This window comes from Leopardus geoffroyi, chromosome E3 (genome assembly GCF_018350155.1).
Source record: "Leopardus geoffroyi isolate Oge1 chromosome E3, O.geoffroyi_Oge1_pat1.0, whole genome shotgun sequence".
In the NCBI taxonomy this organism is placed as follows: Eukaryota; Metazoa; Chordata; class Mammalia; order Carnivora; family Felidae; genus Leopardus; species Leopardus geoffroyi.
This window is the reverse complement of record NC_059340.1, coordinates 18,159,284-18,281,179: the sequence shown is the minus strand read 5'-3', so window position 1 is coordinate 18,281,179 and position 121,896 is coordinate 18,159,284. Positions and strand designations below refer to the sequence as shown.

At 49.0% G+C, this 121,896-nt stretch overlaps 6 protein-coding genes, 1 long non-coding RNA gene, 1 other non-coding gene and 1 pseudogene across 22 annotated transcripts; 5 read left to right on the top strand and 4 right to left on the bottom strand.

Moving 5' to 3' along the window:
• Positions 1-322: 322 nt before the first annotated feature.
• LOC123589681 lies at positions 323-13,947 on the bottom strand (annotated as a pseudogene).
• Positions 13,619-49,478, top strand: LOC123588897 (Snf2 related CREBBP activator protein). 4 transcript variants are annotated; one of them, XM_045460272.1, is made up of 34 exons: positions 13,619-13,725; positions 15,216-15,289; positions 16,324-16,586; positions 17,945-18,196; positions 19,723-19,908; positions 20,151-20,291; positions 21,043-21,265; positions 21,381-21,661; positions 22,285-22,375; positions 22,516-22,605; positions 23,099-23,287; positions 23,373-23,701; positions 23,804-23,981; positions 24,775-24,911; positions 25,139-25,308; positions 25,424-25,616; positions 27,282-27,418; positions 27,510-27,696; positions 29,181-29,350; positions 29,752-30,017; positions 30,226-30,510; positions 30,994-31,158; positions 31,431-31,616; positions 31,835-32,101; positions 32,441-33,939; positions 38,335-38,600; positions 38,737-38,939; positions 41,290-41,459; positions 41,587-41,783; positions 41,878-41,992; positions 42,178-42,297; positions 45,839-46,033; positions 46,190-46,273; positions 46,385-49,478. In XM_045460272.1, exons 3-34 carry the CDS (start codon positions 16,533-16,535, stop codon positions 49,073-49,075), a joined length of 9,717 nt encoding a protein of 3,238 aa, XP_045316228.1. In that variant the 5' UTR covers positions 13,619-13,725; positions 15,216-15,289; positions 16,324-16,532; the 3' UTR covers positions 49,076-49,478. The 4 variants fall into 4 exon arrangements, with proteins under 4 accessions (XP_045316228.1, XP_045316230.1, XP_045316229.1 ...); XM_045460273.1 differs by lacking the exon at positions 13,619-13,725 and adding an exon at positions 13,846-14,019 and having other exon boundaries at positions 30,997-31,158; XM_045460270.1 differs by lacking the exon at positions 13,619-13,725 and adding an exon at positions 13,846-14,019.
• Positions 22,066-22,194, top strand: LOC123589856. The gene has a single exon (XR_006708500.1). It is a non-coding gene; the product is annotated as a small nucleolar RNA SNORA30/SNORA37 family (small nucleolar RNA).
• Positions 49,479-49,518: 40 nt separating the features above from the next.
• On the top strand, positions 49,519-57,642 carry TMEM265 (transmembrane protein 265). 2 transcript variants are annotated; one of them, XM_045460293.1, is made up of 3 exons: positions 49,519-50,061; positions 51,089-51,259; positions 57,502-57,642. In XM_045460293.1, the coding sequence occupies exons 2-3, from the start codon at positions 51,092-51,094 to the stop codon at positions 57,640-57,642; spliced, it is 309 nt and encodes a 102-aa protein (XP_045316249.1). In that variant the 5' UTR covers positions 49,519-50,061; positions 51,089-51,091. The 2 variants fall into 2 exon arrangements, with proteins under 2 accessions (XP_045316249.1, XP_045316247.1); XM_045460291.1 differs by lacking the exon at positions 57,502-57,642 and adding an exon at positions 52,747-53,240 and having other exon boundaries at positions 49,830-50,061.
• PHKG2 (phosphorylase kinase catalytic subunit gamma 2) lies at positions 57,617-66,664 on the top strand. 3 transcript variants are annotated; one of them, XM_045460280.1, is made up of 10 exons: positions 57,617-57,728; positions 58,130-58,242; positions 62,670-62,845; positions 63,121-63,175; positions 64,230-64,295; positions 64,387-64,550; positions 65,461-65,551; positions 65,644-65,797; positions 65,870-65,995; positions 66,097-66,664. In XM_045460280.1, the coding sequence occupies exons 2-10, from the start codon at positions 58,148-58,150 to the stop codon at positions 66,388-66,390; spliced, it is 1,221 nt and encodes a 406-aa protein (XP_045316236.1). In that variant the 5' UTR covers positions 57,617-57,728; positions 58,130-58,147; the 3' UTR covers positions 66,391-66,664. The 3 variants fall into 3 exon arrangements, with proteins under 3 accessions (XP_045316236.1, XP_045316235.1, XP_045316234.1); XM_045460279.1 differs by having other exon boundaries at positions 57,670-57,800; XM_045460278.1 differs by lacking the exons at positions 57,617-57,728; positions 58,130-58,242 and having other exon boundaries at positions 62,552-62,845.
• Positions 66,665-66,707: 43 nt separating this feature from the next.
• CFAP119 (cilia and flagella associated protein 119) lies at positions 66,708-70,436 on the bottom strand. Of its 8 annotated transcripts, XM_045460286.1 has the most exons (9): positions 70,113-70,436; positions 69,763-69,794; positions 69,187-69,252; positions 68,872-69,041; positions 68,226-68,296; positions 67,908-68,024; positions 67,756-67,825; positions 67,578-67,664; positions 66,708-66,966 (listed from the first exon to the last, which is right to left on the bottom strand). In XM_045460286.1, exons 1-9 carry the CDS (start codon positions 70,314-70,316, stop codon positions 66,788-66,790), a joined length of 996 nt encoding a protein of 331 aa, XP_045316242.1. In that variant the 5' UTR covers positions 70,317-70,436; the 3' UTR covers positions 66,708-66,787. The 8 variants fall into 8 exon arrangements, with proteins under 8 accessions (XP_045316242.1, XP_045316239.1, XP_045316241.1 ...); XM_045460283.1 differs by having other exon boundaries at positions 67,908-68,296; XM_045460285.1 differs by having other exon boundaries at positions 67,756-68,024; positions 68,876-69,041.
• Positions 70,437-70,607: 171 nt separating this feature from the next.
• Positions 70,608-82,665, top strand: RNF40 (ring finger protein 40). The gene is made up of 20 exons (XM_045460275.1): positions 70,608-70,893; positions 71,002-71,205; positions 71,618-71,785; positions 71,921-72,062; positions 72,710-72,916; positions 73,458-73,579; positions 73,678-73,824; positions 73,917-73,991; positions 74,695-74,814; positions 74,911-75,090; positions 75,265-75,400; positions 76,234-76,355; positions 76,440-76,867; positions 76,954-77,071; positions 77,196-77,345; positions 77,523-77,735; positions 77,814-77,939; positions 79,166-79,306; positions 79,417-79,518; positions 81,410-82,665. The coding sequence occupies exons 1-20, from the start codon at positions 70,786-70,788 to the stop codon at positions 81,584-81,586; spliced, it is 3,186 nt and encodes a 1,061-aa protein (XP_045316231.1). The 5' UTR covers positions 70,608-70,785; the 3' UTR covers positions 81,587-82,665.
• Positions 82,666-85,968: 3,303 nt separating this feature from the next.
• Positions 85,969-94,911, bottom strand: ZNF629 (zinc finger protein 629). 2 transcript variants are annotated; one of them, XM_045460276.1, is made up of 3 exons: positions 94,717-94,911; positions 91,986-92,093; positions 85,969-91,830 (listed from the first exon to the last, which is right to left on the bottom strand). In XM_045460276.1, exons 2-3 carry the CDS (start codon positions 92,056-92,058, stop codon positions 89,297-89,299), a joined length of 2,607 nt encoding a protein of 868 aa, XP_045316232.1. In that variant the 5' UTR covers positions 92,059-92,093; positions 94,717-94,911; the 3' UTR covers positions 85,969-89,296. The 2 variants fall into 2 exon arrangements, with proteins under 2 accessions (XP_045316232.1, XP_045316233.1); XM_045460277.1 differs by lacking the exon at positions 94,717-94,911 and adding an exon at positions 94,006-94,488.
• Positions 94,912-97,200: 2,289 nt separating this feature from the next.
• Positions 97,201-112,775, bottom strand: LOC123588903. Its single transcript, XR_006708063.1, has 2 exons — positions 112,678-112,775; positions 97,201-97,549 (listed from the first exon to the last, which is right to left on the bottom strand). It is a non-coding gene; the product is annotated as an uncharacterized LOC123588903 (long non-coding RNA).
• Between the last annotated feature and the right edge of the window lie 9,121 nt (positions 112,776-121,896).

Sequence of the window (121,896 nt, the reverse complement as noted above, 5' to 3'; positions counted from 1 at the left end):
ACTGTGCCACCCAGGTGCCTCTAGAAACATTTTAAAATTGTTTTGGGGGCGCCTGGGTGGCTTGGTCTGTTGAGTGGTTGACTCTTGATTTCCACTCAGGTCATGATCTCACAGTTCATGGGATAGAGCCCTGTGTGGAGCTCTGTGCTGACAGCAGGAAACCTGCTTGGGATTCTCTCCACCGCCCCCGCTCCTTCCCTGCTTGCGCGTGCTTTCTCTCTCTCTCTCAAAATAAATAAATAAACATTTAAAATGTTTTTTAACTTAGAATGCAAAGTATTTTATTTTTAAACTTCTAAATTTGAAAACAAAACAGCCTCGGTTAAATAATAGTTTTTCCAAAGCTCAATGTGCTCATTTGGAGTTCCATTTTTCTGCTTGCCGCACAAAACAACTTCCTACAACTCCTAGGCAGGAACACTACTGTTTTTGATGATCTGTGATTGGATGAAGGGATCAATCTCAGTTGGTAATATACTTTTTCCCCCCTTGGTAAGGGCTTAAAAAATTTCCAGAACAGATGCATTTTTCTAGTCTTGCACACAGACACTTTGATTCCAAATGTCTCCTGAGAGGCATATACCATATACAGAAACCCATGTTCGTTTCTCACGTTCACATACTTCAGAAATCGGCGTGGACACACTCACCGTGCTGTGTCCATTCACTAACAGGAAGAACGCCTGATGAGCGTTGAGCTGTAAAAGCCTCCTAACGATCTTGAGGAGCTCACGCAGGTTGACATGATCAGGTACAAGGAACTTGGTTCTGTCCAGTACAGGAAGTTGCCTCTCACCCTTGAAGGGGGTCTATTATCACCGGATGTTCGTAAGATGCGGCTCTCGGATAAGTCGGACATGTACTCTTTGTTGGAAGGTGCTGCGCTGCTTGAAGGTCTTCTCCGACGGCACTGCGCGGGAGATGAGGTGGAGGGTCCCGGCTCTTCCACGCGGCGGCGGTGGCGCAGACTCGAACTGTTAGAAATTGTTTTTAAGTTTAGGGGCGCCTGGGTGGTGCACTGCCCAGGGTGGAGGGATCGAGCCCTGCAACAGGTTCCGTGCTGAGTGTGGAGCCTGCTTAGGATTCTGTCTCTTCCTTTCTCTCTCTCTGCCTACCCCCACTGCTCATGAGCTCTCTCTCTCTCTCAAAACAAACAAAAAAAAAACTACAATATTTTTAAAGTTTATTTACTTTGAGAGAGAGAGAGTGCGAGAGAGTGCAATGGGGGGGGGGCAGGAAGAGAGAGAGAGAGAATCCCAAGCAGGCTCTGCACAGCCACCACAGTGCCCAATGCAGGGCTGGAGCCTACAGACCACAAGATCATGACCTGAGCTAAGATGGACTCTCAACTGACTGAGCCACCCAGCACCCCCCCCCCCATTGTCTTTTTAAAACATTTTTAATGTTTTTTTTAAATTTTTTTTAACGTTTATTTATTTTTGAGACAGAGAGAGACAGAGCATGAACGGGGGAGGGTCAGAGAGAGGGAGACACAGAATCTGAAACAGGCTCCAGGCTCTGAGCTGTCAGCACAGGGCCCGTCGCGGGGCTGGAACTCATGGACCGCGAGATCATGACCTGAGCCGAAGTCGGCCGCTTAACTGACTGAGCCACCCAGGCGCCCCCCAAAATTTTTAATGTTTTTAATGTTTATTTTTGAGAGAAAGACAGACAGACAGACAGTGAGTGGGGGAGGGTCAGAGAGAGAGAGGGAGACACAGAATCTGAAGCAGGCTTTAGGCTCCAGAGCTGTCAGCACAGGGCCGGCGGTGGGCTCCAACTCAGGAGTGTGAGATCATGACCTGAGCTGTAATTGGATGCTTAACCAACTGAGCCACCTAGGTGCTCAAAAATTGTTAAGTTTAAAAAAAATAAGAAAAGCACAATGAACACCTGTGTACTTTTCTCCTAGAATTAACAAACATGAATTCTGTTATTTTTTACTTCCTTTTTTTAAATTAACAAGACAACAAAATATAATGTATTTTATTCTTTTAAAAATTAAACAATTTGTTTTTATTTTTATAAGTAATCTCTACACCGTATGTGGGACTTGAACTCACAACCAAGAGATCAAGAGCCACATGCTCCACAGACTTAGCCAGCCAGGCACCACAGAATTTATTTTATTCTAACACCTTTAAAATTTATTTTTATTTTTTATTTTAGAGAGAGGGGAGGGGCAGAAGGAGAGAGAGAGAGAGACAGAGAGAGAGAATCCTAGGGAGGCTCCACAGTCAGCTGTGTGTTGGGCTCGATCCCTTGACCCAGTATCACGACGAACAGAAATCAAGAGTGGGATGCTCAACCGACAGAGCCACCCAGGTGCCCCATTCTAACACCTTTTTTTAGAATAAAGTACTTGATGTTCACTCTTTTGTGAATACTTCAATGGACCAAGCCCAGTATTGACCTCCGCTCAATAGTCTCCTTTTGAGGTTTCAATAGCATTAGAGTTGGTCCTTTTAGTGAAGGTTCTTGTGTCTTTCCAACAAGACTTCATTAATCTTGAAAAATTCTTGCCTCCAGAAGATATTATAGACTCACCTTGTACCTTTCAGTGTTAGTCACAGACTCGGCCTTTTCTGCAACTAGCCCGTATTCCTTTTAGAGACTATAATCTGGATGCTAAGATGCATTGTTGAAGTGCAGAATTGTCAGAATAAATGCAACTTGACAAATACAGGCAAAGTTCTCTTTGCTCTGAGAAATTATTGTGATCACTTTTACATTTCCCTGTTTATCATGAGGGTAACCGTCTTTTCGACATATTTACTGGCCGCCTGAGTTTCCTTGCCTCCCAACTGCTGCTTCTTTGATCGTTTTTTCTGTTGTTAAACTTTTATGTCATGCCCAGGGGCGCCAGGCTGGGTTAGTAAACACAGCATACGACTCTTAATCTCAGGGTCGTGAGGTGAGTTCAAGCCCCTTGTTGGGCGTGGAGCCTAGTTAAAATAAAATTTGAAAAGTCTCATGTCCTATCCATTTTTTTCCGTTTCTAAATAATGCTGTGATGAACATCTTTGTACATGCATATTTGCTCATCTTACTGACTCATTCCCTAGAGTGAGTTTCTAACATGGAATTTCTGGGGCAAAAGATATATATTAAATTTACAATTTTTTTCTTTTTAAGAAACAATCTTTTAAAACTCAAAAAAAAAAAAAAAAAAAAAGATGCGTACATGTACACGCCCCCTGCAGCAGCATGTGATCGCCTGTCTTCCCACACCCTTTCTAGAACTGAGTGCCACAATTTTAGTTTCCTTCTTTGAGGGTTGGGGATGTTTTCAGTTGGGGTGTTTGCTTAAGATTCAACATGTAAAGTCCCTGCACAGCGTTGGCTGTGTTCTCAAGAGGTCCCAGTCCTCTCAGAGAGAAGACACGTGTTCTAGCAGCTCCCCACCCTCTCCTAGCCTCCTGGGACCTCAGCCACTTTACAGCTGCCTTCCGGAAGCTCCTCTCAGAGGTCCCCCCGGAAGAGCTGTTTGCTAAATCTGGCAACCCTACCCCCAGGTTCCCGTTCTACTCCCACCTAAACTGCAGCAGTCGCCTCCAGATCTCACCCCTACAGTCCATTCTCGACATGGCCTCTGCTCAAAGCGGTCCTGCTACACTCAGAATTCCATGAGAACTCCTTAGCTTGGCCTTCAAAGCCCCCGCCAAATCCAGGGCTGACCCTTCACTCAGACCTCACTGCCAACTGTTCCCCCGTCCCCTGCAGCCCCCTGGGCCTCCTGGTTGTTTCCTGTTAGGATAAGCTGGGCTGGCCTCAGAGTCTTTGTATTTATTTACCTCTGCTTAGAATGCTTTTTCCCCAAAGCATTGTCTGTTCAGATGTCACCACACCAGAGAGGCCCTTGCCAGACCACCTTGTCTAAAACAGCACCTCCCATGCCCCAAACCTGCTTTATTTTTTTTTTTTTTCATAACACACAGTACCGCTCATTATTTTATACTTTGGCTTGCCTGATGTATTTGTTCTTTGCTTTCCCTCACCAGGAATGTAAGATTGATAAAAGCTGGAACTGAGAGCATTTTCCTGGTGTGTTTTTCCAGTATTATCTCCCTGGTGCCTAGGATGATGCCTGGCACTTCTCAGACCTGGATCTGACAGGCTGTCCTGCACGGCAGTTAAGGGGATACCCGTGAGTCACTCTCTCTGGGTTCAAGCCCCTGCTCTGTTTGCTGCTTCCCAGCTGTGTCACTTGGAACAAATGACTTAACCATCCTTTGTACCATCTGTAAAACAGGGATGATAATCTACTTTAATTGGGTTATTGTGAGGGTGAGGGCAGGCCAAGCTCTGCCTTCTTTTTTTCTTTTCTTTTCTTTTTTTAAAAGTAGCCTCCACATTCAATGAATGTGGGGCTTTCACTCACGTCCCGGAGATCAGGAGTCACATGCTGTACCGACTGAGCCAACCAGGGGCCCCAATTGGATCATTGTGAGAATTAAACTAGTTAAATCATGTAAGAACATAGGCTGGTGTTCAGTGTTTGTCACTATTATAGTTTTTGAGTGGATTTAACACATGGGTTATTGCTATCATACACACATACAAATATCAACCAGTCTCTATCTATTGATATTTAGTATGTACCTGTCACTCCCCCAGACAATGGGTATAGGCTCATACACAGAAGTTAACAAGACAAATGTGACCTCTCTCTTACCATGAGTCTCCGGAAACTCAAGTAATTATTCCTAGTGTTAAAGTGTTGAGAGGCAACAAAGCACAGAATTTTTCAGGAGATATAACTTAGTCTGAGGGCCAGGAAGAGATTCTGGAGGCAGTGATGTTACTCTGTAAGTTCTGACTGGGCGGAGAGGAAAGAGAGAACCATGTGTGAGGAAGCCCAGAGTGGAGAAGAGCCTATATAGCAGGATGGCCAGTGTGGCTGGAGTGCAGGGGCTGGAAGAGAGGACGCTGGAGGATCTGGCAGGGACTACCATGCGGGGTTTTGGTGGCCTCAGAAAGGGGTTTCATGGGAGCCATGAAAGGACTCAAAGTTGGAGAGTGACTGTCAGCTAAGCAGTTAGCACAGTTTCCCTGGCTGGTGCTGTTCAATGACCTCCAGAGATCACCTTGTCTAAAATGGCACATCTCCTACTGCTCCCCCCCCCCCGCCCATCTCTGTCTCTCTGCACCTGATTTATTACGTCATAAGCCCTGACATTCTCTCATACTGTCTTATGCTGGTTCTGGATTCACCCATACTGGAATGGAAACCCCCACAAAAGCTGGGACTTTGGGGAGGGGGAGAAACTGGCTGCAGGGAGACTGATAAGGAAGTTGGTGTAGATGGCCCCAGCTCTAGAACTTGTACTTGCTAGGAGGGTTAGGATCAGCCAGCCGTCTGGCTGGTAGAGAGCAGGAGACTAGAGGACTTGACAGCTTGAAGCCTCATTTGCATAGCACTTTACAGAAGACTGAGAAAAAGCCAATTGTCCCTATCAAAGAATGGAGTGTGGAGGCAGTGGAGATAAGGGTAGTGAGGAAGGGGGACTAAAGTCCAGCAGTCTCAAGGTGCCTGACTGGCTCAGTTGGTGGAGCATGTAATTCCAGTCCTCAGGGTCATGAGTTCAAGCCCCACATTAGCTGCAGAGCTTACTTCAAAGAAAGTCCCAGCAGTCCCAAAAAGCCAGTTCTTGGTACTGTCCTTGCTTGTAAGTCATCAAGGGCTAAGGATCAGGTGTGGGGCTGGGGAGAACTAGAATAGAGAAATATTAAGATGTAACTGACACATCTGGTGGCTGGATGTGGGACATGAGGGAAAGGGAAGGTGATGGCTACGTTTCTAGTTTAAGTAACCGGGTGGATACTGGTGCCATCGCCTCAGAGCAGATTTTGTGGTTCAACTCATGAGTTCAGTTATGGATGTATGAGTCTGAGGTGCCTGGGAGACCAGGAGGAATCCAGGAGTTAGATGGGAATGCAAGTTCTGAGCTAGGGAGAGTGCTTGGCTTAAGAGATGATAATTGGAATGCACAGTGAAATCATGACAAGATGCCTTTTTCTTATGAGATCTCTTTAGGCAAATTACCAGAAATGCTTACATGCAAATGCTTTCTGGTTGCAAGCTGGCTTCTCCACTTTACCTACACTGCTCTATAACCCCCAGATACTTCTAGCAATGGAGGGTACCTGTAAAGAAGGGGTCCAGAAGCTAAGCTTCCTTAGCTTCAGGGTATCTGTCTCTGCCCTTGTGGATGTGTTGGATGAGAGAAGGCAATTGAGGGGACAATCTTGAGGAATGCCTACAATTGATGGAGGGGTCCAGGAGAAGTGGCCTGTGAGGGAGACTGAGAGGGAGCATTCAGGGAGGTAGGAGGTAGAGGAAACTGGGGAAAACTTCACAGAAGGCAAGAAGAATGGCTGTTTAAAGGATCGTTATCATCAGCAATCAACTGTCTGCCAAGTTCTGCTAATTCTTCCTCTGCAGAGTCTCTCCCTCTATCTCCACTGCCACCTCCTGGCCAATAGTCCCCATTACAACTGGGTAATTCTTTTGGCTTCTCTATTTCCAGCCTCTAGTGGAGCCTGGATCATGCCAATCCCTCCTCAACAACTTTCAGTAGCTCCCTGTCACCTCCGAACCAATCCCCCGCTACCTAGCCTGGCATGCTGGGCTTTTGGCCACCTAGTTCCAGGTGACTTATCTGTCTCAGTCTTCTCCCTCATAAAAAAGAATAAGCTCACATATTCACTATCCCCCCAACCCTCAACCTTGTTGCGTCTATGTCATCTTCCTGAAGTGCCCACCCTGTATGCCTAAATTTTTCAAGGCTAGGCTCAAATGACATCTCATGTACCCACTGGATTGGACCTTACCTTTGACCACCTCCTTTTGTGGCATCAGAAACACTGCCCTGATTTTTACCAAGCTCACAGATCATCCCCCGATGAGACTAAATTCTTGAGAGCAGAGACTATCATCTTCCCTCCTGTCTCTCCCATTTAACCTGGCACAGGGCCTGACACTCAGTGGGCAGAGAAAATGCTGGTCAGGAGAGCATACCCACTACCACTCGTGTGTAGAACAAGAAGTCTCAGATTCAACTGCCTCCGGGAACCAGACAGATAGGACAAATGCATGAAGTTGCTCAGTGCAAGACAATTGGGAATGGTGGGGCCTATGGCAAATAGGAGTCTTCATTTTTCTGCCTAACGTATTACTAACATTCAGAACATTATATAAATCTGAAAACTGAACTTGACCTGAAGATCATGAGTTTCAGACTCTGAAATATGGGTCCAAAATACACCCCTGCATTAGGGTGGTTCTTTAGAGCTTTCAAAGCAATTTTATATCAACAACTCCATCTCCACCTTATATGTGAGAAAAATGTGGCTCAGAGAAATGAGGTGCTTAAGGAGATATAGCAAGGAATTAGTAGCACAAGGCGAGGTCCAACCCATTCAGACTCTGGCCTGGCCTACTGTCTTCTGAAGGTGTTGGGAAGAGGGTCTAAAAAGATGGGCTTCATTCACTTTTTAAAAATTAAGACTAATTTTTTAGGACAATATTACGTTCACAGCATTGAGGGGAAGGTACAGAGGTTTCCTATATACTCCCCACCCCAACACACACACTTTTTCTCCATTGTCAACATCCTCCATGATGGTGGGACATTTGTTATAATTGATGAACCTACATTGACACACCATAATCACCCAAAGTCCGTGACTTACATTATAGTTCACTCTTGGTGTGGTACAGTTTATGGGTTTAGACAAATGGGCAATGACTTGTATCCACCATTATGGTATCATAGAGAGTATTTTCTGCCCTAAAACCCCTCTGTCCTCCTATTCATCCCTCCCTCACTGACCCCTGACAACCACCGATCTTGTTAGTCTCCGTAGTTTTGCCTTTTCCATAACGTCATACAGTTGGAATGATACAGTTGGTAGCCTTTTCATATTGGCTTCTTTCACTTAATAATATGCATTTAAGTTTCTTTCATGTTTCTTGATGGCTGAATAGCTCACTTCTTTTTAGTGCTGAATAATATTCCACTGTCTGCATGTATCACAGTTTGTTTATCTATTCACCTACCGAAGGCCACCTTGGTTGCTTCCAAGTTCTGGTATTTGGAATAAAACTGTATAAACATTTGTGTGCAGGTTTTTCTGTGGACAGAAGTGTTGTTGTTGTTTTTTTTTTCAACTTCCTTGGGAATAAAAAAAGGACCATGACTGCTGGTTTGTATGGGAAGACTATGTTTACTTTTGAACAGTTAAAAAATTTTTTTCTAATGTGTTTTTATTTTTGAGAGAGAGAGAGAGAGGGGGGGGGAGGGGCAGAGACAGAGACAGAATCAGAAGTAGGCTCCAGGCTCTTGAGCTGTCAGCACAGGACTCGAACCCACAAGCCCTGAGATCATGACCTGAGCCAAAGTCGGACACTTAACCGACTGAGCCACCCAGGCACCTGAGTATGTTTACTTTTGTAAGAAACCAGCAAACCATCTTCCAAAGTGGCTGCACTGTTCCCACCAGCAATGAATGAGAGTTTCCACTGCTCCACATCCTCCTCAGCATTTGCTGTTGTCAGCGTCCTGAATCTTGGTCATTCTAATAGACATGTAGTAATATCTCATGTGGAGCATCTTTTCATATGTTTTTTTTTTTTCCGTTTATTATTTATTTTTGGGACAGAGAGAGACAGAGCATAAACGGGGGAGGGGCAGAGAGAGAGGGAGACACAGAATCGGAAACAGGCTCCAGGCTCTGAGCCATCAGCCCAGAGCCCGACGCGGGGCTCGAACTCCCGGACCGCGAGATTGTGACCTGGCTGAAGTCGGACGCTTAACCGACTGCGCCACCCAGGCGCCCCTCTTTTCATATGTTTATTTGCCATCTGTGTGTCTTCTTTGGTGAGGTGTTTGCTATCTTTGGCCCATTTTTTAATCAGGGTGTTTTCTTATTACTGTGTTTTAAGAATTCTTGGAATATTTTTTGAATATTCCTTTACCAGATGTTTTTTATAAATATTCTCTCCCAGTCTGTGGCTTGTCTTCTTATTCTTTTGTCTTCTTGTCTTTCACAGATACGCTTTTAATTTTAATGAAATCCATATGATCAATTATTTCTTATATGGATCATGCTTTTGGTGTTGTATCTAAAAAGGCGTCAATACCGTAGCCAAGGTCATCTAGGTTTTCTCCTATGTTATCTTCTAAATTTTTTTAATGTTTATTTATTTTTGAGAGAGAGAGAGAGAAAGAGAGAGAGACAGAACATGAGTAGGGGAGGGACAGAGAGAGAGAGGGAGACACAGAATTCGAAGCAGGCTCCAGGCTCTGAGCTGTCAGCACAGAGCCTGATGCGGGGCTTGAACTCACGGACTGCAAGATCACGACCTGAGCTGATGTCGGACGCTCAACCAACTAAGCCACCCAGGCCCCCCCACTCCTATGTTATCTTCTAAGAGTTTCACAGTTTTGCTCTTTACATTTAGGTCTGTGATTCATTTTGAGTTAATTTTTGTGAAGGGATGTAAAGTCTGTGTCCAGACTAACATTTTTGCTTGTGCATGTCCAGTTGTTCTAGCTCCATTTGTTGAAAAGAGTATTTAATTTTTTTTTAATTTGAGAGAGAGAGAGAGTGAAAGCAGGAGACAGGGGCAGAGGGAGAGAGAGAATCCCAAGAAGGCTCCATGTTCAGCATGGAGCCTGATGTGGGACTTGATCCCAGGAGCCCGGGATCGTGACCTGAGCTGAAATCAAGAGTTGGATGTTCAACCAACTGAGCCACCCAGGCACCCTGGACAGAGTATTTTTGCTCCATTGTATTCTTTGCTCCTTTGTCCAGATCAGTTGACCCCAGATCAATATGGGTCTATAACTGGGCTCTCTATTCTGTTCTAGTGATCTATTTGTCTATTCTTTTGCTAATATCACTCTATCTTGATTACTGCAGCTTTATAGTAAGTCTTGAAGTCAGGTAGTATCAGTCTTCCAACTTTGTTCTCCTTCAATAATATCTTGGCTATTCTGGGTCTTTTGCCTTCTGATATAAACTTTAGAATCAGTTTGTTGATATTCACAAAATAACTTGCTGGGATTTAAAAAAAAAAATTTTTTTTTCAACGTTTATTTATTTTTGGGACAGAGAGAGACAGAGCATGAACGGGGGAGGGGCAGAGAGAGAGGGAGACACAGAATCTGAAACAGGCTCCAGGCTCTGAGCCATCAGCCCAGAGCCAGACGCGGGGCTCGAACTCACGGACCGCGAGATCGTGACCTGGCTGAAGTCGGACGCTTAACCGACTGCGCCACCCAGGCGCCCCAACTTGCTGGGATTTTGATTGGGATTGCATCAAATCTATAAATCAAGTTGGGAAGAACTGACATCTTGACAATATTGAGTCTTCATCGTTCACTTTTCATTCAACCAAGATTTCATTTGGCAAATGGAACAATCTCCTTTTCATAGGATTGTCTGAAATATTTTTCATCATTCAGTAATTATCTAGAGTACTATAAACCTGTGACAATGCCCCTGCTCTCAGGGAGCTTACCTTTTGGGGGGAGGGGAAGACATTAAACAAGGATACAAATAAATCAGTAATTGCAAGTAAGTGTTGTAAAGAAAGCGTGTAATACAGAGTGACTGGCAGTCAAAGGGCTATTTAATGTCAGGAACTTCTCTGAGGAGGCAACATTTGAACTAAGACCGTCATGAAAAGGGAGAGCTAGCCATGAGAAAAAATGTCAGAGGGAACAATAAAGATGAAGACTCTGGAAGCAGAAATTGATGGATGTTTTGGAGCAGGGCATGATGGCTACAGTATAGCAAACAAGGGGTAAATGAGGTTTTTTTAAAAAAAGTAGGCAGGGGTCCTATCTTGTAGGGTTATTTATTTTTAAAATTTAAGTATAAAATACATGCTTTGAGCTATATAAAGTATACAAACTTTAAGCGCACAGCTCAGTGAATGTTTACACCTGTATATATATACCCATGGAAATGACCTCATCCACATTAAGATGTGGAATAACGGTCAGCAGACTTTTTTTGTAAAGTACCAGATAGAAAATTGTTGACTTTGTGGGCCTGTGGCCTCTGTTGCAACTACTCAGCTCTGGTACTGTAGCAGGAAAGCAGCTATAGATGCCATGTAAATGAATGGGTATGGTGGGGTTCTGATAAACCCTTAGTTATGGACACTGAAATTTGAATTATGTATATTTTCATGTGTCACAAAAGGAGTTTTCTTTTGGTTTTTCCTCAACCATTTTCAAATGTAAAAACCATTCTTATACTTGTGATTTAGGCTTGTTAGCATTCTTAGTTTGTGGGCTGTACAAAAACAAGTGCTAGACAGGACTTGCTCTTTGGACCATAGTTTACCAACTCAGGACACACATTCCTAGTATCCCCCTAGGGAGCTGTGGCTCTTCCCAATTAAAATCCCTCTCTCTCTCAATGGTTATATTTTATTTTTAGCAACATCAATTACTTTTGCCTGCTTGAACTTCATATAAATGGAATCGCATGAGTATACTCTTGTGCCTAGATTCTTCGTAATGTCAGCCCTATGGAGATTTTGTCACGACACATAATTTGGGCTTTCATTTAAGTGAGCTAAGATGCCATTTGGGGATCTTAAGTGTGACAGCAATATGATCTGATTTATACATTACGGTCACTCTGGTTGCCATGCAGAGAATGAAGTAAAGGGAGACAGGAGTGGATGTGGGAAGCTCATGGGTAATCCAAGCAAGAGATGATGATGGCTGGCCCAGGACGATAGTCATGGAAATAGAAGAGATTTGAGGTTTATTTTCAGTTTGTGCTCATGAATCCAATACCAGTTATTTTGTTTTTAATCAAGTATTATAATACAAGTAATTCACACTAATAAATTTCCTGAATAATCTTTCTGAGAGTGGCATAGTGAATTTACATGTATAAACCATGTTCCTATCCTCAAGGGGTTACTAATACTTTTTGGGGTGGCGTGGACAGACCATGAATCCAGATACAATGCAATCAATTAGTACTCTATGAAACCCAGGAAGCTATGGGAGGAGTATTAAACCAGCCTAGGGGTGGTCAGAGCAGATCACCTGGGGCTTGTGGCCCTTGAGCCGAATTTTGGAGGAAGGATAGCTGGAAAAGGATGAGAACATTTATGGGAAGGCTCTTCCCATAAATCTCTTATGGGAAGAGATGTGAGAGCTCTTGGTAGCTCAGTGTGGTTGTATGACAGGATTTCAGAAATTTGTAAACTTGGTGTGAAAAAAAAAAGACTTTGAACTGGACCTAAGTGGATGGACATTCATCCACTTTTTCAATCAAATTATCTGTCCTGGATGCTTCCATATGTCTTGAGGCTTCAGCGTAGGCCAGAGGTAGTAAACTGGCAGCCTGTGGCTGAATTTGACTCTTAGATGTATTTTGGCCCCCATTTCTGCAGGGTGACTGGAACAGTCGTTTGAACAGCGGCTGTTCTCTCTGGACAGAGCATGTGGTCTCCAGTTCCTCATATTCCTCACCTGACCCTCTTCACTTTATATGACGTGCCCGGCTCTTTAAGGTTTTTGAACTTTCTTAAAAAAAATTTTTTTTTTATTTAAGTACAATTAACATAGAATGTTTTGTTTGTTTCAGGTGTACAGGTTTTTGAGTTTTCAACCCCTGATCATTGCTGTAAGAAAAATATGGCTCCAAATCAGTGACACAGATTCGATCAACTCTTTGAGTAAAATGGGTTAAGAGCTAAACCGGGTGGACGAAGAGGAGCTGAAGAACTTTTTCAGGGCTTCCTAACCTGACTCTTAGGGTGGGCTTTAGGTGGCAAATTGTGTGTGTGTGTCCTTGTGATTTAGGCTGTGTGGCTGTGAACCCTGGCTTTGGGCTCTGTCACTGGTTAATCTAGGAGCCTCAATTCATTTGTAAAATGGAGCATTGTTGGGATTAAAAGAGAATTAGTGCACAAAGTGGTCTCAACAGAAGGTAGCTGTTATTATTCTTTCCTGGGGTGAGGGTATCTCAAAGGAGTTCTTAACCTAGAAAGTTGGCCAACAAATGGCATATAGTTGCTTGGGAGCTATTGGGGATACCACCCTTGCGCAAAACGAAGCAGCTCTCTATAAAGTGGACTGCCTTGGGAATCCAGAGGCCCAAGCTCTACTGCTAATTTGCTGAGAACACCTGACATATTGCTTCAGCTCTCTGGGTGATCTATTAAAAAACGGGGGACTGGTCCGAATTGGCAGCCGCAATGCAGCTCCACAGGGACCTTCTCCGGTGGAGGATAAAGACGCTATGCCGCGGGGCAAGCTCGGAGCCTCCAAGCGGACTACAACTCCCAGTATGCTTTGCGCCTCGGGCAGCGCCCTACGCTAGCACGCGAGCCTTCCCGTTCCCCAACGTCCAGTTACTGCCTCTCGCGAGAGGACGGGCCGCGCCGGCGGTAGCGATAGAGAGCTGTGGTGGTGGTGGTGGTGTTGGTGGTGGCGGCCGAGACGGCGGCGGCCATTTTGGTGGGGCCTCGGAAGCGGCGGCGGCGGTTCGCCGAGAGTAGCGTCTTCCATTTTTCCCACCCACCGTCCGCATCTCTGGGCCGTGAGAGGAGGCAGTGGAAGCAAGGCGGCGGCAGTAGCCGCGAGCCCCAGGGGAATTTAAAGGCCGCGAAGGCGGCGGCCAAGAGGGGGCCCTCCCCCCTCCTCGGCGGGAGGGGGGGTGGTGCGCACGCCCCCGAGGACGCAGGTAAGGAGAGGGAGACAAGATGGCGGACGCCCCACAGTTCCCCCTCCCCTGACGGGTGACTGCGCGCGCATCTTTCCGCCACCGCCTCTCCTCCCACCTTCCCGGGGTGCTGCGCGCGCACCTTCGGCCGGGGCCCCGGGGCCGGTGCGCGAGGCTGTCGGCGCGCGCCCATAGAGACAGGCTGAGGGGGGCCAGGCCGGCCAGCACTGGGCCCGGGCGCATCTCCTCTCCCCTCACGCCCGTCTGCGCACGCGTGCCTGAGCGAGCGAGCGAGCCCTGAGAGGACGGACCCAGGTGCGCTCCTGCCCGCCCACCAACCCCAGGCACCCCCCCCCCCCCAGGGGCGCGCGGGAAGAGGAAGGGGGGCGTGGGATGAGGAGTCGGGGCGCGCGCCCACCATATCCAGTCAGTAACCAGGACCTGGCGGCACGAACCCTCCCTTATGTCAGCCTTTCGCGATCTGGTGTTGGGGGGCTCCCTGACGGGTAGGGATGAGAGACTTCCAGCCTGCGACCCTTGCGTGCGTGGGTTTGGGCTCTGGCGGGAGCCCCCGGGCGGTGCGCGCAGCCGGCTCTCTCCACTTCCAGTCGCGCACGCGCGGGCCCCTCCCCCAGTCTGTCGCGCACGTTGGGTGGGGTGGGAGTCCGGGAGGGGGCGGGGCTATCTTAGGGTTAGTGGCGACTTGGGGCAGAGGTCAGGGGTCACGTCGGGTCAGTCTGTTGGAAGGAGTTGGGAGACAGCAGTGAAGCTGGGGGTCAAGAGTTCAAGCTTCTTGGATTCTGGTTAGTTCGGGTCCTGTGAATCTGTTGTGGAGGAAGGAGTGAATCGAAGGCTGCTCCGTGGTTAAGGAATTTCCTTAAACACTGGGGAAACACTTCCGGGCCTTTGGTGGGTTTACCCTGCCTGTTTCCGGGGCATGGTTCTTTGCTGAGCGGTCTTTCTCTCTTCTGATTTCTCCTCTAATGTCTCCTGCTGCAGTTCTTGTGTTTGGGGAAGTGTCTCATGGCGCAGGTATAGGAGTTACCGGGTTCTGCCCTGAGGAAGGGTGGATTCTGTGATTCTGTTCAACCCTCACTGGAAAGGAGAGCAGGCTGTCAGGCAGCCAGTGTCTTTTTGAGCTTCTGGATGTGACAGGTTTTTTGTTTGTTTTGCTTTGTTATTTACTCTTTTATTCAGTGGTTGTAGCCTTTTACACTTAAGCTTTTTAAACTTTTTTTTTTTTTTTTTTTTTTTTTTTTTGCTTCACTACAGTGCTCTTCCTCTAGTCAGAATCTTATGTCTCTAGGGAGTTCTGTTTTCGCAAACCGTGATTTTGCTTTTATTTTTCTGAAACATGAGGCTTTCTTAGTACTGTTTAATTCTCTTGTTTTCAGCCTTCGATTCGGGTATGTTTAAAAGCTTCAAAAGTTACTGTAAAGAAGGTTTTGATGGATGTTGTTGGTAAATGTGGATTCGTTTCTCACTCTGTTTTCCTTCCCTGTTTGTTTCAGGCGTGATTTCCCTCAGTACGGCGGCACCGTGGAAGTACAGACTTTCACAGGGGGTGTGGTCTCAGCTCACACAGGTGAGGGTTCATACACCATTTTTTGTGTTGATGCTAATAGGAGAGATACTTGAGATGAGAGAAATTATAAGTCAGTATTTTTGGTTTGATGATATTTGTGCAGCAACAAAAGTGGGAGTGTGGATAGAGAAAGGCCTGATCACCCTAGCCCTACCAAGGAGAGTAGCACATTTTCCTTGGTCTTGGCATCAGGCTACCTCAGCTTAAGTTTTTCTGTTAGCTTATTACTGTGTGACCTTATGCAAGTTACTTGGGTCTCTTTGTGTGCTGACTTCCTAAATTATAAAAGAGGGAAAATGTTAGAATGCCTCAATTAGGTTAGGGATCTTTTCTGTATGCTTCTATTCTCAGTATATGGAAGGAACTAAATAAAGATTTATTAAGGTGTGAGAAGTGTTTAGGTCGCAAGATAGTTGTGAGGATTATGGAACGTATCAAGTCAGTGCTTAGGAAAGTATGACACATAGTGGATGCTCAAGAAATGTAGACCATAATCATTGTTCGTTTATAGATTCTTCAATGTGATTGTGGGTTTTTTTGGGTTTTTTTGTGGGTTTTTTTTGGAGAATCGCTTGCATGTGCGTGTGAGTTGGGGGGAGAGCAGAGGGAGAGGGAGAAAGAGAATCTCAAGCAGTCTCCGTGCTCAGTGTGGAGCTTGATGTGGGGATTGATCCCACAACCCTGGGATCATGACCTGAGCTGTAATCAAGAGTTGGACACTCAGGGCACGTGGGTGGCTCAGTTGGTTAAGCATCGGACTCTTGATTTCAGCTCAGGTCATGATCTCATGGTTGGTGAGGTTGAGCCCCATCTTGGGCTCTGTGCCGATAGAACAGAGCCTGCTTGGGATTCTCTCTTTCTGTCTCTGCTTCTCTTCTTCTTGCTCTCTCTCTCTCTGTCTCTACAAATAAGTAAACTTAAAAAAAAAAAAAAATTTGGATACTCAAAGAACTGAACCACCCCGGCATCCTTTTTTTCCCAAGGATTTATTCATCTTTTTAAAACCCATTTCTACTCTTTTAACCCTACCTAAGGTGCTCCAGAGGCCGGTGGACCTGAGCGGAGGCTGGGACGCCCTAGTGGGCCCCGGGCCCTGGAAGGCGGGTCCCGGTGGCCGGTGGCCCAGAATGAGGCCAGCTCCCAGCATGCCCTGCAGCCGGACGCCAGCCCCTCGGCCAGCAGCAGTGGTGATAACGACCCAGTCATTCTTCAGGCATCCAAAGAGGAGCCTGGGAGTGGGACCATGCAGAGCAGCCCCTCCCCTGCTCACCCTCAGCTCCCAGTCCTGCAGACACAGGTTTGAAAGTGGGGAGGGTTCCTTCTCTGCTTCTGCTTTTGTAAACTATTAGCTCGGATGCAGAAGAAATATGGCAAGTTGTAGCCACATTTCCATGATCCTAACTGTCTGTGTTTGGAAAATTTTTGGTGGTCAGCTTGACCATCAAGCCTGTTAGATATGTTCTATTTGACATTTAGTGTAATGTTGATTTCTGAGTTTGGAAACCCTTTGTTACCTGAAAAGGGTTGAATTAGGCCAGGTTGGATATGGAGGTTGAAACCACATGCTCCTAAGACTGTGAGCTTTGAGAATAGATAATTTTTTAGAAGTTGGAGCAACGTAAGCATTATGGATGGTGTGTGGTATTTGTTCTTTTCTCATACCAAGGAAGTGCAGGAGTAGAAGAAACATGGATTTTGAGAGCAGACATACCTAGATTTGCATAGAGTGGCTTTTGTTGGGTATGGATTTAATACTTACAATTTTTCTGTGTACCTGGGAAATTTTGTGACGTACAGTTGTTTGTCATTTAACTGAGGTAGGAATTTTAGTGGCACCCTGTGAGGCTAATATGCTGGAGTGATTTTTATGAGTGTCCTCGGTATCAGCGTTTAAGTGAGACCGTGTTCTCTACTTATTATTGTTTGTGCAGTACCTTGCAAAGTAATAGGTGGGTGTTTGAGAACAGTTACCAGCTCCTCTCTCCTTCTCTTTCCACCTTCCTGGTAAAGGAAACTCCCAAGATTGATGAGGAACCTAAAGAGGTTTAGGTGATATTCGTTTTTGTTTTCTAAATGTTTATTCATTTTTGAGAGAGCGTGAGCAGAAGAGGGGCAGAGAGAGAGACAGAGAGACAGGATCCAGAGTGGGCTCTGTGCGGACAGCAGCAAGCCTGATGTGGGGCTTGAACTCATACGAGATCATGACCTGAGCTGAAGTTGGACGCTCAACCAACTGAGCCACCCAGGAGCCCCTGTTGTTGCTTTTTGAACATAGTGATAACTTAAATTTATTTTAATAGGTGAATCTGCCATACTTGCTGTGTAAATGAGGGAAGAATAGAGAGTTGTTTATGTGAGTGAAATCATTGAGGCTCTGAAAGGATCATTAGCGTTTGAAGTTATATGCTGTAATATTATTCTTGAATTTGGGAACTGTGTAAATGTCAGGCTCTAACTCCTCTCGCATGCCAAGTATCTGTGAACTTGGCTCTGTTATCTTTAACATTTTATGAAAAGATCGTCCCAAATACTTGTGTTTATAAAAATGAGGTTGATAATTTACTCCGTAGTTTTTTCTTGTGAAGATAGAATGAAATAATATGCTTAGAACTTCTGGCACAGTGCTAAGCATTCATTTTATTTATGTTTTTCTAGATGGTGTTGGACGGCATGACAGGCAGCAATCCTGTGTCCCCTGCCTCATCCAGTTCCCCAGCCTCTAGTGGGGCAGGTGGCATCTCTCCCCAGCATATAGCTCAAGATTCCTCTCTGGATGGACCTCCAGGACCCCCAGATGGTGCCACAGTGCCCTTGGAGGGACTCAGCTTACCCCAGGCTGCTGACCTTGCTAACAAAGGCCCAAAGTGGGAGAAGAGCCATGCTGAGATTGCAGAGCAGGCCAAGCATGTATGTATTGGAAATGCCTATGAGAGTGTTTGGGGTCTTCCTTCTTTAACTCCTCTGTCCCATGGGCCCTTTACATTTCTTTCCTTGTGGATTTAGAGTATAGGCTTTGCCTTAACTTACATGATCTTGAGCAAGTTGTTTGATCTGAACCTAATTTCCTTTTCTATAAAGTAAACATCATGTAATAGTTCATGGACTTACGAGGTCTGTGTTAAAGGAGAAAATACACGTACAAGTGCTATGTCAAATACAAAGCTCTGAACATTTGCTGGTTTCTGCTTCTCATTTCTGTCCTCTAGCCCCTATTATTTACCCAGCAATAAGTGTAGTCTCTGAACCAGCAGCATCAGCATCACTTGGGAAATTAGAGATGCAAGTTTCTTGGTACCTCTCTTCTACCTATCCATTTAAAGCTTGAGGGGTAGGCTCCAGCAATCTGACTTAAAAAGCACTCCAGCTGATTTTGATGCATGCTTAAATTTGAGAGCCGTTGGTCTAATACCCAGGTCTTTCTTAATGTTTCCTTCACTGTCAGGCCATTTAGTTCCCTGTCTCGTTTCTGGCTGTAATTTCCTCTGATTTAGTTTTTGTCAGGAGAGGCCAAGCATAATAAAGGCAATTGTCTTGAGTTTTTTAAGTCACTTCTGTTAAATAAAAAAAGTTTCAAGTGCTTTCATCGTTTTGCTTATGAAATTTAACCATTCTAGAAAGTTAATTTTTTTTTATCACAAAAACTGTTGTTAGTCTTTTAGTATTTTCACAAAAAAAGTGTACATTGTTATAGAAGTATTTTTCAAAAACAAACAGGATTGTGTATGTGGGGCTTTGTAACCTATTTCTAAGCATGAACATACTCTTGGGCAAGCAGATTTCTACAGTGATGAAGGTCCTTTCTATCTAGTCTGTAAGGAAGCATACACTCCTTGCTTCTCTGGAGGCTCCCCATGGATTTAATTTTTCTAAGTCTTTCCAATACTCAATTTTTTTTTTTTTTTTAACATTCAGTTTTATTTTTGAGAGTGAGCGGGGCCGGGGCAGAGAGAGAGGGAGACAGAATCAGAAGCAGGCTTCAGATTCCCAGCTGTCAGCACAGAGCCTGATGGGGGGCTCGAATTCACAAACCACGAGATCATGACCTGGGCTGAAGTTGGACGCTTAACCGACGGAGTCACCCAGGTGCCCCATGTCTTTCCTATATTCATGGGGTGTGGAGATTGAGTGAAATAATGGAAAGAATATGAATTCTGGTGTCTAGAGTCATTAGATGTATTTTGAATTCCCAGCTCTTACCACTTTCTGGTTGTGTGATCTCAAATAAATTGCTTAATCTCTTTGATTTTTTTTTTTTTAATTCACCTGTGAAGATTGTAATACCTACCTTGTAGTATTGGTATGTGGACTTAAGACAGACATAAAACACTCAGTTCAGACAGTGCCTGTACGTAATCAGTGCCCAGGAATTCACCTATGTTCTTGAGGTGGACTTTATGTCCAGTAACTTGATTGACCTAGCTCTTCCTCATTAGGAGGCTGAGATTGAGACTCGGATTGCTGAGCTGCGGAAGGAGGGTTTCTGGTCACTGAAGAGGCTGCCTAAAGTGCCCGAGCCTCCCCGCCCCAAAGGCCACTGGGACTATCTATGTGAGGAGATGCAATGGCTCTCTGCTGACTTTGCTCAGGAGCGTCGTTGGAAACGGGGTGTGGCCCGTAAGGTATGTCCTCAACTGAGCCTACCTTCCATATTTTTTTTCTAGGTTTCCTTTTCCTTTATACGTGGGTTTGTTGGAAGGCAACCAAACAGAACAGTGTAGGGTGCATATTAATGTCCATAGTCTCAAGAGGCAAGCTCTGACTTCCCAAATGTCTTGGACTTGATTTTTGTTTTTGTTCTTGACGTGAGGAGGGGATAGGAGACTGGCCTTGGAGTTTTCACTCTGGTTCCTCATTCCCACAGGTTGTGCGCATGGTCATCCGGCACCACGAGGAGCAGCGGCAGAAAGAAGAGCGGGCTCGGAGGGAAGAGCAGGCCAAGCTACGCCGAATCGCCTCCACCATGGCCAAGGACGTCAGGCAGTTCTGGAGCAATGTGGAGAAGGTCGGCAGCAGGGATTGGGAAAGGGAAATGCCTTAGGTGTCCTAGGTGGGTAGCATGGTAGCAGGAATGGTCGAAACTTCTCCTTGAGAGTGAATATTCTAATTTCAAGCAACTCTAATGACATTTCTGGTTTGTATTGGATGTCTCTAGTGTTGAGTGCCAAGAAGAAAGACGGAAAAATATGGCCCTGCCTTTGGGGAATATTAATAGGACTTTTTGATCCCTCTAGGTCATCTGTCCTTTGCAGGGCATTCAGCATGCTTTTTCTAAACCTCTGCTGTTTACCTGCTTAAATATTTACATCAAAGTTCTCAAATTGTTCTTATGTATTGTTTGTTGTTTCTCAAGTACTACCAGGTTTCTTTCTGTATTTTAGTTTTGTCTCCTGCCAGCTCCTTAAGTTCTCTTTTCCACTTCAATTGTTCTTTTGTTTTGTACATTTCTGGTAATTTACCTATGGTCTTTTTGCTGCCAAGCAATGCCTTTCTTTTCATTTCCACTTAGGGAACACGTACTTAGTCTTTAAGATTCAGCTCCAGATACACTTGTAAATCTTCCCTGCTGCCTGAAGTTAAACTGGTTCTTCTCTTTCTTGTGCTCCCTTTGTGATTTCGTCAAAAGCACCTTTAGGGTCATTTAGCTCTTCTTCTTGGAAAGCCAGCTCAGGGCCTAGCATAGAGGAGGCTTCCCTAAATATTGGATAAAAGAATACATGAATATTTTAGTGACCGTCCATTTCATGCTGTGGCAGGTGGTGCAATTCAAGCAACAGTCCCGGTTGGAGGAAAAGCGTAAAAAAGCTCTGGACCTGCACCTGGACTTCATTGTGGGGCAAACTGAAAAGTACTCAGACCTTTTGTCTCAGAGCCTCAACCAGCCACTAGCATCCAGCAAAGCTGGCTCTTCCCCTTGCCTTGGCTCTTCCTCAGCTGCCTCTAGTCCTCCACCCCCGGTTTCCAGGCTGGATGATGAAGGTGTGTGTCCTCTTTGGCTCTGTTACTCTTCCTCATGTACCCTTTCCAGAGCTGAAAACCCACCCTGTGGCTTGCAGGGCCCCGTGGACTTTGTGACCTTGTTCTCCTGCTATAGATGGGGACTTCCAACCCCAAGAGGAGGAGGAAGAGGATGATGAGGAGACGATTGAGGTTGAAGAACAACAGGAAGGCAATGATGCAGAGACCCAGAGGCGTGAGATTGAGCTGCTTCGACGTGAGGGAGAATTGCCATTGGAAGAGCTGCTCCGTTCCCTTCCCCCTCAGCTGCTAGGAGGGCCTTCCAGCCCCTCGAGAACCCCCTCATCTCGTGACAGTGACACTCGAGATGGGCCTGAAGAAGGTGGTGAAGAAGAAGAGCCCTCTCAAGTGTTAAAGGTATAGGGAGAATGGGTAGAGGAAGGGCTCAGAGTGGGAGCAGAGGTAGAGGTTCAAGGACTGAGTTCTGGTCTGTAAGATCATTTGTTTTCAGGAGTCCTCCCTGGTTAAGGGCGATTGGCTCTCATTTGGGGATAGATATGGAAGAGCCTGGGTTTGGGGCAAGTTGTATTTTGAGATGGGCATTTCCTAATGCTGTAATGGAAGAGTATACTGTACTCTTTAATTGCCTCACGGTCTTGAAAAGATAACTCTGGTTCTTGCCACTTCTGTGAAATGGTCCTAATACTCCCTATTGGTTTGTAGGTTTGGACCTGGGATGATAATCTTGAAGTCTTTTCTGGACCTAAGCTCTCTCTTTCTCCATATGTGTGAGCGCATGGGGATGGTGTTGGGGGCCTTATCTAGCACTTTCACAGGTCCTCCCCCAGGCAGTGGGGCCAGGATTTGGTAGCTGGTGCTGAAAGAAAACCCTTGATTGCATCTTTGCCCTGGGACTGTGCCAGTGGCAGCTGTCACTCAGTGGGACAGAGAGACTGTTCTGTGATATCATGTTCAACATTGTACCTTTCTCCTGCTGCTCTAACCTTAGGTCTTCTTCCTTTTTATCTTTTGCCATACAGGTGAAGCCCTCACCCTCTGTCACACAGCGCAACAAACAGCCCTGGCATCCAGATGAGGATGACGAAGAGTTTACTGCCAATGAGGATGAAGGTCAGGCTTGTTCTCTTTGTCCTGTTGCCCTTTACTCTTTGAATCGTCTGGACCTACCATTTCATGTTTTCTCTTGTCTTCCACTGGGATTGTGTTCTATGATTCTGTTGCCATTGATTTTGCTTTATTCTCTTTCCTAGCGGAGGATGAAGAGGATACTATAGCAGCTGAGGAGCAGTTGGAAGGGGAGGTGGATCATGCCATGGAACTGAGCGAGTTGGCTCGAGAAGGTGACATTCAGCAGACGTTTACTGAACATCCATTTGGTGTCTCCTCTGTGCAGAGTGCCAGGGATAAAGAGATGAATAAGACACTTTTTATCCCCCTTGGAGGAACTCCAGGTCTAATGACAGAGACAGATGTCAACAAATAATTATAAATAGAATTTGAGGACTGGTTGTGATGTAAGTTTGAACAAAGTGATGGGACAGCTTAGTGGAATTAATGTAAGAAGCTTATTTGACTTGAACCTCAAAGAGAGATTTAGTTTGATATTATCTTTCACAGTGGGAGGCAGCAGCATCCATGGTTCCAGCCCAGGCTGTGGGGCTTGGCTTTAGTAGCTGGTGCTGAAAGTAAACTCTTTCACCTCCCTTCAGACCTGGGCCTAGTAGTGTCTCTAGAAACTTAGGTAAAATGATCTGGCACCACTCAGACCTCCCTTTCTCCTTTGCCCCCTTTCCCTTGAAGTTCCCAAAAGCTTATCCTTCGTTTCTTCTCCAGGTGAGCTGTCTATGGAGGAGCTGCTGCAGCAGTATGCAGGAGCCTATGCTTCTGATGCCTCTGCCCCAGGCTCTGGGAGTAGTGAAGAGGAAGATGAAGATGAGGTTGAGGCTAACAGCTCTGACTGTGAACCAGAGGGGGCTACAGAAGCTGAAGAGGTTCCTCAAGAGGATAGTAGCAGTCAATCAGGTGGATGTGTGGTCATGGGCACATCGGAGGGGAGACACTGGAGGAGTAGGTATGGTGAGCACTTAGCCTTCGTTTTGTGTTTTAGAATCTGCTGAGGAGCAGAGCGAGGAAGAGGAAGATGAGCATTCAGAAGAGGAAGAAACAAGCGGGAGTTCAGAATCAGAGGAATCTGAGTCTGAGGAATCTGAGGAGTCTCGATCACAGAGCCAAGCAGATGAGGAAGAGGAAGAAGATGATGACTTCGGGGTGGAGTACTTGCTTGCCCGGGATGAAGAGCAGAGCGAGGCAGATGGGGGCAGTGGGCCTCCCACCCCAGGGCCTGCCACTACTCTAGGCCCTAAGAAGGAAATTACTGACATCGCTGCAGCAGCTGAAAGTCTTCAGCCCAAGGGTTATACCTTGGCCACTACGCAGGTATTCCCAGGCCCCAGCTTCTGTTTTCTCTTATCTTGACTTTGCTGTTTCTCAGCGACTGATACCTCATTTCTACCCTGATGCCTCTCTCCCTCCTACCAGGTGAAGACCCCCATTCCCTTGCTCCTGCGGGGCCAGCTCCGAGAGTACCAACACATTGGGCTGGACTGGCTGGTTACTATGTATGAGAAGAAGCTTAATGGTATTCTTGCTGATGAGATGGGGCTAGGCAAGACAATCCAGACTATCTCCCTACTTGCCCACTTGGCCTGTGAAAAAGGTAACAAGGCAGGGCCTTTCGTCTTGGGCTGCTTGGCCAGCTCCCTGCAAAGCTTGTTTAATGGTGACCCTAGCTGCAGGATGGTAAAACACTCACTGTTTTGCTGCTGTCCTAGTAGCTTCATTGACTCTGGTTTGTAACTATAAAGATGTTAGCTTAAGTGCTAGGATTCTTAGGAAGGACCATCAGGACAGAGTGGTCAGGGTTATACCTCAGGAACCAGAACAGAACCCCAAAGTTTGGGGCACCTGGGTGGCTTAGTTGGTTGAGCGTCTGACTTCGACTCAGGTTATGGTCTCATGGCTTGTGAGCTTGAGCACCATGTCAGGCTGACAGCTCAGAGCCTGGAGCCTGCTTCGGATTCTGTGTCTCCCTCTCTCTCTCTGCTCCTCCCCGCTCATGCTCTGTCTCTGTTTGTAAAGTAAACATTAAAAAAAAAAACCAAAAACTCCCAAAGTTATGTTTCCTTACCATTTCTCTCTCTTTTTTTTTTTTTTTTTGTTTTCCTGCTTAAAATCTTTCTAAGTTTATTTTGTTTTTTTAACTGGAGGTGTAATTGACATACAACATTATGTTTTGGGTATACAACATGATTTTTTGATACTAGTGTGCAGTGTGAGGTGATTAGTACAGTAAGTCTCGTTAACATCCACCACCACACGTAGTTAACAAAAATTTTTTTGTGTGTGATGAGAACTTTAAGATTTACCCTCTTAGCAACTTTGAAATATGCGATCCAGTATTATTAACTATAGTCACCGTGCTGTACATCTCTTATTCTTTTGCTAAACAGGTAACTGGGGTCCCCATTTGATCATTGTCCCCACCAGTGTGATGCTGAACTGGGAGATGGAGCTGAAACGGTGGTGCCCCAGCTTTAAAATCCTCACTTATTATGGAGCCCAGAAGGAGAGGAAGCTCAAGCGGCAGGTTTGCCCCTCCATGTGATCACTTCCCCCTGAATGATTGCTCTTTTACTCTTAGGCCCTTTCCTCAGAGGAGCTTTTCCCCCCACCCTTTCTGTTGCTCCCTTCTGCTTCTGGGACTTTGTCTTTCTCTCAGTCTGATTTATGTTCCTTGAGGACCTTAGCATATCTTCCCTTTCTCCTTTCTTTTCTTTTCACCCCACTATCTGGTGCTTTCTCCTAATATCTTAGGGCTGGACCAAGCCCAATGCCTTCCATGTGTGTATCACGTCTTACAAGCTGGTGCTGCAGGACCACCAGGCCTTCCGCCGCAAGAACTGGCGCTATCTCATTCTGGATGAGGCTCAGAACATCAAGAACTTCAAGTCGCAGCGTTGGCAGTCATTGCTCAACTTCAACAGGTAGAGATGGAAATGGGGGTTTGTGGGAGGGTTGACTTGACCTGAAGGGTGGGATGCATGGAAGGTTGGGACCTTGCTGACCATTTTCCCTCTAATTTCCTCTGTTTCTTTGCAGCCAGAGACGCCTACTCCTCACAGGAACTCCTTTGCAGAACAGCCTCATGGAGCTGTGGTCTTTGATGCACTTTTTGATGCCCCATGTCTTCCAGTCTCATCGCGAGTTTAAAGAATGGTTCTCTAACCCCCTAACTGGCATGATTGAGGGCAGCCAAGAGTACAATGAAGGTCTAGTCAAACGTCTCCACAAGGTAGGGCCTATAACAGTTTGTCAGGGGTATTGGGAATAATGAACGAAGGGCAATACGTAGAAAACCTTTATGGAGAGAAAGTCAGTGCTGGGCTAAATTCACTGTTGTCAAGTGACTAACCCAATGCCAAATTGAGTGGCCTCATTTTAGTCATCATTTTACCTGTTTTTTCCTAATGGTGACGTTTCTGTCTTTATTCTCTGAGTATAATGACACTGCTGATCAGTCATTGCTTAGATTTTTTCCTTGCTGGGCTTTCTTCAGCTTTCATCGGGATCTCTTTTTTCTTTGTTTTTGTTTGTTTTCTTTTTTTCTTTTGTTTTCTCTGGCTCCTCTTCCTTTGTCCAGCTTTTAATATTCTCAATATTGTCTCAATAACATCTCAATATTCTTATTTTTATTTTTTTCCCAATTGACATATCTTAAGGCCTAAAGATCCTCCGTGTATTCTTATTCTCGTGACTCTCTATACCAGTCAACTTGTATTTATTTATTTATTTTATTATTTTTAAAAAAAAAATTTTTTTTTTTTAACGTTTATTTATTTTTGGGACAGAGAGAGACAGAGCATGAACGGGGGAGGGGCAGAGAGAGAGGGAGACACAGAATCGGAAACAGGCTCCAGGCTCTGAGCCATCAGCCCAGAGCCCGACACGGGGCTCGAACTCACGGACCGCGAGATCGTGACCTGGCTGAAGTCGGACGCTTAACCGACTGCGCCACCCAGGCGCCCCTCAACTTGTATTTAAATTTGATTTGATTTCTTTAATTGAAAGTTTCTCTTGAACTCATTCTGTTCTAAGTCAAACAACTCAAGTCTTATAACCTACTATATCTACTCCATGTTGTTCAATCATACCATCATTTTCGTAAATTAAACTAGAAACCAAAAGGTTGTTTTTAGTTATATCTCTTTCCTTCATTTTATTCCTGTTTTTCATTTCTTCCATGGCAATTTAAAGACTATGTCCTGGGGCTCCTGGTGGCTCAGTTGGTTGGGTGTCCGACTTTGGCTCAGGTCATGGTCTTGTGGTTCATGGGTTTGAGCCCCACATCGGGCTTCATGCTGGTGATGCAGAGCCTGCTTGGGATTCTCTCTCTCTCTCTCTCTCTCTCTCCCTCTCTCTGTACCTTCTCCACACTCCCTTTTTTGAAAATAAATAAATGAACATTAAAAAAATTTTTTAAAAAAAGAATAAATACACATAAAGACAATGTCCTCTCCGGTTTTACCTCTTGGGATTTTCAGATTTGCCTTTTGTTTTCTATGGTGTAGTCACTGCCACAATTTTTGTTTTCAGCTTCTCTCCTGGATATACTTTCATAATACTGCAGATTTATAGTTACTCCTTGAAGTGTAATTTGAGCCATCCTTCTTGCAGAGTTAGTTGCTCTGCCCTCATTGTTTTTGTAATAATTTTTTTAAGGTTAGTGTCGTCATCATCATCTTTATGCATATCTCCTTCAACAGGTAGTAAAGTCCTGGGAAGAGGGCTTACTTTTGACTCATCTTTGTGTGATTGGTTCCTGGCATGCTTCATGAGTGTTTACTGAAGGGTTAAGCCAGTGCTCTGCTGGTCATCAGGCCAAGACCCAGCTAGAGGGGCTAGGTTGGGGCTCCGTGTCCATTTTTCTCCTGTCAGCCACCTGCTTATTTGCTTTTAGGTTTTGCGGCCTTTTTTGCTGCGCCGAGTTAAGGTGGATGTTGAGAAGCAGATGCCTAAAAAATATGAGCATGTTATCCGCTGCCGGCTCTCCAAGCGCCAACGATGTCTCTATGATGACTTCATGGCACAGACCACGTAAGGGAGGACAGAGGGTGGGCCCTGTGATGCTGTGTTAGAACAGATGTGACTGTCAGGGTGCTCCATGTATTTTTTTCCTCTCTCCCAGAACTAAGGAGACACTAGCCACAGGCCATTTCATGAGTGTCATCAACATTTTGATGCAGCTGCGAAAAGTCTGCAATCATCCAAACCTGTTTGACCCTCGACCTGTTACCTCCCCCTTCATCACCCCAGGAATCTGCTTCAGCACCGCCTCTCTGGTGCTAAGGGCCACTGATGTCCATCCTCTCCAGGTAAGTAGTTGCTCCCAAGATAATTGGCCCTATTCCAGTCCTGCATCTTTTTCTTTAGGCTGCCGTCCGATCTTTTGCATCCTTACCTCCCTGTAATCTCAGCACTATTCCCTCAGTTTCATTGTTTTCTAGCTGTGTGATTTTTGGGCAAGCTAATTATTAATCTCTAACCCTAAGTTTGCTTGCCCTTGAAAGTACTGATTATAAGGTCTATTATCTGTGGTATGTTTGTGAAAATTGTGTTAATGTTTTTGGAAGTGCCTAGCATATTAGTAATACTTACAATGTTTTGTTTTCCTGTTTCTTTCCCTCTTTTTGGTTGCTTTTCCCCCCCAAACATTTGGTTTTGTTACGGTAAAATACACAACAGGTTTTACCATTTTACTCATTTTTAAGCATATGATTAGTGGCATGAGTACATTCACATTATTATGCAACTGCTGCCACCATCCAACTTCAACACTTTTCTGATCTTTCCAGATTGAAACACCATACACACTAATAGTAACTCTGTATTCTCCCCTTTCCTCCAGCCCTTGGCAGCCACCATTGTACTTTGTAGAAGTTTGACTATTAAATAGAATCATATAGTATTTGTTCTTTTGTGACTGGCTTATTTCTCTTAGCAAAATGTCTTTCAGGTCCATCCACGTTGTAGTATGTGTCAGAATTTGCTTCTTTGTTTAAGTTGGATAATTCTGTTCTGTATCTTTGTATATCTATGTGTAGTCACACATATGTGTGTGTATATATATTGCATTTTGTTTATTTGTTTATTTATCAAGGGACAGCTGGGTTATTTTCATCTTCTCATTATTACAAATAATGTTACTGTGAACGTGGGTATACAAATATCAGTGTGAGTCCCTACTTTCAATTCTTTTGGGTACATACCCAGACACTGAATTGCTGGATCATATGGTAGTTTTATTTTTAATGTTTTGAGGAATTTCCATAGTGTTTTCCATAGCGCTTTCTCCATTTCACATTCCCACCAGAAGTACACAAAGGTTCTAGTTTATCAATATCATTGCCAGCACCTTTTATTTTCTGTTTTATTATAATAGCTATCTTTTTAATGGGTGTGAGGTGAGGGTACCCCCTTGTGGTGGTTTTGATTTGCATTTCCCAATGATTAGTGATGTTGAGCATCTTTTCATGTACTTACTGTATATTTCCTTTGGAGAAAGGTCTACTCAAGATATTTGTCAATTTTTTAATTGGACAATTTTTAAATTACACTTAGTTGAGTTGTAGGAGTTCTTTATATGTTCTGGATATTAACCCCTTATGAGGTACATGATTTGCAAATATTTTGTCCCATGCTATGGCTCGTCTTTTCACTCTGTCAATAGGATCCTTTGACGCAGTGCAGTTTATCAGTTTTTTTTCTTTTGTTGCCTGTGCTATTGGTGTCATATCCAAGAAATCATTGCCATATTGGTCCCTTTGACACCATGCTTTTGTGTTCCTTCTTGTACCAGCGGATAGACATGGGTCGGTTTGATCTTATTGGCCTGGAGGGTCGTGTCTCTAGATATGAGGCTGACACATTTCTACCCCGGCACCGCCTCTCCCGCCGGGTACTGCTAGAGGTGGCTACTGCTCCTGACCCCCCACCCCGGCCCAAACCAGTCAAGATGAAGGTCAACAGGTACCAGGGCTGAGGGATAAAGGGATGGGTTCCTAGAAAAAGTGGCTAAAGCTGGCTGGGGGCAGAAATTGGGGTGGAAAGGAGAGAGTTGGAGGCTAGGCTGGAATGTTTATGTGGGATTGATGCAAAATACTGTGAAGGATTTGGGGGAGAGAATAACTAGAAGAGGGAACTGGGAGGGGCCCTCATGTTTGTCACTGATCTTTCTCCATTTCTTTGCTTGGTGCTTTTCAGTCATCTCAAGTTTCTTTCCCTTTTTCTCCTTTGTGTCCTTTCCCTTTACCCCCTTTGCTTTTGTTACCTTGTCATATATTTCTGCCTCATTTTCCTTGTTCCTTTTTTTTCCCCTATACCTTATTCTCCTTCTCTCCCTACCAACCTTCTTCTTTTTGTCCTCATAGGATGCTGCAGCCAGTGCCCAAGCAAGAAGGCCGGACAGTGGTGGTGGTCAATAGCCCACGGACCCCCTTGGGCCCTGTCCCGGTCCGACCCCCTCCAGGCCCTGAGCTCTCCACCCAGCCCCCACCTGGCCCAACCCCCCCAGTGCTGCCAGCACCACTGATGGTGTCAGCCTCGCCTGTTGGGCCCCCACTTATTCCGACATCGCGGCCTCCTGGCCCCGTTGTGTTGCCTCCACTGCAGCCAAACAGTGCGCCTCTGCCCCAGGGTGAGTTACCAGGGAGCTAAGATGCTGGGGAGTACCTCATGTATATTATTCAGATTGGGGAAGAAATAATGAAATTGGGAGTGATGAGGAAGCTGGATTGGAGATAGGTGTGCTGTTTGATGGGTTGGCAGCGTGCATGGAGGCTTTTGGGAGCAGGCTAAGGCTCTAGTTAGGGTATATCTGACAGGTGTTTGCTTTGTGTCTACAGTGTTGCCATCCCCCCTGGGGGTCCTGAGTGGGACCTCAAGGCCTCCTACACCAACCCTGTCCCTAAAGCCAGCCCCACCTGCTCCTGTTCGCCTAAGCCCTGCCCCACCTCCAGGCTCATCCAGCCTGTTGAAGCCTCTGACAGTGCCACCGGGCTACACTTTCCCTTCTGCCGCCACCACCACCTCTACCGCCGCAGCCGCTGCTCCCACCACGGCAGTGCCGACTACTACTCCTGCGCCACAGCGCCTCATCCTGTCTCCTGATATGCAAGCTCGCCTGCCCTGTAAGTTCTTAGGAGTCTGTGAATGAAAGACTTGAGATGGCAGGAAGGTTTATGTGCCACAGGGTTGCAGAAAAGCCAGGAAATGTGAAAGAAAATTTTAGGTAGCTAATGTACATAAAGCATTTTGCCATATGCTGGAAATTCATAATCAAGTAAGAGCTGTCGAGTCCTGAGGCTGATAAGGGAGATGACACAGAGATGTGTAAATTGTGATAAACCTAGCAGCAGAAAGTTATCTGAGGTAAAAGAGCAGCACAGAGTTGGGAGTGGTGATAAACTCAGCATGGTGGCAGACCATTAGAGGACGTAAAGGAGATTCTAGGCAAACAAGTGGGATTGGAAGGAGTAGCACATCAAAGGCTGAGTTTGTTGGAACCTGATAAATTAAGGGGGAGGATTGGAGGAATTGGAGGCTTGTGCCTCATCAGGTGAAGGGGCATTAGGATGACCCTTGTTTACATTAGACTCTTTCTTTGTTCCTAGCAGGCGAAGTGGTCAGCATCGGGCAGTTGGCCTCACTGGCACAGCGTCCAGTGGCTAGTGCAGGGGGAAGCAAACCTCTCACCTTCCAGATCCAGGGCAACAAGCTGACTTTGACTGGTGCGCAGGTGCGCCAGCTTGCTGTGGGGCAGCCCCGCCCGCTGCAAAGTAGGTAAAACCCACCCCCTGTCCTGCCTTTTTTCTCCACTTCCTTGTCTCTGTTTTTGTTGCTCTTTTCAAACGTCAGCCTTTATGTTTCTTTCCCGAGCTTTTGGTGGGTGGGGCCCAGGGGAATGTTTGGAAGGGGTCTTTTGAAAAAGGGATGAGGTCATTCTAGAGAAGTTATCCCCTCTCTGTTTTTTCCTTTTCCTCTTGCCCTTGCCTCTACCCTCCTCAGGCTGATAGCTGCTTCTCTTTCTTTCTCTCTTCCCTTAACCCAGGGAATGTGGTGCACCTGGTGTCAGCAGGGGGGCAGCACCACCTCATCAGCCAGCCTGCCCATGTGGCTCTCATCCAGGCCGTGGCCCCGACCCCTGGCCCCACCCCTGTCTCTGTGCTGCCTTCTTCGACCCCCAGCACCACCCTTGCCCCCACTGGCCTCAGCCTTCCGCTTGCTGCTAACCAGGGTGAGGCGCCTGGCCTTCCTATTTACTTAGCCCTTGCTGGCCTTGGTCTTTTCAGGCATGCCCTGGGCTACTGTCTGTCCAGCCTTCCCTCAATGTTGTTTTCCCTTGTTAGTATCTCCAGTATCTGTCTGCTGCCCTCTCCTGCCCCTGGACTTCTTCCATCCTTTGGGTCTCTTGTTTCTTTTCTACCTTCCCCTCAATGTAGCTTCCTCTTGCAGTGCCACCAACCATGGTGAATAATACAGGCGTGGTGAAGATTGTAGTGAGACAGGCCCCTCGGGATGGACTGACTCCTGTTCCTCCGTTGGCCCCAGCACCCCGGCCTCCAAGCTCTGGGCTTCCAGCTGTGTTGACTCCACGCCCCACGTTAACCCCTGGCCGGCTACCCACACCTACTCTGGGTACTGCCCGAGCCCCCATTCCCACGTCCACTCTGGTGAGGCCCCTTCTCAAGCTGGTCCACAGTCCTTCGCCTGAAGTCAGTGGTGAGTCCAGGTGGCTTAAGAGCAGATGTTTTTGCCAGGAATGGAGATAGGGTGGCCCCGAGGGGTTTCTTAGTCACAACAGATTCCTTGTTTAACAGCATACTGACTTGCTTTGTAGTAGGCCCCAGAACTAGGCTGGTGAGCCCTTGCCTCATTTTAGAATTTACTTCTTAGAACATTGGAGGGAAAGGAAATGTTAAATTGTCAGATTCCTTGAATCTTTGACTTCATGGTGTGGGAGTGAATGTTTTCTGGGAAACATGTGAAGTGTGGGGGTAAGGGAAAAGATAATAGGGCAAGAAAAGAATTCTGGGGCTAACTCATGCTCTGTCTCCACAGCTTCAGCACCCGGAGCTGCTCCCTTGACCATCTCTTCTCCTCTCCCCGTGCAGTCCCCACTCCCTGGGCCAGCTTCTCCAATGCCGGTTCCCAATTCCTCTCCCCTTGCTAGTCCTGTGTCCTCTACGGTCTCCATCCCAGTGTCATCTTCACTTCCCATCTCTGTCTCTACCACGCCTCCTGCCCCGGCCTCAGCTCCACTCACCATCCCCATTTCGGCCTCCTTGCCTGTTTCGGCCTCTGGCCCGGCTCTGTTGACCAATGTGACTCCAACACTGGCACCTGTTGTCTCAGCGACTCCTGGACCTCCCTCTTTGGCACCAGCTGGGGCTTCCCCATCAGCGTCAGCTTTGACTCTGGGTTTGGCCACAACTCCATCCCTGTCTTCATCTCAGGCAACTGGTCACCCTCTGTTGTTGGCTCCAGCCTCTTCACATGTTCCAGGGTTGAACTCAGCCATGGCCCCAGCATGTTCACCTGTATTGGTACCAGCTTCTGCTCTGGCCAGCCCTTTTCCGGCAGCACCAAATCCAGCTCCAGCTCAGGCTTCCCTTCTGGCTCCAGCACCTTCTGCATCTCAGGCTCTAGCCACCTCTCTGGCTCCCATGGTGGCTCCACAGACAGCAATCCTGGCTCCTTCTCCAGCTCCTTCGCTGGCTCCTCTTCCAGTCCTGGCCCCATCGCCAGGTCCTGCTCCTGTCCTGGCTCCATCGCAGACTCCGGTTCCAGTTCTAGCTTCTTCATCTACTCCAGGAACTCCTTTAGCTTCGGCTTCTTCACTGGTGCCAGCCCCAGCTCCTGTGTTGGCTCCATCATCAACTCAGACTATGGTACCAGCCCCTGTTCCGTCACCTCTCCCAAGCCCGGCTTCTACACAGACACTGGCCTTAGCCCCAACTTTAGCATCCACCCTTGGGGGCTCATCTCCATCTCAGACCCTCTCTTTGGGAATGGGGAACCCTCAGGGGCCTTTTCCAGCTCAGACATTGTCATTGACTCCAGCGTCATCCCTAGTACCAACTCCAGCCCAGACACTGTCTTTGGCACCAGGACCACCACTGGGTCCATCTCAGACGCTGTCTCTGGCTCCCCCTTTGACGCCAGTTTCTCCAGTGGGCCCAGCCCCAGCTCACACGCTGACTTTGGCTCCGGTATCGTCATCTGCTTCACTCCTAACCCCAGCTTCAGTGCAAACATTGACCTTGAGCCCTGCCCCAGTTCCAGTGCCCACCTTGGGTCCAGCTGCAGCCCAGACTCTGGCGCTGGCCCCAGTCTCAACACAGGCCCCAGCTTCCCAGGCATCTTCCCTTGTGGTTTCGGCATCTGGCGCTGCTCCCTTGCCTGTCACCATGGTATCCCGGCTGCCTGTTCCCAAGGATGAGCCTGAGACACTGACGTTGCGCCCTGGTCCCCCCAGCCCTCCTTCCACTGCTACCTCGTTCAGTGGTCCCCGGCCTCGACGCCAACCCCCGCCACCACCTCGTTCCCCTTTCTATCTGGTAAGTGTTATTGCCTCAAAGGAGAGGGAAGGCAGTTCGGTTTCTTTGGAGTGTTGGTAGAGTGGATGGAATAGAATAATGTCATTTTTATCTTGGTAAATTACAAAGCCTAGTTTTGTAAACCTGATGCTTGAGTGTGTGGTTGGACAAGTCCCTGGGCTTGTACTCTTATCTGTATAATGGGAATAATAATCCATATTCTGGCATGGTGGCTCAGTTGGTTAAGCGTCTGACTTTGGTTCAGGTCATGATCTCACCATTTGTGGAGTCAGGCCCCACATCGGGCTCTGTGCTGACAGCTCAGAGCCTGGAGCCTGCTTCGGATTCTGTGTCTCCCTCTGCCCCTCCCCTGTTTGCACTCTTGTCTCTCTCTCAAAAATAAACATTTAAAAAATAATAATCCATATTCTGCCTTTCTCAGAGGGGTACCTGAGGACCTAATGTGCCTTTATTTATTTATTTTAAATACTTTTAAAATTTGTATTTATTTTGAGAGAGAGATAGCATGTGCACAAGGGAGGCAGAGAGAGAGAATCCCAAGCAGGCTCCATGCTGTCAGTACAAAGCCTGATGTGGGGCCTGAACTCAAAAACCATGAGATCATGACCTGAGCCAAAATCAAGAGTCAGATCCCCAACCAATTGAGCCACCCAGGTGCCTCCCTAATGTGCTTTTACAACTATGAATTACTGATACGTTCAAGGCTGTCTCGTTATTATTGGTCTTTTTGGTACTTGCTCACTGTCGAGTTAGTGTTGGCATCTAATTGCCCCATCTTATAGATGAAGAAACTAGACCACTATATGATGTTATAAATTATAAAGGTTACATGAGTTGTGAAAACTCAGATGTGCTGACTCTGTTGCTTTCTCCTTTCCACACAGGAGGCATTCCCCAGAGATAGACTTTTTTTGGTTGCTAGAACCATTGCGTTTATGAAGTATTTGAATTTCTGAGGGAAGTCATGGAATACAGTTCCCTAAAGATGATCCTCTGAGTGATGGTCATGTTTTTTGTTTTTTTTTTAAACCTTCAAGGTGATTAAGTGGGCAATAAAAGAACTCTGTTCCCTGTCCTTTCATGAGCTTTGTGATAGCTGTTTTTTTTCCTGTCATATGTATGGTTCCGTATATGTTTGGTTAAGTTCAGCTTACAGTTCAAATGAGAGTAAATAACACAGGAACTAAGAGGAAAAAAGATCTAAAAAATCGTTCCAGGCCTTCTTTGTCTTTTTCTTTTTTTCTTCCCTTTTTTTTTTTTTGTTTTCTTTTTTTAAGTTTATTTATTTTGAGAGAGATGGAGTAGGGAGGGACAGAGGGAGGGGTAGAGAGAGAATCGCAAGCAGGTTCTGCACTGTCAGTGCAGAGCCCGCTGGAGGGCTCGAACTCACAAATTGTGAGATGATGACCTGAGCTGAAATCAAGAGTCAGAGGCTTAACCAACTTAGCCACCCAGGTGCCCCTCCCTTTATTTTCAGAGCTGCTTCTTATTCTTTGCCTTATCCCCAGTCGCCCACTCCATCAGTGCCACTGACTCCACCTTTCATCTTTTTCTAATGCTGTCAGGTTTGTCTGGCTTGTTCAAAGTAGAAGAGAGCTAGATTCTTGCCCAAGGGTGGTAACCCTATGGTGTATGTTAAATTTTGTTTGCTCTGCAAGTAGGTAGAAGCTTCTTAACGCTTTTTTTCTTTAAGCAGCTTGAGATAAAGATTACATACCATACAACTAATCCACGTAAAGTGTACAGTCTAGTGGCTTTTAGTATATTCACATACGTGCAACCATCATTGCAGTCAACTATAAAACATTTGCATGTTCCTAAAAAGAAACCCCACATCCTTAGCCATCATCTTCCAGCCATTCCATCTCTCCTAACCTTTGGCAACCATTACTTTCTGTCTCTTTAGATTTGCTTATGGAGTCGTATGGTGTATGGTCTTTTGTGACTAGCTTTTTTCATTTAGCTTAGGGTTTTTGGGGCTCGTCCACATTGTAACATACGTTGGTACTTCCTTTTTTTGTTGTTGAATAATATTCCATCGTGTGGATATACATTTAATATGCCTATTCATCAATTGATGGGGTCACTTGGATTATTTTTACACTTCGGCTCTTATGAATAATACTGCTATGAACATTCATGTGTAAGATTTTGTGTCTTTCATATGCTTTCAGTTCTATTGGATGTATGCCAGGAACAGAATTGCTGGGTCAGATAGTAACTGTGTTTAACTGAGGACTACCAAACTGTTTTTCAAAGCAGCTGTACCACTTTACATTCCCACTGGCAGGATATAAGTGTTTCAAGTTCCCCACATTTTTGCCAACATAGCTATCCTAGTGGATGTGAAGTGGTATCTTGTGGTTTTGATTTGTGTTTTCTTTCTTTTAAAAAAAAATTTTTTTTTTTTAACATTTATTTATTTTTGAGACACAGAGAGAGACAGCATGAGCAGGAGAGGAGGAGAGAGAGAGAGGGAGACAGAATCTGAAGCAGGCTCCAGGCTCCAAGCTGTCAGCACAGAGCCCGACATGGGGCTCAAACTCACAAATTGCAAGATCGTGGCCTAGGCTGAGGTTGGATGCTTAACCAACTGAGCCATCCAGGCACCCCTTTGATTTGTGTTTTCTTAATCGCTATCGCTAATGATGTTGAGCATCTTTTCAGTGGTTGGCCATTGTGTATCTTCTTTGAAGAAATGTTAGATATTCAGATCCTGTGCATTATTTTTAATTTTTTTTAATGTTTATTTTTGAGGGAGAGAGTGCAAACAAGAAAGAGGCAGAGGGGAAGACACAATTTGAAGCAGTCTCCAGGCTCTGAGCTGTCAGCATAGAGCCTGATGCAGGGCTTGAACTTGTGAACTGCGAGATCATGACTGAGCCAAAGTTAAGCCAAAGAATGCTTAACCAACTGAGCCACCCAGGCACCCTTGATTTTTATTTTTTAAATTTTTATAATTTTTTTGAATTACTTTTCTTTTTTTTTTTTTTTTTTTAAATTTTTTTTTTTTCAACGTTTATTTATTTTTGGGACAGAGAGAGACAGAGCATGAACGGGGGAGGGGCAGAGAGAGAGGGAGACACAGAATCAGAAACAGGCTCCAGGCTCCGAGCCATCAGCCCAGAGCCTGACGCGGGGCTCAAACTCACGGACCGCGAGATCGTGACCTGGCTGAAGTCGGACGCTCAACCGACTGCGCCACCCAGGCGTCCCTCTTTTTTTTTTTTTTTTTTTTTTAAGTAATGTCTATACTCAATGTGGTTTTGAACTCAAGACCCTGAGACCAAGTGTCACATGCCCTAGTGACTGAGCCAGCCAGGCACCCCTGCCCTTTTTAATTGGGTTATTTTATTTTATTTTATTTTATTTGAAAGAATTCTTTATATATTCTGAATACAAATAGCTTCTCAGAAATATGATTTGCAAATGTTTTCTTCTTTGCTACTACTCTTGAGACCCTGGCCTGTTCTGCTAGGATGCTTTCCTTTTTCACTTTGATCACCAGGAGCCAAGAGGTCAAGTTTAAAGGGAATAGTCAAGAAGGGAAATTTGGGACACTACTTTTATTCAGGACTGTCTGCTAGGATCCAGCCTCCTTCATCTGTTCATTCTAATAACAACTATTTATTGACAGCCTACTGGGTGCCAGATAACAGCTAGATAGTGGGTGAGAATAGCAAAATCAAATATGTTTTGTGTTAATATGGGGCTACAGTTTCGTGGATAGAAAACATTAATCAAAGAATCATACAAATGTGGTAAGTGCTGCAGAAAAGAGTTCTGTCACAACCTGTGAAACCGAAAATGCTAGTGATGGGGGAAGAGCTGGATCAAAGTTCTATAGATTTCCTATCTGCCAGGGCACTCCCCTTTTCTCTCTTAGGGTGATGATACCTAGATGTCTGATTAGCTGTTGCCATCCTACCCCATTCCAGTCTGGCCCTTGGCAGAAACCTGCCATGGATTTGATTAGCCCCTCTGTGTCCTGGTCAGGAATTTGAGGAAGGCTTTTAATAATTGTTTTGGATCCACTTCAAGGAAGTAAATTAACTTGAGTGTTGCAGAGTTATTTAAGAAAATTCCCAGAAATCCTCTATTTTATAAGCTTGTTGGATATGCAGGTCTTAATTTTAAATATTCAGGCATTCTGCTTTGGTAGCATACAAGGGAAGATCAGTTTTTTCTTGCAGAGAAGTTACTTCATTTAACCTTATGAGAGGTATAACATTCATTATTGACAACTTGGAAAACCACTAAAAACATAACGTAATTTTGAGTCTTACAGTTTACATGAGTTATGGTTAATTCGGGGAGGAATGGTCAGGTTTTCTGTGAGGATACTGATTACATTTTCTGTGTGTGTGTGTGTGTGTGTATTTTTCCTCATCCCAGGACTCTCTGGAGGAAAAGCGGAAGCGGCAGCGGTCTGAACGCCTGGAACGGATTTTCCAACTTAGTGAGGCTCATGGGGCCCTGGCACCTGTGTATGGGACTGAAGTCCTGGATTTCTGTACCCTGCCCCAACCTGTTGCCAGCCCCATCGGCCCTCGTTCTCCTGGCCCCAGCCACCCCACCTTTTGGACTTATACCGAGGCTGCCCGCCAGGCTGTACTGTTTCCCCAGCAACGACTAGACCAGCTGTCAGAAATCATTGAGAGGTTGGCAGGGCTAAGTGTTAATGGGAAGCGGGTCTTGGGGCCTCTGAGTGGATGTAGTGGTTAGGGCTGGTGAAGGTGCACTTCTGGGGCCTTTCAGAATTCCACCTTTTATACTGCTTGCCTTCTTTCTTCACAGGTTCATCTTTGTCATGCCTCCTGTGGAGGCACCTCCCCCTTCCCTGCATGCCTGCCACCCACCTCCTTGGCTGGCCCCACGTCAGGCAGCCTTCCAGGAGCAGTTGGCCTGTGAGCTCTGGCCCCGGGCTCGCCCCTTGCACCGTATTGTGTGTAACATGCGCACCCAGTTCCCTGACTTGAGGCTCATCCAGTATGATTGTGGTAAGTTCATTGTCCAGTGAGGATCCCTTGACTTCTTCCCTTCTTTTAGTAGCGATACTGCTACTTCAGAGAGCTGCTGTACATGAGGTCTTTGTGAATTTCATTAAACATTAGACAGTTGTTTAGGTTATGCTTATAGGCAAGACAGAAATGTAGGCCTTTATGCTATATTCTTGGCATTTGTGAATTTGATGAAAGTTGAAAATGTGTGCTAACTCATTTATTCATTGATTCAGTGATTATTTTGTGAATATCTGTTGTATTTTGCTAACTATTTGGGATACAGTGACAGATAAGATAGTACAACAGAGTTTTCAGATTCGTGGGGAAAGGTGTGTGGTGGTACAAGACTGCATGGTAACCAGTTTTTCTTTTGGAAAAACACAAGGAACTTTTTTCTTGGTTTTGGTTAGGATGCATTTGACTGCAAGTAAGAGAAAACCGACCAATAGTGGCTTAAACCACAAGAACATTTAGTGTTTACTTAATGAGAAATTCTGAGAATAGTGGTATATGACTGGCTCAGCTTAACTGGTGTTTTCATGGACCCATGAACCTTCTGGTCTTTCTCCATTGCTTATCATCCTTAGCTTTTATCTTTGTACTCTCATGTTTATTTCTTAATGGTCTTACCATGGCTGCCATAACTCCAGGGAGCACAGCAATGCTTTGAGCAAGAAGCAGGGGTTGAGACAAAGACTCTAAGCAAGTTTCTCTTTTTTGCAGGGTGGAGGGCCGAGTTCTCCCCGCTGACTGTGCTTCACAACTCATTGGCTTAAATTGGGCCCTTTGCCCATCCCTAGATTAATCACTAAAAAAAGGGAAATGGCAAAGAGGAACTGTGGCTCATTTAGACCAATCATGATTTATCTTTTAGGATTGGTTGGGGCTCTCTGGGATCAAGGGCTCTCTGCCAGGTGTCCACAGTGTTAAATCAGGTTCTGTTAAGCAAGAATGTCTTTTGGACACAGGAGTGAATTGTTTCTGCCACAACACTGCAGAGATATTTCTTTCTTTTAAAAAAAAATGTTCATTGGGGCGCCTGGGTGGTTTAGTTGGTTAAGCGTCTGACTTCAGCTCAGGTCATGATCTCATGGTTTGTGAGTTGGAGCCCTGCTTTGGGCTCTGTGCTGACACCTTGGATCTTGAAGCCTGCTTCAGATTCTGTGTCTCCCTCTCTGCCCCTCCCCTGCTCATTCTGTCCCTCTCCCTCTCTCTCTCTCTCTCTCTCTCTCTCTCTCTCTCTCTCTATCTCTCTCTCTCCCTATCTCTCTCTCTCCCTCTCCCTCTCTCCCTCTCTCCCTCTCTCCCTCTATCTCTCTCTCTCAAAAATGAATAAAAGTGTTTATTCACTTTTGAGAGCGAGAGCACAAGCAGGGGGAGAGAGAGAGAGGAGAGAAAGAGAATCCCCAGCGGACTCCTCGCTGTCAGTGCAGAGCTCCACAAAATGTGAGATTACAACCTGAGCCAAATCAAGAGTTGGATGCTTAACGGACTTGAGCCACCCAGGCGCCCCTTAATATTTCTGTAGTAACGTTTTTTGGGAATTTCTTAAATGCTTTAGAACATCAGACAACAAAATTTTTATCAATGTGTACTCAAACATTTTATTTTTTTAATATTAAAAAATTATTTTTAATGTGTATTTTTGAGAGCGGGAGAGACAGAGCATGAGTGGGGGAGGGACAGAGAGAGAGAGGGAGACACAGACTTGGAAGCAGGTTCCAGGCTCCGAGCTGTCATCACAGAGCCTGACGTGGGGCTCAAACTCACAGACTATGAGATCATGACCTGAACTTAAGTCGGGTGCTTAACTGACTGAGCCACCCAGGCGCCCTTCGATAAGTATTTTAGTAAAGAAAATAATTTTGTAACGTATGAACCCATTTAGAGTAGATCAATTGAAAGTCTATTAAAAGCATTCAAAATGATTAATCAGAAATGTTATAGAAGTTAACTTTTATGTTTGATGGGAGGTTTAACTAGATAACCTCATAAGATCCTCTCTCCCTGGTTCTGATCTCAGTGCTCTTCAATCCCTGTATGTTAGCCATGACTGCCAGCTGGTGTTGTTGACATTTGTCCTATAAATCTATCTGTTTCAGCTGGCATAATTCATTGTAGTACCACCATTGAGGATTCCTTTTTTTCCCCCATGGGTCCAAGAAAGGAGCAGACTAAAGAGGGGACTCCTTAAGGGAAGAAAATAAAGTTAAATTTTTGATCTCCTAGGCTAATTGAAACCCTGGCCTAAAGCTTTTATTAGCTTTCAACTACAACCTTTCAGTACTAAGTGTTCTCCCTATTCCAGCTTATAGCAAATTCCCTGTACCCGTTCATATTTCTTTAGGGAAGTTGCAAACATTGGCAGTGCTGTTGCGACAGCTCAAGGCAGAGGGCCACCGGGTGCTCATATTCACCCAGATGACTCGAATGCTGGATGTATTGGAACAGTTTCTTACCTACCACGGCCACCTCTACTTGCGTCTGGATGGGTCTACTAGAGTTGAACAGAGACAGGTAACCCAGGCATCTGTAGCCCTCAAAGGCTTACTTCAGCTACTGTCTCCCAGAAGGGGCCCCACTAAGCCTTGGGTCTGTTTTTGGGCCTCTGTCTCCTAATACTACCTTTTTTTTTTTTCTCTAGGCTTTGATGGAACGATTCAACGCAGACAAACGCATATTCTGCTTTATCCTTTCAACTCGGAGTGGGGGCGTGGGTGTAAACCTTACAGGAGCAGACACTGTTGTTTTTTATGACAGCGACTGGAATCCCACCATGGATGCTCAGGCCCAGGATCGCTGTCATCGGATTGGCCAGACCCGAGATGTCCACATCTACAGGTATTGCCTAGTCTTCCCTCATGTTGTATCCTCTTTACTGATAGGGTTTTATTAATGTATTTGGCTATTTACACATGCCTTCATCACTCCCTAGACTCATCAGTGAACGGACAGTGGAGGAGAACATCCTAAAAAAGGCAAATCAAAAGAGAATGTTGGGAGACATGGCCATTGAGGGAGGCAACTTCACCACAGCCTATTTTAAACAGGTACTAAGATCTTCCAGCCTATGGAGGAGAGAATTACTTCTGCTTATTAAAGAGGATGCTTTGGCCTCTACCTGCCTTTTCAACTAGTGGCACTTGTGACTATTTCTAAGAGCTGTCATCTCATAGTTGTAGACCGGGGCCCAGCATTCTATTGGCTGACACTTCTTCCTCTGTTCTCTCCAAAGCAGACCATCCGAGAGCTGTTTGATATGCCCCTGGAAGAGCCACCTGGCTCATCTGTACCCTCTGCCCCTGAAGAGGAGGAAGAGACTGTGGCCAGCAAGCAGACCCATATCCTAGAGCAGGTGAAAAAAGAGTGGGCAATCTATAGAGCAGAGCTAATAGTTATGATGTCTATGGTTTCTCATCCCATTGAGCTTTTGTAGGGGGAAAGGACGTTTTTGCTGCTTCCCAGATTACTGTTGACCTTTTCTTTCTTTTTTTCTTTTTCATGTTTATTCATTTTTATTTTTGAGAAGAGAGAGAACATGGGCAAACAGGAGGGGTAGGTAGAGAGAGGGAGAGAGAGAATCCCAAGCAGGCTCCTTGCTGTCAGCACAGAGCCCGATGCAAGGCTTGATCTCACAAACCATGAGATCATGATCTGAGCTGAAAGCAAGAGTCGTAAGCTTAACCAACTTAGCCACTCAGGCACACCCCTACTGTTGGCCTTTGATGGTTGGGAATAGATTGTTTATTGGTTCACAAGATTTCATAGAAAAAAATGCTTTGGACTCCTCAGTTACAGGTTTGAATTCTAACAGTACTTGTTAATAATTGTGTTTGTTAAGTCAAGTGTGTTTAATCTTATGAGTCTCACTTTCCACTTTTTGAAAGTTAATGAGAAGGAAGTAACTGAGGTTTAAATGGCATAATGGATGTAAGAAGTGCTTTCTATGTGGTGTAACCTCTTATTTTTCAAACACCAGTGCATAGTAGAATCACTTGGAAAGCTTTTTGGTTTTTAATTTTTTTTAAATAGGCTCTACACCCAACATAGGGCTTGAACTCATGACCCTGCGATCAAGAATCACACATTACACCAACTGAACCAGCCAAGTGCCCCGAAAAACTATTTTATTTTATTTACTTTTTTTTTAAATAATTTATTTTTAAGTAGGCTCCATGCCCACTTGAATGTGGGGCTTGAGTTCATGATCTTGACATTAAGAGTCTCATGCTGTACTGACAGAACCAGGCAGGTGGCCCTGAAGAGCTTTTCATTTAAAACTGTTTTTATTATTATTTTTTAAATATTAAAAAAAAATGTTTTTAATGTTCATTTATTTACTTCTGAAAGATAGCGTGCTCCTGTGCAAGCAGGGGAGGGAATCCCAAACAGGTTCTGTGCTGTCCACACAGAGCCTGACATGGGGCACAATCTCACAAACCATGAGAACATGACCTGAGCCAAAGTCAGGAGTCAGACACCTAAGCCACTGCGCCACCCAGGCGCCCCTTAATATGTTATTTTTTTTTATGTTTATTTTTGTGAGAAAGACACAGAGTGTGTGGGGGGGAGGGGCAGAGAGAGTGGGAGACACAGAATCTGAAGCAGGCTCCAGGCTCCAAGCTGTCACACAGAGCCTGATGTGGGGCTCCAACGCATGAACTGTGAGATCATGACTTGCGCCGAAGTCGGACACTTAACTGACTGAGCCACCCAGGTGCCCCAATATGTTCTTTTTTAATGTTTGTTTTTTTTTTAGAGAGTGCATGCATACAAGTAGAGGAGTGGGAGAGGGGCAGAGAGAGAGGAAGACAGAGGATCAGAAGCAGGCTCTGTGCTGACAGCAGAGAGCCCAGTGTTGGGCTTGAACTCACGAATCGTGAGATTATGACCTGAGCCAGAGTCGGACACTCAACTGACTGAGCCACCCAGGCGTTCCCCACCTCGGCTCCCTGAGAGGTTTTTAAAGGATTGATTCCTGGGACCCCATCTCAGAATATACTAAGCTGTGATTTTGGGGGGCAAGGGCTGGGCATTTGTATTTTTTCAGAAGTAGTAGAGACCATGGAGATGATTTTTCCCTACCAAGTGCCTTGCCCTCATTGCTGAGCACACTCTAGGTTGCATCTCTTGGTGACTTTGGTATGAGCTTCCTGGATATTCATTTCAAGGAAAAGACAAGATGTGGTAGTGTGTTGTCAAGATGGATCTTTAGGCGAAGAAGAATTGGGGATTTTTGTGTATTTAGAGCTTTCTGGGGGCACCTGGGTGGCTCAGTGGGTTAAGCATCTAACTTCGGCTCACGTCACGATCTCACAGTTCACAACTTCAAGCCCCGCATCAGGCTCTGTGCTGACAGCTCAGAGCCTGGAACTTGCTTTGGATTCTGTGTCTCCCTCTCTCTGCCCCTCCCCCACTCATGCTCGCTCTCTCACTCCTCTCTCTCTCTCTCTGTCTGAGAAATAAACATTAAAAAAATAAATAAAAACTAAAGCTTTCTGGGACTTTTTTTTCTTTAAGGTTTACTTACTTTGAGAGAGTGAGAGATCACCACTGGGGGAGGGGTAGAGAATTCTAACACATCCTACACAATCAGCACAGAGCCTGATGTGGGGCTCGAACTCACAAACTGTGAGATAATGCATGACCTGAGCCATAATCACTTAACTGACTGAGCCACCCAGGCGCTCCTCTGGGACTGCTCTTTAAAATTATTTTTATTCTGGGGCGCCTGGGTGGCGCAGTCGGTTAAGCGTCCGACTTCAGCCAGGTCACGATCTCACGGTCCGTGAGTTCGAGCCCCACGTCGGGCTCTGGGCTGATGGCTCATAGCCTGGAGCCTGTTTCCGATTCTGTGTCTCCCTCTCTCTCTGCCCCTCCCCCGTTCATGCTCTGTCTCTCTCTGTCCCAAAAATAAATAAACGTTGAAAAAAAAAATTTTTTTTTTAATTATTTTTATTCTTATTATTCACGTATTTATCTTGAGTGAGAGTGCACATGCACAAGCAAGGGAGGGGCAGACTTAAGCAGGCTCCGTGCCCAGCGTGGAGTCCAGCTTGGGGTTCAGTCTCAAAACCATGAGATCACAACCTGAGCCAAAATCAAGTTGGACCCTTAACCACTGAGCTGCCCAGGCCGCCCTGGGACTTTTTTTTTTTTCTCTAGATGTTTATTTTTGAGAGGGAGAGACAGAGGGCAAGTGGGGAAGGGGCAGAGAGGAACACAGAATCCAAAGCAGGCTCCAGTCTCCAAGCTTGTTGGCACAGAGTCTGACGTAGGGCTCGAGCTCATGGACCACGAGATCGTGACCTGAACTGAAGTCGGCCACTTAACTGACTGAGCTGCCCAGGCAGCCTAGGATTGTTTTTTTTTTTTGTTGTTGTTGTTGTTTTTTTTTAATTTTTTAACGTTTATTTTATTTATTTTTGAGACTGAGAGAGACAGAGCATGAACGGGGGACGGGCAGAGAGAGAGGGAGACACAGAATCCGAAGCAGGCTCCAGGCTGTGAGCCATCAGCCCAGAGCCCGACGCGGGGCTTGAACTCACGGACTGTGAGATCGTGACCTGAGCCGAAGTCGGCCGCTTAACCGACTGAGCCACCCAGGCGCCCCTGTTGTTTTTTTTTTTAAAGGAGATCTAAGGCTGACTTGAAAAGGAAGTAGAGCTAGAGGTTTCTAAAAACAGTTCGTCACTGGTGGGCCGCCAAGTCAAATCTGTTTCATCCTATGTGGAAATACTGCATTGCTTTGGTAACTCTGAGGGCCCAGAAGAGAGTTGAGTTCTGTTGTAAACCTGGTTTGGTGTAAACTTGGCTTCAGATTCTTGCCAGAATCGAACTACAGGATATAAAGTTCTTTAATTTTTGTGGTTTTTTGCTTCCCCACATCCTTGCAGGCACTGTGTCGGGCAGAGGATGAAGAGGATATCCGTGCAGCCACCCAGGCCAAAGCTGAACAGGTGGCTGAGCTTGCAGAATTCAATGAGAATGATGGATTTCCTGCTGGTGACGGAGAGGAGGCCGGCCGGCCTGGGGCTGAGGATGAAGAGATGTCCCGGGCTGAGCAGGAAATCGCTGCCCTTGTAGAACAGGTCATTGTCGGACCCACTAGTTCTTAACCTCACCCTTCTCAGCTTCTTCCTCTGGACCTTGTGATCCTCCTCCTATCTTCCCTGGTGAAAATAATCAAGGGTGATGGGCCCTGGTTGCCAAGTCCCTATGTTCATCACTGCTTCTCCTTCCCACAGCTGACCCCCATTGAGCGTTATGCCATGAAATTCCTGGAAGCCTCACTGGAGGAGGTGAGCCGAGAGGAGCTCAAGCAGGCAGAAGTGAGTATTTCTAGGGGGTGAGGATAGAAGTGGGAAGTTGCTTCTTTCTAACCAGTCCCAGTCTGCTTGCCTCCCTCTGACCACCCACTGTTTGGGCTCTGTTGTTGGTAGGAGCAAGTGGAAGCTGCCCGCAAGGACCTGGACCAAGCCAAGGAGGAGGTGTTCCGCCTACCCCAAGAGGAGGAGGAGGGGCCAGGGGCTGGGGATGAGGTTTCCTGTGGGGCTGGTGGAGGCAGTCACCGGCGCAGTAAGAAGGCCAAGGCCCCTGAAAGGCCAGGGACTCGCGTCAGTGAACGTCTTCGTGGAGCCCGGGCTGAGACTCAAGGGGCAAACCACACTCCTGTCACATCCACCCATCATACCCGCAGCACTTCCACACCCCCACGCTGCAGCCCTGCCAGGGAGAGAGTTCCCCGGCCAGCACCTAGGCCTCGACCCACTCCAGCTTCCGCTCCTGCTGTAATTCCTGCCCCAATCCCTGTTCCAATCCCTGCCCCAATCCCCATTTCAGCCCCAAATCCAGTAACCATGCTTCCTGTTCATATCTTGCCTTCTCCTCCACTTCCCTCTTCACAGATTCCTCCCTCTTGTTCTTCTGCCTGTACCCCTCCTCCTGCCTGTACACCTCCGCCAGCTCATACTCCACCTCCAGCCCAAACCTCTCTCTCAACTCCTTCTTCCCCTCTCCTGCTTGGTCTACCTTCTGTGCCTGTCTCCCCCCCAGTCACCAACCTCCCCTTGGGCTTGGGGCCTGAGACAGAACTGTGTGCACAAGCATTGGCATCCACCGAGTCCCCGGAGCTGGCTGATATGGCCAGTTCCGAGACTTCCCCACTTACTCTTGTGCCCCCTAAGGATCTGTTGCCAGTTGCTGTTGAGATCCTGCCTATGTCAGAGAAGAACCTTTCTCTCGCCTCTTCTGCACCTAGCCCAACCCTGGAGGCTGACAGCGTCCCCAACGGTCAAGAGCAGGAAGTGCCAGAGCCTGCTGAGGGGACCATCCTCACAGTGCTGCCTGATGGTGAGGAGGTGCCCTCCTGTCTGAGTGAGAGCAATGGGCTGGAGCTCCCACCTTCAGCAGCATCTGATGAGCTACTTCAGGAGCCATTGGAGGCTGACAAGAGCTCAGAAGAGCTGGTGGAGGCCCAGACCCCAACCTCCAGCCCAGAGAAGCCACAGGAACTTGTTCCAGCAGAGGTCGCAGCCCCATCAACCTCATCTTCGGCCACCTCCTCACCTGAGAGTCCTTCACCTGCCCGGCCCCCTCGGCGTCGCACCAGTGCTGATGTAGAAATTAGGGGTCAGGGGGCTGGTCGGCCAGGGCAGCCTCCAGGCCCCAAAGTGCTTCGCAAGCTGCCGGGACGGCTAGTGACTGTGGTAGAGGAAAAGGAACTGGTGAGGCGACGGCGACAGCAGCGGGGAACTGCCAGCACCCTAGTGCCTGGGGTCTCTGAGACTGGTACCAGCCCGGGAAGCCCATCTGCCCGCAGCATGTCGGGGCCAGAATCCTCACCTCCCACCGGTGGGCCCTGTGAAGCTGCTCCCCCATCCACACTGCCCACCCCAACCCAGCAACCCTTCATAGCTCGCCGTCGCATTGAGCTGGGGGTGACTGGTGGGGGCAGCCCAGAGAACGGAGAAGGGGCACTTCTTGCCATCACCCCTCCTGCTGTGAAACGTCGGAGGGGGAGGCCCCCCAAGAAGAACAGGTCTCCAGCAGATGCTGGGCGAGGGGTGGATGAGGTACCTTCATCCACCTCTAAGGGAAAAACCAATGGGGCTGACCCAGTCCCTGGGGCTGAGACCCTTATTGTTGCGGAGCCTGTCCTGGGACCCCAGCCTAGTCCTGGGTCCCAGCCTCTTGGACCCCAGCCAATTCACAGACCCGAGCCCATCATCCTATCACCTGTGGAGAAAAGAAGGCGTGGGCGCCCCCCTAAGGCACGAGATTTGCCCATTCCTGGGACCATTTCCTCTCCAGGGGATGGCAACTTAGAGAGCCGGACACAGCCACTCCCGCTACCACCTCCCCTGCCACCACTCCCACCACTCCTAGCCTGTCCCACTGCTACTGTCGCCAACACTGTCACCAATCTCACCATTTCAACGTCCCCACCCAAGCGGAAACGGGGTCGACCTCCCAAGAATCCACCATCACCTCGGCCCAGCCAGCTCCCTGTCTTGGACCGTGACAGCTCTTCTGTCCTCGAGAGCTGTGGATTGGGGAGGCGGCGGCAACCCCAGGGCCAGGGGGAGAGTGAGGGTAGTTCCTCTGATGAGGACGGAAGCCGCCCCCTCACCCGCCTGGCCCGCTTGCGGCTTGAAGCAGAGGGAATGCGGGGGCGAAAGAGTGAAGGGTCCATGGTGGTGGCTGTAATTCAGGATGACCTGGATTTAGCAGATAGTGGGCCAGGCGGGTTAGAATTGACACCTCCTGTGGTCTCGTTAGCTCCAAAACTGCGCTCTACCCGGCTGCGTCCAGGGTCTCTAGTTCCCCCACTAGAGACTGAGAAGGTGCCTCGCAAACGGGCAGGGGCCCCAGTTGGCGGGGGCCCTGGGCTGGCAAAGCGGGGCCGCCTACAGCCCCCGAGTCCCTTGGGACCTGAGGGTTCTGTAGAGGAGTCTGAGGCTGAAGCCTCAGGCGAGGAAGAGGAAGGGGACGGGACCCTACGTCGCCGGCCTGGCTCCCGTCGACTTGGTGGGGCCACCAACCAAGGGGACCAGCGTATCCTGCGCAGCAGTGCCCCCTCCCACCTGGCTGGCCCTACCGTTAGTCACAGAGGCCGCAAGGCCAAGACGTGAGTGGGCTGCCCCTCCACCTGGGCTTTCCGCCATGGCCCCTCTCCCTCCACAACCAGGCCTGACTCTGTTAACCACTACTTGAAGTCTTTTGAGGGGGAAAGCCTCCAGGGAGACATAGGGGCCTTCTCCCTTCTTTCCACCAAAGTAGGGGGTAGGCAACTGGTTGTCATGGAAACGGGGCTCTTCATATACCCCCTTCCCTTCCACCCCACAAGGCTGGGCAGTGTTAAGGGTGGCAAGATAGTCTCTGTCCCCACCCCCTTGTACTTGATTCCCCAGCTATCTTTCACAGCCCCCACCTTTAGGGGAAGGGGGAGGGGCTTCTTCTCTACCATGAGTTTTTTTTTTTTTTTTTTTTCTTTTTTTTTAAGAAGAAAAAATAATAAACTTAGTTTCTGTATGAGCATCCGCGTAAGGAGGCTTCTGATTTTCTGGTCTGGTGGAGGGTTGGGTGGGAACTTGGGCATCGTTTTCCTCCTCTCTCTTGTTCTTGCCAAAACCCTAGTACCTGATCTCTAACCCAGAATTATGTGTCTTTGAGGTAGAAATCACCCAAGAGGAGGGAAGATTGGCAAATCTGATCTGGTAGGGTGTCTTTCCCTAAAGTTTCAGTTTTAAGTCACTCCAACTCATACTTTTTCTCTCCTCCTATTCCCTTAGTTCTGGACTTTCCCTCAGAGCTCTCTGATGCCTCAGATTTTCCCCTGCTTTTACTCCTCTTGCTCAGGTGCTTTCACTCCTTTTCCAGAAGGCAGGCATCCTACCTCCAGTTGCTCCATCCCCCTTTTGCTTCCCTCCATCTAGCCAAACTAGTTTGAGTCAGCCACACCCCATTCCGAGCTCCTGGGGCTTTTCAGGAGGTGGCTGGCCACCCAACCCCACCCCTGGGCTTGGCTTGGAGACCTGAGTCAGCTCCTTCTCCACCCAAGCCAAATCAAACCTGAGGCAGGAGCCGAAACTCACAGTCCCTCAAGGCCTATAGCCAGGTAAGAGCCCCTGTTCATTTTTACGTTTCCTTTGATCACTTCTGGACCCTCTCTTTGCATTCCCCCCCAATGACTACATCTGTGTTTACCTCAGCAGTTCTTTTCCCATACCCACTCTTCAGCCTTGTGGTAGAGATTCTTTGCACTCTTCTTATCTTGCCTTTCCTCTTTCCATCTATCCTTTGTTACTTGTGTTGAGAGAACTGCAAATGGTTCTGTTTTGTGTAGGATGTAGGGGGATGGTTGGAGATGAGGGTGGAAAGGTGGTTTGATGCCAGAGCTCAGAGGACTTGAGAAGTTAGGGGAATGAGACATGATTAAGCAAGGCATCGTTATGAAGGTTTCTGTGTGGGTTATGAGGTCAGACTGGTCCTGGGTTAAAATGGAGAGTAGAGGTAGCAGGGAGTCAGCATAGCAAAAGAGGCCCTGATTTACACAGGTAAGGATTTTCTGGTGTTCAATGTCCTCAGCTATAAAGAGAGCTTGAATGGATAATTTTCCCCTTCCTTTCCCCCATTCCTGTGTTGTCATCCACCGTGTTTTCACATGAAATGATTGCTTTGCTTAAAGTGGGGTATAGGGCTTAGGGTGCTATTTTGTGACCCCTCAATATTCAGGGGCAGCCTCTGAGGAACTTCAGGAAATTTTAAGCCCTCTGAAATACAGTTTAAAGTCAGTGACTTATATAGTCTGATTACTAGCAGCTTTTGAGATGGTTTTTCTCCTGCTTGTCAGTGTGCTCCTGTCATTTTCCTTTCCCCTACATGTCAAAACAGCAAAACAGATAATGCGATATTCACACCAGCTTGCCTTTAAAGGCTCCAAATCTCAGGCTGAGAAAAAAGGATTCCGGCCACACATTTCCTCTCTTGGTCTATGAGTCACTGGAGGAATTCCGCATAAGGCAGCTTACCTGACAGTTGGGCTAGGTCACGAGGACAGATCAGAGAGAGGGGTGGAGTCTGAGCACGCCAGGCCAATGGCTCAGTTGTTGGGCTTACAAGTACCTTGACTGTATCGCCCACAGGTGATGGAGGACGAGGAGAAGGCAGTGGACACCTTGGTGAGCAACATGGAAGCTGCTCATTCTCCATCCCCCATCCGCTGCTGCTGGCTCCGCCTCCGCTACCTGGCAGCTACTAGCATTATCTGTGGCTGCTCTTGCCTGGGAGTCGTGGCCCTTGTGTTTGCCATCAAGGTGAGGAATGCAATTCCTATGGGAGCAGGGGGGTGGGTGTAGTTAGGCAATGGTTTGGTGTATCTGATCTGTATCTACAGTGATCACGCAGTTACTAAGTACTTGTCAGAGCTTGGCTCTGGGCCTGCTGTCAAAGGGCTCACCGTCTAATGAAAGAGAGAACTGCGAAAATGGATAATTATGACTGGAATGCAGGTCATCAGTACTGTGACAGAGGAAATACAAGGCATTTGGGGAGCTAGGGAGTGTACGTACGTGTGATTACATACATGTGTATAGTAGAGTAGGTGACAGGAAAATAACCTTAGGGGATGAGTGACTAAAGGTGAAAGGGCGTTCCAGGTAAAGGGAACAGTGTGTACCTGGACTATTAGTTCTGCATGACTGGACCACTGAGGAATAGTGACAGATGAAGCCAGAGGGCCCAGATTCCCAAGGGCTTCCAATGCTGTGCTTGGAGTTTAAACTTTATCTTCAGAGTACTGAGGAGTACTTTTTTTTTTTTTTTTTTTTTTAACGTTTATTTTTGAGACAGAGACAGAGCATGAACGGGGGAGGGTCAGAGAGAGAGGGAGACACAGAATCTGAAACAGGCTCCAGGCTCTGAGCGGTCAGCACAGAGCCCGATGCGGGGCTCGAACTCACGAACCGCGAGATCATGACCTGAGCCGAAGTCGGCCGCTTAACCGACTGAGCCACCCAGGCGCCCCCTGAGGAGTACTTTCAAGAGTTTTTGGAGAGGAGAGTGACATGGTCAGGTTTGTGTTTCAGTGAGATCTGCTCTCAAGGCCTGCATGGAAGATGGATTGGAAGGGGCAGAACTCGAGGCAGTTGAGCAGTGATTAGAGTGATCTGTAGCAGTTGGGAAGAAGCTGTGGAGTTTTGGAGAGGGCTTCACCATTTCCAAACACCTAACCAAAACTGCACATGGACCTTTTGAAAGGTCACACGGGATAACTTAAACATCATGCTGGAATTTTCTCAATCCTAGTTGGATTTTAATTATCAGAAACTGTATTCTTATCATCGTGAGAATTTCTGGGCTTCATTAGGTCAAAACCATAAACAGAATCCTTAATAATGAGAGAGTTGAGACTCATAGGGCTAATACGAATGGAGTGTTGTTTGACTGGACGTGGAGGTGGGGGGGCGGGGCTAAATACTCCAAGATAGCTCGTTGTTTCTTGCCGAGGATTCCAAATTCTGAATGAACCTGGGATGAGTAGAAAAAGATAGGGAATAAAAGGATTGAAAAGTACTTTCCCATATGTGATCTTGTGAGCTAACAATGGCTACTTGGAGAAGTACACAGAGCAGAGTGGGTACTTGCTTTGCAGATGAGGTTTGAGAGATAGACATTGGAAAGGGAGGTTAGGGGTTTGGGTGTCAGGTTTTGAGCCATGACAAGGATGGAGGATTGGTGTGGGACAATGGGTACTTTGGGTCAGAAGCAGGGGGAGAACCTAACCAAAAACCTGCCCCCACAGGCGGAAGAGCGGCATAAGGCAGGCCGGTCCGAGGAGGCAGTGCACTGGGGGGCCCGGGCCCGGAACTTCATCTTGGCCAGCTTTGCCGTCTGGCTTGCTGTCCTCATTCTGGGCCCTCTGCTTCTGTGGCTGCTCTCCTACGCCATCGCCCAGGCTGAGTGACCCTGGGTGGCCTCTGCTGAGAGTCAGCGAGACCTCCTGGATCCTGCAGTGCGGCATTGCTAGGGTCTGGGGCGAGCAGTGGTCCTTCCTGTCTGGAAGGATGGTGCCTCTCTCAAAGGGCTTTGGAAGAGCTCTTCTAGACCTTTCTAAAAGGAGGCAGCAGCTGAGACTGATGAGGGGAGGCCAGCCTGCTCTGTTCTTTCAGTGCCCACCACCCCCTAATTCCCCCAGCCCATCACATCCTAGGGGCCTCAACCCAGAGGTGGGGTTGAAAACCAGGCCTGATTTTATTAGAATTTGTTTTGTAATAAAAAGCTTTTTTAGTGGTGAAATGCTCCTGTCTAATTGTTGTTCCCCTACTTTCCCCGGGTTCTTGGCGAGAGCCAGACTGGACATGTGACCGATGGCAAAATCTGCATTTCCCTTTACCTAGGCACTCCGAGAGAAAGAAAGGATTTTTTTTTTTCTTTCTCTCCACCCCCTCCCTTCTCCTGGTGGTTTCCCTTCTTGGAAACACCCCAGCTTCTCCCGTGCACATCAACAGAGACCCTGTGGCCAGATAGGAAGAGTAGTAGCAGCAACCACTATTTACTGAGTGCTTACTATGTTCCAGGCTGTGTTCTAAGCACTTTATATTTCTTAACTCCTTCAGTCCTCACAGTTAATCGATAGCAGGTACCATTATTTACATTTTATAGCTGAGGAAACAAGCACCCAATGTCACCCAGCTAGTGAGAGGCAGAGCTGGGATTGAACCCAGATAGCTTGCTTCCAGAGTCGAAAGAGGAATGGAAGGGTTGGATAGCAGTCACAGGTAAGTCTCTGCCCTGTGTGTGAGGCTTTGTAGGATTATAATGAATTTTCATATCTTGGGCCTCATGGTAATCTTAAACATATTTTATTTCAAATTTCAAAGTATACATGCAGGAAAATATCCCAAGCAAATACAGAGTTTATAAACTAACGCAAAGCAAACATCTGAAAATGACCATTCAATCAAGAAATTGAACATTGCCTTTACTCCAAAACCTCCTTTATATCCCTCCTAATACCACTCCCTTCCTTTTTTTCCCACAGGTAACTACCATTCTGATAAGTTTTTTTTTTTTTAAGTTTATTATTTTGAGAGAGAGAGGGCATGAATGGGGAGAATGGCAGAGAGAGGGAGAGAGAGGATCCCAAGCAGGCTTTGCACTGTCAGGGCAGAGCCCAATGTGGGGGTCAAACTCATGAAACTGAGATTATGACTTGAGCTGAAATCAAGAGACAGACGCTGAATCGACTGAGCCACCTAGGCACCCTCCATTCTGATTTCTAACAATGGAATTTAGTCTTGCCTGCATTTAAGCATTGTATAAATGGAATCATATGTATTCTTTTCATATCTGGCTTCTTTAACATTGTTGCTGAGATTCATTAATATTTGATTCAGCTATAGTTTTCATTACTGTATGGTATTCCATTATATGAATATATTACATTTTATCCATTTCCTGTTGGTGGACTTTTGGGATGATTACAGTTTCGTGATATTATGAATCATGCTACTGTGGACATCCTTGTACATGTCTCTTGGAGTACATGTGCTCTGGGAATTGAATTTTTGGATTATTTCACCATAATTTAGAGACCAGCAGAGCACGTAAATGAATTAGAGATATTTGTTGCACACCGAAGAGAGAAGATTAAAGAGAAGAAGGGGCACATGATGGTTGTCTTCAGTGTTCTGAAGTGCTCCAGGAAATAAAAGTGAAGAGACTCTATTGTTGGTCCCAGAGGTTAGAGTTACAGCAATGGATAGAAGCCATACCTAGGTCACTGGTGGTCAATCTTGTCTTCACAATAGAACTGCCTGGGGAGCCTTAAAAAGTACTTAATGCCTGGGCTTTTGTCCCTAGGGATTCTGATTTAATTGGTGTAAGCTGCTGCCTGCACATCAGTATAACACATTTTAGATTTCATAAAGAAACTTTTTTAAAGGTAATATTTCATTAATCATTTTCAGTTTCTAGAGGAAACTATCCCATTCCCCCAAACTGATTAAATGAGGTCTTGCTATTTTTTTTTATTTATTTTTTTTTTTTGATGTTTATTTTTGAGAGAGACAGAGACAGAATGCGAGTGGGTTGGGGCAGAGAGAGAGGGAGGCAAAGAATCCGAAGCAGGCTCCAGGCTCCAAGCTGTCAGCACAGAACCCGACATGGGGCTCGAACTCATGAGCTGAGAGGCCCAAACCAAAGTCGGACGCTCAACCGACTGAGCCACCAGGGGCCCCAAGGTCTTGCTACTTTTTAACTCAATTTTGAAAAATTTCAAGCCTACTGAACAAAAGAATAGTACAATGAACTCATGTGCTCTTCACCTAGATTTATACTTTTTTAACATTTCACATTTGTTTTAGATCTTTCTAAATGCACAAACTGTTATTGTGGAACCATTTGAGAGTAAGTTGAAGGCCCTTCTTTCCTAAATACTTACAATTTAAAAAAAAATGCTTATTTATTTTGAAAAAGAGAAAGCAAGAGTGGGGGAGAGGCAGAGAGACAGAGAGAATCCCAGGCAGTTTCCTTGCTGTCAGTTTAGAGCCCAATTTCTTGAACTGTGGGATTATGACCTGAGCTGAAATCAAGAGTTGCTTAACTGGCTGAGCCACTCAGGAGCCAGTGTCAGTTTTAATGTAAGTATGGTCCCAGATTGTTTTTTAGTTCAATTTGTTAGATTCATTACTGTCATCCTTAAAATGTTTGGTTGAGGTATAATTTATATGAAGTAAAGTACACAGATCTTAAGTGTGCAGCTTGGTGAACACCTCATATGAAGACCTCTATATAATCACCACCTAGGTGAGTAGAACATTTCTAGCACATCAGAAGGCTCCCCCGTGTTCCTCTCAGCCTCATTAATCTTTGTGTTCCTGGTTTTGACCAGTGGAAATTCCTTCAACTTGGTTCTTGTGTCCTGCTATGTCTCCACATTTCTTCACTTACTTTCTGGCCCAAGCCTGGGAATTGGCCATTTCTCCCAAGGAGTCCTGGTTCCTTGAACTGAGGACTATTACTTTAAAATGACTAGAGTAGAAGTGCCTGGGTGGCTCAATCGGTTAAGTGTCTGACTTTGGCTCAGGTCGTGATCTCACGGTTTGTGAGTTGGAGCCCTATGTAAGGTTCTGTGCTGACAGCTCAGAGCCTGGAGCGTGCTTCAGGTTCTGCATCTCCCTCTCTCTGTGCCCTTCACCCACTCACGCTCTCTCTCTCTCTCTCTCTCAAAAATAAACATTTAAAAAAATTAAAACGACTTAGAGTAGCTGTACTCATTCTTCTGGGATGTTATTGCTTTTAGGCCCTTTTAGAGATTAGAGCTAGAACACATCTAATTTTATCTGTTTTAAATCTATTTTTTAAGTCATACGATTTTAATCAGTCATAAGGTTCTTTCTCCCCTTTCACCATCCCAAATTCCAAATTCCCACAGGAAGAAACTTGGCTGCCAACTACATCAACATGTTTATTCATTTGCCCAATTTCTGAATAATTATCCCATTATGCTATCAAACAGCCTACTAAAGTTAAGTTCAAGGTTTCTTTGTGATTTTGTTCAGATTGATGGTATAAAGTCAAAGTACTCAGTTAAAAAGTTACTTGGATTCGTTTTTCTCTTCTATGGTTGTGATCCCAAAGTGACATTTCTAAGATAGTTGCTAAAGATTAAATGAATTCATTCTGTGCCTTTTTTTTTGCTGGAACATAACCTCCACAAGGGTGAGGACTCCCCCCCCCCCCCCCCCACTGCTGATAGTCTAGCGTTTAGACGCTCAGCAAATATTTATTGAATGAGTAAGTGAATGCCAGGGTTGAGCTATGCACTGAAAAGGCTTATGAAGTAAGTTGCTCCAGGCAGTATCACACACAATTTGGCAGACTTAGAACAGAGTGTGATAATCCCCCAAGGCTTTTAAGGAGGCGGTGGTGGAAGACTGGGAAATGTATAACCCCAAATGGTGAGCAGGAGGGCTTTGGAGATACTGAAGAGGCGCAGCAACCAGAGGACTAGGAAGCCTCTTCTGGTTGACAGGCTCTGACTCGTCCACGTCCTCACCCAGTGGCACGTGGGGGTCCAAGCTGCATGCTCTGAGCATTTTTTTTTTAAGTGTTTACTTTTGAGAGAGCAAGTGCACAAGCGGAGGAGAGCCAGGAGACAGATGATCCTAAGCAGCCTCTCCACTGACAGCAGAGAGCCCAATGTAGGGCTTGAACTCACAAACCCCTGAGATCATAACCTGAGCCGAAGTCAGATGCTCAACCGAGCCACCCAGGCGCCCACTCCAAGCCTTTTAAAAGCAGGGAAGTGACTTCTCAAAGCAGGCATTCCTGCTGCCAGGATGCCAATATAAAAGTTTAAAAAAGAGCCAAATTCAGATAGTGATGCTAGAAGGAAAGGAAGGGGCCATGACCAAGTCCGGGAACCGGAGACGCAGCTAGTCCCGCGACCCAGATACCCAGAAGCCACGCTTCCGGGTAAACCTAACTTCCGGGTACCGTTGGAAGCCTCCAAGCCCTCTAGACAACGAGCTCCGCCCCCTGCTGTACCCAGCAGATCCTGTGCACTAATTGGCTGCATCTGAAGCCCCGCCCTAGCGTCGCAGCCTCCGGTAACTCCAAGCTCCAACGCCCGCGCCAGCCTGGGGACTCCCCGCTTCCTATTGGACTACGAACTTCCAATCGGAAGGGATTTTGAAGCTCAGTCTTCAGGCGGCGCTGACCACTCGCCGACAGGATGGGGGCGGGGCCTGAGGTCGTTGCCGGCGCCGCCCTGGGAGTAAGGTAAGGAACTGGAGGCGAACCCGGGACAGAGAGGCTTCGCGTTGACCCTGGCTTCTCTCTCATCACCCGCCGGTGAGCCTGCGCGAGACCCCACGCCCCCTCCCAGTGCCCGCCCAAGTGCGCCTGCGCAGCAACAGCCACCTGCCCGTGTGCCCCTTCCTTTCTTCCTTAGCACCTTTTCCTTTCCCCTCCCCCGTCCCCCTCCCTGCCCTGCCACCCTTCCCGCCCCCTAGGCCCTTTCGCAGGGTCTCCCCAGTCCTGATCCTTCCCCCACCCCGTCCCTATCCCCCAGGATCCTGGCGCCCCAGCCGCAAGGGCTGCGCCTCCGCGAGCCGCGATGTGTGTCCTCCCAGAGCCTGTGGGCCTCACTGCCCTCCCTACCCTCCGTTTCCTCCACACAGGCCCCCACCACCTTCAGAATGACGCTGGACGTGGGGCCGGAGGATGAGCTGCCCGACTGGGCAGCGGCCAAGGAGTTTTACCAGAAGTACGACCCTAAGGACGTCATTGGCAGGTGAGGCTTCATTCAGCCAGAGAGACAGAATTCCAGAGAGATGAGGTCCTAGCCAGAATACAGGATTCCATTTGAGGGCTGGATAGTTCTAAATGGGAAGGAACAGTGGTTAGTGGAGCAACATTTGGTGACTAAACTCTTTTTCTGAGCCAACCTCCATTTTTTCCAAATTCACACATTTATGTGTTCAGCAAGCATAGTTGAAGTAACTTACTGTCGGCCAGACATGAAGCTAAGCACAGGGAGGGTAGAAGAGTTGTTTGTCCTCCAAATGAAGTGACTGAAAGAGACACAAAAAACGTTCAAGTAGTATCAGGCTGTGTAAATAGTGTGATGGGGCTGATAAAACCACAGCTTCCCCCTAAAGGGGGATATTTGGGTCTTGAAGGATGAATAGGAGTTCAGCATGCAAAGAATAGAAGGAAGGCCTCACTTGGAAGGCAGCTATGCTCACCACTATACCACCAACGCTGCACGGCCCAAGGAAGGCCTCACTTGTAGAGACAGTGCAGATACACTTACTCATCAAAGATTTCCTAAGCATGTATAGTGTGCTGGGTGCACTGTGTGAGGCACTAGGAATACAAGACCCACAGGTTTTCTGTTTGCCTGGAGTATATGCTAGTGGTAGAGATGGAGGATAAACACAAAAACAAGATAAACGTCATCATATGCTGGGATGATGGAATGAGAGTAATTAATGGGACTGAGACTTGAAGGATGGGAATGAACAGCTTGTGAGCTGAGATAGGATATATTTGGGGCAGAGGGAACAGCACATGCAAAGGCTCAGGCTAGAAAGCGCCTGTTCAAGCAATAGATAGAAGATCATGGTGGCTAGAATGTAGTAAGAGTGGCACAAGGTGGAGGAAATTAAGTTGGAGAGGTAAATAGACATTAGGTTATGTAGGGATTTATGCCATGATAAGACATTTAGATTTTATTCTAGTGAAATTGGTGGTTTCAAACAGGGCAGTAACATGATCTGATTTACATATTTTTGATTTGGGGGTAGGAACTTAAACTTTCCATGCCTCAGTTTCTCCATTTAGATTGGTTTATAAAAATAGACCCTACCTTGTAGGTTGCTGTGGGGATGGAAAGAATATGATGCACTTAAAAAAAAATTTTTTTTTCTTTACATTTATTTTTGAGAGACAGAGTGAGTGGGGGAGGGACAGAGAGAGAGGGAGACACAGAATCCGAAGCAGGTGCCAGGCTCTGAGCAAGCTGTTAGCACAGAGCCCGACGCAGGGCTCAAACCCACTAACCGTGAGATCATGACCTGAGCCATCGTCGGATGCTCAACCGACTGGGCCACCCAGGTGCCCTGATACACTTTTTTTAAATGTTTTATTTATTTTTGAGAGAGAGTGTGCGAACAGGGGAGGGGAAGAAAGAGAGGGGGACAAAGGATCTGTGCTGACAGCAGCAAGCCTGATGCAGGACTCGAACTCACGAACTGTGACCTGAGCCAAAGTCGGACACTCAACTGACTGAGCCACTCACGTGCCCCTTAGTATGATACTCTTAGAACACTTCCTGGCATATGGTAAGTGCTCAACACAAATGTGTTATTACATTTAAAAAAGGTTATTCTGGCTCTTGTGTAGAGAATGGATAGGAAAAGGACAAGAGTAGATGTGTAGAGATCAGTTAGGAAGCTACTGATGGATTCAGGCTAGAGATGGTGATGTTTAGAATAGAGGAGCGGTGGTAGAGATGGGGAGAAGTGGATAGATTTAGGTGATGATTTGAAGAGAGACTTGATAGTTTCCTGAAAGACTGGTTACGGACCATGAGGGAAACGGAAAGAAACAAGAGTAACGTCTCAGGTTTGGATTTGAGCGCCTGAGTACGGTTTACTGAAATGAAGAAGTGTGAGAAAGATCAGATTTCTGGCAGGGGCAAGCAAGTCAGGAGTTCCATTTTGGAAATACTAAGTTTTGAGATATCTACCTGGAGCTGTCAAGTGGGTACATGTGTCTGGAATTGGAGAGAGAGCTGGGCTAGAGCAAAAAATCAGAGGCGTTAGCATATAGATAGTAGTTGGTGAGAAACTAGAAACGAAAGGGGGCCTAGGCTTAGGCCCTGAGGCCTGTCACCATTAAGGGGTTACAGAAGGAGGAGTCAGTAAGGGAGACTAAGATATAAGATAGCACCTGTGAGTTAGAAGTAAAAGCACAAAAAGAATGTGCCTCTGGAAGGTTGGCATAGTCTGCTGTGACCCATGCTGCCCAGGCCAGGAAAGCAGACAGGGGTGTGGCTATTAGATTTGTTCAGACTCTTTTAAAATATATCACATGGAGATGTCACAAAGGCCTTTGGGATCAGGAATTCTGGAGAGGACTCAAGGTTCGAGACAGTGCAGCAGGAGCCAATTGCACAGTTGGTATTTAAGTCCCCTGGGACTGGTTGGAGGTCATCAGGGGGGAGAGAGTGTCTGGAAGAGAAGTGAACTGAAATCCAAGTCCTAAGCTGACATAGGGTTTCAGGACTAGATAAGGGAGGATTCACCGAGGCTGGAAGAACCCTTAGGGAAGGACAGTGTTTCCACTGCCACAGGGTACAGAAAGACCCATTTTGGAGAAAGCAGGTCAGAGGGTAGGGCCCCTGTCATCTCATTCTGGCATTACAGTAGTAGCATCATCCCTGGTCTCCACTGTCTTTTCCCTGCATAGTAAATTACCTGCATACTTTTACTGAATGGCTTTTCCCAGAGTACCAGTCTATTCATGTATAAAGGCATGAAGCTTTAAAAGAGCTTGATGCATTCTAGAAATTGATAAGTTGTAAGTCACTGAAATTAAGATTGAATAGCAGAGTAATAGCCAAAGATGAGGCTGAACAGAAACTGAGACCATTTCTGAGTGATGGGTGAAGGAACTGGGATTTGACTTCTATCTTGTAATAGGGATGCAGTATGGAGAGAAAAAAATTTTAAGTGCACTCCACAGTTAACTATAAGGTTGGAATTCTTAGGTCTCATTTCAAAAGAGCACAGTTGTTCTAGGGGGTCCCACTAAGGAATGAGGGAACTGTTAGGGAATTTAAGCTGGAAAACTTCAGCAATGAATGACAGGATTCTTATGACAGGACTGTCATAAGAAGCTCATTCTGGAAGCAGTGTGGTGGATGGGTTGCAGTGGCTGAGACTGGCAGCAGGGAGATCAGTGGGGAGGCTGTTAACAGCTATGGGGGTGGAGAAGTAGGAAACAGAATTGAAAAAAAACACAGAATGGAGTGGACTGGTTGCATGTGGTGGATTGTGAAGGAGAGGAAGAAGCCAAGAACTGTACCAAGATTTCTAGCTTGGGAGTCTGGTTGAATGGCATTGCCATTTAGTGATCAGGAAAGTGAAACTGTGAAGTGGCCAAGACTAAGGCAGTAGGTGTGGGGAGCACTGCGGCAGCTGGACAGGTCTTGTCCCACTTAAGATGGGAATTCATTTTGAAAAGAACAAGAATACGCTGACCAAACAGCGCACCTGGCCAGAGGGTCAATAGTTTATATCTCTTGATGGAACTAGAGATGTGGTTGACAGGCATTCTAAGCAAAGGGAGTTACATAAGGGCAAGGAAGCCTTGAGAGCACGGCAGTAAAGTTATGTGGAGGGCAGCCAGGGAACCAACATAGGAAATGTGGTGTGAGGGCCGATCTTGGAGAGATTTGCACTTAGCCTGAGGTACTTGTAGGGTCATATGCAATTGGTGACAGATTCCCAGCAATGAAATACCTGTCTAAGACTTTCTCTTCACCATGCCAAATGGGCTTTTCTGCTTCTATCTCCTTAATGTTTTTCAACATCTCTTCAAGATGTTTTTGGCCACGTTTCAGAGCCGGCAAAGTGGAAGCCCAGAGACCTTAGGTCATTAGGTTACATGGAGGTTAATTAGTGGCAAATTTGGGGCCTACACCAAGGTCTCCTAATTCACAACTTTGGTCTTCCAGTCAGTGGTCCAATATTTATTTGGAGCCCCTTGCACTTGACATATTTTAGGAGAACTTTGGGATTTGGGTGGGGTAATCAGCGAAGTGTGAGTAAAAATTGGAGTGAGGTTTAGGTCATTTCTTCCCACTTTCTCCTTGTGGGGTTCCAGGGCAAGCAAGAGGCAGGCTCTGGAGCTCAGTGTGGAAAAGACTTGCCTAGGCTTATCCACGGAGGGAGTGGCAGAAACTGGGTTCAAACCCAGGACCTCCACCTGCCTTCTCTGTGAGATTTGTGTTGCACCTTGCTGGGTATCCAGGTTGCTTGCTGAGGCTACTGTGAAGCTACTGTAGATCAGAGCGAGCTCCTCGGGAGGCAGCCTTGTCGCCCAGATGGATCTTCGGAATCTGGTGCAGTGGGTAAGAGGATGCCGAGGCACCACTCTGCGTGAAAATGACAGAGCAGGAGGCCTGACTCTTGTGCTGTCTTACTCTGGCAGAGGAGTGAGCTCCGTGGTGCGCCGTTGTGTTCATCGAGCTACTGGCCATGAGTTTGCAGTGAAGATCATGGAGGTGACAGCTGAGCGACTGAGCCCCGAACAGCTAGAGGAGGTGCGAGAAGCCACGCGGCGAGAGACGCACATCCTTCGCCAGGTCGCCGGCCACCCCCACATCAGTGAGGCTGCCTTCCCTGCTCCTGTTAGCTGACAGCCACCTCCTGCTGGCCCTGCCCATAGCCCCGTTCCCCCCACACTGCCTCCATGCCTCTGCTCCCTTCATCATGGCTCTGCTCCACCTCAAAGTGTGGCCAGCCTTTGGGTCCCTACTGCCTCCTTTTGGTTCTCCTTCCTTCCCAGTAACAGCCCACTGCCACCTTGGGGTGGAAAGCCCCTATAACATGCATCCGCTCCTTTCCATCTCCGTATTTCTACCTTTCTGCCTCTTTCCCAGTCACTCTCATCGATTCCTACGAGTCTTCTAGCTTCATGTTCCTGGTGTTTGATCTGTGAGTATCTCCCTGCCCTGATCTGAGAAGCCTCCTCCTCCCCTGCACGCGTGGCCCCAGCCTGACAGCGCAGTGGGCTAAGACTACCTTGCTCACACCTTCCTGTGCTCCTGGCTTTGGCCCCTCTCCCTGGGTGCCCTGATTGGGCAGGTTCTTCCAGAATGTTAGTGACCAGCCAGTTAAAAAGGGCCTTCATGACCCAAGGGGCCACTGTCCCAGTCCCCCATGGTCGAAAGGTTAGCAGGGCAGAAAAGGCTGTTTTAAGAGCTGGCCACTTATCAGCAGGTTCTTGCTCATCTGTCTCTCGCCGTTTAACACCCTACCACCTTACATGGTGTTGGACTCTGCCCGTCAATTCGTTTTCTGGGTAGTCTGAATCTGAGTGTGAGATGTTAGAAAATATAATGTAAAGCAGTGCAAAGGTACCTCAAAAGAGAATGGTTTAAATAGCAAATATTTAAGAGAGACCCTTGGAAAAAATTCACAAAGTCTTCATACAGAAATGACCCTCTGCAAAAGTTGGCGGGGGGGGGGAGGTAGGAAGTGTCTGTTACCTCATCACACAATGTTGCAAAACACTGATAATGCCCCCAGTCAACTCCGGATTTCAAGGACTGATGCAGAGTTGCAGTTAATAACCTCAATTTTTAAAGACAATATAAAATAAGCAAAATTCAAAATAAAGTCCTATTCAATTTTTTACTACTGTTAACTGTAGAATTTTGGTCATGGTCTAGATTCACTTTAAAAGGTCTTCTTCAAGTTTACTCTTACATAATAAGGGCCTCCTATAAAATAATTGTTGCAAGAAGGTACTTATTCTTGCTAAAATAACCGTCTCATGGCACAGTGCATATATTTCAACTACCAATCCCCTGGGCCAAGCTGCCCCGGGCATTCAGTTCGCTCTTGGAGCACTCTGTCTCAAGACCCTTTGTTTGTCTAAGAGGAATCTCTTTACTGGCCTCTTCCGTGGTATCTTCTGTGAGCCACTGGCTTATTTTCTCAGCCGCTTGTAAGGTACACCTGCCTCCCAATCCCTCCTATCCCTTAGGATGCGGAAGGGAGAGCTGTTTGACTATCTCACAGAGAAGGTGGCCCTCTCAGAAAAGGAAACCAGGTAATGGCTGAGCCTGCGGCCGGTGGGGTGAGCAGGGGGCGGGGTGGGGCTGGACAGGGAGAAGCAGAGGAGGAGACTGCACCTCCCTCAGGTCCATCATGAGGTCTCTGCTGGAAGCAGTGAGCTTTCTCCATGCCAACAACATTGTGCACCGAGACCTGAAGCCTGAGAATATTCTCCTAGATGACAATATGCAGATCCGACTTTCAGATTTTGGGTTCTCCTGCCACTTGGAACCTGGCGAGAAGCTTCGAGGTGAGGGGTCCTGGTGCCCTAAAAGGCTTGGGAGGGAAGGAGACCCAGACCTGAGGCTGGTTAGCTGGGTCTGATAATTGAGTACCCAGGTAACCAAGCAAAGAGGAGAAGACAGTGAGCATTTGCCAAGTATCCTCTAGGTGCAAAGCGTTGTATGTATCTCACAGTGGGCTTCCTGATCTGGGGTGGGGATGGGTGGAGAGTCATTTTCAAATGAGGTAGGCCTAAGGTTTCCTGGAAGTATGCCATGGAATACAGTTTGGCAGTTGCTGGGATGCAAGAATTGGTACCTGAAGTGATAGAAGCAGCTAAAAATAATAGGATCAATAATAGGATCAAGTCGTGGAGGGCTGTGCTTTTAGGAGTCTAGACTTGAGCCCGAGACCACAACGGGGAGCCAAGGAAGGGTTTTAAACAAGGGACTTACTCAGTATGTGCCTTAAGAAATCCTATATTCCCACTCGTTCTCCTTGGTTTGAGTGGTGATTCTGCCACACAGAATAGAGTTTATAGGAGGAGGAGTCCACTTGGGCAGAACGGAACGTAGAAAAGATTGAAGTTTTGCTTTCCATTTATGTTATACATGTAAAAACGTGGCACAAAGTTGTGTAAGGAGTGGGTAGGTTGGGTTGCAGGTGGCAAATGATATGCTTGGGGAAGACTTTGAAGTCCATCCAAAAATGAGGTTTTCCCCAGGAAGGCCACCAGGAACCTTGGTGGGTATTTGGGTTGTGCAGCAAGGTTAGGGTCTAGTACTGCCCTCAGTGGAAGGCAGGCAGGAGCAGAATGGGAACGCTTACGGTCCTGGCAGCATTGAGGCTCCAGCAAAGGTCTGGAGTTAGGGGCCCTTGAACAGGCCCTTGAGTTAGGGGTCTGGTGGCATCCATCAATCTCAGCTCTCTCTCCCCAGAGTTGTGTGGGACCCCAGGGTACCTAGCACCAGAGATCCTTAAATGCTCCATGGATGAAACCCACCCCGGCTATGGCAAGGAGGTCGACCTGTGAGTTTATGGTCTCCCCGCTTCCTTTCTCCTTTGTGTCTTGTCCTTCAACACATTTGCCTAGCCCTGCCTGACTCTGGTCTCTTTCCCAGCTGGGCCTGTGGGGTGATTTTGTTTACACTCCTGGCTGGCTCGCCACCATTCTGGCACCGACGCCAGATCCTGATGTTACGCATGATCATGGAGGGCCAGTACCAGTTTAGTTCACCTGAGTGGGATGACCGTTCAGACACCGTCAAAGACCTGGTGAGCTGGGGCCATGAGAGGGTGAGGAAGGAGGCCCAAGAGCTGCCTCTCATGCTCTGGGGTTTCCCCTAGATCTCAAAGCTGCTACAGGTAGATCCTGAGGAGCGCCTGACAGCTGAGCAAGCCCTACAGCATCCCTTCTTTGAGCGCTGTGAAGGCAGCCAACCCTGGAACCTCACCCCCCGCCAGCGGTTCCGGGTAAGCCTGAGAGTGTCAGCGTCTGGGCCTGTTCCTCTGTCCCGTGATCATTCTCCTATGGTGGATGCCCCACTGGAGCTCACATTGCCTCTCCTTCCCAGGTGGCAGTGTGGACAGTGCTGGCTGCTGGACGAGTGGCCTTAAGCACCCAGCGTGTCCGGCCGCTGACCAAGAGTGCACTGTTGAGGGACCCTTATGCGCTGCGGCCGGTGCGGCGCCTCATCGACAACTGTGCCTTCCGGCTCTATGGGCACTGGGTGAAGAAGGGTGAGCAACAAAACCGAGCAGCCCTCTTCCAGCACCAGCCCCCTGGGCCTTTTCCCATTATGGGCCCTGAAGAAGAGGGGGACTCCGCTGCTATCACCGAGGATGACACCATGCTGGCACTGGGCTAGCATCTCAGCCCAGGGGAACCCCAGAAAGCAGGACTCTCCCGGAGGAGGATTTTTATCATTCCAGCCCTTACGGGCTCTGGCCTCAGGCCCCCCTGCCTGGCCATGCCGCCACTGATATATGACCATAAAGACCAGCCCTGTACACCTGTCCCCACCAGCCAGGGCTTTGGGATCAGAGCTAAGGTGGAAGGGCACTGCTGCTCGCAACACCATGCCTAGCCTTGTCAATGCTGCCTGTGCTGCACCTGCAATAAAATCTGCTGCACGCCCGAGAGAGCCAGTGCCCTATGTCTGCTGTCTGGCTTCAGCGGGGAAGCCCAGAAGGTGCTCAGGAGGGGTGGGGGGGCGGGGATGAGGCTGCTCTGCCCCAGGCCTTTATTGGGGAAAATGCTGGGGGTCACTTGGTCTTGTTCTTGCCTTTGCCAGGAGGTAGCTGGAAGGGCTGCTCTAGGATGGTCAACTTGCTGTTGAGCCTTTCCTCGCTGGCTTTGAGCCGCTCCTCTATCAGCTGTTGGAGCTGCCCCAGCTCCTTGCTCATCTGGGTCTTGATGTAGGCTCGCAGGATGGAGACCTGGCCTGCAGGGGCAAGGAAGAAGGGGCAGGTCAGCAGAGATGCCATGGGGCTGAGGGATTGCCCCTAGCTGGGCAAACACAACCTCCAAGGTGCCCCTGGGGCTACACAGATAGCAATCAGGAAAGGCTTCAGTTCAGGAAAGGTCAACTAGCCCTTCTGTGGAGAGGGGTGGGTGGACTGGTCATGCTGGACTCTCTGGATTGCTGATGAGCAGATAAGTGGCCTTACACAGGTGATTTAATCTTTGCATATCTCTGTTTCCTCCTGTGTACAATGTAGATAGTGCTAGCACCTAGTGCCTAGGACTGAGGGAGGGTTAAATGTAAGATGCTTAACACAGGGCCTGCCTGGCACCCTGTTACTGCTAAATGTGTGCTGGTTGTTACTGTCATTGGTTTTATAATTATCCTTTTCTGGAGCTCCTCTTCCGCGCCCCCCTGCCCCTGCAGCTGCACTTTTATTACCTGGTTTGTCATCTTGAATTTCTGCGTAAGGAGTCATTTGGAGAAAGGACACTGTGCCTAAAACAGACCTGAAGTCCTGATGTGGTCTAACCCCTCCCTTTTATACTTGCTCCAAGGCACAGGGGAACCTAACCCTTCCAGCTCCTCACTTGGCTCTTGCTCTGGCTGGACCACTGTTTCCAGCTCCTCCTCCTGTGGGGTGACTGCCTGCTCTCCCACCTCCTCGCCTTCTTTCTCTGCAGGCCAGAAGCAGGAAGAGGCTTCAGTTTCAGCTTCAACCCCAGCCCCAGCCCCAGCCCCAGCCCCAGCCCCAGCCCTCTTCCTCACCTGTCTCATCCTCTGGCCAGAGCTCAGGCGGCTGTAGCCCTATGTAAGTCAAAGATAGGTCCAGCTTCACCTGGGAAGAGGGAGGAGGAGGGAGGCTGAGAGGAGGGCATCTGCACTGAGTGAAAGGGGGAGATGAGAGGTGGCCTCTGTACCTGGGGTGTGAAGACATATTTGTAGAGCTTGAAGTGGCGGAAGTAGGTGTTGACCACATAATCTGCCAGGGCAAGCAGCTGTTCCTCCCTAAAGAGGTTGATACTGAAGGGAGGCCGCTGTGGGGATGATTGGGAGTTAGGGGACTGACCACCCCCAGGAACCCTGACCTTTTCTCCAAGTGCCTGGCAGTCCAGGAGCAGGGAGAGCCCCTTGCAGCCTTCAGAGAAAGATGAGGGTGATGAGTGTGAGAGAGGGCAGGAGACTGGGCTAGACTTTATCTGGGGGGAGACTGAAGATTCCATTCCAGAGGAACTGACCCTGACTCCATGGCAAAAAAGAACACTGGTGAAGTAGCGGTAACATTCCTCCACGTTGCCCAAGGGGGTTGCTGAGGGGGGAAAGCAAGATGTGACAGTGAGTCCCCTCCCTGATATTCATTCATTTCACTCACTCACCAGCTACTTATTGCACTTTAGAAGTGAGCAAATCTAGGTTTAAGTCCTGGCTTATTTCAGTAATTCACTCAACAAATACCGAGTACCCCGTGCACTGTTCTAGGGCACTGAACAAAACAAACAAGGTCCTGTCTGTAAGTGACATACAATAAAATGAGAAATATGTAATTTCACCTCTTGTTAAACATTGTGCAGAAAAACACAGTTGTAAGAATAAAGTGGGGGGGGGGGGTGGAGGAGGAGCTGTTTTATTGAGCACTGTGTGTATATTTACATCTATTACAATATTTCTCAGAACAGTCTCATGAAGTTGGTGCTGTATATGAAGAAATGGACGGTTTCAAAGCTGAAACAACTTGTGTGTGGTCATATTGCGTGTAATGACAGAACAAAGATTCCAAGGGAATCCAAAGATTCCAAGGGAACTACTGCTTCCCTTGGTCACTTTTGCCATCCCAGTCTCCTCTGTCCCCTGGGCTCAAACCCTTAGGTAGCCTGACCCTCTCACCCACACAGGCCTTGTGAAGATCTTGGAGCAGAGCACAAGCTGTTGATGTCTGTTCCAGTGAGAAGCCCTGCTGGCGGCAGAAGATGAGTGCATGGGAGAAAAGGTCCAGGATGATGGCATCCCGCAGGTTCTGCTCAGGAGAGCCTAGCCCCAAAAGCTCAGCTAGCACCCTTAGGAGAGAGGAAAGAATGAGCGAGCCTCCCCACACCGATGCACCACATGCTCTGGAGTTGGGCATTCTTCCCGCCCTCCCAGCCCAGCTCTCTCAATCTCCCCAGGAGACAGCTTCTCTGCCCTTCCCTCATCCCCCCATACTCCCTCATCTCCTCAGTGTTGGTGGTCTTCTCCAGCCTGTGCATGGAATGGATGTCCAGGTACTTCCTGTTGTAAGAAAAGAGGTGAAAAGGTGTTGGTGGCCATTGTGCATTAGTCTCCTGGCAGGGCTATGATGGCTAGAGCATTGAACTGGGAATCAGGAGACCTGAGTTTGAGGATTAGCCCTTCCACTACTCTCTCTGGATCCAACTTTCTCCACCTTCAAATAAGGAATATGGCTTAAATGAACTCCTTTGGTCCTCTTCGTTTATAAAGCCAAGGATTAGGAAATTTAAGCTCTTGTCTCTGCCACTCCTCATGTGGCTTCAGTGTCCCCATTTATACAGTGCTCCACAGCAGTTGATATTCCATTTACATCCTTAGTCTTTGGCTCCCTTCTTCCCATCCTCCCTCGTTGGACTGGGGAGGCAGGAAAGCTGGAGATCTAGTCATCTTGGGTAATTGCAGTTTCCTCATCTGTAAAATGGGTAATGCTCTACCTGTTTGACAGAACTTTTGGGGAAGAATAATGCAAATGTAAAGTGTAACTTTTTCCCCAAGGCTCTTCACACTCACCACATGCAGATCCGGGGCCGGGGCAGCGGCAGCTGCGGAGAGAAAGCGGATTGGGCAGGCAGAGCTTGTCCCTGGCCCCAGTCCCTGACCTGTCGCGGATCTCCAGCTGGCCTAAGAACCCGCTAACTTGCCTTCTCAAAGATTATGTACGAGCAACGCCGTCAGGCCAGCCTTTGATAGGCCCTAAGTACCATTCATGAGCATTTAACAGTCGGAGTTACACACCCCCGCCTCTTCACCAAGGCACCCAGGAAACGTCTTGAACTTTAATAAACATAACGGCGGGTGGCGCCCTGCCGGGGAGCCCTTTTACAAACATTCATGAGCGGACCACTCTGTCCCGCCCTCACCGGGAACAAGTTGGCTGCAGGATCTTCAGCCGCTTCTACCGAGGCCGCGGTGCCGGACTCAGGCCGCACACCTGTTGGTATCCTCATGACGGACTCATCCAATGAAGTGAGTTCCCTCTCGGGTTCCCGCTGCAGTTCGGAGGGCTGTTCAAGCTCCGACTGCATCTTCAGTCCTAGGAATTGGCTGGACTTCTGACGGATCATCTCGTCGCTCCTCTTTGCCGTGGGTCACCACTGGCTCTGTCCCGCCCAGGTCCTGGGAACGCCGGTTCTCGGGCAGCGACTGCCAAGGCCTGGCCCTCTAGCGACGCCTCAGCCAATCGGCGCCGTAGAAAGACCGGGTGCAGCCAATCCGCAGGGGGCGTCTCCCTCCGTTTCAACGGCGACCGTTGCTAAGAGAGCTCGTGGAGGGAGGGAGGAAGTGTAGGGCGCTCGCCAATCAGTAAGAAGAGAATGCGCATGCGCAGTAAGTTTCAAGCCCCGCCCCCGCGCCCTCCCTTCAAAGTGGCTGACCTGAGGCAGGCGATGCCCTTAGGACTAGGGAATGTAAGTGCGGTGTCAGTTGCCACGGGAACTGTTTACTGGCCAATCACCGAGAGAAAGAGGAGGTGTTCAGAAAGAAACCAAACGGGACCCTAGAGGTGGGACAAAGCGCGACCAATAGAAACAGGAAATGAAGTTTCGCCACATCCGGCATTGCCTGCGGCGCTTGCGCTCTGGGCTGAAGAGGCCGGTGACGTCCGGTGAAGTCCAAGATGGCGCTAGGCTGATCCTGCTGCAGGTGAGGGGCCCGGGGCTGGCGGGGGCGAGATTCAGCAGGTGTGTGCGGGGGTGCTTGGGGCTGCGGAGCGCTGGCAGCCTCCACATCTATGCTCTCTGTCTTCTGCAGGTGACAGAAGTGCCACCCACGCCTGCCCGACGTCCCTCGGGAGACCCTGCGCCGCTCCTCGTCTCCGCGGCCATGTCTGGACCCGGCAACAAACGCGCCGCCGGCGACGGGGGCTCAGGGCCCCCAGAGAAGAAGCTGAGCCGTGAAGAGAAGACCACAACCACGCTCATAGAGCCCATTCGTCTTGGGGGCATCTCTTCCACGGTTCGTGGCTCCTGCCCCAGTCCTCACAACTTGCCAGACCCCCATCTCTGTTCTCCGTCCAAATCGTCCAGAATTTTACTCCCAGTTGCCCAGGCTTGGCACGGTTCACTTTACAGAACACACTGTTGAAGGAAACGGAGGACACGATTTTTGCCTTCCTTTTACAGATAAGGGAAACGTGTTCCCAGGGGGCATATGACTTGTCAAAGACTTGAGAGTTAGAAAGAGGTAGTAGCAGAACTCACAACCAAGATGCTTTCTCTGTGGGTGTCTGAGCCTCTTTAAATCCTGTTAGCGGTTAGTCTGGGGATTTTCTCTTCTCCATTCCAGTTGCTCTCCTTTGTTTCTCTCTGTGATTGGTTTCATGGGCCCTGCTTGACCCTCTCCTTGGCCCCTTTGTTTTCCTTGGTAGGAGGAGATGGACCTGAAGGTTCTGCAGTTCAAGAACAAGAAACTAGCAGAGCGGTTGGAACAGCGACAGGCTTGTGAAGATGAACTCCGAGAACGAATTGAGAAGCTGGAGAAGCGGCAGGCCACAGACGATGCCACACTTCTCATTGTCAATCGCTACTGGGCCCAGGTGGACACCCCTCTGCTTTCCAAGACCTGGCCCTGATCCTGCTGCCAATCCTCAGACTCCTCTGCTGGGAAAAGGGGTATCATGCTGGGAAGCACCTGAGGGATTTGTAACATTTTTGGTGCTTTCTCCCTTCAGCTGGATGAAACCGTGGAAGCCCTTCTCCGACACCATGAGAGCCAGGGGGAGCTGTCTTCAGGGACAGAGGCGCCTGGGACCCAGGAGGGACTGACACGTGATGAGACCCCTGTCACAGAGCCAGGGACATCGGAGCTGAGGGGTAGGACCGGAGCCCTAGGATCTGGGGAGCTTAGTTAAGCTAAGAAAGGTCCTGGAATGGAGGGGACTTTTATATTAGTCTCTCGAATTTCCCGCTGGTCTTCTCACTCGTGCACACACACACACACACACACACACACGCACCTGATTTCATGTTTGGGTGGCAAAAGTGCAGTGGATAAGACCCCGGGCCCCGGGCTTTGGAATCTGAGTGACTTGGTTCATAGTGCATGTCATGTTTGACACTCATTTAGTTGAAAACTATTAACATTGAGTACTGGCACAGCCTCAGAAGAAACAAAGACAGGAAGAAACGTTGGCCCTGACCTCAGGGAGGAAGTGATTTTAAGCCATGAGTAAAAAGTACAGGGGCCCTTGAGAGGGAATCAGTGTATGCACACATGTGTGTGGTTCTAATTTAGATGGAGAAGGCTTCCCTGAAGAGTGATTTGGGAGCTCTGTGGCCTTGAGTAAGTTATCTCTCTGAAATAAAGTTGTATCACTTTGAGGATGGGGATACCAGTGTATTACAGGCATTGCGTGTGTCGATTCAGTGAGCCGTAGAGTGAAGGGCTCAGGCTGGAACATCGTATGGAGTGGTGGTAATTGCTGCTGTTATCCTCACAAAGGTCTGTCCATCCCTCGCAGAGCCTCTGCCGGTGCAGCCGCGGCCCCCTCTCAGTGAGCCAGCCTTGGCTTTTGTGGTAGCACTGGGCGCCAGCAGCAGTGAGGAGGTGGAGCTCCAGCTGCAGGGCCAGATGGAGTTCTCTAAGGCAGCTGTGTCCCGGGTCGTAGAGGCCTCAGACCGCCTACAACGCCGGGTGGAGGAACTCTGTCAGCGAGTATATAGCCGAGGTTGGTTCTTCCTTCCCCATCGCATGGGTGTCTACCCCCATTTGCATCTTGATTGTATCCCCTCAATGCCCCAAGCCCAGAGGCAGCCATAATTCTCCAAGGAATAAATCAGCCACGTTCTCAGGGAAAGGGGTGGGTTGTAGATGGGGCCCTGGCTCTGATTCCTGGGGTTGAGAGATGGGTGGGAGGAGTTGTCGATGCTTATGGGGCCCCTGCCTTCCAGCTGGAGACCTCTTTGGAACACTTTGTGCAAATTTTGGTGGCAGTTGTTGATCCGCAAGGCATAGTAGCAAGTGCCTTGGCTTTGCAGGTTGACAGGCTTCTCCCAGCCCTAGTCCTGTCGTTCTAGCCTGGGCGTTCTCAGTAAATGGCTCTCTTCTCTGAGCTGGTTTCCTCCTTTGTACAGTGGGGATAAAGACTCCTGGCTTTGTCATGAGAGATTGGCAAGACAGCTGGTGGATCACATGGGCACTCACAGAATGAGTTAGTACTTTGCCCCATTGCCTTGGACTTCGCTCTTACCCGAGCCCTGCCTTCCCAGGGGACAGCGAGCCCCCCAGTGAGGTGGCTCGGGCGCGCACCCGGGAGCTGGGTCGTGAGAACCGGCGACTGCAGGACTTGGCCACCCAGCTACAGGAGAAGCACCACCGCATCTCTTTGGAGGTGGGATTAAAACCGGGGCAGGATTTGGGTTAGATGGGCACCCAGGTTCTCAGGGAGCCAAGTCCCTTGCTCTAAGCATCTTCCCTATCATTGTCTAGTATTCTGAGCTCCAGGATAAAGTGACGTCAGCAGAGACCAAGGTGCTAGAGATGGAGACGACGGTGGAGGACCTGCAGTGGGACATCGAGAAGCTGCGCAAGCGTGAGCAGAAGCTCAATAAGCACCTGGCGGAGGCCTTGGAGCAGGTGGGGCTAGGGTGCTGGGTCAGATGGAGCCAAGGCTAAATACTTGGAGTCTTGCTTCTCTCCTTCACTCCCATCTATCTGTCTCTCCACAGCTCAACTCTGGCTACTATGTGTCTGGGAGCTCCTCGGGTTTCCAGGGGGGCCAGATCACACTCAGCATGCAGAAGGTGAGCAGCCGCCATTCTTGGCAGCCCCTCCTGTAACCTTTTATCTACCTTACCCATGAATGTTCCCTCAGAATTAAGGACAGACCACCCACATGGTCTCTGAGGCCCTTGCCTGTACTCATGCTGCTTTGTCTCATTCGTTTACATATTCAGTAAATACTGTTGAATGCTAAATGGTAGGGACTGCTCGGAAGCAGGCCTATCAGAGGACGATATAGACAGAAATCAGAGGTTTTTTTGGAGTTTGGGTTCTGGTTGAGGGAGCAAATAAGTATGTAGTACATAAGGTGGCGATAAGTGCCTCAAAGAAAAAGCATAGAAAAGAGACCAATGGAAATATGTTGGAGCTGACTGGCGTTCTTAGCTGGGTAGCTGAAGAAGGGCCTCACTGAGCGGGCTCTATGACTTCTTGGTCGTTGCACTATTTTGTGGTGCTGTGAGGGTCACTGTTTCCTGTGAACTCTTTATTTCAGCTTTTTCTTCAGGTGTTTCAGGAAGGCTTCCCTGACTCCTTGTCAGCCTTGGTTGCCAGCACTGACCGTGCAGTATTTTCTCCCACTTACCTGGGAGCCCTTAGGAAAGTGCTTGGGTTTGGCCTGTCCTTAGGGCTTCAGAATCCATCATTGTCCCCGTGTGGTGGGGATGGGAGGGAAGCATGCATTCTGGCCTGGCCCTACCTGCCATAGTCCCTCCTGCTCCACAGTTTGAGATGCTGAATGCAGAGTTGGAAGAAAACCAGGAATTGGCCAACAGCCGGATGGCAGAGCTGGAGAAGCTACAGGCCGAGCTTCAGGGGGCTGTGCGGACCAATGAGCGCCTCAAGGTGGGCTGTATTTAGGCCTGGTAGGGCCTGAGCCTGCCAGGTAGTTGCTGGGCCCTGAATCCTCCTGCTGATCACTTTTGGGCACCTTGCTCCTAGGTAGCCCTGCGGAGCCTTCCTGAGGAGGTGGTGCGGGAAACGGGGGAGTACCGGATGTTGCAGGCCCAGTTCTCACTGCTCTATAATGAGTCTCTGCAAGTGAAGACCCAGCTTGATGAGGCCCGGGGGCTGCTGCTGGCTACCAAGAATTCCCACCTGAGACACATTGAGCACATGGAGGTATGGCCCTGGAACAGACCTTAGGGTCAGGGCCTTTGGAGGCCTTGTGTGCTACCAGGGATCCCTTGGGAATAAATTCTTCCTAAGCCACTGAGGCCTGAGGTGGGGGGGAAGAAGAGAGGGGTTTGCCAGGGGCTAAAGGGTTGTGTGGGTCCTTAACACCTCAACCTACAGAGCGATGAGCTGGGGCTACAGAAGAAGCTGCGCACAGAGGTTATCCAGCTGGAGGACACGCTGGCCCAGGTACGCAAGGAGTACGAGATGCTGCGCATCGAGTTTGAACAGAACCTGGCGGCCAACGAGCAGGCGGGTATGTGGTGAAGATGGGGTGGAGGTGGGGCCTTATCTGGGATTGCTGGTCCCTGGTGGGGGGCTACTGCTTATCCAGATGCAAGGGGTTAAGCCCCTTCCTTTTGCAGAGCCTCCTGTCCCTGGCCAAAACAGGGATCATGGCACCTGGCTCAAGGGCACAGTGAGGGTCACAACCAGCTGAGGTGGCTGATGGAGCAGGCACAGCCAGAACATGAGCTGTTGGCCCGGTCTGTGGTTCTCTGGCCTTACAGTGTCTCTCTCTTGGAGGTATTCATTCATTTGTGGGTGTATTAAATCTGGCTCTCTTCCAGGCTTTGGGATTATATTAGTAAACAAAATTCAAAGCATCTTTGCTACTGTGGCCTAGTAGCGTAGTGGGGGAAGACAACAAAGTAAAAAATAGAAGGTGTATATTAGATAGTGGCAAATATATCAAGAGAAATAAAGCAGGGGAGAAAGATATGAAGTGTTAGAAGATTGTGGTTTTGGATGGGAAGGTCAGAGAAATGAAACTCAGAAGATGACATCTATTTAAAAATATGAAAGAATCGGACTAATTTACTTCGATGAACGTTACAGTCGTGTGCTCCTTTGAAGGAAATTTGGAAATACCAAAAAAAGTCTACATTAACAGAAATAACATAGGAGGTTCGAGAGTTTTCTTCTAAGCCTAGGTTATTACTTTGATAAGGTCACACTCCGTACAGGGCCTCAGTTTCCCTCTCCTTCACAATGGGAGTGATGGCTTTGGCTCCCCTTCTCCCACCACTGAGGAGTTGGGCTCTTAGCCCAGAGGCCAGTCTAACCCCTTACTTTCCAACCCTCCCCCAGGGCCCATCAACCGTGAGATGCGCCACCTGATCAGCAGCCTCCAAAACCACAACCACCAGCTAAAGGGGGATGCCCAGCGATACAAGCGGAAGCTGCGGGAAGTGCAGGCTGAGATTGGCAAGGTGAGGAAGGGGATGCCTCGGAAAAGCCTTGGCTAGACCCCAGTAAGCACGCTCTCACCTCAGCCGTGTTCTTTATCTTTGCAGCTCCGGGCCCAGGCCAGTGGCTCAACCCACTCCATTCCGAACCTGGGCCACCCAGAGGACTCTGGCCTCAGTGCCCCAACCCCAGGGAAAGAAGAGGGTGGGCCAGGCCCTGTCAATGCCCCTGACAGCAGAAAGGAGGTGGCTTCAGTGCCTGGTGCCACCATTGCTGCCTCCTCAGCAAAGAAAGAGGAGCTGGCCCCCTCTGAGGAAGATTCCCAGGCCTTAACTCCTGGGTCCCAGGGCCCCTCCTCCCGGAGCCGAGAACCTGAGGCCAGGCCCAAGCGGGAGCTTCGGGAGCGGGAAGGGCCTGGCCTGGGACCCCCATCTGTAGCCTCAGCTCTCTCAAGAGCTGATCGGGAGAAGGCCAAGGTGGAGGAGGCCAAGAGGAAGGAGTCAGAACTCCTTAAAGGTCTCCGAGCAGAGCTCAAGTGAGACCCTGTTTTTGTCTCCTTTCCACCCCTGCCAAAGTGGCCTCCGGCCCCAGTCACCAAGCCTTCCTCCTGTGCTTCTCCAGGAAGGCCCAGGAAAGCCAGAAGGAGATGAAACTGCTGCTGGACATGTACAAGTCAGCACCCAAGGAACAGCGGGATAAGGTGCAGCTCATGGCAGCCGAACGCAAGGCCAAGGCTGAGGTGAGGGCAGGTAGGGCCTGTGGGGCATACACAGAGGCTGCCCTGGGGGGTTCTGACTAGAGCAGGGCCCTAGGTCAGCAGGAAGCAGTGAGAAGAGCTAGCTCTTTCTTTTTGGTGGCTGTAGGTCGATGAACTACGAGGCCGCATTCGGGAATTGGAGGAGAGGGACCGAAGAGAGAGCAAGAAAATTGCTGATGAGGATGCCCTGCGGCGCATTCGGCAAGCCGAAGAACAGATCGAACACCTGCAGCGCAAGTTGGGTGCTACCAAGCAGGTATGACCCCCTTGTGGTCCCCTGCTTCTGAATATTGGGATACCCTTAACTCCTTGATGGGTACTCCTAGCAGATGCTCTGGGATCACTCTGTGGTCAGTCCTTTTTTCCTGTGGTTTCCCCATGATCATCGTGTCCATCTTCCGTTTTCCATCTTGTCCCTGTCCACCTGCTGCAGGAAGAAGAGGCTTTGCTGTCGGAGATGGATGTGACGGGTCAGGCTTTTGAGGACATGCAGGAACAAAATGGGAGGCTGCTACAGCAGTTACGGGAGAAGGATGATGCCAACTTTAAGTTGATGTCAGAACGGATCAAGGCCAACCAGATTCACAAGCTACTGCGGGAGGAGAAGGATGAGCTGGGCGAACAAGTTCTTGGCCTCAAGTCCCAGGTATGGCAGCCCTGGGCTGTAGGGTGGAGCTGGAGAGGCACCAGCTCCCCAGCACTGAGTCTCCACCCCTGACCTCAGGTGGATGCCCAGCTGCTGACCGTGCAGAAGCTGGAGGAAAAAGAGCGGGCCTTGCAGGGCAGCCTCGGGGGTGTAGAGAAGGAGCTGACGCTGCGCAGCCAGGCCCTGGAGCTCAACAAAAGGAAGGTGAGGCCAGGCCCGAGGGCAGAAAGCAACCTGGGATGGTGGCTCACAGCTAAAGCCCTGCTCTACCTCCTCTCCCGGCCCAGCTCACGTCTCCAATACTTACTGTGTTCTAGTTCCTGTGCTAAGGCCTGTCTATGCTGGGCTGCATTTTGGTCTTATAACAGTCGTAAGATGGTATTTGTTACCTGTTTTTCATAACTTAGGAAATTGAAGCTCAGGCAGAGCAACTGACTTGCTCAAGAAAGAGTGGACCTGAAATTGGGGCCTGGATCTCCTTGGCTCCAGAACACACCTTTTTTTTTTTTTTTTTTTTTTTTTTTTTTTTTTGTAAGAGAGAGCACGTGAGCAGGGGAGAGGGGCAGAGGGAGAGAGACAATCTTAAGCAGGCTTCATGCTGAGCATGGAGCCTTATGTGGGGTTCGATCCCATGACCCTGGGATCGTGACCTGAGCCAAAATCAAAAGTCTGACACTCAACTGACTGAGCCACCCAGGCACCCCCAGAACTTGCGTCTTGAGCACTAAGTTGGCTAGATGTAAAGTAGGGATGCTGGTTCCTGTCACATAGTTGAATTGAAGTTCTGGAATGTCTAGGTCATGGGAAAGGCTTAAGATCAATGTTAGTTTTAGTTTGTTTTCCCTACTGTGCTTCCCCCCCCCCCCACATTTAATTCATTCATTAAAGCAGTATAATTCATCCCCTTGCCATGTATCCCCGGCACTGAGAGCTAGAGAGAACCTGGAATAAGAGGGTCCTACCGGAAATGGGAACTTCAGTCTTGAGGAGGTAGATAGCCAGATATCCCACAGGTAAAATATATTACTGCAGATTCCAGTAAATCTTGTGAAGGAAACTAAGGTGCTGTGAAAGAAAAATAGGGGGAGCCTGTCTCCAGAACCGACATGTAAGCTGAGGGCTGAGGGAGCCACTGGAAAGAAACCTGTGTGTTGGGGGTGTTGAGGGGAGAAGAGAGAAGAGCCCTGTGGAGGTTCAGAGATAGGAGAGAGAGTTATGCAGGTAGGAAGTGAGCGTGTCAGGAGCTGCAGAGATAGAGGTGAAGGTGGAGAGGTCAGGAGGCAGAACTAGCTCCAGCGAAGATCCTGGACTTGATCCCAAGAGCAGGAATCACTGGAATGTTTGACACAGGCATCTGTAGACCATGGCTCCACATGCCTGACTCGCCAGGCTCAGGCGAGCCCACCCTTAACCTGTTCCACCTACCCCAGGCTGTGGAAGCAGCCCAGCTGGCCGAGGACCTAAAGGTGCAGCTGGAGCACGTACAGACGCGGCTGCGAGAGATCCAGCCTTGCCTGGCAGAGAGCCGGGCCGCTCGCGAGAAAGAGAGCTTCAACCTCAAGAGGGCTCAGGTGTGTGCATGGGGTAGGGACAGGGTTGTTCAGGGTCACTGATGTGGCCTAGGGGCGGGTGGTTCAAGATGAGGACCCTTGCACTTAGCCTAGCCCTTCTCCTGCCCCAGGAGGACATCTCCCGACTGCGGCGCAAGTTGGAGAAGCAGAGGAAGGTGGAGGTTTACGCAGATGCCGATGAAATTCTCCAGGAGGAGATCAAGGAGTACAAGGTGGGGCCGTGGGGCTGAGTTGTGCCCCAACAACCCAGGAATCTTAGATGGGGAGTTGGCGAGGGCTATAGTGGATAGCCTGGGGATAGCCAGAAATAAGGTTGGATAGAAAAGGTGGGCAGGGCCCTAGTTGTGGAGAATCAAACAGCTGACGAATGTACATGTGCTCATGCCAGGCACAGTGCCTGGCCAGGTGTGGGAGGGCTAAGAACTAGCTCTAGTCTTTGATTTCTTGAAACTGACCGTCTGTTGAAGGAAGCAGCCAATATTCTCAGTGATGAGCGATGTGATGGCTAACCCCACGGCAGCTCTGGGGGTTAGCAGGTTTCCTGGAAGGAATGTCCTCCAAGGGAAACCTGAAGAATGAGGGTTGACTGTGAGTAATGAGGATGAGAGGGTTCCAGCAAAGGGAAAGGTAGAGGTCCTTCACTGAGAGCGGTGTGCTAGAGCACAGATTGCTGGACACTGTAATTGGAAGACAGAATGTAGGTTTTGTGATGAGCAGGAAAGCTGAGGGTCTTGAACAGTGTCAGATCTTGAAGGGTGTGGTGAGTCAGGTTGAGACGCTTGGCTTATCCTGTAGGTAGTATGGAGACATCAAGGGGGTTTAAACCAGAGAGTTATATGGCTGGATTTGGGCTAGAGGGGGTAAAGACTAGAGGCAGAGAAATCTCTTAAGCAGTTGCAGTCATTGAGGCAAAAACTGGTAGGGAGCTAGCCTCGGGTGTTAGAGACAAGTAGAAGAGGTGAGGAGATATTTAGGAGGCAGAAGTGCTTGGACTCAGGGATGGATTGATTCATGGAGTGAGGGAGAGGGAGATCCTGAGAGCTCCTGGGTTCCTGATTTGAGAAACTAGTGGCATGTGGTAGGATTAGGAAGACCTCAGAGGAGTAGGTGTTGGTGGCCAGTGTTGTATCTCAGGGATGTTGAAAATGTGCCTTTGGGAGGCTGGCTGGGAAGGCATTCGAAGCAGAAGGACTTTCTGGATGATAAGGTTGGAGGATTGTCTGCAGGCAGAGGTAATGGTGGAAGCCACATAGAACTGTGGTCACCCAGGGAGGGTCTGTGATATGATACGGGATGGGTCATTCTTTTCCCTTAGGAATCTCAAAGCTTAAATGATGACGGAAGAGAAGCCTGCAGTTTGGTCTTGAAGGGGCAGGGGTAGCTGGGGGAGGCCATGGGGAGGCAGAGGAGGGTTTCTCCAGAAAAGATGGATGAGGATGGTTTGACAGCTAAGGGAAGAGGTGATGCTGGGGTGTGGGCTGGCCTGGGCTTTCAAGCGGGGCAGAGGAAGAATGTCGGGGAATGTTGAGTTGAGGGAATTTCTGGAGTTGGACATGAGACCTGGTGGCCGGTAGATGTTTCAGGAGGTTTCACTCTTCGTAGAGAAGAGTGAGTCCAGGGACCCAGCAGGATCTCTGGGCAGCACCAGGAGTGGGCCCAGTTGAGGGTGGAGCTGGGAGATTTCTAGTGGCACTGCTATGCCCAGCCAGGTGCAGATGAAGAGAAGGTAGATCGTCAGCTTCAGCCAGGACTGGGCTTTTGCCAGAGAAGGCCAGAGCAGCAAGAGATAAAGCCCCAAGGCAGGGGAGTCCCGGCTGGGCCTTTGGGTTATTGGCTTTTGAGCAGGGCGGGGAGAACATGTTGCCCACTGGCCACCACTGCCTGGGTTAGAATCCAGATTCTGCTACTTTCTGGTTTTGAGACCTTGGCCTCTGAGCCTCAGTTTCCTCATCCGGAGAGTGCCCATCCCCATCTCTCAGGGTTATGATGAGAGTTAGATGCAGTCTGCTGTGTGGTGGGCTTAGCCTGGACCACCTCCTGCTGTCAGCTTGGGGTCTGGGGGCCATCAGGACTGTCCCGAGCTGATGCCTTTGCCTGGCCCAGGCGCGGTTGACCTGCCCCTGCTGTAACACCCGCAAGAAGGATGCGGTCCTTACCAAGTGCTTCCACGTTTTCTGCTTCGAGTGCGTGCGGGGCCGCTATGAGGCCCGCCAGAGGAAGTGCCCCAAGTGCAACGCAGCCTTTGGTGCCCACGACTTCCACCGTGTCTACATCAGCTGAACCCGTAACTCAGGGGACTTTGGAACACCCATGGACCCTGGGGGCTGTGCCTCCAGTCCCTCCCTGCCCCACATTCAGTGGCCCTTACCCTCCATTCCGGAACTTGGGGGCCCAGCCCCTCTCCACCTAGTTGGTTTGGGGGTCCCAGTGCATGCTAGTGGGAGTGAGATCTGGCAAGCTCAGTTATACCTTTTCCACACAGAGCTACAGCCTAAGGGGCATCTGCCCTGCAGGAAGGGTCAGCTGTGAGAGGCCTGAGGGTCCAGAGCATTCAACTGAGCTTCCTGGAAGCTGACCTTAATCCTTCTCCAGCTGTCTCCCTGGGCCCATCCCTGTCCGAAGGGTGAAATCCCCCAGGCTGTGACCTCCCACTCAAGAGGAGGCTCACTACCTGCTTGCTTATACACCCACAAGTGAGGACCAAGGGTGGGCCAGTTTCCCCACCTCCTGAACTCTTGGGCCCACGGAGACTTTTCCACACTTGGGTGGGACTTCCCTCCTGTGGATTCACTGGGCTCTTTGGTCTGACCCTTATGCTAAGGGCTGAAGGAGGTACTCCCCTGTAAGGGGGAGGGTGGGTGGGGGGGGGTGGGAGCACTGTCCTCTTCTGGGAAACTCTGGCTGTTGCAGTCACCTTGCCCTCATCTCAGGGGTGCTGAACCAAGATCATCAGTCTTTATTCTAATCAGCCTCCCCCCACCCATCTGTTTCTCTCCCAAACCCACTTACCCCCCACCTCATGCTTCCCAAACTCTGACCCTGCTTTCATCCTGGTGGCCTTAACTTCATGGAGGCATTATGTCCCAGGAGGGGAAGGGACAGACTAGCGGCTGGGCCAACTTCCGATCATTCCAGGTAGAGGAGCTTCATCTAACACCCTGTGACTGAGCCTGTCCCCATGATGCTACCTGTGCTGTCTGCCCAAGCAAACTCCCATGGTTGTGAAGGCAGCAGGCAGGGGCCTGGAAGATGGAGCTGCTGACAGGTGCAAGGGTCCATTCAGACCCACAGGCCCTGCTCTGGAGATGTCTTGTATAGGCTGTTAATGTTATGAATAAACATCCAACCCTCAGCCTGCAGTCCAAGTAGCCAGGCTTCCTGCCCTAAACGTGGTCCCAGATTTTAGCTGCTACACTTCCGGCGCTGTCCTGCCTGGCAGGTAAACACCCCCCCCCCCCCCAAGGGCCTGCGCAGCAACCTCGAGTTTCCCACCCCCAGCATCTAGTTACTTTTGGATTGCCGTCGTGGATCCTAAACTGGGCTCGTGGGAGGAGCATGTCTGAAGGGAGAGAGCATCGTTCTCCACTGTCACCGGCTTGCCCCTCCAGCTGCTAAGGGGGAGGGCTGACGCTCCCACCATCCCGGCGTCCCTGCCGCCCTGTCTGCACGCTCTCGCCACGCCCCTCTCAATAATTGGTCGCTGGGATGCCGGGGGTCTCGTACTGCATCCTGGGAAATGTAGTCCCTTAATCATCAGGTAACAAGGTCCTCCGTGGAGAGAGCCGGTTCTAGGGTTGTACCGGCCAAAGGCAGACCTGGACGCAATCTGCGGGCTCTCCCTCCCCAGCGGCTTCACTCGCCCCTCCCCTCAGGCGGACAGAGGAGAGCAGCGCAGCGGATGACTTCCTTCATTGTAACTTTTTCTGGCTGGCTGCTGGCCGTGTTCTCGGGAACCGTGTGTCGATTGGCGTCTGTGGGTTCAGCTTGCTGTGAGGTCTGCGGCTGGGGCCATCGCTGCGGCTGTGGCGGGGCTCGCGCCGGGGCCAGTGCCGACTGGGCTGGGTGCCGGAGTTGGGCGCGGGGTGACGGTAGTGGCCGCAGACTTGGCAGCAGTCCCGCCTTCGCGGGGGCTCGCGGCCTTGTCAGCCTTTGGGCCCCACCTTGCGTCCAGCGTCTCGGTGGGGCTGCAGTGGCTGGACCAGGTCGGACTGGAGACGGAGACGCGGGCCACAGTGACTTCCGGCGCTGGGCCGGCCGCGGTGGGCACGCTGGCGGAGACCCGGGCCGCGGCGGGGGGCATCGGGCCTTCCAGGAAGTGTTCGCCGCCTAGGGGCAGCGGACGCCAGGATGGGAAAAACGCAGCATATTGCATCATAGAGACGCGGGCCCGCTCTGAGAGGGCTGCGCCCGGGAGAGGTCGGGGTCAGCCAATCCTCTGTGAGCACTACTCGCTTTTCTCAGGAGTCCCCTCCACACGGGCTTTTTAAGTAAATACAAGCTAACTACACATCACTTTCTGAAAAGTCTCTTCTTGACCAGTCTCCATACCCTGAGAAGTAAAAACTCTGTGAGTCTTTAATGAAGTAGGTACCAAACCACTTGCTCAAGCCCAATGGGTGGGATAAAGATGCCAGAATTTCAGTGGCAGGAGCAAGCACTGATGTGGTGGGAGGAAATGAATGTTGGTTTGCAATCAGTCTGCCCAGTGCTGGAAGCTCTGTCTTTGGGGTTGGTCAGGTCTCTCCACTCAGGAAGTTTGACCCCTTACAACTCCCAGCAGCCCCAAGTGGCTTCAGTGGCTGTGAAACCCTGGGCCCCTGGGATGGGCAGGCCAAAGTTCCTCCTGAACTAACACTGACCTTAGCTGGCCTCTTATGGGTGAGCAGATATTGGCCTCAGTGGGGAAGGTGCCTGTTTTAACCAGAATTGGGGCTACTGTGTGATTGGCTACAGGGTCCAGTGGAGCATTTGACACTAATCACTCTCTTTAATCTTGGAGTTGTGGTGCTAACTGTCCTGTCCTTATATTTACTGTCTTCTGTTGGTCCTGTTCCTCCACCCCTAAGCTACATCCTCTCCTCTCTCTGCTACTCTTCCTGTGTGTTCGTCCATGGTTTTGGCTACAGCTAAGCTGCTAAGACCCAATCCTCCAGCCCAATTCTCTTTCCTGAGCTCCAGACCTAGAAAAACACCACCAGTTGTTGGGGAGCAGGAGGGGGGTGAGGTCATGTCACTCTCCTTAAAATCTCCTTAAAGATCCCAGTGGTGCTCTACCCCCAAGTTCTTCAGACAAGATGCTCTATACTCTGGCCTGTGTTCTCTACCTTACCTTAATCTTTACCCCCTCTGTGATCTAACCGCCCACTCCCTGCCACATAACTGCTATATACTCTCTATCCCCCACCCCACCCACCCCTGACCCCTGTTCTCATGCCTCAGGTCACTTCCTCCAGCCAGTTTCCTGACCCTCTGTTGTGGCGGGCACCACATCTGGGTCCACAGCCCCTTCTGCTAAGTCTCTGAACCAATCACTGTGCTCCAGTGCCTGTTCTTTCCCCCGAAATCCCCTCACTTTACTGAAGACCTCTGCGCTGGAACCAGGGCAGGGAACACAGAATCCAGGAGAGCCTTCATTGCTCACCTCACCCTCTTCCCTTACCTACTACTCTACTCCTCGTTTTCTACATGGGGAAAGGGAAGGCGAGACAGTAAGCCTGCCTTGCGAGTCAGGGTCAGAGAGGCATGGAGAAAGTGGAGAGAAAGCTTCTTGGCTGGGGCAGGAGGCTCCCTGCAGGCTGGGACAGAGGCAGGCTACAGGTTAGAGCAAGTGCTGACCTCAGGTGGCTGCTCGGGGAGCCATGGCCAGGCCTAGGCCCAGGAGATAGCACTGAGGCAAGCCTGGCATTGAGGATTCATTAGAGCAGCCCCACCTGGCCAGACAATGTGGAGCCCAGGCCAGGCCCAGGCAGGCCCAGCGCTGGGGGAGGAGAGGCTTGGTTGGGTGCAGAGCCTGCTCCCGGTCATTCTGGTTTCCCTCACTGCCGTCCTGTGGATCTTGGGCAAGTGGCTGCCCTTCTCTGAGCCTCTTCACACAGTGAGGGCTTATGGGCTACCTCCTGGGGATGAGAGCACAAGCCAGGTCTCCATCCAGGTCTCTTCAGGGTCTAGGAGGCTCTGGCCCAAGGAGGGCTGACCGGGCCCCAGGTGAACCAGGGGAGGTGGCTGCCAGCTTTTGGAACCAGAGCTTAGGAGCTTTCCCTTGTGGCAGTCTTGGGAGGAGCGCGGTTGCCATGGTCAGAGAGGCCCCCCTGGGGCTGCATGGCTGGATGGGAGCCCACCAGTGCCGGACGCACCAGGCAGCCACCCAGGAGTCAGCATGTCATGCTGGTGCCAAAGCCAGGCACCAAGACCTGCTTGGCTCTGCCACCATCTCAGCACATTTCTCCCCCTTTCTCCCAAGGATATGGATTTTTGAAATCCACAAACCCTCAGGCTCCTATCTGCAAGCACCAGATAGGGATTTGAGGGCATCTGAATGAAGGGTGTAAGGGTGGCCTGGGCTGGGCTGAGCTTTTGAGGTTACAAACGGACCCGGGCTCTGGGAGAGGACAGGCTCCTTCAGCTCTTTCCAGGCTCGAAAGGGAAGACAGAAAACACCCGGGAAATCTTATTCCCTTTATTCTCTTCAACTAATCAACATGACCACCGGTGACACAACACTGTTATTGACACACAACACTCAAAAGTGGGGCCTCTCTTCACTCCACGGAGACAAGTCAGGTGAGTGGGGCTTCCCTAATGGGGGCAAAAGAGTCTGGGGGCTGCTCACCTGAGGAGCGGGTGTCATGGGATCCCACCTCTTGGTCGTGATGGTTTCAAGTTTCCCCACCATTCAGGATTCATGCCTGCTTCTGTTGAGTTCCCATGTGACCTCCGTAGCCATAGCAGTTCCAAGTTGTACCCTAAGCTCAGATCGATGTCCCCTCTCCCCCCTTGCTTTCACCAGTGACTCTGTGACCCTGTCTGTTGGGCCCCTCCCCCAGGGCACTTCTGAAGTCAGGCCTGCGTGGAGCTGGACAGAAGGGTTTGGGGACACCACGCCTTCCGGACTAAGTTCTGGTGGGCAAGTGCCACGACCGACCCCTGGACCTTTGCCTACTCTGGTCAGAGAGACTCTGGACACTGCCACCTCCCCAAGCCAGCTCCCTGCTTAGTTCCTCCTAAGATGTAGCTCGCTCTGGGAGGGAAGCACCTGGGTAAAGGCGTTTGGGGAGGTGGGCAAGAGAGAACAGGTCACCCCCCAGAGGTCTCCGATTCTGCCCCTTTCCTGCTACGAAACCCCAGACCCCACCTATTCGTGTCCACGTCATCCATTCAGTACCGGAGCCAAGACCGCTGGCCCTCACCCATCCCTACAACATGCGAGCATCCTACTACGTGTGCTACACCCTAGTCCTCGATAGGCCTACAGTTGGCCTTTGACCATACTGACCACCTCCCCTCCCCCCCGGGACCGGCCCCTGAGCCCCAAAGGCTGCTCTCCAGGACTCTCCTGGAGACAGATTCCTCAGACCTGTTTCCGAGGGGCGCTGCTTCTAGCTTTACAAGGGGTTTGTCTCTACAACTGAAGTTTCTTTCTACTATCATCTTAAAAAATCTTTGACTTGGAGAATGGTCTCCTCTTCCTCAGTCTCATAGGGACACCCCCTTTGTTGACGCTTCTGTCAGTAGAGATTCGGCAGGCAGGCTCCTTCTCCCCTCTCAGTAGTGCTTTCTGACCTGGCACTTGGGTGGGGTGGGGCTTTACACAAATGGCATAAGGGTCTCCCCACAATCATCCAAGACCTGCCTTTTCCTTCTCCCCAGCAGGCCTGGGTTTTTCCTCTTGCAGTGTTCTAGATTTTGATCCTTTGAATTCAAGGTCATCCCTTTGGGGGCAGGAGAGATGAAGGGTGAAGGGCTTTCACCTTTTGAGCTTTTGGGTAATGGAATTAGAGGTCTCTTCCACAGCTTTGAGGAGTCCAGTCGCCCTCTCCAGGGATGCGACTCCTGGAGGGCCCCCTCACCCGGCATCTCAGTTCTGACTCCAGGACCACAGTGCGTTAGTGGTACCAGCGTGGGTCAGTGGGCACTTCTTTTAGACCCAGCACTGGACAGAGTCCTCGCTTTCCTTAAGGGTCTCCAGGGTGACGCTGTGGGGTTCTTGTTACAGATGTTTGAAGAGTTTTCACTCAACCAATTTTATAGGGCAGCAGTCTCTCTCCCCTGCCACACACACTCAGTCACATTAGCGGGTCTGGCGGCGTTAATGAAAGAGTGGAACTGTGTGGTGTGTGAAGACAGGAGATGGGTCGGGCCAGGGAATGTGTTTCTCATCCTCCCATTTCCCTCCGAAGGTTGCTGGCTGAGGAGGAGAGGAGCCAAGTGGGTGGGATCTGTCCCCATCCAAGACCACGATCAGGCCGGGGCGTCACGACTTCAGAGAGCTCCAAGTACCAGGGGAAGGAAGGTGGCCAGGCCTCCGTATGCTCTTCAGGGACCCATGGCCCAGTCTGGGAGGGTGTTTGGACCCCCACCACTACGTGCAGGCTGGCTCATCCCGCCAGCAGCCTCGCAAGCAGCTCAGATGAATAAGTGAGGTTTAAAAGCAGGTTGCTGGGTAATGAGCGCTCTATTCCGTCGACTTGCTGTCCCTCATTGCCACAGAGAACCCCCACGACTCTCACTGACTTGGAGGAGAGACATCTAGGGAGGATTTAACCACACACAGGCCTTGAGTCTCTGAAGGGCTTTATTCTTTGGAGGTCGACTAGCAGCGGTTCCCCCTCTCCACTAAGGACAGAATTCGAGGAAGTGAGACCTGGTGGCTGGCAGTTAGATTTCAGGAGAAACCTCCTGACAGTGAGACCTGAGAATGGGCAGGAGGGACCCTCCAGCCCCGGAGGCCTCTCAGACTAGAAGTTCCCCATCCTGCCTGGCTGGGGGGAGCCCCGGCGGCCTGAGCTGGGATCTGCTTGCACTTGTAGTTTAACAAGCTCCCGGAAACAGAGAGGACTGGGCAGCCCCGAATTGGCTGGGTTCCATCCACAGCTTCACCTTGGTTTGCTTTCCTCAAAGCACGAACAGAAATCTCCCTCCTGCCCCCCAATTTTTGCGGTGGCTTCCCAGTATTCTTAAAGTTTCTATGCACCCCAAATTTCAGCCTTTAAAAAGGCTTGCCATCACTTTTTTCCTTCCCCATTTTTGATTCTTCCCAATAAGGAATTCCATGGGCCTCTTCCTCTAACACACAATCACCTAAGATTGGCCTCATATCCCAAGGAACCCCCAGTGCGGCGAGCTGGACTTTCTCTTCCTAGTTTCTTGGGTCGTTTCTTCTCTGTGGGTCTGGGGGCTCCGCATCACTTATTTTTCGCCTCTCCCCACACTAGTCCCCAGCTGAGCATTTTCCTCAGTGTCACTGTCCAAGTCTTCTGGTGAGAGAGGCTCCCTCCCGTACTCCAGGGGGAGAGAACACTGTGGAACAAGTTCATGGGAGGCTCTTCTACACCTTCTGAGGGTCACTCCTCTCGAGTCAATGCCATTGGATTCCCTGCACTTCCCCGACCCTATAGTTTCACAAGGATTTTGATAACAGTTTTATAGGGTTGTCTAGAGACATATTAGGACCTCTTCCTACAATTAATAGGGCTTTTATCCACTATGGTTTATAGGGTTTTTCTGCTACAGACTTAAAGGGCTTTTTTTTTTTCCTACATATTTATAGGGTTTCTAACCCAACAGTTTTTCTCTACTGCCTCTTATAAGTGGTTCCCACCAACAATTTTATAGGGTTTCTCATTACTGATGTAAAAGCACTATTTATACCCAGGGTTCTTTATGCTCCGTTTCTCTACAATCTGATAGGATTTTCCTCCTTTCCCCACATATCTTCTGGGGAGAGCCAGTGTTCCTCTCAGGAGAAAGAGGCCCCTGGTCTCCAGACTCATTTCACAAGGTGACCCCTGGGTGGCAGCTCCTATGGAGGAGGAGGGCCGCGACTTCTGCGAAGCCGTCTCCACACTCAGGGCACAAATAGGGCTTTTCTTCCGAGAGGGTCTTGGGGTTTTCCCCATCCCCATGGCTGCTGCTCCCTGTGGGGGTGGGGGCCTCTCCCTCATCTTCCTGGCTTGTGGGCAAGGTGGCTGGCTCTGGAAGGGGCTCCTCGGGGGTGGGGGACTTTTCTTGGGTGTGGGTCTCCTGGTGCCGGACGAGCGCCAGGCGATCGAGAAAGGAGGCCCCACAATCTGAGCAGCTGTAGGGCCTGGCCCCCAGGGGGCTCCTGAGGTGCTCCAGGAGGACAGAAGAGCTCTTCCCCAGCTCTGGACTCTTCTGGGGTTTTCCACCTGCATGCACTTTCTGGTGCAGCAGTAGCTCAGAGCTGAGGCCAAAGCTTTTTTTGCATTCAGGGCATTTAAAGGGCTTTCCACTTAGGAAGGGACTGGGCCCTGCCCCTTCCCCTAGACCAATCCTATAATCAGGAAAGAGAAAGGGCTTTTCATTGCCGTGGGTGAGCTGATGTTGGAGGAGCACAGCCCGATCCAGAAAACTTTCTCCACAGTGGGAACAAATGTAGGACTTGGAGGAGAGCAGGCCCAGCCTTTGGCCAAAGCTCTCCTGCCCTTCAGGCATTTTAAAGGGCTGTCCTGAGGGTTCGGCTCTGCCCTCCGCAGCACCTGGATAGGAATTCCCTCCGAAAGGGAGCCTGGGGGGTCGGAACTGAGGTGCCTTGGGGGCTGGGTGTGCGATGAGGCCATCTGAATTTTTGTAGGGGTTTTCTCCAATATGGATGCGCTGATGCTGCATGAAAATGCCCTCGTCGTTGAATCCCTTTCCGCAGACAAGACACTTGTGTGGTTTGGCTCCAGGGGGTGGCGTCAGCAGGGCAGGGTCGCCCAACCCCAGCAGGGTGTCGCCCTGAGCTCTCCGGGCTGGGGTCTTGCCCCTCTCGTGAACCACCCGATGCTGCTCCAGCTCGTGCGCCTCCAGGAAGGCCTTCCCGCAGTCGGAGCACACGAACAGGTTCTCATCCATGTGGGTGCGGACATGGGTGATGAGGTTGGAGCTCTGGCTGAAGCTCTTGCCGCACTCGGGGCACTTGTAGGGCTTCTCGCCAGTGTGCGTGCGTCGGTGCTGGATGAGGTGGGAGCTGCGGATGAAGCTCTTGCCGCAGTCGGAGCACTTGTAGGGCTTCTCGCCCGTGTGGATGCGCTGGTGGCGGATGAGGGTGGAGCTCATGATGAAGCTCTTGCCGCAGTCGGCGCAAATGTAGGGCCGCTCGCCGCGGTGGATGCGCTGGTGGTTGATGAGGTTGGAGCTGACGCTGAAGCTCTTGCCGCACTCGGGGCACTTGTAGGGCCGCTCGCCCGTGTGCGTGCGCTGGTGCCGCAGCAGCGTGGCGCTCAGCGTGAAGGTCTTGCCGCACACCGGGCACTTGAAGGGGTCCTCGCGCAGGTGAGTCCGCTGGTGCTTGATGAGGGTGGAGCTGTGGCCGAAGCTCTTGCCGCACTCCAGGCACTCGTAGGGCTTCTCGCCGGTGTGCGTACGCTGGTGCTGGGTCAGCTCCGAGCTCTGGATGAAGCTCTTGCCGCACTCGGTGCAGCGGTAGGGCTTCTCGCCGGCGTGGATCTTCTGGTGCTTGAGGAGGTTGTGGTTCTGGCCGAAGCGCTTGCCGCACTCGGGACACTTGTAGGGCTTCTCGCCCGTGTGCGTGGCCTGGTGCTGAATGAGGTCCGAGCTGCGGTAGAAAGCCCGCCGGCACTCGCCGCACTTGTACGGCTTCTCGCCCGTGTGCGAGCGCTGGTGCTTGATGAGGTTGGTGCTCTGGGTGAAGGCCTTCTCGCACTCCGTGCACTTGTAGGGCTTCTCGCCCGTGTGCGTGCGCTGGTGCTGCACCAGGTTGGAGCTCCAGCTGAAGCACTTGCCGCAGTCGGGGCACTTGTAGGGCTTCTCGCCCGTGTGCGTGCGCTGGTGCTGCACCAGGTGCGAGCTCTGCGTGAAGCTCTTGCCGCACTCCGAGCAGGTGTTGGGCCGCTCGCCCGTGTGGATGCGCTGGTGGCGCAGCAGCTTGGACCACTGGCTGAAGCTCTTGCCGCACTCGTTGCAGATGTAGGGCTTCTCGGCCCCAGAGGGGCGACCCTGCACCAGCTCCCGCAGGCTGGGCTCGTTGGCCGGGACCACCGGGGGGCTGTTCCACGTGGTCAGAGTCCCCCACTGCCAGCTGGCCTCACAGGCCTTGGTCCAGTCAGACGGGGTAGGGACTACCTCAGGGGCGGGGGGGTCCAGGGGGGTCTGGTGGTCCAAAGGGTTGGGGTGACCCGGTGGGGTCGGGGGGTCCCCGGGGACTGCGGGATCCTGGGAGGGTCTCTCCAGGGGCATCTCTGATGGGTCCTTGAATTCTGGACTCTGAGCTGGATCTCCCAGGATGATCTCCTCCCCAGAACTTTCCTGCTGAGGGCTCTCCTCTTCGTTCCCACTCTCGGCACCTACAGAGAGAAAGGGAGTCTCCAGCCCCCATCTCCTTTCAGAACGCGGGGTCGGGTCTCTCTTCCCTCCCCTGGGTTTCCCCCAGAGTCTGGGCCCCTCCCTGAACTGGGGCCGCTGTCTTGTCAGGACTGCAGTCCCTTCTTGTGCCCCTCACCTCTGTGAGCATCGTTGGGGCTCTGTTCAGGACCCTGCAGATCTGGGCCCCACAGCGCCGCCTCAGGCTCCATCCCAGAGCTCAGGACTGCCCAGTGTTCCAGGGACCCTGGTGGGGGCAGGGGTGGGGGTGGGGGTGGAGAGAGGAACACACAATGGAGTTCATCTGCTTTTCTTTACTCCCCAAGTCCCCACTCCTTCATCTGCCGGCCCCAGGCCTTATTACTCCTTGTGTGAACTTCAGCTTCCCACCTCCCCATTTTTCTGGGCATCCGTTCTCACGTTCTCAGTTCTCACCGTGGGCCCCCTACCCCTGCAGGCCTGACTCCTGCTCCAGATCTTCAGCGCACAACTAAGCCAGTAGGTGAGTTTAAGAGTGTAATTAAAAGCTCATCAGCCATAACCCTTTGAACCCAGACTGGGGGCTAGAGAAGTATCTGACACCCACAGGGGAAGGAGGCTCTCACCCAACCCCTCTGATGCCCAGAGGCTGAGAAACCTGTTATTTTGCTAATCAGAGGAAGCTCATTAAGACTCTAATTTTCCTCCTTAATGGGGCTGCTAATTGGGACCAATAAACTTTCCTTATGAGCCCAGAGAACTGACAGTGCCTGGAACACAACACTTGAAGAGTTAAAAAAAAAAAAAAAAAAAAAAAAAAGCAATCAGATTTCCCTGAGGGGACAGGGGCTCTCCAAAAGCACTGGGGCATTTTCCCGTTATCTGTTATCCACACAGAAAGAAGGTCAAGCAGCCGGGGAGGGGTAGAGCAGCCGGGGTGGGGAGGAGGGGTGGGGGGCGGTGGTGGCAGTTAAAAGCCATCGGGGGCTTCAGCAGGAATGACCTTGAGAGGGAAGTGGAAAGGCAAAGGGAGAAGGGACAGGTGTGTGGAGGGTGCCTAGCAGCTGACACGGTGTCTGTGGTGTCCTTGTTATCTCTCCCAATCCTCCCCACAGGCCTGCTAGGGGCCCCAGGAATCAGGTTGTCCATTTTACAGATCAGGAAATCAACATGCAGGGAGATTTCTCCAAGGTCACAGACTGGGAAGTGGCAGCACTAAGACCAGAAATGCAAGGTTCTGTGTCTGGCTTGCCCTGGCCTCCCGAGAGAGAGATGACCTTGGGAGTCACGTGAAACTCATAAATGTGGGCTGCTGGCAGGAGATGGTGATGAAGACAGCTCAGACAGAACCTGCTGGCCATGAGATAGAGAAATTCCCAGAACCAAGAGGTTTCCGTGACTTGCTGAATCCAGCGACTAGGCCTGACAGTCTGCACCTGTGATCTCCAAACAGTACTCCCCACCGAAGCCTGCCATTATCAAGCCCATCCTGGCACCCCTTCTTCTATTTCATTTGCTCTGTTTTGTTGGTGCCGTATCCCATGCCTAGGACGGTGCCTGACACATAAAGAGGTGCTTGCTAAGTTTTGTTGAATGAATGAAGGTGAAATGAATGAGATGCCCCTGTTCCTGGAAAACCTGGGTGGCCTAATGCCTTTAAGGGTCAATTTGCAAGGGGATGGCAGCAAAGGAACAGGAGTCCAGAGTGGCCTCCAGGTAAAACATAGGTAGCTATCACTCCAAAAAGGGTGATAGGATTCCAGGATGAGGGCATAAGGCCACGGGAGCTAAATTCTAGGTTCCCACAATGTTTAGAGGCTGAACAGAGTCCCTGGGGAGGCCCGGGGCTGTGAGTGGCTGTGTGGGATGGGCACTGCATGTATGGGGGCAGTGGTGCAAGAAGACGCGGAAAAGACTCATGAGGAGGCAGCTGGGAGACAACCAAAGTGAAGCAGGAGCTAGCCGGACCCTGCCAAACAGCAGCAGGAGGGATGGGAGTTAGATTTTGGGAAGTAAATTAATTTCTTCATCTCTGCAGCAACGTAGGCTATGAGGATGCCCCCTCCCCCATCTGTAAGTGTCTTTGGAGTGGTGGAGGCAGGGAGCCTCCGCTGAGCTGGGGGCTGCCTATTCTGAAGAGGCCTGCTGTGCTCGCCTAGGACAGGTAAGAGCTCATGTACCTTGAATGTCCCGAGAAATTCAAGCTCAGCTGCCCAGAGCAGAAGGGAAAGGGTTAAAGCCAAGGCCGCCATGGAGTAGGAAAGTGGGAACACCAAGGGAGACAAGAAGTGCTGAGAGCCCACCCAGGCCCAGACCCCAGGGCACCGGCCTTGGACCCCGCTCCAGCCGAGCTGCGGAGGGAAGGAGAGAGGGAAGGAGAGAAGCAGGAGGCTGCCTCACAGAGGTGCGGAGAGCGGCCCAGGGTGACCCTGACATGGAGGCAGCTGCGGGAATGCAGCCGCCCTGGCCCCGGCACCCCCCACCCCCACCCCAACCCCAACGCCCGCACCAGCCCGGACCCTGGACTTCTGCTCGGGCCGGTACCCACGACCCTGTTCCGGCTCCCGGGGCCGGAGACCGGCATCCCGGCCTCCCCTGCCCGCGGGGCCCCCAGGATTCCGGCGCTCCGCGGCGCCCCGGCCCGCCGGCGGCCCAATTCCCTCTTCCCAGAATGCTCACGCCCTCCCTCCCCTCCCCCACAGCCAGACCCTCGCGCTCTTCCCAGAATCCTCGGCCCCTCGCGGCCCCGGCCCGGCCCCCACCCCACCGGCGCCCGGGGCGGGGAGGGGGCGCAGGCCCGCGCGCCCCCGCCTCCCGCGCCCCATTGTTCCCGGCGGCCGTCCCGGGCCCTCCGGGCCACCCCCCCAGGAACCCAGGCGTCCCCAACTCACGGCTCTGGGGTCTGGGGAAGGCCGGAAGGCAGAATCCAGCCCCAGGGGACTTAACCCCTTGAATGCCCTGCCTCGGGGGGCGGGCTGGACGCCGAGGACTCTGGGGTCCTTCTCAAGGGGTGATCCCAGGCTGAGGACCCGGGGACCAGTTCAGGGTGACTGGGACGGAGCAGGAAGTGACCCCAGCTTCCCGGGCCCCTCTAGCCTGGAGTCAGAGCATCAGCTCTATGGGATTTAACCCTTCGCCTCCCGCAGCCTGGGAAAAAAAAAAAAAAAGAGGACGGGGAGCGGGGAGGTGGCCGAGACGACGCCCCTCTGTCTGTCTCTAGCGGGAGAATCTCGGGGGAACCCAGATGCCAGTGGGGGTCTCCAGATTGCTGGCCACTCTCCATCTCCAAGGGACTCTGCCAGCCACTCCCAGAAAGCCCTATCTTGGATTTGGTGGCTGCTTGTCCCCTGGGCCTGCCTTTGTTGGGACTCAGACCCAGGGATGGGGCTCAGATGAGCCTGGGTTGTGGTGTGGGAGGGAACATCCTACAGACTAAAAATGGCTTAAATGAAATCATAAGTCGTGGCAACAAGACTTTGGGCTGAAAGGACAAGCGCAGCCAGGAGGGATTTCTAGCACGCTTCTTTCCCCCTTAGCTGCCCTGGTGGCAGGAGGGAAGTCAACGGGGATTCCCTGACCAAGGAGGGCCTTTCATAGCTCATAGCTAGAGAGACCTTTAAAAACCTGAGAACACTAGTGGCCTCCCAAGGCCCAGGTTACCTGGGCTCCCGGGTTTTAAAGCCTTCATCTCCTCCCTCCTCACCACAGTCCATGATTATTCCCATTTTGCAGGAAAAGAAACTAAGATGTGAGAAGTGCGGTAACATGCTTGAGATCAGGTCGTTATTTCACTTGCACACGTTTGTACCGTGGGGAACATAGAGGTGGAGAGATCTCAGAGCCGAACAAGAATCGGGCTTTCCAGCCTCAAGAACTCAAGACGTTTGATAGTGTGTATGTTATGGACACAAAAGATTCACAGGAGAGTGTGAACAGGGTTATCTGCCCAGGGATGTGAGGGAGCAAGCACAGGAACAAACTGTATGTCAGAAATCGCCAAAGGGGACGGCTGCCCCTCTGGGCCTACATCTGGGGTTCAGAGAATGTGGTCACCAGGAGAGAGAGCCCCACTGGGCCCTGCCCCTGCTCACTTCTCAGCACTGACTCCTTCACGCACCTTCCGTCCAGGCATGTCTGCATCTTATCTCTGGCTCCCATCACCTTTGACAGACACCTCACTCTCACCTCAGGGCCTTCGCCCCTCCTGGTCTCCCCTTCCCTGCTCTGTTTCTCACAGCACAGCATGCATCACCCCGATGGAATATTTGCATGTTTGCGTCTGTCTGTACTTGTGCCTCCCTCCTGTGCGCACGCACCTTAATGTCCGTGCCACCAGGGGAGGGGCTGGCCTCTTGGACTCACTGCTGTCTCTCCAACTCCTGGAACAGTGACAGGCATGTAGTAGGTGCTCAATTCACACAACACGTGGGATGGTCATCCTCCCATCTCTTCCAGCTGTTTCTGGGTCAGATGTGGCAAAGTTGGGCAAAGCTGGGCTCTGGCTGCACAATCACGTTCGTAGTTCAGACACCCTTGCTCTGAGACAGGTGCAGAAAAGGAGGATTTGGGATCTGAGTGGCTTGCAGGGCAGATCCAACCGTCACTACCATCTCCTCCCCTCCAAGGGCAGCAGAAGCCTGACCTGGCCTGGGGGGCGGTAAGTTTATGGGAAAGCTGTGCCCTGGAGGCTCACAGAAGAGTTTAAATTGGCCTACACCCTTTTTGTTATGTGTGCGGTTTTTAAACCAAATTAGTTGCCACTTTTAGAAATTAGTACTTTTAGGGGCACCTGGGTGGCTTAGTCGGTTGAGCATCCGACTCTTGACTTCGGCTCAGGTCATGATCTCGCGATTCATGGGTTCCAGCCACCGCGTCAGTCTCTGTCTGCACTGATGGTGTGGAGCCTGCTCCGGATTCTCTCTCTCTCTCTCTCTCTCTCTCTCTCTCTCTCTCTCTCCCTCCCTCCCTCCCTCCCTCTTTCTGTGCTCCTCCCCAATTGCTCTCACTGTCTCTCAAAATAAATACATGACTTAAAAAAAAACCCAACAAGTTTAAAAATCAGTACATTTCATATACAAATCCAAATTTCCCACTTCTTTGGAAAATCCAAAGATATGGCCACAAGACCCAAATTTTCACATGACAGCAACTGGCTGGGCAGTAGCTTCCTTCCTCACAAGGCCACTGGCTTTCTAGTTTGTCAGTGCCTGTGGCTCCTATTGTGACTCCAACCATGAAGCTGAGAGGTGGTCTCAGTTTATCAATGATCATCCATTGTGGATGCTCCAACACCCATTTGACCGTAGGTACTGATTCTGTACCCTTTGGTCTGTGTCCGCCAGGTTTAGAGTAATAAATACAAGGACGATGTCCTCTGAGTAGTTATGTTCATTGAGTATTTACTGCACGCCAGACCTATTCCAAGGGCTCCATGAAACTTCACAACAACTCGTGAAACCAGTATTATCAGCCCAAGGATAGAGGAAATCACTTGCACATAGCTTACGAGGGACAGAGCTGGTTTCACACCTAAGCATGCTGACTCTAGGGTCACATGGCCCCTAACCACAACTCTCCGAATGGCTCAGGTGTGTCTGGAACCAATCAGCCTTGCTGTCCTCTCCCTCATCTTGCTCCAGGAGCTGAAGAGAGGAATCTGCAGGGTGGAGCACGCCTGGTCAGTCCAAGCCGTCCTCCTCCGGCAACAGTTTGCTTGTCCTGCTCCTAGGAAAGCAAAAGGTGCTCTGACTGTAGGTGACAGTATGCTGTCCTGTTACTTACAGGCAGCTGGCACAGCGGCCCGAAAGGAGACCCTCCTGGCAGGGGAACTCCTAGAAAGATGAGGATGATACCCATCCCCCTTTGCCTTTCATGGACAGCCCACCGCCGTGTTGTTCTCGGTCAGGGCTCAGCAGCCTTCCGCATGGCCCCTGAACACACGCCCTTGTATCCCAAGGTCCAAGTTGCTGTGAGAGCAGTGAGGTCCTAGAGGCAGACCCTGGTCCCCACCCTGCTCTGTCCTCACCGCTCGTTGTGGTCTTGGGCAAGTCACTTTGTCTCTTGGGGATTTGGCTTCTTCCTTAGAAAGATGGGCCTTGGTTCCCCAAGGGACGGGAGGGGTAAATGAGATGATACAAGAATTCAGAGGTGATCAGCTCTAGCCAGGGCTGCCTCCTTCTTTCTCGTCAGAGCACACAGCCCTCTGCCCAGCAGGAAGGAGAATCAGGAGCCTGGAAACTGTGTCCTGAGAGACACAGGGAGTGTGTAACTTGGGACGACCCAGGGCCTTGAGCAGAGGCTCCAACCTTCTGCTGTACGGAGGGGGCCGCTCTCAGGCTGAGAGTGTGGAGCTGAGAAGGCTGCTCAGTAGGACGGCTGTCTAACCACAGGCAGGGGAGGCTCCAGCAGATGCCAGCAGGAAATGCTTCTTCCCTGGAGATGTGCACGCCCACAGGGTGTACTGGGGGCTGCTTTTTTAGGAGTGTGGAACTCAAATGTGGAACAAGAGCAGGGTCCCAGAGCTAGGAGATCCCTTCCACCTCTGAGATGCCAGGATCAGTCAATCCTCTGCTCAAGAACCTACAGCGGCTCCCTAAGGCTGCTCCCATCAAGTCCTACCCTCCTGGTGCCTCCTAACCACCATGTCCCTAAGGCTCAGAGCCACGACCTTCCCTTACGTTCTCTTCCTCAAAAATCTCCAGCTCAACGTGGTCAGTACCAAAAATCATTCGTGTCAGTGGCTAGCCCTGTTCCTGTCATTGCAGGCTTGTTCTTTCTCTCCATTTGCCTACCAGACCTGTCCACGTCACAGTCATCCAGATTCACCAGCTCCATTTCTCTACACGATACCTAGTCATCTGCTCCCCAAGGCCTGAAGGGCCGTCCTGTGAACCCCGTTCCTCAGTAGGTCCTCAGGCATACGGCACCCCTGCTGACTCTGCCCACTTCTTCTGTCCCCCCTGCCCCAGGCCACTGTCACCCCCTGGTTCTCATCCCTGAATTACCGCAGTGACTTCTGACAGGTTCTCCAGCCTCCTGTCCCCCTGGCTTCTTCCCACCCACCTGGTCCCCCACGGTTCTTCTGAAAAGCATCACTTTGTTCACCCTCAGAATGCCTCTCCTCCGGCCTCATGATCAATAGCGGGTTTTGTTTGTTTTTTTTAATTTTTGAAAATTAAGAACTTTTATATTTTTATTTTTGTTTATGTTTTTTAATGTTTATTTTTGAGAGAGAGAGAGGCAGAGTGTGAGTGGGGAAGGGGCAGAGAGAGAGGGAGACACAGAATCTGAAGCAGGCTCCAGGCTCTGAGCTGGAGCACAGACAACACGGGGCTCAAAACCCACAGACCTCGAGATCATGACCTGAGCAAAAGTTGGACGCTTAACCAACTGAGCCACCCAGGCGCCCCAATAGATTTTTATATTTTGACAATAACTTTGATTAAGCTATAGGAAACCACTTATATAGTTGGGTAAGTAAATGTAGATATATATATAATTTAAATACAAATAAAAGTAACTATGGGCACCTGGCTAGCTCAGTCGGTAGAGCATGCTACTCTTGATCTCAGGGTTGTGAGTTCAAGCCCCGTGTTAGGCATGGGTCCTGCTTAAAATTTTTTTTTAATAAATAAAAAATAAAAGCACATAAATATATGTATACCGTTTTGTTACCAAGTATCTGCATGAAGGTATGAGCTGAAATAGCTCTAGTCATCACAATTCTGGGCCTCAGTTATCTCATCTGCAAAATGACACATCAGATCAAATGTTCTCAATGGTAAGGGTATTACTCTCTGAAATACTTTTGTGTATGTTTGACTATTTGGGGAGGATACATATGTGCCTATAAACGATAGTGGTTTCTGGGCAGGAGGACTGAGGATCTGGGGTAAGAGGAAGGCTTACCTTTGGATTCTTGGTTCTGTTTGATGATTTCCAATTTTTAAAAATCACTTTTTACTATTTATTTGTTTATTTATTATAATTATAATTCTTGCAGAATATATATTACTTTGTTTAAGGATGTATTTTTATTTTTTTAAGTTTATTTATGTATTTATTTTAAGTAATCTCTATACCCAACATGGGGCTTGACCCTGAGATCAAGAGTTGCACACTCTTTTGACTGAGCCAGCCAGACCCCCCTCAAAATCACTTTTTAAACGGTAAATATTGAGTATAAGGTTGGAATGGAGATCGTGGGGTTAAAACAACACGTTGATTTCCTTTTCAGGTTTGTCCTGATCCAAGTCACGTTAAATCAAATTCAGAGGATTTCCTACCCATATGTGACACGTGGGCTAACCTTCCAGAGAGGTCTCCAGCACCCTTGGAACAGATGCTCTACTGTAGCCTAAGCATGGGAAAGGAGATTGAAGACAGATGGAGGAGAGGATTATATTGTCACACAAGGTTACAACACTTAAATCAGTAAGCTCTCAAACACTTGAAGCCTGATTCCACCATTGCCACATTCTAGGGAACCTAGACTTGTGGCTGGAAAAATGAAGCCCCAAACCCCCCAGAGCGTTGGGTCCCGTCTGAAACCAGCCTTTCTGCCTCCTTTCTCAGAGCCCTCTAATGTGATCCCGCCGACACACTGGGTCATAGGCTCCACCCCAGCCTTCTCTAGAATGCTTCCCCTTCTCTCTCCACACGGGCAAGTCTCACCTGTCATCAGGGTCCTGTTCAAATGCCAGCCAACGTGAGTCTCGGCCCTGATATCCACCCCCATTGACTGTTTTATAACGTATACTCTCATTCACATTAAAGAATTTGTTTCTTGGGGCGCCTGGGTGGCGCAGTCGGTTGGGCGTCCGACTTCAGCCAGGTCACGATCTCGCGGTCCGTGAGTTCGAGCCCCGCGTCAGGCTCTGGGCTGATGGCTCAGAGCCTGGAGCCTGTTTCCGATTCTGTGTCTCCCTCTCTCTCTGCCCCTCCCCCGTTCATGCTCTGTCTCTCTCTGTCCCAAAAACAAATAAACGTTGAAAAAAAAAATTAAAAAAAAAAAAAAAAGAATTTGTTTCTCTTGATACAAGGCAGTTATTCTCACCTTTTTTTTTTTTTTTTTTTTTTTTTTTTTTTTTTTACTCATAAGGGAACAGTCGGACTTCAGACAGGTCAGTTAACATGTTCCAGTCACAGAGCAACTGTGAGAACTTGGGATCTGTAGGTCTTGGATTTTCTGACTCCGGGTCTGGGGCTTCCCTTCTTCAAAATCCAGCTAAATCCTACCCCTTCCTTCCTGAACTACAGTGTCTCCTAGAGAACCTCCCTCACCTTTTGTCACAATCTGACTGCAGGGATTCCTATGTTTTACCCGCCATCTTGGCCACATCCGGGTACCCCCTGCACTGTTATTTATTTGATATTTTTCCTCTGTTCAGTGCATTTTCCTTCACTGAAAGAAAAATATCTGAGAAGGAAACTCAATGTCAGTGTGATGAATAGGAAATTGCTCCTTATAAATCGTTTTTAAGTGTAAAAATGAATGCAATGCAAAAGTAACTCCAGATGGTTCAAAGACCTAACACTGGAAAACTTTTAGAAGAAAACTTAGGGGTAAATCTCCATGACTTTGGATTTGACAATGGTTTCTTGATATGACACCAAAAATACAAGCAACAAAAGAAAAAATAGGTAAATTGGACTTCATCAAAATTTAAACATATTGTACATTAAAGGAAACTATCAAGAAAGTGAAGACAACAACAGAATGGGAGAGGAAACGTTAGCAAACCATATATCTGATAAGGGACTTATATCCAGCATATATAAAGAACTGTAACAACTCAACAATAAAGACAAACAACTCAATTAAAAAATGGGCAAAGAACTTGCACATTCTCCAGAGAAGATCTACAGATGGCCAACAAGCACATGAACAGATGCTCAACATCACTGGCTATGAGGGAAATGCAAATCAAAACCACAATGAGATCCTACTTCGCACCCACAAGAACAGTTATAATAATAAGATTTTCTAGAAACCTGAGAGTAACCGGTGTTGGTGAGGAGGTGGAGCAATTGAACCCTCATATACTGCCAGTGGGAACGGAAAATGGCACAGCCACTGTGGAAAACAATTTAGTGGTCCGCAAAAAGTTACACATAGAACTATCAGCAATTCCACGTCTGTACCCAAGAGAAATGAAAACATAGGTCCACATCAAAACTTATATACAAATGCTCATAGCAACACTATTCATAATAGCCAAAAAGTGGAAACAACCCAAATGTCCAACAGATAAACAAAATGTGGTGTCTATTCATACAATGAATTAAGCCATACAAAGGAATAAATTACTGATATGTCCTACAACACGGAAGAATCTTGAAAACATGCTAAGTGAAAGGAACTAGATACACAAGACTGCGTATCTTATGATTCCGTTTCTATGAAGTATCCACAACAGGCGAATCCATGGAGACACAAAGCAGATGAATGGTTGCCAGGAGAGGGGGGAAGGAGGATTGGGGAGTGGCACCTTAATGGGTACAATATTTCCTTTGCGGTGATGAGAATGTTCTGGAACTAGATAGAGGTGATGGTTGCACATCAGTGTAAATGTACTAGATGTCACTGAATTGTATACCTCAAAATGGCTGAAATTATAAATGTTATGTGAATTTTACAGTACAAAATTCAATCAATATTAAATTATGTTAATAAATACCATTGATATATTGTTGCATAATTAGGTGAAGACTCTGGGTCTAAGGGACTCAGTTTTTGCATTGTTTCTGTTTTATTTTGTAAGGTTTATTTATTTTTGAGGGGGGGAGGGGCAGAGAGAGAGAGGGAGACACAGAATCCAAAGCAGGGTCGAGGCTCTGTCAGCACAGAGCCGGGTGTGGGGCTTGGACTCACAAACTGCGGGATCATGACCTGAGCCAAAGTCAGAGACTTAACTGATGCCCCTAAGGGGTTCCTTTTGTGTGTATGTGAGAAAGTGCCAGAGACGGAGGCACAGAGAAAGCTGAGAGGGGATAAAGGCCTAGCACCAAGATGAGACTCTCCCCTGGGTGGAATCAAAGGGCCTGAAGGAGAACAGGGAGGGCCACCTTTCTCCCGGCGCTGTCCCAGCACCTGGGCACCACCTTGCGTGCTGCCCGGGCGCTGGTACAGGTTATGTTGTACACAAAGGCGCCGGCCGGGGACAGGTATGATCGCATTTCAACCCTGGCTTCATCCAAAAGCCAAAGGCCTTGTTGTAGAGGCTGCCTGCCCAGAGAAGGAAAATTTCAGCAGTCCGTCTGTCCCGAGGGGGCACCTGTCCGTAAGTCACCCGAAGGTACCATAGATTGGCAGCTGTCCTATATGGTGAGAACCCTGGTAGTGAAAGCCGAGGAACTGGAAAGCCAGTCAGACTTTGTTTCAATTCTTGTTTCTGCCACATTCAACTGTGAGACCTTGTTCTAATCACCGGACCTTCTCTGAATCTCTGTTTCCTCAGCTGTAAAATAGGGAAACGACCGCTCCAAAGAGTGTGAAGATTGAATGAAGTGTGTGTACATACTGACTGTTCATTTTTTCCCCCAGTAGTTAGCTTTAGCTTTCACCTTTGGCTTAGATACTTTTTTTTTTTTTTTTTTTTTTTTTTTTTTTTTTGGTACTAGAAAAATCATATAGGGGCACCTGGGTGGCTCAGTCGGTTTGAGCGTCTGACTTTGGTTCAGGTCATGATCTCATGGTTCTTGGGTTCGAGCCCCGCATCAGGCTCTGTGCTGACAGCTCAGAACCTGGAGCCTGCTTCGGATTCTGTGTCTCCCTCTCTCTCTGCCCCTTCCCTGCTCATGCTCTGTCTCTCTTTCTCTCTCTCAAAAATGAATAAACATTAAATAAAAAATTTTAACAAAAATAATATAACTAGGGGCGCCTGGCTGGCTCAGTCAGTAGAGCATGCAACTCTTGATCTCAGTGTCATGAGTTCGAGCCTCACATTGGGCAAGGAGCCTACTTTTAAAAAAATAATAAAATAAAAAATAACATAACCATACTAATGAACATATTAAAAAGCGAAATTCCTCATTTTTCATCTGCTCCCAGTTCAATTATTTTTGCCCCTTGCTGTATTTCCTTCCTATATATTTTTTCTAAGCTTTTTTTAAAAACTTAGTTCTATGTTTTTGGTGCTTTAATGTCTTCCCAGCCAAAATTTTAATGGCTGTCTAGGGGTGCCTGGGCGGCTTAGTCGGTTAAGCATCTGACTTCGGCTCAGGTCATGATCTCACAGTCTATGAGTTTGGGCCCCGTGTCGGGCTCTGTGCTGACAGCTCAGAGCCTGCCTGGAGCCTGCTTCAGATTCTCAGATTCTGTGTCCCTCTCTCTGTCCCTCCCCCTCTCACGCTCTGTCTCTCTCTGTCTCTCAAAAATGAATAAACGTTCAAAAATTTAAAAAAAAAAATGTAACGGCTGTTTGTATGATTCCTGCTAGATACACCATATTTTTCTGAGTCATTGCCCTGTTGTTGAATATTTACACTGCCTTTGGTTTTTGCTCTTACAAATAAAATTTGGTGAACATCTCTGAGAGTATATCTCTGAAATTTCGATCATTTTCTTAAAAGACAGTCCCAGAAAAAGAAACAGTGGGTCAAATCTATGAGCATTTCCCTGGCTTTGGTGGTCCATAATCTTGTAATTAGTTGTGACTCCAAATGCAGGATTCCCAGCCTATATCTATCTTGTCTGAAGGATGTGAGGAGAGATTTGATTCCATGCCTTGCTGAAATCCATATAAATGAAATCTAGGAAATTTCCTTCGTCTGTGAACCTAGTAACCTTATAACCATAGAAAACAATTCCGGGGCGCCTGGGTGGCGCAGTCGGTTAAGCGTCCGACTTCAGCCAGGTCACGATCTCGCGGTCCGTGAGTTCGAGCCCCGCGTCAGGCTCTGGGCTGATGGCTCAGAGCCTGGAGCCTGTTTCCGATTCTGTGTCTCCCTCTCTCTCTGCCCCTCCCCCGTTCATGCTCTGTCTCTCTCTCTGTCCCAAAAATAAAACGTTGAAAACAATTCCTACATAATAGGGTGGGTGTGAGGATTAACACATTAACACATGACAAGTCTTAGACCAGGGCCCGGCATGAGGGAGCACTCAGTTCCTATTCTTGTTTTCACTGTGTAAAGGAGGCAAGACTATTCTGGGACTGCAGTTCTCTGTGGCCTTCTAGCCTTCCCTGCTTTCCTCACAGGCTCTTAGGGTGTGAGTTTTGTAAGGTTGTTAACACTTGACTAATGGCTTCTGATTACTAAGAGGTTTTGTTTTGCTTTGTAGATTTGTTCATTTACAAATAAAGGTCCATAAAGAGGACCATGAAGTCAAAGATGGACAGCCTTTCTCTAATATATACGGCCTCAGATATTAAAAAGATACCTTTGGGGCACCTGGGTGATTTTTTTTTTTTTTAGTTTATATTTATTTATTTTGAGAGAGAGAGGGAGGGAGAATCCCAAGCAGACTCCACGCTGTCAGCACAGAGCCCAACGTGGGTCTTGATCCCACATGGAGATCGATCCCATCACCAGTGAGATCATGACCTAAGCCAGTATCAAGAGTCAGACACTTAACCAACCCAGCCTCCCAGGCGCCCTTAAGCGTCTGAGATTTGATCACAACTCAGGTCCTGATCTCAGGGTCATGACTTCAAGCCTGTGTTGGGCTCCATGTGGGGCGTGAAACCCAGTTTAATTAATTCAAATTTAAAAAGACATCTTTGAGTGGCTACCATAAAGGAGATGAGGGAATCTGGCAGTTGTGTTTGTTTCTTTATACCTTGCTTGGCTTTGAAAAGGACCTGAGGCATTTATAGATAGCCACATATTCTATGACAGGTGCCTGGCATCTAGTAAGACTCACAGCCCCTGGGCTGCCTGGATGGCTCAGTCAGTTGGTTAAGGCTCTGACTCTTGATTTTGGCTCAGGTCATGATCTCATGGTTTGTGAGTTCGAGCTCCCCCTCAGGCTCCATACTGGCAATGAGGAGTCTGCTTGGGATTCTGTCTCTCTCCTTCTCACTCTGCCCCTCCTGCACTCTCTCTCTCTCTCTCAAAAACAGAACAAAAACCTTCAAAAAAAAACTTAAAAAAAAAAAAAGACTCACAGCTGCTCAACATTGGCTGTGATCACTGATAGTAGCAGAAGTAGTAAATGTCATTAACAAGACAAAAAACAAACCAAAAAAAGCCAAAGGGAGTATAAAGGAGAGAATGATGACATGAATCCAGGTGGGTAAGAAAACACATGGCATGGGGCGCCTGGGTGGCGCAGTCGGTTGAGCGGCCGACTTCAGCCAGGTCACGATCTCGCGGTCCGGGAGTTCGAGCCCCGCGTCAGGCTCTGGGCCGATGGCTCAGAGCCTGGAGCCTGCTTCCGATTCTGTGTCTCCCTCTCTCTCTGCCCCTCCCCCGATCCTGCTCTGTCTCTACCCCCCCCCCCCAAAAAAGAATAAACATTAAAAAAATTAAAGGCACGGCTACAAATCACACATCCCACTTTAAGCAATCCCAGTAAAGGGATTACCTACAACATGTATCTTTTGGCTTTAGGGGGTTGGTAGATACACAATATTACTTTCTCCTAGCCAGCTCCAGCAGGCATTCACAAAGAATGAAACCCCGTGGCTCTAGAAATACACAACTGGCAAGAAGATGGCTCTGTTTCACATTATCGTAAGGGGGATAATACGTGGAGGTTTTGTCGTTTGTTTGGTTTTTCACCCTTGAGATCTGACCACTAGGTTTGGACAAGCCTGCTTTTTACAGGGGCGATCAAGCTCTCCCTGCTTCCAGCTGTTCTGTGTCCAGGTGATCTTCCTTTTGCTCAGGGGTCTAGGGCCTGTAACCCCACAGGGCTTGGATTTGACCTTCTTCCTTCCATTTTATTTTATTTTATTTTTTTTCAACGTTTATTTATTTTTGGGACAGAGAGAGACAGAGCATGAACGGGGGAGGGGCAGAGAGAGAGGGAGACACAGAATCGGAAACAGGCTCCAGGCTCTGAGCCATCAGCCCAGAGCCCGACGCGGGGCTCGAACTCGCGGACCGCGAGATCGTGACCTGGCTGAAGTCGGACGCTTAACCGACTGCACCACCCAGGCGCCCCATCTTCCATTTTAATGAATATCTTTTATGTCAAGCATTTGACTGAGTTATTTTAAACTTTTTACAATAACTCCGCCGGTGGCTATTTCTGCCTCGACTTTATGCTGATGAAATAGAAGTTCAGAGATACATGAAATAACTTGCCCATGGTCACCCTGCTAGTAAGAGCTGTGATTTAATGCAGTCCTTAGGACTCCAGACCCTTATTCTTCCCCGCGCCTTACCAATCATCTGTTTAATGGTGTGATTTAAGATTCCCGTTGAGTTAAACATCAAGTTTTCTGCTTTGGTTTGTATTATTAGTATGTTTCTCTTGTTTTGAAAACTAAGACTTCATTTGTCTCCAGATTTTGTGTCTTTTCTCCAATGGGTCACGTGGCTTAAAGCGTTCATTGGCAAATTTTCCTTTTCCTTCTCCAAGTCAGATCAGGAGATGAGGATTAATTCAAGGTGCACAGTGCTTTTTAAAAATTTTACACCTCCAGGGCACCTGGGTCGCTCAGTCGATTAAGTGTCCAACTTTAGCTCAAGTCACGATCTCATGGTTTGTGAGTTTGAACCCCACATTGGGCTCTGTGCTGACAGTGTGGAGCCTGCTTGGGGATTCTCTCTCTCTCTCTCTCCCTCTTTCTCTGTCCCTCCTCTACTCGCTCTATCAAAATAAATAAATAAACTTTAAAAAATTTTTACACCTCCAGTGGTAGGTTTCAATTACCAGTGTTTGTTACAAAAGAAATCTCATAATGCAAATACAAACAACCATGAAATACTATTTTTAACCTAAGAGGCTTGCAAATATAGTTTGCTTATGGACTATGTGGAAGAAAGAGGCACTCTCAAACATTATTAGTAAGAGCATATATCTGCACTGCCTCTTTGGGAAAAGGAAAATTTGGCAACCCTGATCAAAATTCAGAATGCGTACACCCTTTGACCTGACAAGTCTACTTCTAGATTCTACAGGCATGGTGTGCACAGTGGTATTCAGCAAAGTGTTGTTTCCATCACAAAAGACTGAACATAACCTACATGTCCACTAACAGGGAAGTTGACTAAATAAATTATGGCATATCTATATAATGAAATACTCAGCAGCTGTGGGGGAAAAAAATGAAGCAGATATGTACAAACTGACATGAGACATTCTCCAAGATACGTTGTTATACGAAAAAAGCAGGGGGAAAAGCAAGTGACTACAACGTGTTGTCATATTTGTGATTTTTGTTACGTATATTTATTTAGTTTGAAAGAGACAGAGACAGTGTGAGTGGGGAAGGGACAGAGAGAGAGACAGAGAGAGAGAGATAGAATCCCAAGCAGGCTCTGCGCTGCCAGTGCAGAGCCTGATGCTGGGCTCGAGTCCATGAACCCTGAGATCATGACCCGAGCCAAGATCAAGAGGCCAAGACCAAGTGTCAGATGCTTAGTCAGCGGGACCACCCAGGCTCCCCATATTTGTGTTTTTCTAAAAGGAGACACTTGCACATGCATAGACTATCTTCAGAAAGACGCACAAGAAACTGGTCACAGTGCTCAGGGGATGATGGTAGGGGCTGGGGACAAGCAGAGGCAGGAGGACAGCCTGTTTTCCTTTTTGTCTTTTTATACCATATGATTTTTTTTTTCAGAATACAAAAAGAAGTTGAGGCGCCTGGGTGGCTCAGTTGATGAAGCATCGACTTCGGCTCAGGTCATGATCTTGTGGTTCGTGAGTGCGAGCCGCGTGTTGGGCTCTGTGCTGACAGCTTGGAGCCTGGGAGCCTAGTCTGGATTCTGTGTCTCCCACTCTGTCTCTGTCTCTCTGCCCCTCCCCAAATCGTGCTCTGTCTCTCTCTCAAAAAAAAATTTTTTTTTTAATATAAAAAGAAGTGAAAAAGAAAAACATAAAAGAAATCTGATTAGAAATCATCTAGCCTGTGTTGTAAGACTGGAGGAAGCGTGTATGGTCATCAGACCAGGGTGGCCCCATACTCCACATTCCGCCCTTGGGTTTGTTGTGTGAGACACCCGGTGCCCTGTTGTGACTAAACCACTAACTTGCAGAATGACTCTGGGAAAACTCGAAGCTTTCTTGGCATTTCTAGGGTGCAGAATACAAGATGCACAATGTCCTGCCCGCTCAAAGCTTAAACTGGGTAGACGGAGCAGCGTGGCCAAGGGCCTGGAGGTGAGAAACTCTCTGGTTCCTCATCTCCCGTGGCCAGCCGGCCCTTTTCCTCAGAGCTTCCATGCCTGCACCCCCCCCCCCCCCGGGCTGCCTTCCTGCATGACTGTCGGAGTTGCTAAATCCCTAGGGAATGAAAGACGAGGACAGCCTGACTGTATTCTCCAGGGTTCCACCAACTCAAAAGACCTTTAGTACCAAATGCTGGAGCCCAGTAGAAACTGCCCAGAGGGACCCTGAGAGTGGAAGCAGGAAGAAATGGCCGGTCTGACCGGCCACTGAGGTTTCCACAGGTTGTGTCAAAGGTTGGGCTCTTTGGTAATTGTTTTTGCACCTGAAAACATTGTTTTGTTTTATCCTTAAACAAATAGGGGCACTTGGTTGGCTCAGTCAGAAGAGCATGCAACTCCTGATCTTGGGATTGTGAGTTCAAGCCCCAAGTTGGGTGTAGAGATGACTAAAAATATAAAAAAATGAATTAAATTAAAAAAAATGTGTACATACACTCAGTGCCTTTCTTTGGATGCCTGCAACTTGCTTCTTTGGAAGGTCACAAGATCCTTTTCTTTAAGCAAGGATAGCGTCTATACTGGGGCAGCACTGTTCATTATTATTTTTTTTAACATTTATTCATTTTTGAGACTGAGAGAGACAGAGCATGAGCAGGGGAGGGGCAGAGAGAGAGGGAGACACAGAATTTGAAGCAGGCTCCAGGCTCCGAGCTGTCAGCCCACAGCCTGACGCGGGGCTTGAACTCACGGACTGCAAGATTATGACCTGAGCCGAAGTCAGATGCTCAACCAACTGAGCCACTCAGGCGCCCCAGCACTGTTCATTATTTTCAGCCTGTTGCAGGAGTTAGGTGGTTTTGCACAGCCTCCTCAAATCTGGACTAATGGGACATCCATGTCTGACAGCACTATTGGCTTTGATGGTTTAGTTCAGAATTCCCAGAAAATGTTTCCAAAATCAGAGCTGCAGTGTGGAGAAGAAAGGCATGCACTCTGGAGTCAGAAGGGCCTTGAGTTCAAATGTGACGCTGACATCCACCCATTTCCTAATTTCATCCATAAAATGGGAATAATAGTACTGCTTTCACAGAATTGCCCTAAGGCTATAGAGATAGGTGTATAAGGAACCTAGCACAAAGAAGGCCCTCAATAAATAGTAGCTCTTAGTATCATTTCTATCATGTTCTTTATTCTCGTGCCACAAAACTGACCCTCCTAATACCTGTCCGTTTTCCAAAGGTAGCAGTAAAAATCGAAACAATGACAACTAGCATTTACTGAGCACTTATTATGCGAATGGCCCTCTCCTAGGTCGTTTACATGTTCACTGAATCCTTACAGCAAACCCTTGAGGTAGTTACGGTGCTTTTTTACAGATAGGAAAGCCGAGGCTCAGAGAGGTTTAATAACCTGTCCGAGGTGGCTCAGCACCTTCGCCCAGGGCACATGAACCCAGCGAGCTGGGCGCTGTCCTCTTGATAGGGGCACGAGAATCCTCCAACCGTTGTCGGGGAGAACACAAGGCAACTCAGCGCTTCGCAGGGAGAAGGGGACGGATGCCGCCAGACGCGGCTTTGGCCGGCTGGGGCCGAAGGGGTTATTCCCACTGAGACGCCGGCGCCCGGGGCTGCTAGAGCGGCCCCGCCGGGGGCGGGAGGAAAGCGCACTTCCGGCCGCGGCCGGACTCCGGGAATCCCACAGGCCGGCTCCGGGCTCGCGGCGCTCGGCCGGGGCCTCGGGGCGGAGAGGCCGGGGCGGGGATCCCCGACCGGCGCTACTGCCCCGCGAGTTCCGGAAAGGAGCGCCGCGCGCGCTGGGCCGGGGAGGGCCGGATGCCGCAAGCCCAGGGGCGCACCGGGCCGGGAGGGGAGGAGGCGGCTCTGAACGCGGCCGCCGGGTGGCGGGTCGGGGGAGGCACGAGGCGGGCGGGCGGTTCTCCTGGAAGGGCCGGCAGCTTGGTCCCCCGAGGGACCTCGAACCTTGCAGAGCCCGGGGTAAGAAAGCACCCGCTCATTCCGCCCCTCCCGAGTGCCGGCCAGTCCGCCTTCTCCACAATGCCCACAGCCGCCCGGAGAAGGCGGAGGCATCATCCCCGTTTCATAGGCGACTCGCTTGTACGGCCTGTTTCATAAACCGGCTTGTTCCAGGCGCTCGACGGGCCCGGAGCGGAGCCGCTCTGCGCGGTGCTGGTTAGGCCTTGCGCTCCCGACCCCTTCCACGGTGGAGCGGGGCGTCGGGCTGGTTTCTGTAATCTCAGCAAGCTGCACCCGACCTGGCCCGCCCTTCCCTTTCTGCAGGCAGACGTGGGTCACATTGGAGCCATCTTTTCTCCTGCCACTCCCCTCCGCTGCCCGCAGTCTCTCCTTTTAGACTTCATCTTTTTATTGTCCATTCTGTCCTTCCAGTCCCACTGCCACCATCTTTCAACTTCATTGTCGCAAACCCGCCTTACTGCAGTCACCTTACATCCAGAATGCTTCCTTCTTATTTCATAGGTCACTCTACACCCCACCGGTCCCCAAGGTCTTGCATCAAGCCACGCCCCTGTTCCAAGAACTTTCTTGGTCAAAAACTAAAACCGCCTGTAAGCTCAAATCAAAACGCTTTAGCGCAGCATTCAAGGCCACTTAAAACTGGGAAATTTCATTTAAAAAACAGTAACCACCAGATTTCTAGCTTTTGATGCGTCGGCAGAGCTGGAAACAGTTGGCTTATGTTCTTAGACTAAGCAAGTGATTCAGACTGAGAAGTGGGTTCCCCTTTCAGATAGGACTGTGCCCCTGGGCTTCACTCTCCACCCCCAAGTACGCTCTGTCTCTGAGCCCAAGTACCAGCTGCCATGCTTGCTTTGTTTTTCCTGTAATGGGTTCTTGTGTCTCTATCAAAAGTGCACAAATGGATCGTAAGGCAAGAGGCATTCATGTGTAAAGACAACAGAAGAGTAAGCACCCAGCCTCCATGCATTTCCTGTTCTTTCTTGGACCCTATAGCCATTTGAACTTTCCACTCAAGAACCCTCACATACAGCCAGACTAATGACCTCAAGTCCTCTCAAATGAACCTGAGGACCATATCTTCGCACACCCTCTCCATTAGTAAATTCCATTCAGCAAGTCCTTGGCCAGATCTCCTGCTGTGTGGAACATTTCCTGACAACCAGCCAAGTAACCAGCTCCATCCACCCATGCATCTCATCAGCATGTCTGGAGGCCGCGCTCTGGGCCTGTTATACAACATACACATGGTAGGTGATCAAGAAATAGTTACCAGCTGGGTAAGTGGCATAGTCACACATGTATTATCCCCTTAGGTTATAAGATCTTTGAGGGAGGGGTCCAAATCATATCCATCTTTGCACTGCCCTAGCAGCTAGCACACTGCCTGGCACATAGCAGGCATTTGGTAATATCTGAGGATATACGTGCCATAAGGAAGTGCCCCAGAGAAGCAATAGATACCGAGTTTCAGTCCAGTCCTATGTCTGGAAGCAGCACCCCCACTCCCCCCAACCCTGAGTGACGCAGAGGAGTGGAGAGGCAGCCCCAGAGAACAGAGAGCAGAGCCCTTACTCAGTCCTGAAAGCCAGGAGCACTTCACAGACCCCTCGACCTGGTGGCCCTGCTCAGGATTCAGCCGAAGCTACGTCTAGGACCCAGCTGTATCCATGTGACCTTGTGAGTGAAACCCAACCTGATTCTGATTCTGAATTCCAAGCTCTAGAATAACAATGGTTAACATGTACTGAGGCACTCTCTGAGCCAAGCACTGCCAAGTGCTTTATACCCATGGCCTCCTTCCAGCCTCACAACGCTGTGGAGTCAATACTGTATCTCTTTGCAGATGACAAGGCTGAGGCTCCAATGCCCAAGTAACTTGCCTAAGGCCACATAGTAACAGGATGAGGCAGGAGTTCAAGTCCATGCGGGCTGAATCTAGGGCTCATGCTTAGCTCTGTGCTCCTTCTAAACATCTGAGGCTATATTGAACACCACTGAACTGTACATTAAAAATATTAAAACGGTAGGGGCACCTCGGTGGCTCAGTAGGTTGGGCATCTGACATCGGTTCAGGTCATGATCTCACGGCTCGTGGGTTCGAGCCCCACATTGGGCTCTGTGCTGACAGCTAGAGCCTGTAGCCTGCTTCGGATTCTGTGTCTCCCTCTCTCTCTGTTCCTCTCCTGCCTGTGCTCTGTCTCTTAAAAATAAACAAACATGAAAAAAAACTAAGACGGTAAATGTTATGTGTGCTTTAATTCAAATTTTAAAAAGCAAAACAAAAACAAAACTCTGAGGCCGAAGAGGGATTTGGGGCAGGACCCAGGAACTCAGCATTCCTCTTATTGGGGTTTTGGGTAATATGCCAAGTAGTGTACCTGAAGCAAATGCCAAACCCAACTACCCTTCACTGATTTTCTCTCATGTCCTTCTTTAACTGCCTCCCTAAGTAATTAAAAGTTATACTTTTAGAATTAATATATATCTTCAAAACTCTTTAAAAACCTGAAGAGAGGGGCGCCTGGGTGGCGCAGTCGGTTAAGCGTCCGACTTCAGCCAGGTCACGATCTCGCGATCCGTGAGTTCGAGCCCCGCGTCAGGCTCTGGGCTGATGGCTCAGAGCCTGGCGCCTGTTTCCGATTCTGTGTCTCCCTCTCTCTCTGCCCCTCCCCCATTCATGCTCTGTCTCTCTCTGTCCCAAAAATAAATAAACGTTGAAAAAAAACCTGAAGAGAATGGGGCACCTGGATGGCTCAGTTGGTTAAGCGGCTGACTTCGGCTCAGGTCATGATCTCACAGTTCATGGGTTCAAGCTCCACATTGGGCTCTGTGCTCACAGCTCAGAGCCTGGAGCGTGCTTTGGATTCTGTGTCTCCCTCTCTCTGCTCGCGAGTGGCGACTCATTCTCTGTCTGTCTCTCTCTCTTTCAAAAATAAACATTTATAAATACACATACATGCATACATACATACCTGAAGAGAAAACTTCAGATTAAAAAGAAAAAAATTGGCAATGTAACTTTAAACTCTTGAGGAACAAGCCTGTGTTTGCAGGAAGAAAAAAATCACAGGAGAGAAAAGTAGTTTCCCAAAAAAGGGCAGAGAGGGAAAACAATAATCAGATACCTGCTGCATGCCAGGGACCGACAGCCACTTTCATACTTTATCTCCCCGAATCCTTACCACTGTGAAGGTATTACCCTATTGTGCAGAAGAAGAAAGTGAAGCCTCACAATGTTACGGAATTTTGCAAACGTTAAACTGATTCTGAGAACTGGTGTTGGATCAGAAACCAGTCCTGGTAGTCAGAAAGGTGACTGGAGGGGCACCTGGCTGGCTCAGTCAGAGGGAGATGCAACTCTTGATTGCGAGATGTGGGTTCGAGCCCCATGTTGGGTATAGAGATTACTTAAAAAAAATAAAATAGTAGAAAAGAAAAGTGACTGGCATTCATCATCTCTGCATGGATGATCCAGTCAAAGAAACTGTTAACTTACAAGTTTTGAGTTCATCATGCTAATCCTGCACCACCCAAATGTCATCCTGCACCTCTCTCCTCCGACTCCAGAGTTGTGGGTTTTTTTGTTGTTTTGTTTTGTTTTAAAGATGGGTCCAAATGGGAAAGAAAAAAAAAAAAAAAGGCCTCTTTCTGTCTTTGCCTCAGAGCTATGAATCTGTCAGATTTACAACATACTCTTTTAAGACTTTCCCTTTTTATTACAAAAGTGCCCATGGGGCGCCTGGGTGGCTCAGTTAGGCGTCTGACTTGAGCTCAGGTCATGATCTCACAGCTTGTGAGTTCGAGCCCCCCATCGGGCTCTGTGCTGACAGCTCAGAGCCTGGAGCCTGCTTTGGATTCTGTGTCTCCCTCTCTCTCTTTGCCCCTCCCCTGCTCACACTCTGTCTCTCTCTCTCAAAAAATAAATAAACATTAAAAAAAAAAAGTGCCCAGCAGCATGCTGTAGTTCAGTCATCCATTTATTCATTCAATAAATAAGAGTTGAGTGCTTACTCTGGGCTCTTCGAGACACTGTAGATACACTTGTGAGCAAAACAGCTGAAAACTAAAATAAAAAACCAAAAATTTCTGTCTTTATAGAGGTTAAATTCTAAGGAAGACAGGTAACAAAGACTGTAATAAAAAAAAATAAATAAAGGGGTATAACAGGAAGTGTCAAGGACAAGGAAGACGTTGAAGTTTTGGATAGGGAGGCCAAGGAAGACTTCTCTGAGAAGGTGAACTTTTAGTAAAGACTTAAAGGGAGGAGATGTGATACAATCTACTGCATGATTCTCCCTCCAAGAACTCCTCTGGGAAGAAGGCAACCAAAACCATGAGGAAAGCTACTCAAACACTATCTGCCATCTTTCGAAGTAGCCCAGGAGGGGGAAAAATCACAAAGGATTGACATTTTTTTCCTGCTCAACATTCCCTTTTGTTCTTTCTGATTTTCTCTTTGTCTCAATTCTTCAATCTCCCCTGAGACACCTCTATTCTGCCATGTGTATTCTTTCCCCCTCCTTTTTTTTTTTATTTTAAGATTTTTAAAGTAATCTTCACACCCAATGTGGGGCCTGAACTCACAACCTCAGACCAAGAGTCACATGCTCCACCGACTGAGCCAGCCAGATGCCCCATATCCTTCCCTTCTTTATCCCAATTCCATCCAGGGTAGGCAGGAAATGAGGTGTCCTGTGAGCAGGGGAATCAGCATGCTTCCTTCAGTTACATGGAGCCGGGCACAGTGTAAAGTGGTGGTTGGAGCAGCAGGTAGGCAACCTGGGGGGTGACACACTTTGAGACTCAGGAAGTGTCTGCAGAAGTAGATACCCCAGAATAGCTGCTCAGCTCTCCTAAGAATGTGGGGATATATGCACATAGAACCCAGGGAAGAAGCAAAGACACGTTTCCTCCCTCCCTTCCTCCCTCCCTCCCTTCCTTCCTTCTTTCCTTTCTGAAGCTTTTATTTTTAAGTGATCTCTGCACCCAGTGTGGGCTTGAACTCACAACCCCAAGATCAAGAGTTGCATGCTCCAGCAACTGAGCCATCCAGGTGTCCCTGCTATTGCTTTCCGGTCAGTTTCTCTCTTTTTTAATGTTTATTTTTGGAAAAAAGAGCACACGAGAGAGAGCGGGCGAGGGGGCAGAGAGACAGAGGGAGACAGAGGATCCTAAGCGGGCGCACAGAGCCTGAAGTGGGGCTCAAACTCACGAGCCCTGAGATCATGACCTGAGCCAAAGTCAGACGCTTAAAGGACTGAGCAACCCAGGCGTCCTGGTCAGTCTCTTTTGTTACGGCTTCATCAACATAGAATTCACATACTGTGTACACTTAAAGTGCAGTGCACAATTCAGTTATTTCTAATCTGTTTACACAGTTGTGCGACTGTCGCCATAATTTTAGAACATTCTCATCATTCCTGGAATAAACTTCATATTTATTAGGAGTCACTTCTTGTTTCCCCTCAATCTCCACTCCCCCCCCCCCCCCACATATACACACTTTAGGCAACTACTAATGTACTTTCCGTCTCTAAAGACTTACCTCATCTGGACATTTCATATAAATGTCACATTTAGTTTTTGGCTTTAGTTGGCTTTGTGTGTGTGTGGATGACCACTGAAGAATATTACAGAGGAGGTTTTGGAACATCAGAAGTTGAGAAGCTCCTCTGGGGAGATAATGGTGACAGAAAGGAAAAGCAGGAGGAGGAAATAACGTGCTTCTGTCTTATTTTTTATTGCTCCGTTTCTGCTTTGTAGGTCACCCCAAATGTAGGCAGGATACAAATCTTAAGAAAATGAAAGTGGGAAGTTTCTAATTAATTGAAAAATCTTGAATTAAAGTTATAAACTAAATTGTTTTTATTTCTGTGGACAATTTCTTTATCTGTTTTTACATATTTATGCCTTCTGTTTGCCGACACTATGTGTAAAGGGGCTGATCATGCAGTCAAGTTCGAAAACCTGGGTTCTTCCTATTAGGCTGACTTAGCTACTCATAGTTTTCTCTTCTGTAAGATGAGGGGGTCAAAGTGTAGAGGATTATTTCATTCTCTCTTCAGCATCGCCTCTTGAGCTGCAAGCTATCACCCCTTCAGTATGTGTTGACAGTCCTTATTTTATTTCTAGATGCTCTTCCAGGCTTTTCTCTTCATTCCTGGAACTTCTGGGCACAGAAAGTGAAGGTGGATGAACAGAGAGCAGAGTGAATCGCTCACAATATGGATACACGTCAAACATTAAAAAGAAACTTTACACGTGTTATCAAGGCTGCTTCATAACTAGGAAAAACAAAAAGGGACATCAGAGGACATCTAGTCCAATCCCTTTCAGGGTGGGATGAAGGAACCAGCCTAGATATAGGATGTGACTTATCCGAGGCCACACAGCGAGTGAGTGCCAGAGCTGGGGCCAATTCTGGTTTTCCCCGATGCCTATTCATTTACACTTGGGGAAGTCGAAGTCCAGGGACTTCCGTGAAGAAAAGGACCTGTCAGACTGGGCAGGCTCCTTGGAGGTCACCTGTTGAGTCCAGTCCCCCTTTTCAACAGCGGCTTTGGCGAGGTGCCGACCCTGGGCCGAGGTTTCTCAAGAATGTCTTGGCCCTGGATCCCGATCTCTGGGCTTACTGCGCAGCTTGAACGAGAATAACCAGGGAACCTGGGATCTCAGAGTTCCGGGGGCTGAGGCACATCTCCGCGCGCCGACCCTGGGCGATTACTCCGGGAGGGGCTCAAGTGTCGGGGCCTCTGAGGGCTCCTTGCCAAGCGGGAGCGTAGGAACTGATCGACCTACCCTAACCGCTGGGGGCGCGGCGCGAGCCCTGTTGGGGGCGCGGCGCGAGCCCTGTTGGGGGCGCGGCGCGACAGTGGCTAGCCAGTCCCAGGCCGCTCCAAGATAGGGGCGGATGTCCGCTTCCACACTCCGCCCATTTTCCCTCTCTGAGGGGGTACAGCTCCTCCGTGACCTAGGCAACGGCCGTAGGGCAACGCCCACCTGCTAAATTTGCTGCGTCCCGCCCCTCTTGGCACAATCTTTCGGAGAGCGAAGTCCTTTAAGGGGTAGAAAGGACAGAGATTTTGATTGGATGAGTGACCCTGGCGCTGGGGGAAGGGGAACATCGCCCAGGTGGAACGCGGTGAGCCTGGGACGCACACTTTCCGGAAGCTGAGCCTTGGGTGAACTGAAAATTCAGTGTTTCCAATTAAAATGGCTCCCCTCCTGGGTGCTGGTGAAGGTAGTGGGAATCCGAGAACCCCTGGGTCCCACCACCTGATACTGTTAGTCATACTTCTCAGTTGGAGTATTGCGAGGAATACAGGCATTTAAAGTTTAAATATTTTGAGTTTAAATTTATTGAGTACCTGCCACCGTGACAGACACTATGCTAAGTTCTTGGTCTCGGTGAACAAAACAGACTCTGCCTTCTTGTAGCTTCCGTTCTTTTTTTTTTTTTTTTAAGTTTATATATATATATGTATATATATATATATGTATATATATATATACATATATATATGTATTTAATGTTTATTTATTTTTGAGACAGAGAGAGAGTATGAGCGGAGGAGGAGTAGAGAGAGAGGGAGACATAGAATCCAAAGCAGGCTCCAGGCTCCGAGCTGTCAGCACAGAGCCCGTCGCAGGGCTCGAACTCACAAACCAAGAGATCTGACCTGAGACAAAGTCGGCAGCTTAACTGACTAAACCACCTAGGCGCCCCTGTAGTTTCCATTCTTAAACAAGGGAGACATCACACTTTATAGTGTGTTAGAAGATGGAACAAGACGGGGGGGGGGGGGGGAGGGGGGGAGGGTGGTGGTGGTGAAGTACAGTAGTCCCACCTTTATTTGTAGGAATATGTTCCAAGACCCCCAGTGGATGCCTGAAACCCCAGATAGTATTGAACCTTACATATGCTATATTTTTTCCTATACATACATACCTATGATAAAGTTTGACTTATAAATTAGACACAGTAAGAGATTAACAGTAAGAATAAAAAGGAATAATTATAACAATATACTGTAATAAAAGTTATGTGAATGTAGCCTCTCTGTCAAAATATCTTACTGTACTGTACTCACCTTCTTGTGATGATGTGAGATGATAAAGGGCCCACATCATGAGATGAAGCAAGGGGAAGGACGTAGGCATGGTAATGTCGTGTCAGGCTACTCTTGACGTTCAGAAGAATTATCTGCTTCCAGACCATCATTGACCATGTGTGTCTGAAACTGGAAAGTGAAACCACGGATACAGGGGGCACTACTGTAGAGCAAGGTACAGGGAGCAGGTTTGGCCAGATCAGACACCCGTGAGAAAGTGAGATCCGAACAAAGAATTGGAGGAGGAAAGATGGTTAACTAATGGGCTATCTGGTGGAAGAGTGTGCCAGGTGGAGGGGACAGGTGTTTGGTGTTACTGAAGAACAGCAAGGGTGTTGGTGGAGCATCGTGAATGAGGGGAGAGGGAGTGCACGTCTTGTAGGGTCTTGTATGCTTGGAGTTTGCTCTGAAATAGGGAGCCATTGCAGTGTTTTAAGCAGAAGAGTGACATCATCTAACTTGTATTTTAAAATAACCATTCTGGGGGCGCCTGGGTGGCGCAGTCGGTTAAGCGTCCGACTTCAGCCAGGTCACGATCTCGCGGTCCGTGAGTTCGAGCCCCGCGTCGGGCTCTGGGCTGATGGCTTGGAGCCTGGAGCCTGTTTCCGATTCTGTGTCTCCCTCTCTCTCTGCCCCTCCCCCGTTCATGCTCTGTCTCTCTCTGTCCCAAAAATAAATAAACGTTGAAAAAAAATAAAATAAAATAAAATAACCATTCTGGCTGCTAGGTTGAGAATTAACCAAAGGGACAAGGCTAGAAGCAGGCAGGCTTGCTGGAAGGTTACTGCAATAATGTGTGCCACAGTGTGTAGATGATGGTAGGGTGTCCCAGCGCGGTAATGACAGTGGTGAAAAATAGGTTCCGGACGTATTTTTTAAAGCTTTTTTTTTTTTTTTTTTTAATAAATTTCATTTTGTTTTATTTTTTATTATTATTTGAAGTTTGACTTTTTTTGGAGAGAGTAGAGAGCAGGAGTCGGGGAGGAGCAGAGAGAGCGGAAGACAGAGGATCTGAAGCAGGCTCTGTGCTGACAGCAGAGAGCCGGATGCGGGGCTCAAACTCACGAACTGTGATTCCATAGCCTGAGCTGAAGTCAGACGCTTTTAACCGAATGAGCCGCCCAGGCGTCCTCTGGATGGATTTTGAAGGTAGAGCCCACAGGATTTCTCAAAAGGTTGGAAATGGGTTATGAGATAAAGACACAAATTAAGAATCACTCTAAGGTTTTTGACGGGAGCAACTGAAGGAGGAGTTACTATCAATTGAGATAGAAAAGGCTGGGGGTGGAGCAGCCTTGGGTCTCTGTTGATAACATTTTCAAGGGGAATGCTTCAATCAGAGAAGCACAGATGTTACCAGAGCACAGAACAGGGTTTGGTAACTTAGCCAAGGGTCAAGAGATCTTCCAATGGCCTCTGTAAGGGGCAAGAGTTACCCCAGTGAGTCTCTAATGAGTGATGGGGTCATATCAGAATCATTTGGGAAATCTTTTCAATCTCAACCCACGGAGACAATCTTGTTTACTGGTTGGGGCTGGAAGGGGTGGTGGGAGCAGTGGCTGCTGCCACGTGTGCCCTCAGTCTGGCAGCGGAGACTGAGGATGAAGAGGGAGGAAAGGGTATCTACTCTTTAGTAGAGGGCTCGTCGTGTGGAACACCTATTTCCCCCAAGTTGGAAATCAGCCATCAAGTGACAGGACCAGAGGGAAGCATCCTGTTCAGCCTTATCCTTTTAGTCACATTTTTATTTGTAGAGATGATGTAACAAGACATGAACGGGAGACTTCTGGTTAAATATGGTGGTCTGCAGGCGCTTATCTCTAGCTTTTCCAGAAAGTCCTTTAAAAGAAGAGTGAAGGAATTTTTTTTTTTTTTTCAATGTTTATTTATTTTTGGGACAGAGAGAGACAGAGCATGAACGGGGTAGGGGCAGAGAGAGAGGGAGACACAGAATCGGAAACAGGCTCCAGGCTCTGAGCCATCAGCCCAGAGCCTGACGCGGGGCTCGAACTCCCGGACCGCGAGATCGTGACCTGGCTGAAGTCGGACGCTTAACCGACTGCGCCACCCAGGCGCCCCGTGAAGGAATTTTTTTTAACAGGTTTAAATACACAAAAACATAATTCTAGAGGAGATAAGAGCTGATAAGAGATTTTTTTTAAATTTATTTATTTTATTTTTTATTAAAAATTTTTTTTTACATTTTATTTATTTTTGAGAGAGAGAGAGACAGAGCATAAGTGGGGGAGGGGCAGAGAGAGAGAGGGAGACACAGAATCTGGCAGGCTCCAGGCTCTGAGCTGTCAGCACAGAGTCTGACGCGGGACTGGAACTCACTGACCGTGAGATCACGACCTGAGCCGAAATTGGACGCCTAACCGACTTAGCCACACAGGCGCCCCTATTTATTTTTGAGAGAGAGAGAGAGAGAGAGCGAGAGAGAGAGAGAGAGAGAGAAAAGGAGAGTGTGAGCATGCACACACAAGTTGGGGAGGAACAGAGAAAGGAGAGAGAGGGAATCCCAAGCAGGCTCCACACTCTCAGCGGGGAGTCTGATTCCAGGTTCAAACTCAGGAACTGTGAGATCATGACCTAAGCCGAAGTCAGACGCTTAACCAATTGAGCCACCCAGGCACCCCATTTTTTTTTTAAGCTTAAAAGCAGAGAATCCTTTATGGTA

Bases quoted from the DNA above. Each gene is read 5' to 3' on its own strand.
- RNF40 (XM_045460275.1), top strand. From the start codon at position 70,786: ATGAAGTTTCGCCACATCCGGCATTGCCTGCGGCGCTTGCGCTCTGGG. The intron at 76,356-76,439 runs GTGAGGAAGGGG...TTATCTTTGCAG, and splicing joins TGCAGGCTGAGATTGGCAAG to CTCCGGGCCCAGGCCAGTGG. The intron at 76,868-76,953 runs GTGAGACCCTGT...GTGCTTCTCCAG, and splicing joins GGTCTCCGAGCAGAGCTCAA to GAAGGCCCAGGAAAGCCAGA.
- CFAP119 (XM_045460283.1), bottom strand. From the start codon at position 70,316: ATGATCCGTCAGAAGTCCAGCCAATTCCTAGGACTGAAGATGCAGTCG. The intron at 69,795-70,112 runs GTGAGGGCGGGA...TTCTCTCCGCAG, and splicing joins CTGCAGCCAACTTGTTCCCG to CTGCCGCTGCCCCGGCCCCG. The intron at 69,253-69,762 runs GTGAGTGTGAAG...TTCTTACAACAG, and splicing joins CGGCCCCGGATCTGCATGTG to GAAGTACCTGGACATCCATT.
- PHKG2 (XM_045460278.1), top strand. From the start codon at position 62,563: ATGGATCTTCGGAATCTGGTGCAGTGGGTAAGAGGATGCCGAGGCACC. The intron at 62,846-63,120 runs GTGAGGCTGCCT...CCTCTTTCCCAG, and splicing joins CGCCGGCCACCCCCACATCA to TCACTCTCATCGATTCCTAC. The intron at 64,551-65,460 runs GTGAGGGGTCCT...CTCTCTCCCCAG, and splicing joins ACCTGGCGAGAAGCTTCGAG to AGTTGTGTGGGACCCCAGGG.
- LOC123588897 (XM_045460272.1), top strand. From the start codon at position 16,533: ATGCAGAGCAGCCCCTCCCCTGCTCACCCTCAGCTCCCAGTCCTGCAG. The intron at 22,606-23,098 runs GTGACATTCAGC...TTTCTTCTCCAG, and splicing joins GAGCGAGTTGGCTCGAGAAG to GTGAGCTGTCTATGGAGGAG. The intron at 29,351-29,751 runs GTACCAGGGCTG...TTGTCCTCATAG, and splicing joins GTCAAGATGAAGGTCAACAG to GATGCTGCAGCCAGTGCCCA.
- TMEM265 (XM_045460291.1), top strand. From the start codon at position 51,092: ATGGAGGACGAGGAGAAGGCAGTGGACACCTTGGTGAGCAACATGGAA. The intron at 51,260-52,746 runs GTGAGGAATGCA...CTGCCCCCACAG, and splicing joins CCCTTGTGTTTGCCATCAAG to GCGGAAGAGCGGCATAAGGC.
- ZNF629 (XM_045460276.1), bottom strand. From the start codon at position 92,058: ATGGAGCCTGAGGCGGCGCTGTGGGGCCCAGATCTGCAGGGTCCTGAA. The intron at 91,831-91,985 runs GTGAGGGGCACA...TTCTCTCTGTAG, and splicing joins CCCCAACGATGCTCACAGAG to GTGCCGAGAGTGGGAACGAA.